The sequence below is a fragment of the Urocitellus parryii genome, chromosome 11 (assembly GCF_045843805.1).
Source record: "Urocitellus parryii isolate mUroPar1 chromosome 11, mUroPar1.hap1, whole genome shotgun sequence".
Lineage (NCBI taxonomy): Eukaryota > Metazoa > Chordata > Mammalia > Rodentia > Sciuridae > Urocitellus > Urocitellus parryii.
In genome coordinates, this window is record NC_135541.1 from 125211090 (window position 1) to 125351953 (window position 140864).

General features: G+C 51.3%; 4 protein-coding genes and 1 pseudogene across 5 annotated transcripts in view; 2 read left to right on the plus strand and 3 right to left on the minus strand.

Moving 5' to 3' along the window:
- The window catches only part of Cd160 (CD160 molecule), a 31360-nt gene extending 29808 nt beyond the window's left edge, over positions 1-1552 (minus strand). The window contains exon 1 of the mRNA XM_077791018.1: positions 1468-1552. The gene's annotated coding sequence lies outside the window, so the exon portion shown is untranslated. The remainder of the gene's footprint in view (positions 1-1467) is intronic.
- Positions 1553-33441: 31889 nt separating this feature from the next.
- Positions 33442-61347, plus strand: Pdzk1 (PDZ domain containing 1). Its single transcript, XM_026381656.2, has 9 exons — positions 33442-33473; positions 49037-49248; positions 49530-49779; positions 51648-51784; positions 52791-52986; positions 53687-53883; positions 57009-57233; positions 57968-58252; positions 60789-61347. Exons 2-9 carry the CDS (start codon positions 49039-49041, stop codon positions 60840-60842), a joined length of 1554 nt encoding a protein of 517 aa, XP_026237441.1. The 5' UTR covers positions 33442-33473; positions 49037-49038; the 3' UTR covers positions 60843-61347.
- On the plus strand, positions 59235-59765 carry LOC113177124 (nucleophosmin pseudogene; annotated as a pseudogene).
- A 774-nt stretch (positions 61348-62121) lies between the features above and the next one.
- Gpr89a (G protein-coupled receptor 89A) lies at positions 62122-102926 on the minus strand. Of its 2 annotated transcripts, XM_077791093.1 has the most exons (14): positions 102744-102926; positions 94150-94209; positions 93157-93260; positions 88909-89015; positions 88417-88518; positions 84155-84275; positions 83319-83399; positions 75710-75819; positions 73683-73771; positions 72196-72288; positions 65518-65613; positions 63622-63711; positions 62740-62805; positions 62122-62642 (listed from the first exon to the last, which is right to left on the minus strand). In XM_077791093.1, exons 1-14 carry the CDS (start codon positions 102783-102785, stop codon positions 62436-62438), a joined length of 1368 nt encoding a protein of 455 aa, XP_077647219.1. In that variant the 5' UTR covers positions 102786-102926; the 3' UTR covers positions 62122-62435. The 2 variants fall into 2 exon arrangements, with proteins under 2 accessions (XP_077647219.1, XP_077647220.1); XM_077791094.1 differs by lacking the exons at positions 94150-94209; positions 102744-102926 and adding an exon at positions 92097-92204 and having other exon boundaries at positions 93157-93246.
- Positions 102927-115871: 12945 nt separating this feature from the next.
- Gja8 (gap junction protein alpha 8) lies at positions 115872-117170 on the minus strand. The gene has a single exon (XM_026381657.1). It carries the CDS (start codon positions 117168-117170, stop codon positions 115872-115874), a length of 1299 nt encoding a protein of 432 aa, XP_026237442.1.
- Between the last annotated feature and the right edge of the window lie 23694 nt (positions 117171-140864).

Below are 140864 nucleotides of genomic sequence, written 5' to 3' on the forward strand. Positions count from 1 at the left end.
GTTCCCCCTCCACCACCAGAGCGAGTTCAGAGCAGGGCCACTCCCCGGGGCAGGGGCCCAGCCTGCACCCTCTGGAGGCTGAGGCAGGAGGATCGCCAGCCTCAGCAACGCAGCGGGGCTCCCGGTAACGGTGGCCCCTTTGAATGCAGCCCTGGCTGCTCTCCACTGGGACTGACTGGTCTGCTTTCCGACTTACTTTTTAAATGGACACATTTCTTTCCTTCCTTTCTCCCTGCTCCTCGATCCTGTGGTGGCAGAGCCCGAGCCCTGGGGACAGGAGCCCTCTGCAATAAAAGCTTCCTTCTCCTTGTTCTCAAACTGAGTCCTGGGGCTGGGGCTGGGGCTCGGCGGCAGAGCGCTGGCCTCCCACGGGGGAGGCCCTGGGTTCATCCTCAGCACCACGTAAACACCCAAACAAACATACTGTGTCCACGTACACTAAAAAACATTTAAAACCCCAAACTGTGTTCTCGTTGTTGGATTGGCAACTGGGGACAAGGACCGAGCTGTCAGCAATTCTCCTTCTCAAAATAAGAAAGAAAACGGGCTGGGATGTGGCTCAGGGGTCCAGCCCCTGGATTCAGTGCCACTGCCGATAATAATAAGCAAACACAAAGGAGACCAGGCACCTGAGACCCTGGTCAGGCAGGAACCTGTGACAGGGCGCCACAGCAGGGGTCCGTCACCACTGCCAGGGACTGGAGACGATCTCTGTGGACGGCAGATTCTCTGGTGACTCGCTGCCTGTGTTTATGATTGAGGCAAAACGTGACTTTCCATCAGAGATGGGTGGAAAAAGTCTCCTCTCCCCCAGACTCAGGGATTCCACAAGGGACCTGTCCACGGCCTGGTGGAGGGCCACACCCCCCAACCTCAGGGCGGCCAGGTGCGTCAGAGCTCTGGAGCCGAACCTGGGATGATCCCCCAGCTGCGCGCCTCTCCTGGAAGTCTCCAACGTATTCTGCAGAACCACACCTGGGCCACACCGCCCTGCGCGCCCCCCCCCTGCATGCTACCTCCTGTGGCTGAGCTTCCTTCCCCGGGCCACGTGCCACGCAGGGCAGCTCCGAGAGCCCAGCAGCGGTCCCAGGCTGGACGTGGGGCTCCAGGCCTCGTCTCTCTCCCGTGATCCATCTGTTTATCTACCCTGTGCGCCCGGAGGGAACGTGCCAGGCAGGTCCTACCGCTGACCACGGCCCCAGCCTCTTCCAGTGCCTCTTTGTCTCTATTCATGGAAAGGCCACTCAGCCCTTTGTTGCCCCTCCCGCCCACGAGCACCCCCACAGGGAGCCCCTGGGAGAAGAGTGAGCCCCCGCCCAGGCTCTCTCCTCCCCAGACTCCGCTTCCCAGCCCCCGGTTAGCCCCCGGCCCGGCCCCTGAGCTGGGGCCTGGGGCTTCTGGACAGAGGCTGTCTCCCGGGCACCCCAGCCCTCGCCACAGCAGACCAGGCCCCAGCGGCTCTCTTACCTCAGGAGGGACGCGCTGGCTCCCGGGCTGCGAGCCCACGTCCTCGTCCTCGTCGCTTTAAGGCCAGCTCCCCACTTCCGCCTGTTGGCGCCTGCTGGCTCCGACTGGGTCTGGGAAACCACAGGGTGCGTTGTTAGCAGTCAGGGGTCTTCCTGCCCTCTCTCCTCTGCCCGCCTGGGGGTTTCCTCTCTCCACCGCCTCCTTCACTCTCCCCCCTTTCTGCCACCCACCAGCCATGCTTTTGAGGGGCCGGCACCAGGGATTGCACTCAGGGCACCTGGCCACAGAGCCCCACCCCAGCCCTATTTTGTGTTTCATTTAGAGACAGGGTCTCACGGGGCTGTTCACGCCTTGCTATGGCCGAGGCTGGCTTTGAACTCCAGATCCTCCTGTCTCAGCCTCCGGAGCTGCTGGGTTACAGCTAAGTTAGACTCAGGTGCTGGACAGGCCGAGAAAAACCAAGCCTGGAAATTGCTGCCTTTACCTTAGGGCGAAAGATCTGACTCGGAGACCCGTGATCAGCAGAACTGGACAGACGGAAGGCGCGAAGGCAGGATGGGCCCCGGATGTAAAGCCAGCTGAAGTGCTTCCCGAGAGCCCCCACCACACACCAGGCAGGAGGCTGAGCCCAGAGGTGTCTACCGCTGAGGGACATCCGGGCCTTTTAAAGTTTTATTTATTTTTTACTTTGAGACAGAGTCTCACTGAAGTTGCCCAGGCTGGCCTCACACGTGGCGTCCCCCTGTCTCAGCCTCACAAGTAGGTGGGCACCATGGCACCTGGCTTGAGAGCAGGTTCTGGGGAGCAGGAGGAGAGAACTGAGCTGCTCCCTGCCAAAGGGGGAGGAGCAGGGAGCTGTCGGGAGGGGTCTGCAGTGCAGCTGTGCAGCCGCAGCCAAAGCAGTCCCTGCCTGTGGTGAGAGGACCAGGTGGTCCAGGGGGGACTTCTGCAGGGGCAGCGACTTAGATGCCGTGGTTCTCAAACCCGGGTGTGTGGAGTCCCGAGGAGGGCTTGTTAACGTAGAGCTGGCCTGGCCAGGCTGGGTCAGCGGCAGAGCGCCTGCCTGGCCTGCGGGAGGCACGGTTCCGTCCTCAGCACCACACAAAAATAAAACAAAGTAAAGGCATTGTGTCCACCTACACCAAATACATCTATATCTATGTATCTGGCAGGGCATTCCTAGCCTGGATGGTGGCACACCACTGTAATCCCAGCTACTCTGGAGGCTGAGACAGGAGGATCCCAGGTTTGAGGCCAGCCTCAGCAACTTAGCAAGACCCTGTCTTAAAGTAAAACAAATCACCAGGGCTGGAGACTTATCACAGTGGCAGAACACCCTGGGTCCAATCCCCAATACCACAAAAGGAAAGGGGAAAAGGCAGTTTCTAATGAGTCCCCGGGTACGGCTGCTGTGGTCCTTACTGCTCGCACTGACCTCTGTCCTCCCTCCTGTGCCCTCTGCTTGAGCCTCTCTAGTGCCAGCTGCTCACGGGCCTGACATGCCGAGGAACTCCTCCAGTGATGGTACAGCTCTTCCTCCGTGAGGAGGGGGACTGCAGGGTCCAGAGGAACCTGAGTCAGGAGGTGAGGCAGCGGGACCCTGCCTCAAAATAAGAACGAACAAAGGGCCAGCGGCTCAGGGGGATGCCTCGGCGGGTCCCCGGAGCCACGGAACTTTTATTTTTATCTTTTTGCTCCTGGGGATTGAATCCAGGGGGACTTAACCACTGAGCCACACCCTCAGCCCTTTGATTGATATTTCATTCTGAGACAGGGTCTCACTAAGTTGCAGAGGCTGGCCTTGAATTTGGGATCCTCCTGCTTCAGCCTCCTGAATCACAGAGATTACAGGCATGTACCACCGTGCCTGGCTAAAATCTCTCTCTCTCTCTCTCTCTCAATCTCTCTCTCTCTCTCTCTCTCTCTCTCTTTGTTGATGTACCTTTATTTACTTATATTCGATGCTGAGAATTGAACACAGGGCCTCACACATTATAGGCAAGTTCTGTGCCACTGAGCCACAACCTTAGCCCCTAAACTTACTCTCCTAAGTGACCCCCACCTGCAGGAGGAGAGGTCCCCGAGGACCATGACCGCGTCTGCAGGAGGAGAGGTCCCCCGAGGACCGTGACGGCCCCTGCAGGTAGAGAGGTCCCCGAGGACCGTGACGGCGTCTGCAGGTGGAGAGGTCCCCGAGGACTGTGACCGCCTGCAGGAGGAGAGGTCCCCGAGGACCGTGACCCCCTGCAGGAGGAGAGGTCCCCGAGGACCGAGACGGCGTCAGCAGGTGGAGAGGTCCCCGAGGACCGTGACCGCCTGCAGGAGGAGAGGTCCCCGAGGACCATGACCCCCCCTGCAGGAGGAGAGGTCCCCGAGGACCCTGACCCCCCCCTGCAGGAGGAGAGGTCCCCGAGACTGTGACCCCCTGCAGGAGGAGAGGTCCCCGAGGACTGTGACCCCCTGCAGGAGGAGAGGTCCCCGAGGACCGTGACAACGTCTGCAGGAGGAGAGGTCCCCGAGGACCCTGACCCCCCCTGCAGGAGGGAGAGGTCCCCGAGGACCCTGACCCCCCCTGCAGGAGGAGAGGTCCCCGAGGACCGTGACGGCGTCTGCAGGAGGAGAGGTCCCTGAGGACCGTGACCCCCTGCAGGAGGAGAGGTCCCTGAGGACCGTGACCCCTGTAGGAGGAGAGGTCCCTGAGGACCGTGACGGCGTCTACAGGAGGAGAGGTCCCCGAGGACCGTGACCCCCTGCAGGAGGAGAGGTCCATGAGGACCGTGACGGCGTCTGCAGGAGGAGAGGTCCCCGAGGACCGTGACCCCTGCAGGAGGAGAGGTCCCCGAGGACCGTGACGGCGTCTGAGGAGGAGAGGTCCCCGAGGACTGTGACGGTGTCTGCAGGAGGAGAGGTCCCCGAGGACCGTGACCCCCTGCAGGAGGAGAGGTCCCTGAGGACCGTGACGGCGTAGGAGGAGAGGTCCCCGAGGACCGTGACCCCTGCAGGAGGAGAGGTCCCTGAGGACCGTGACGGCGTCTGCAGGAGGAGAGGTCCCCGAGGACCGTGACCCCCTGCAGGAGGAGAGGTCCCCGAGGACCGTGACGGCGTCTGCAGGAGGAGAGGTCCCCGAGGACCTGTGACGGCGCTGCAGGGAGGAGAGGTCCCCGAGGACCGTGACCCCCTGCAGGAGGAGAGGTCCCCGAGGACAGTGACGGCGTCTGCAGGAGGAGAGGTCCCCGAGGACTGTGACGGCGTCTGCAGGAGGAGAGGTCCCCGAGGACCGTGACCCCCTGCAGGAGGGAGAGGTCCCCGAGGACCGTGACGCGTCTGCAGGAGGAGAGGTCCCCGAGGACTGTGACCCCCTGCAGGAGGAGAGGTCCCGGAGGACCGTGACAACGTCTGCAGGAGGAGAGGTCCCCTGAGGACCCTGACCCCCCCTGCAGGAGGAGAGGTCCCCGAGGACCGTGACCCCCCCTGCAGGAGGAGAGGTCCCTGAGAACCGTGACCCCCTGCAGGAGGAGAGGTCCCGAGGGCCGTGACCCCCTGCAGGAGGAGAGGTCCCCGAGGACCGAGACGGAGTCTGCAGGAGGAGAGGTCCCCGAGGACCGTGACAACGTCTGCAGGAGGAGAGGTCCCCGAGGACCCTGACCCCCCCTGCAGGAGGAGAGGTCCCCGAGGGCCGTGACCCCCTGCAGGAGGAGAGGTCCCCGAGGACCATGACGGCGTCTGCAGGAGGAGAGTTCCCCGAGGACCATGACAGCGTCTGCAGGAGGAGAGGTCCCCGAGGACCGTGATGGTGTCTGCAGGAGGAGAGGTCCCCGGGACCGTGACCCCCTGCAGGAGGAGAGGTCCCTGAGGACCGTGACGGCGTCTGCAGGAGGAGAGGTCCCCGAGGACCGTGACCCCCTGCAGGAGGAGAGGTCCCCGAGGACCATGACGGCGTCTGCAGGAGGAGAGGTCCCCGAGGACCGTGACGGCGTCTGCAGGAGGAGAGGTCCCCGAGGACCGTGACCCCCCTGCAGGAGGAGAGGTCCCCGAGGACCGTGACGGCGTCTGCAGGAGGAGAGGTCCCCGAGGACCGTGACGGCCCCTGCAGGTAGAGAGGTCCCCGAGGACCGTGACGGCGTCTGCAGGTGGAGGAGGTCCCCGAGGACTGTGACGCCTGCAGGAGGAGAGGTCCCCGAGGACCGTGACCCCCTGCAGGAGGAGAGGTCCCCGAGGACCGAGACGGCGTCAGCAGGTGGAGAGGTCCCCGAGGACCGTGACCGCCTGCAGGAGGAGAGGTCCCCGAGGACCATGACCCCCCCTGCAGGAGGAGAGGTCCCCGAGGACCCTGACCCCCCCCCTGCAGGAGGAGAGGTCCCCGAGGACCGTGACGGCGTCTGCAGGAGGAGAGGTCCCCGAGGACTGTGACCCCCTGCAGGAGGAGAGGTCCCCGAGGACCGTGACAACGTCTGCAGGAGGAGAGGTCCCCGAGGACCCTGACCCCCCCTGCAGGAGGAGAGGTCCCCGAGGACCCTGACCCCCCCTGCAGGAGGAGAGGTCCCCGAGGACCGTGACGGCGTCTGCAGGAGGAGAGGTCCCTGAGGACCCCGTGACCCCCTGCAGGAGGAGAGGTCCCTGAGGACCGTGACCCCATGTAGGAGGAGAGGTCCCTGAGGACCGTGACGGCGTCTACAGGAGGAGAGGTCCCCGAGGACCGTGACCCCCTGCAGGAGGAGAGGTCCATGAGGACCGTGACGGCGTCTGCAGGAGGAGAGGTCCCCGAGGACCGTGACCCCCTGCAGGAGGAGAGGTCCCCGAGGACCGTGACGGCGTCTGCAGGAGGAGAGGTCCCCGAGGACTGTGACGGTGTCTGCAGGAGGAGAGGTCCCCGAGGACCGTGACCCCCTGCAGGAGGAGAGGTCCCCGAGGACCGTGACGGCGTCTGCAGGAGGAGAGGTCCCCGAGGACTGTGACCCCCTGCAGGAGGAGAGGTCCCGGAGGACCGTGACAACGTCTGCAGGAGGAGAGGTCCCCGAGGACCCTGACCCCCCCTGCAGGAGGAGAGGTCCCCGAGGACCGTGACCCCCCCTGCAGGAGGAGAGGTCCCTGAGGACCGTGACCCGGCCGTGACCCCCTGCAGGAGGAGAGGTCCCCGAGGACCGTGACGGAGTCTGCAGGAGGAGAGGTCCCCGAGGACCGTGACAACGTCTGCAGGAGGAGAGGTCCCCGAGGACCCTGACCCCCCCCCTGCAGGAGGAGAGGTCCCCGAGGGCCGTGACCCCCTGCAGGAGGAGAGGTCCCCGAGGACCATGACGGCGTCTGCAGGAGGAGAGTTCCCCGAGGACCATGACAGCGTCTGCAGGAGGAGAGGTCCCCGAGGACCGTGATGGTGTCTGCAGGAGGAGAGGTCCCCGAGGACCGTGACCCCCTGCAGGAGGAGAGGTCCCCGAGGACCGTGACCCCCTGCAGGAGGAGAGGTCCCCGAGGACCATGACGGCGTCTGCAGGAGGAGAGGTCCCCGAGGACCGTGACGGCGTCTGCAGGAGGAGAGGTCCCCGAGGACCGTGACGGCGTCTGCAGGAGGAGAGGTCCCCGAGGACCGTGACGGCGTCTGCAGGAGGAGAGGTCCCCGAGGACCGTGACGGCCCCTGCAGGTAGAGAGGTCCCCGAGGACCGTGACGGCGTCTGCAGGTGGAGAGGTCCCCGAGGACTGTGACCGCCTGCAGGAGGAGAGGTCCCCGAGGACCGTGACCCCCTGCAGGAGGAGAGGTCCCCGAGGACCGAGACGGCGTCAGCAGGTGGAGAGGTCCCCGAGGACCGTGACCGCCTGCAGGAGGAGAGGTCCCCGAGGACCATGACCCCCCCTGCAGGAGGAGAGGTCCCCGAGGACCCTGACCCCCCCCCCTGCAGGAGGAGAGGTCCCCGAGGACCGTGACAACGTCTGCAGGAGGAGAGGTCCCCGAGGACCCTGACCCCCCCTGCAGGAGGAGAGGTCCCCGAGGACCCTGACCCCCCCTGCAGGAGGAGAGGTCCCCGAGGACCGTGACGGCGTCTGCAGGAGGAGAGGTCCCTGAGGACCGTGACCCCCTGCAGGAGGAGAGGTCCCTGAGGACCGTGACCCCCTGTAGGAGGAGAGGTCCCTGAGGACCGTGACGGCGTCTACAGGAGGAGAGGTCCCCGAGGACCGTGACCCCCTGCAGGAGGAGAGGTCCATGAGGACCGTGACGGCGTCTGCAGGAGGAGAGGTCCCCGAGGACCGTGACCCCCTGCAGGAGGAGAGGTCCCCGAGGACCGTGACGGCGTCTGCAGGAGGAGAGGTCCCCGAGGACTGTGACGGTGTCTGCAGGAGGAGAGGTCCCCGAGGACCGTGACCCCCTGCAGGAGGAGAGGTCCCTGAGGACCGTGACGGCGTCTGCAGGAGGAGAGGTCCCCGAGGACCGTGACCCCCTGCAGGAGGAGAGGTCCCTGAGGACCGTGACGGCGTCTGCAGGAGGAGAGGTCCCCGAGGACCGTGACCCCCTGCAGGAGGAGAGGTCCCCGAGGACCGTGACGGCGTCTGCAGGAGGAGAGGTCCCCGAGGACTGTGACGGCGTCTGCAGGAGGAGAGGTCCCCGAGGACCGTGACCCCCTGCAGGAGGAGAGGTCCCCGAGGACCGTGACGGCGTCTGCAGGAGGAGAGGTCCCCGAGGACTGTGACCCCCTGCAGGAGGAGAGGTCCCGGAGGACCGTGACAACGTCTGCAGGAGGAGAGGTCCCCGAGGACCCTGACCCCCCCTGCAGGAGGAGAGGTCCCCGAGGACCGTGACCCCCCCTGCAGGAGGAGAGGTCCCTGAGGACCGTGACCCCCTGCAGGAGGAGAGGTCCCCGAGGGCCGTGACCCCCTGCAGGAGGAGAGGTCCCCGAGGACCGTGACGGAGTCTGCAGGAGGAGAGGTCCCCGAGGACCGTGACAACGTCTGCAGGAGGAGAGGTCCCCGAGGACCCTGACCCCCCCCTGCAGGAGGAGAGGTCCCCGAGGGCCGTGACCCCCTGCAGGAGGAGAGGTCCCCGAGGACCATGACGGCGTCTGCAGGAGGAGAGTTCCCCGAGGACCATGACAGCGTCTGCAGGAGGAGAGGTCCCCGAGGACCGTGATGGTGTCTGCAGGAGGAGAGGTCCCCGAGGACCGTGACCCCCTGCAGGAGGAGAGGTCCCTGAGGACCGTGACGGCGTCTGCAGGAGGAGAGGTCCCCGAGGACCGTGACCCCCTGCAGGAGGAGAGGTCCCCGAGGACCATGACGGCGTCTGCAGGAGGAGAGGTCCCCGAGGACCGTGACGGCGTCTGCAGGAGGAGAGGTCCCCGAGGACCGTGACGGCGTCTGCAGGAGGAGAGGTCCCCGAGGGACCGTGACGGCGTCTGCAGGAGGAGAGGTCCCCGAGGACCGTGACGGCGTCTGCAGGAGGAGAGGTCCCCGAGGACCGTGACGGTGTCTGCAGGAGGAGAGTTCCCCGAGGACCGTGACCCCCTGCAGGAGGAGAGGTCCCTGAGGACCGTGACGGCGTCTGCAGGAGGAGAGGTCCCCGAGGACCGTGACCCCCTGCAGGAGGAGAGGTCCCTGAGGACCGTGACGGAGTCTGCAGGAGGAGAGGTCCCCGAGGACCGTGACCCCCTGCAGGTGGAGAGGTCACCGAGGACCGTGACGGCGTCTGCAGGAGGAGAGGTCCCGGAGGACTGTGACGGTGTCTGCAGGAGGAGAGGTCCCCGAGGTCCGTGACGGCCCCTGCAGGTGGACAGGTCCCCGAGGTCCGTGACGGCGTCTGCAGGAGGAGAGGTCCCCGAGGACCCTGACCCCCCCTGCAGGAGGAGAGGTCCCCGAGGACCGTGACGGTGTCTGCAGGAGGAGAGGTCCCGGAGGACTGTGACGGCGTATGCAGGAGGAGAGGTCCCCGAGGACAGTGACGGTGTCTGCAGGAGGAGAGGTCCCGGAGGACTGTGATATCTTCTGCAGGAGGAGAGGTCCCCGAGGGCCGTGACCCCCTGCAGGAGGAGAGGTCCCCGAGGAGCGTGACCCCCCCCCGCAGGTGGAGAGGTCCCCGAGGACCGTGACGGCGTCTGCAGGAGGAGAGGTCCCCGAGGACCGTGACCCCCTGCAGGAGGAGAGGTCCCTGAGGACCGTGACGGAGTCTGCAGGAGGAGAGGTCCCCGAGGACCGTGACCCCCTGCAGGTGGAGAGGTCCCCGAGGACCGTGACGGCGTCTGCAGGAGGAGAGGTCCCCGAGGGCCGTGACCCCCTGCAGGAGGAGAGGTCCCCGAGGACCATGACGGCGTCTGCAGGAGGAGAGTTCCCCGAGGACCATGACAGCGTCTGCAGGAGGAGAGGTCCCCGAGGACCGTGATGGTGTCTGCAGGAGGAGAGGTCCCCGAGGACCGTGACCCCCTGCAGGAGGAGAGGTCCCTGAGGACCGTGACGGCGTCTGCAGGAGGAGAGGTCCCCGAGGACCGTGACCCCCTGCAGGAGGAGAGGTCCCCGAGGATCATGACGGCGTCTGCAGGAGGAGAGGTCCCCGAGGACCGTGACGGCGTCTGCAGGAGGAGAGGTCCCCGAGGACCGTGACGGCGTCTGCAGGAGGAGAGGTCCCCGAGGACCGTGACGGCGTCTGCAGGAGGAGAGGTCCCCGAGGACCGTGACGGCGTCTGCAGGAGGAGAGGTCCCCGAGGACCGTGACGGTGTCTGCAGGAGGAGAGTTCCCCGAGGACCGTGACCCCCTGCAGGAGGAGAGGTCCCTGAGGACCGTGACGGCGTCTGCAGGAGGAGAGGTCCCCGAGGACCGTGACCCCCTGCAGGTGGAGAGGTCCCCGAGGACCGTGACGGCGTCTGCAGGAGGAGAGGTCCCCGAGGGCCGTGACCCCCTGCAGGAGGAGAGGTCACCGAGGACCGTGACGGCGTCTGCAGGAGGAGAGGTCCCCGAGGACCGTGACCCCCTGCAGGAGGAGAGGTCACCGAGGACCGTGACGGCGTCTGCAGGAGGAGAGGTCCCGGAGGACTGTGACGGTGTCTGCAGGAGGAGAGGTCCCCGAGGGGTGTGACCCCCTGCAGGAGGAGAGGTCCCCGAGGACCGTGACGGCATCTGCAGGAGGAGAGGTCCCCGAGGACCGTGACAGCATCTGTAGGAGGAGAGGTCCCCGAGGACCGTGACAGTGTCTGCAGGAGGAGAGGTCCCGGAGGACTGTGACGGTGTCTGCAGGAGGAGAGGTCCCGGAGGACTGTGACGGTGTCTGCAGGTGGAGAGGTCCCGAGGACCGTGATGGTGTCTGCAGGAGGAGAGGTCCCGGAGGACTGTGACGGTGTCTGCAGGAGGAGAGGTCTCCGAGGTCCGTGTCGGCCCCTGCAGGTGGACAGGTCCCAGAGGTCCGTGACGGCGTCTGCAGGAGGAGAGGTCCCCGAGGACCCTGACCCCCCCTGCAGGAGGAGAGGTCCCCGAGGACCGTGACGGTGTCTGCAGGAGGAGAGGTCCCGGAGGACTGTGACGGCGTATGCAGGAGGAGAGGTCCCCGAGGACAGTGACGGTGTCTGCAGGAGGAGAGGTCCCGGAGGACTGTGATATCTTCTGCAGGAGGAGAGGTCCCCGAGGGCCGTGACCCCCTGCAGGAGGAGAGGTCCCTGAGGACCGTGACGGCGTCTGCAGGAGGAGAGGTCCCCGAGGACCGTGACCCCCTGCAGGAGGAGAGGTCCCCGAGGACCGTGACGGCGTCTGCAGGAGGAGAGGTCCCCGAGGACTGTGACGGTGTCTGCAGGAGGAGAGGTCCCCGAGGACCGTGACCCCCTGCAGGAGGAGAGGTCCCCGAGGACCGTGACGGCGTCTGCAGGAGGAGAGGTCCCCGAGGACTGTGACCCCCTGCAGGAGGAGAGGTCCCGGAGGACCGTGACAACGTCTGCAGGAGGAGAGGTCCCCGAGGACCCTGACCCCCCTGCAGGAGGAGAGGTCCCCGAGGACCGTGACCCCCCTGCAGGAGGAGAGGTCCCTGAGGACCGTGACCCCCTGCAGGAGGAGAGGTCCCCGAGGGCCGTGACCCCCCTGCAGGAGGAGAGGTCCCCGAGGACCGTGACGGAGTCTGCAGGAGGAGAGGTCCCCGAGGACCGTGACAACGTCTGCAGGAGGAGAGGTCCCCGAGGACCCTGACCCCCCCCTGCAGGAGGAGAGGTCCCCGAGGGCCGTGACCCCCTGCAGGAGGAGAGGTCCCCGAGGACCATGACGGCGTCTGCAGGAGGAGAGTTCCCCGAGGACCATGACAGCGTCTGCAGGAGGAGAGGTCCCCGAGGACCGTGATGGTGTCTGCAGGAGGAGAGGTCCCCGAGGACCGTGACCCCCTGCAGGAGGAGAGGTCCCCGAGGACCGTGACCCCCTGCAGGAGGAGAGGTCCCCGAGGACCATGACGGCGTCTGCAGGAGGAGAGGTCCCCGAGGACCGTGACGGCGTCTGCAGGAGGAGAGGTCCCCGAGGACCGTGACGGCGTCTGCAGGAGGAGAGGTCCCCGAGGACCGTGACGGCGTCTGCAGGAGGAGAGGTCCCCGAGGACCGTGACGGCCCCTGCAGGTAGAGAGGTCCCCGAGGACCGTGACGGCGTCTGCAGGTGGAGAGGTCCCGAGGACTGTGACCGCCTGCAGGAGGAGAGGTCCCCGAGGACCGTGACCCCCTGCAGGAGGAGAGGTCCCCGAGGACCGAGACGGCGTCAGCAGGTGGAGAGGTCCCCGAGGACCGTGACCGCCTGCAGGAGGAGAGGTCCCCGAGGACCATGACCCCCCCTGCAGGAGGAGAGGTCCCCGAGGACCCTGACCCCCCCCCTGCAGGAGGAGAGGTCCCCGAGGACCGTGACAACGTCTGCAGGAGGAGAGGTCCCCGAGGACCCTGACCCCCCCTGCAGGAGGAGAGGTCCCCGAGGACCCTGACCCCCCCTGCAGGAGGAGAGGTCCCCGAGGACCGTGACGGCGTCTGCAGGAGGAGAGGTCCCTGAGGACCGTGACCCCCTGCAGGAGGAGAGGTCCCTGAGGACCGTGACCCCCTGTAGGAGGAGAGGTCCCTGAGGACCGTGACGGCGTCTACAGGAGGAGAGGTCCCCGAGGACCGTGACCCCCTGCAGGAGGAGAGGTCCATGAGGACGTGACGGCGTCTGCAGGAGGAGAGGTCCCCGAGGACCGTGACCCCCTGCAGGAGGAGAGGTCCCCGAGGACCGTGACGGCGTCTGCAGGAGGAGAGGTCCCCGAGGACTGTGACGGTGTCTGCAGGAGGAGAGGTCCCCGAGGACCGTGACCCCCTGCAGGAGGAGAGGTCCCTGAGGACCGTGACGGCGTCTGCAGGAGGAGAGGTCCCCGAGGACCGTGACCCCCTGCAGGAGGAGAGGTCCCTGAGGACCGTGACGGCGTCTGCAGGAGGAGAGGTCCCCGAGGACCGTGACCCCCTGCAGGAGGAGAGGTCCCCGAGGACCGTGACGGCGTCTGCAGGAGGAGAGGTCCCCGAGGACTGTGACGGCGTCTGCAGGAGGAGAGGTCCCCGAGGACCGTGACCCCCTGCAGGAGGAGAGGTCCCCGAGGACCGTGACGGCGTCTGCAGGAGGAGAGGTCCCCGAGGACTGTGACCCCCTGCAGGAGGAGAGGTCCCGGAGGACCGTGACAACGTCTGCAGGAGGAGAGGTCCCCGAGGACCCTGACCCCCCCTGCAGGAGGAGAGGTCCCCGAGGACCGTGACCCCCCCTGCAGGAGGAGAGGTCCCTGAGGACCGTGACCCCCTGCAGGAGGAGAGGTCCCCGAGGGCCGTGACCCCCTGCAGGAGGAGAGGTCCCCGAGGACCGTGACGGAGTCTGCAGGAGGAGAGGTCCCCGAGGACCGTGACAACGTCTGCAGGAGGAGAGGTCCCCGAGGACCCTGACCCCCCCCTGCAGGAGGAGAGGTCCCCGAGGGCCGTGACCCCCTGCAGGAGGAGAGGTCCCCGAGGACCATGACGGCGTCTGCAGGAGGAGAGTTCCCCGAGGACCATGACAGCGTCTGCAGGAGGAGAGGTCCCCGAGGACCGTGATGGTGTCTGCAGGAGGAGAGGTCCCCGAGGACCGTGACCCCCTGCAGGAGGAGAGGTCCCTGAGGACCGTGACGGCGTCTGCAGGAGGAGAGGTCCCCGAGGACCGTGACCCCCTGCAGGAGGAGAGGTCCCCGAGGACCATGACGGCGTCTGCAGGAGGAGAGGTCCCCGAGGACCGTGACGGCGTCTGCAGGAGGAGAGGTCCCCGAGGACCGTGACGGCGTCTGCAGGAGGAGAGGTCCCCGAGGACCGTGACGGCGTCTGCAGGAGGAGAGGTCCCCGAGGACCGTGACGGCGTCTGCAGGAGGAGAGGTCCCCGAGGACCGTGACGGTGTCTGCAGGAGGAGAGTTCCCCGAGGACCGTGACCCCCTGCAGGAGGAGAGGTCCCTGAGGACCGTGACGGCGTCTGCAGGAGGAGAGGTCCCCGAGGACCGTGACCCCCTGCAGGAGGAGAGGTCCCTGAGGACCGTGACGGAGTCTGCAGGAGGAGAGGTCCCCGAGGACCGTGACCCCCTGCAGGTGGAGAGGTCACCGAGGACCGTGACGGCGTCTGCAGGAGGAGAGGTCCCGGAGGACTGTGACGGTGTCTGCAGGAGGAGAGGTCCCCGAGGTCCGTGACGGCCCTGCAGGTGGACAGGTCCCCGAGGTCCGTGACGGCGTCTGCAGGAGGAGAGGTCCCCGAGGACCCTGACCCCCCCTGCAGGAGGAGAGGTCCCCGAGGACCGTGACGGTGTCTGCAGGAGGAGAGGTCCCGGAGGACTGTGACGGCGTATGCAGGAGGAGAGGTCCCCGAGGACAGTGACGGTGTCTGCAGGAGGAGAGGTCCCGGAGGACTGTGATATCTTCTGCAGGAGGAGAGGTCCCCGAGGGCCGTGACCCCCTGCAGGAGGAGAGGTCCCCGAGGAGCGTGACCCCCCCCCGCAGGTGGAGAGGTCCCCGAGGACCGTGACGGCGTCTGCAGGAGGAGAGGTCCCCGAGGACCGTGACCCCCTGCAGGAGGAGAGGTCCCTGAGGACCGTGACGGAGTCTGCAGGAGGAGAGGTCCCCGAGGACCGTGACCCCCTGCAGGTGGAGAGGTCCCCGAGGACCGTGACGGCGTCTGCAGGAGGAGAGGTCCCCGAGGGCCGTGACCCCCTGCAGGAGGAGAGGTCCCCGAGGACCATGACGGCGTCTGCAGGAGGAGAGTTCCCCGAGGACCATGACAGCGTCTGCAGGAGGAGAGGTCCCCGAGGACCGTGATGGTGTCTGCAGGAGGAGAGGTCCCCGAGGACCGTGACCCCCTGCAGGAGGAGAGGTCCCTGAGGACCGTGACGGCGTCTGCAGGAGGAGAGGTCCCCGAGGACCGTGACCCCCTGCAGGAGGAGAGGTCCCCGAGGATCATGACGGCGTCTGCAGGAGGAGAGGTCCCCGAGGACCGTGACGGCGTCTGCAGGAGGAGAGGTCCCCGAGGACCGTGACGGCGTCTGCAGGAGGAGAGGTCCCCGAGGACCGTGACGGCGTCTGCAGGAGGAGAGGTCCCCGAGGACCGTGACGGCGTCTGCAGGAGGAGAGGTCCCCGAGGACCGTGACGGTGTCTGCAGGAGGAGAGTTCCCCGAGGACCGTGACCCCTGCAGGAGGAGAGGTCCCTGAGGACCGTGACGGCGTCTGCAGGAGGAGAGGTCCCCGAGGACCGTGACCCCCTGCAGGTGGAGAGGTCCCCGAGGACCGTGACGGCGTCTGCAGGAGGAGAGGTCCCCGAGGGCCGTGACCCCCTGCAGGAGGAGAGGTCACCGAGGACCGTGACGGCGTCTGCAGGAGGAGAGGTCCCCGAGGACCGTGACCCCCTGCAGGAGGAGAGGTCACCGAGGACCGTGACGGCGTCTGCAGGAGGAGAGGTCCCGGAGGACTGTGACGGTGTCTGCAGGAGGAGAGGTCCCCGAGGGGTGTGACCCCCTGCAGGAGGAGAGGTCCCCGAGGACCGTGACGGCATCTGCAGGAGGAGAGGTCCCCGAGGACCGTGACAGCATCTGTAGGAGGAGAGGTCCCCGAGGACCGTGACAGTGTCTGCAGGAGGAGAGGTCCCGGAGGACTGTGACGGTGTCTGCAGGAGGAGAGGTCCCGGAGGACTGTGACGGTGTCTGCAGGTGGAGAGGTCCCCGAGGACCGTGATGGTGTCTGCAGGAGGAGAGGTCCCGGAGGACTGTGACGGTGTCTGCAGGAGGAGAGGTCTCCGAGGTCCGTGTCGGCCCCTGCAGGTGGACAGGTCCCAGAGGTCCGTGACGGCGTCTGCAGGAGGAGAGGTCCCCGAGGACCCTGACCCCCCCTGCAGGAGGAGAGGTCCCCGAGGACCGTGACGGTGTCTGCAGGAGGAGAGGTCCCGGAGGACTGTGACGGCGTATGCAGGAGGAGAGGTCCCCGAGGACAGTGACGGTGTCTGCAGGAGGAGAGGTCCCGGAGGACTGTGATATCTTCTGCAGGAGGAGAGGTCCCCGAGGGCCGTGACCCCCTGCAGGAGGAGAGGTCCCTGAGGACCGTGACGGCGTCTGCAGGAGGAGAGGTCCCCGAGGACCGTGACCCCCTGCAGGAGGAGAGGTCCCCGAGGAGCGTGACCCCCCCCCGCAGGTGGAGAGGTCCCCGAGGACCGTGACGGCGTCTCCAGGAGGAGAGGTCCCCGAGGACCGTGACCCCCTGCAGGTGGAGAGGTCCCCGAGGACCGTGACGGCGTCTGCAGGAGGAGAGGTCCCCGAGGGCCGTGACCCCCTGCAGGAGGAGAGGTCCCCGAGGACCATGACGGCGTCTGCAGGAGGAGAGTTCCCCGAGGACCATGACAGCGTCTGCAGGAGGAGAGGTCCCCGAGGACCGTGATGGTGTCTGCAGGAGGAGAGGTCCCCGAGGACCGTGACCCCCTGCAGGAGGAGAGGTCCCTGAGGACCGTGACGGCGTCTGCAGGAGGAGAGGTCCCCGAGGACCGTGACCCCCTGCAGGAGGAGAGGTCCCCGAGGACCATGACGGCGTCTGCAGGAGGAGAGGTCCCCGAGGACCGTGACGGCGTCTGCAGGAGGAGAGGTCCCCGAGGACCGTGACGGCGTCTGCAGGAGGAGAGGTCCCCGAGGACCGTGACGGTGTCTGCAGGAGGAGAGTTCCCCGAGGACCGTGACCCCCTGCAGGAGGAGAGGTCCCTGAGGACCGTGACGGCGTCTGCAGGAGGAGAGGTCCCCGAGGACCGTGACCCCCTGCAGGTGGAGAGGTCCCCGAGGACCGTGACGGCGTCTGCAGGAGGAGAGATCCCCGAGGGCCGTGACCCCCTGCAGGAGGAGAGGTCACTGAGGACCGTGACGGCGTCTGCAGGAGGAGAGGTCCCCGAGGACCGTGACCCCCTGCAGGAGGAGAGGTCACCGAGGACCGTGACGGCGTCTGCAGGAGGAGAGGTCCCGGAGGACTGTGACGGTGTCTGCAGGAGGAGAGGTCCCCGAGGTCCGTGACGGCCCCTGCAGGTGGACAGGTCCCCGAGGTCCGTGACGGCGTCTGCAGGAGGAGAGGTCCCCGAGGACCCTGACCCCCCTGCAGGAGGAGAGGTCCCCGAGGACCGTGACGGTGTCTGCAGGAGGAGAGGTCCCGGAGGACTGTGACGGCGTATGCAGGAGGAGAGGTCCCCGAGGACAGTGACGGTGTCTGCAGGAGGAGAGGTCCCGGAGGACTGTGATATCTTCTGCAGGAGGAGAGGTCCCCGAGGGCCGTGACCCCCTGCAGGAGGAGAGGTCCCTGAGGACCGTGACGGCGTCTGCAGGAGGAGAGGTCCCCGAGGACCGTGACCCCCTGCAGGAGGAGAGGTCCCCGAGGAGCGTGACCCCCCCCCGCAGGTGGAGAGGTCCCCGAGGACCGTGACGGCGTCTCCAGGAGGAGAGGTCCCTGAGGACCATGACCCCCCCTGCAGGAGGAGAGGTCCCCGAGGACCATGATGGCGTCTGCAGGTGGAGAGGTCCCCGAGGACCATGACCCCCTGCAGGAGGAGAGGTCCCCGAGGACCGTGACGGCGTCTGCAGGAGGAGAGGTCCCCGAGGACAGTGACAGCGTCTGCAGGAGGAGAGGTCCCCGAGGACTGTGACCCCCTGCAGGAGGAGAGGTCCCCGAGGACCGTGACCCCCTGCAGGAGGAGAGGTCCCCGAGGACCGTGACGGCGTCTGCAGGAGGAGAGGTCCCCGAGGACCGTGATGGCGTCTGCAGGAGGAGAGGTCCTGGCTTCTCTCCTGAGGAGGGTGAGCTGCTCCCCTGGCACGGCCACTCATGTTCTGGAAGGAGGCCAAGCCCCAGGGCCAGAGGGCACTCATAGTGAAGCTGTGTAGGCTCTTGGCCCCCACCCCCACGCTGCCACTGCTGTCCTCTAGCTGAAGTCCTTGTCGTACAGTAGGAAGGAGCCAGGGGTTTTACGTGGAGACCCAGTGGTGCTGCCCGCTGGAGCTGGAGGCCGGGCCCGGCGGCAGCCTGGGTCTCAATGCGAGTTCCCACTCTGTACTGACCGGCTCCTCGGGACTTTTGACCTCAAGTTCTCTTGGAACAGAAGGCAGCGGAAATCCATCTGCCAGCACTGCCGTGTCCCTGAGAGTCCTCTCCTCCTCCCTGGCCCTAGAGGACACCAGGCTTGGTTGCAGCCAGGCCACTGGCTCCAGGGAGGCCAGGCCCGTGGGCGGCCGCCTGCTCCCCACCTGACTTCTGCAGGACGGGCTGAGTCCCTCCAGGACAGCTGATGGGAGGTGACTCAGCCACAGCCCTGTCCACATGTGCTCCCCCGGCCACAGGGCCCCCTGCTGTGGAGTGAAGGGGAGACCACGCCTCTCCCCAACTCCAGGCCACACCGTCTCCTGGACACCAACGTCACTGTGCAGCCCTGTAGCCCACACCCCTGCCCTGAGAGCCACCCCACAGCTTCCCCCGGGACCCCAGTGCCAGGACCCCTCTCAGGCTCCTGCCAAGCCCTGTCTTTGACCGAAGGGACCGGGGGACTGGCCTCTCTGCTGTGTGACAGCCGTACTTCCTCAGCTCCCACAGGCGCCAGCTCCCGGCCTTGCCGTCCAGTCCACTCCCAGGGCGACTGGGGGCGGGGAAGGGAGCCGGTGGGAACAGACGGTGTGGGTCCCACGGAGGGGACAGGAAGCCTAGCCGGCGTGGGCAGGGCACGGAGGCTGCAGCTACCTGGGGTGAGCAGGCTCAGCCCGACACCGACTCCCAGGAGGACCTGCTCTTCTCCTGCTCTTGTGAGGGGCGCTTTCCCCTGCATCCTGCAGCTCCAGGTGTGGGGCAGTCGGCAGGCACAGGGCAGACAGGGGCACTGGCCCCTCTGCCTCTGATGGGGGCCGTATTTTGAGGCAAGGTAGCTTTTTTTGGGGGGGGGGAGGTTGGTGCTGCGGACTGAACCCAGGGCCTTGGGCACGTGAAGCAAGGACTCCACCCACGGAGCCATACCCCCAGCCGAGGGGAGATGACTTAGATCATGGCACAGACTCCATCAGACCCGGCACTGGGGTCCCGGGGGGAGCTGTGGGGTGTCTCTAGGGCAGGGGTGTGGGGTGTGGGGTGTCTCTCAGGGCAGGGGTGTGGGGTGTGGGGTGCCTCTCAGGGCAGGGGTGTGGGGTGTGGGGTGCCTCTCAGGGCAGGGGTGTGGGGTGTGGGGTGTCTCTCAGGGCAGGGGTGTGGGCCGTGGGGTGCCTCTCAGGGCAGGGGTGTGGGGTGTGGGGTGTCTCTCAGGGCAGGGGTGTGGGGTGTGGGGTGTGGGGTGTGGGGTGTCTCTCAGGGCAGGGGTGTGGGCCGTGGGGTGCCTCTCAGGGCAGGGGTGTGGGGTGTGGGGTGTCTCTCAGGGCAGGGGTGTGGGGTGTGGGGTGTGGGGTGTGGGGTACCTCTCAGGGCAGGGGTGTGGGCTGTGGGGTGCCTCTCAGGGCAGGGGTGTGGGCCGTGGGGTGCCTCTCAGGGCAGGGGTGTGGGGTGTGGGGTGTCTCTCAGGGCAGGGGTGTAGGGTGTGGGGTGTGGGGTGTGGGGTTCCTCTCAGGGCAGGGGTGTGGGCTGTGGGGTACCTCTCAGGGCAGGGGTGTGGGCTGTGGGGTACCTCTCAGGGCAGGGGTGTGGGCTGTGGGGTGCCTCTCAGGGCAGGGGTGTGGGCCGTGGGGTACCTCTCAGGGCAGGGGTGTGGGCTGTGGGGTACCACTCAGGGCAGGGGTGTGGGGTGTGGGGTACCTCTCAGGGCAGGGGTGTGGGCTGTGCGGTACCTCTCAGGGCAGGGGTGTGGGCTGTGGGGTGCCTCTCAGGGCAGGGGTGTGGGGTGTGGGCTACCTCTCAGGGCAGGGGTGTGGGCTGTGGGGTACCTCTCAGGGCAGGGGTGTGGGCTGTGGGGTGCCTCTCAGGGCAGGGGTGTGGGCCGTGGGGTGCCTCTCAGGGCAGGGGTGTGGGGTGTGGGGTACCTCTCAGGCCAGGGGTGTGGGCCGTGGGGTACCTCTCAGGGCAGGGGTGTGGGGTGTGGGGTACCTCTCAGGGCAGGGGTGTGGGCTATGGGGTACCTCTCAGGGCAGGGGTGTGGGGCCGTGGGGTACCTCTCAGGGCAGGGGTGTGGGCCGTGGGGTGCCTCTCAGGGCAGGCGTGTGGGCTGTGGGGTACCTCTCAGGGCAGGGGTGTGGGCCATGGGGTACCTCTCAGGGCAGGGGTGTGGGCCGTGGGGAGCCTCTCAGGGCAGGCGTGTGGGGTGTGGGATACCTCTCAGGGCAGGGGTGTGGGGCCGTGGGGTACCTCTCAGGGCAGAGGTGTGGGGTGTGGGGTGCCTCTCAGGGCAGGGGTGTGGGGCCGTGGGGTACCTCTCAGGGCAGGGGTGTGGGGCCGTGGGGTACCTCTCAGGGCAGGGGTGTGGGGCCGTGGGGTACCTCTCAGGGCAGGGGTGTGGGGTGTGGGGTACCTCTCAGGGCAGGGGTGTGGGCTGTGGGGTACCTCTCAGGGCAGGGGTGTGGGCTGTGGGGTACCTCTCAGGGCAGGGGTGTGGGGTGTGGGGTTCCTCTCAGGGCAGGGGTGTGGGCCGTGGGGTACCTCTCAGGGCAGGGTGTGGGGTGTGGGGTACCTCTCAGGGCAGGGGTGTGGGGTGTGGGGTTCCTCTCAGGGCAGGGGTGTGGGGTGTGGGGTACCTCTCAGGGCAGGGGTGTGGGGTGTGGGGTACCTCTCAGGGCAGGGGTGTGGGCCGTGGGGTACCTCTCAGGGCAGGGGTGTGGGTGTGGGGTGCCTCTCAGGGCAGGGGTGTGGGCCGTGGGGTGCCTCTCAGGGCAGGGGTGTGGGGTGTGGGGTACCTCTCAGGGCAGGGGTGTGGGGTGTGGGGTACCTCTCAGGGCAGGGGTGTGGGGTGTGGGGTACCTCTCAGGGCAGGGGTGTGGGCCGTGGGGTACCTCTCAGGGCAGGGGTGTGGGGTGTGGGGTACCTCTCAGGGCAGGGGTGTGGGGTGTGGGGTGCCTCTCAGGGCAGGGGTGTGGGGTGTGGGGTGCCTCTCAGGGCAGGGGTGTGGGGTGTGGGGTACCTCTCAGGGCAGGGGTGTGGGGTGTGGGGTGCCTCTCAGGGCAGGCGTGTGGGCTGTGGGGTACGTCTCAGGGCAGGGGTGTGGGCCATGGGGTACCTCTCAGGGCAGGGGTGTGGGCCGTGGGGTGCCTCTCAGGGCAGGCGTGTGGGGTGTGGGATACCTCTCAGGGCAGGGGTGTGGGGCCGTGGGGTACCTCTCAGGGCAGGGGTGTGGGGTGTGGGGTGCCTCTCAGGGCAGGGGTGTGGGGCCGTGGGGTACCTCTCAGGGCAGGGGTGTGGGCCGTGGGGTACCTCTCAGGGCAGGGGTGTGGGGTGTGGGGTACCTCTCAGGGCAGGGGTGTGGGCTGTGGGGTACCTCTCAGGGCAGGGGTGTGGGCTGTGGGGTACCTCTCAGGGCAGGGGTGTGGGGTGTGGGGTTCCTCTCAGGGCAGGGGTGTGGGCCGTGGGGTACCTCTCAGGGCAGGGGTGTGGGGTGTGGGGTACCTCTCAGGGCAGGGGTGTGGGGTGTGGGGTTCCTCTCAGGGCAGGGGTGTGGGGTGTGGGGTACCTCTCAGGGCAGGGGTGTGGGGTGTGGGGTACCTCTCAGGGCAGGGGTGTGGGGTGTGGGGTTCCTCTCAGGGCAGGGGTGTGGGGTGTGGGGTGTCTCTCAGGGCAGGGGTGTGGGGCCGTGGGGTACCTCTCAGGGCAGGGGTGTGGGGTGTGGGGTACCTCTCAGGGCAGGGGTGTGGGGTGTGGGGTACCTCTCAGGGCAGGGGTGTGGGCCGTGGGGTGCCTCTCAGGGCAGGGGTGTGGGGCCGTGGGGTGCCTCTCAGGGCAGGGGTGTGGGCTGTGGGGTACCTCTCAGGGCAGGGGTGTGGGCTGTGGGGTGCCTCTCAGGGCAGGGGTGTGGGGTGTGGGGTACATCTCAGGGCAGGGGTGTGAGCCGTGGGGTACCTCTCAGGGCAGGGGTGTGGGCTGTGGGGTGCCTCTCAGGGCAGGGGTGTCGGCCGTGGGGTACCTCTCAGGGCAGGCGTGTGGGCCGTGGGGTACCTCTCAGGGCAGGGGTGTGGGCTGTGGGGTGCCTCTCAGGGCAGGGGTGTGGGGTGTGGGGTGCCTCTCAGGGCAGGGGTGTGGGCTGTGGGGTACCTCTCAGGGCAGGGGTGTGGGCTGTGGGGTACCTCTCAGGGCAGGGGTGTGGGCTGTGGGGTGCCTCTCAGGGCAGGGGTGTGGGCTGTGGGGTGCCTCTCAGGGCAGGGGTGTGGGGTGTGGGGTACCTCTCAGGGCAGGGGTGTGGGGTGTGGGGTACCTCTCAGGGCAGGGGTGTGGGCTGTGGGGTGCCTCTCAGGGCAGGGGTGTGGGGTGTGGGGTGCCTCTCAGGGCAGGGGTGTGGGCTGTGGGGTACCTCTCAGGGCAGGGGTGTGGGCTGTGGGGTACCTCTCAGGGCAGGGGTGTGGGCTGTGGGGTGCCTCTCAGGGCAGGGGTGTCGGCCGTGGGGTACCTCTCAGGGCAGGGGTGTGGGGTGTGGGGTGTCTCTCAGGGCAGGGGTGTGGGGTGTGGGGTACCTCTCAGGGCAGGGGTGTGGGGTGTGGGGTGCCTCTCAGGGCAGGGGTGTGGGCTGTGGGGTACCTCTCAGGGCAGGGGTGTGGGCTGTGGGGTACCTCTCAGGGCAGGGGTGTGGGCTGTGGGGTGCCTCTCAGGGCAGGGGTGTGGGCTGTGGGGTGCCTCTCTGGGCAGGGGTATGGGGTGTGGGGTACCTCTCAGGGCAGGGTGTGGGGTGTGGGGTACCTCTCAGGGCAGGGGTGTGGGGTGTGGGGTACCTCTCAGGGCAGGGGTGTGGGGTATGGGGTACCTCTCAGGGCAGGGGTGTGGGGTGTGGGGTGCCTCTCAGGGCAGGGGTGTGGGGTGTGGGGTGCCTCTCAGGGCAGGGGTGTGGGCCGTGGGGTGCCTCTCAGGGCAGGGGTGTGGGCCGTGGGGTACCTCTCAGGGCAGGGGTGTGGGCCGTGGGGTGCCTCTCAGGGCAGGGGTGTGGGGTGTGGGGTACCTCTCAGGGCAGGGGTGTGGGGTGTGGGCTACCTCTCAGGGCAGGGGTGTGGGGTGTGGGGTGCCTCTCAGGGCAGGGGTGTGGGGTGTGGGGTGTCTCTCAGGGCAGGGGTGTGGGGTGTGGGGTACCTCTCAGGGCAGGGGTGTGGGCTGTGGGGTACCTCTCAGGGCAGGGGTGTGGGGTGTGGGGTACCTCTCAGGGCAGGGTGTGGGGTGTGGGGTACCTCTCAGGGCAGGGGTGTGGGGTGTGGGCTACCTCTCAGGGCAGGGGTGTGGGGTGTGGGCTACCTCTCAGGGCAGGGGTGTGGGGTGTGGGGTGTCTCTCAGGGCAGGGGTGTGGGGTGTGGGGTGCCTCTCAGGGCAGGGGTGTGGGGTGCCTCTCAGGGCAGGGGTGTGGGCTGTGGGGTACCTCTCAGGGCAGGGGTGTGGGGTATGGGGTACCTCTCAGGGCAGGGGTGTGGGCTGTGGGGTGCCTCTCAGGGCAGGGGTGTGGGGCCGTGGGGTGCCTCTCAGGGCAGGGGTGTGGGCTGTGGGGTGTCTCTCAGGGCAGGGGTGTGGGGTGTGGGGTGCCTCTCAGGGCAGGGGTGTGGGGTGTGGGGTACCTCTCAGGGCAGGGGTGTGGGGTGTGGGGTACCTCTCAGGGCAGGCGTGTGGGCCGTGGGGTACCTGTCAGGGCAGGGGTGTGGGCTGTGGGGTGCCTCTCAGGGCAGGGGTGTGGGGTGTGGGGTGCCTCTCAGGGCAGGGGTGTGGGCTGTGGGGTACCTCTCAGGGCAGGGGTGTGGGCTGTGGGGTGTCTCTCAGGGCAGGGGTGTGGGGTGTGGGGTGCCTCTCAGGGCAGGGGTGTGGGCTGTGGGGTGCCTCTCAGGGCAGGGGTGTGGGGTGTGGGGTGCCTCTCAGGTCAGGGGTGTGGGCTGTGGGGTGCCTCTCAGGGCAGGGGTGTGGGGTGTGGGGTACCTCTCAGGGCAGGGGTGTCGGCCGTGGGGTACCTCTCAGGGCAGGGGTGTGGGGTGTGGGGTGTCTCTCAGGGCAGGGGTGTGGGGTGTGGGGTACCTCTCAGGGCAGGGGTGTGGGGTGTGGGGTGCCTCTCAGGGCAGGGGTGTGGGCTGTGGGGTACCTCTCAGGGCAGGGGTGTGGGCTGTGGGGTGCCTCTCAGGGCAGGGGTGTGGGCTGTGGGGTGCCTCTCAGGGCAGGGGTGTGGGGTGTGGGGTACCTCTCAGGGCAGGGGTGTGGGGTGTGGGGTACCTCTCAGGGCAGGGGTGTGGGCTGTGGGGTGCCTCTCAGGGCAGGGGTGTGGGGTGTGGGGTGCCTCTCAGGGCAGGGGTGTCGGCCGTGGGGTACCTCTCAGGGCAGGGGTGTGGGGTGTGGGGTGTCTCTCAGGGCAGGGGTGTGGGGTGTGGGGTACCTCTCAGGGCAGGGGTGTGGGCTGTGGGGTACCTCTCAGGGCAGGGGTGTGGGCTGTGGGGTGCCTCTCAGGGCAGGGGTGTGGGCTGTGGGGTGCCTCTCAGGGCAGGGGTGTGGGGTGTGGGGTACCTCTCAGGGCAGGGGTGTGGGGTGTGGGGTACCTCTCAGGGCAGGGGTGTGGGCTGTGGGGTGCCTCTCAGGGCAGGGGTGTGGGGTGTGGGGTACCTCTCAGGGCAGGGGTGTGGGCCGTGGGGTACCTCTCAGGGCAGGGGTGTGGGCTGTGGGGTTCCTCTCAGGGCAGGGGTGTGGGCTGTGGGGTGCCTCTCAGGGCAGGGGTGTGGGGTGTGGGGTACCTCTCAGGGCAGGGGTGTGGGGTGTGGGGTACCTCTCAGGGCAGGGGTGTGGGCTGTGGGGTGCCTCTCAGGGCAGGGGTGTGGGGTGTGGGGTGCCTCTCAGGGCAGGGGTGTGGGCTGTGGGGTGCCTCTCAGGGCAGGGGTGTGGGCTGTGGGGTACCTCTCAGGGCAGGGGTGTGGGCTGTGGGGTGCCTCTCAGGGCAGGGGTGTCGGCTGTGGGGTACCTCTCAGGGCAGGGGTGTGGGGTGTGGGGTGTCTCTCAGGGCAGGGGTGTGGGGTGTGGGGTACCTCTCAGGGCAGGGGTGTGGGGTGTGGGGTGCCTCTCAGGGCAGGGGTGTGGGCTGTGGGGTACCTCTCAGGGCAGGGGTGTGGGGTGTGGGGTACCTCTCAGGGCAGGGGTGTGGGCTGTGGGGTACCTCTCAGGGCAGGGGTGTGGGGTGTGGGGTACCTCTCAGGGCAGGGGTGTGGGCTGTGGGGTGCCTCTCAGGGCAGGGGTGTGGGGTGTGGGCTACCTCTCAGGGCAGGGGTGTGGGGTGTGGGGTGCCTCTCAGGGCAGGGGTGTGGGCCGTGGGGTACCTCTCAGGGCAGGGGTGTGGGGTGTGGGGTACCTCTCAGGGCAGGGGTGTGGGGTGTGGGGTGTCTCTCAGGGCAGGGGTGTGGGCTGTGGGGTGCCTCTCAGGGCAGGGGTGTGGGGTGTGGGGTGCCTCTCAGGGCAGGGGTGTGGGGTGTGGGGTACCTCTCAGGGCAGGGGTGTGGGCTGTGGGGTACCTCTCAGGGCAGGGGTGTGGGGTGTGGGCTACCTCTCAGGGCAGGGGTGTGGGGTGTGGGGTGCCTCTCAGGGCAGGGGTGTGGGGTGTGGGGTACCTCTCAGGGCAGGGGTGTGGGGTGTGGGGTGCCTCTCAGGGCAGGGGTGTGGGCTGTGGGGTGCCTCTCAGGGCAGGGGTGTGGGGTGTGGGGTACCTCTCAGGGCAGGGGTGTGGGGTGTGGGGTACCTCTCAGGGCAGGGGTGTGGGGCCGTGGGGTGCCTCTCAGGGCAGGGGTGTGGGCTGTGGGGTACCTCTCAGGGCAGGGGTGTGGGGTGTGGGCTACCTCTCAGGGCAGGGGTGTGGGGTATGGGGTACCTCTCAGGGCAGGGGTGTGGGCTGTGGGGTGTCTCTCAGGGCAGGGGTGTGGGGTATGGGGTACCTCTCAGGGCAGGGGTGTGGGGTGTGGGGTACCTCTCAGGGCAGGGGTGTGGGGTGTGGGGTACCTCTCAGGGCAGGGGTGTGGGGTGTGGGCTACCTCTCAGGGCAGGGGTGTGGGGTGTGGGGTGTCTCTCAGGGCAGGGGTGTGGGGTGTGGGGTACCTCTCAGGGCAGGGGTGTGGGGTGTGGGGTACCTCTCAGGGCAGGGGTGTGGGGCCGTGGGGTACCTCTCAGGGCAGGGGTGTGGGGTGTGGGGTACCTCTCAGGGCAGGGGTGTGGGGTGTGGGCTACCTCTCAGGGCAGGGGTGTGGGGTGTGGGGTGCCTCTCAGGGCAGGGGTGTGGGGTGTGGGGTACCTCTCAGGGCAGGGGTGTGGGCCATGGGGTACCTCTCAGGGCAGGGGTGTGGGGTATGGGGTACCTCTCAGGGCAGGGGTGTGGGGTATGGGGTACCTCTCAGGGCAGGGGTGTGGGGCCGTGGGGTGCCTCTCAGGGCAGGGGTGTGGGGTGTGGGCTACCTCTCAGGGCTACGGTGTGGGGTGTGGGGTGCCTCTCAGGGCAGGGGTGTGGGCTGTGGGGTGTCTCTCAGGGCAGGGGTGTGGGGTGTGGGGTGCCTCTCAGGGCAGGGGTGTGGGGTGTGGGGTGCCTCTCAGGGCAGGGGTAGGGGCGACAGGGCCACACAGTGACTTTGGTGTCCAGGAGAGGTGTGGCCTGGAGTGAGGAGCTCCTGTTCCTGTTCTTTCTGGCTGGCCTCTGGTCCCCCTGCAGGCTCAGGCTGGGCTGGCTGCATTCCTAAGATCCCTGTGGCTTCCTCCCTCCCCAGCGGGGCCCTGCAGAAACTGGCTTTTTAAGACAGAATCCACACTTTCCAACGGTCACTGGTGATCTCTCTATCTCTCAGAAAGGCCAGTGCGGATCCTTTAGTCCACCCTCTGAGGGCGTCCTGGCCTTGGGACACAAGAAGCCTGGCTCTGCCTGGGTTCACTTTGGGTGGAAACATTGTACCTCTTGACCCCTCGGCTGGGAAAAGGAGGAGAGGGATAAATGTCAGTGATTCCTAACTCTACAGGGTCCTCAGGCCTCCCCTGATATCCGGTCGCTATAAAACCTAGCAGATTCTGGGAGCTGGGTACCTGGCGAACACCTTTGTCCCCAGTGACTGACCCAGGAGGGAAGGCAGGAGGACGGCAAGTTCCTGACCAGACTCACAATGTCACCAGGCCCAAAGCAACTGCCTCAAAATCAACAGGGCTGAGGAGGTAGCTCAGTGGTGTGGCACCCTGGGTTCAATCCCCAGGGCCAACAAAATCCCCAACCAAACCCTAGAACATTCTGATCATCCTCCACGGGGAGAGCGTCAATGTGCTGGGGCAGACTGGCCTGTCCCTCCGCCTGCCCGCCCGCCCGCCCATCTCCCCACAGGGCTGTAAAACACTTATCTCAGTCCTGCATCTGGACCCTGGCCTAATACATTCCTCCCCAGGCTGCTTCTTCGGGGGTGGAGGAGCCAGGAGCGGGAGGAGAAAAGGAGACTGTCATAAAACCGACTCTGGACGGAGCAGAAACCACTGGAGCTTAAAACGCCAGATCAGGGAGGTTAATGAGCGACTAAAAAGGAAGGTGAGGCCAGGACACCGAGTCTGAAGGTGGACCACAGATCTCCACTAAAGGTGGCTTCCAAAAACGGGTCATGGGCCTGAGTAGACATCTCTACAGATGACACGTAAGTAGCCATAGTGTGTGGAAAGAGTGCTCCATGACATTGACCACCAGGAAAATGCAAGTCAAAACCACAGCGAAATTCTGACTCACACCCTTTAGGATGGTTAGTATGAAACATATAAATAAAAATAACATGTGAAGTGCCCCTCAGGATGTGAGAAAGTAGGAGTTTTGTGGGTGGCTGGTGGGAAAGTGCAGTGGTGTGACCACAGTGGTGAAACCGTGAGACCCAGCAATTCTACTTCTGGGCATATACCCCGAATAATGGAAAGCAGGGACTTGAACAGATAGGTCGACACCTGTGTTCACACAACGAAGTGGAGGTGAGCCACTCATTGATGGATGGAGGAGTAAATGTGGTCTCTGCATACAATGGAACATTACTCACCTGCCAGGGTAAGTCCGATTCATGTTGCCACATGGATGAACCTTGAGGGCATTGGCTAAGGAAAATAAACCAGTAAAAAAGGGACAGATACTGTATCCTCCCACTTATAGGAGGTCTCTACCATAGTCACATTCATCGACATAGAAAAAGTAGAAAGGTGGTTGTCAAGAACTGGGAGAGGGGAGGGAAGGATCGGAAGTTAGTGTTTAATGGATAGAGATTCAGTTTGGGAAGAGCAGAGTGTTCTGAAGATGGATGTGGTGCAGCACAACCACGTGAAAGTTCTTACGGCTCTGCACCGTGCCTCAGAGCAGTTAAAAAGGGCTGGGCTGGGGCTCAGTGGCAGAGCGCGTACCCAGCACGTGTGAGGCTCTGGGTTCGATCCTCGGCACCACATATAAATAAATACATAAAGGTCCATCAACAACTAATAAAAATATTAAAAAGAGCAGTTAAAATACATAAATTAGTGGGGAAAGGCAGTTCAATGGCAAATTTTATATATATTTATTTATATATACATACATGTGTATTTTTAGGGGGGACCAGGGATTGAACTCAGGGGTGCTTAACCACTGAGCCACACCTCCGGCCCTTTTTTTATATTTTATCTAGAGACAGGGTCTCACTGAGTTGTTCAGTACCTTGTTAAGTTGCTGAGGCTGGCTTTGAACTTGGGATCCTCCTGCCTCAGCCTCCTGAGCTGCTGGGATGGCAGGCGTGCACCACTGCACCTGGCTGTGTTTCTTTTAACCACAATTTTTAAAAATTGAGGTGGAGAGATCAAGGATTCTGACCAGAGTGCTCAGGTGTGCCCTGAGTAGGTTACTGAGGTGCCAAGTATTGACCCCTTTGACCTTCAAACAGATCAGGCAGGGCCATGTAGAGCTGACACTCCCGTTAGGTGACTTGCAGCCTTGAAGAGTGTCTTGGGGTTACATTTGTGCACACATATTGTAATGTTTGAAATTTCTCACTGATTTACTTCATTGTCATAATTAATGTATATTCAGAAAAGTGTACAAAATAAAACTCCATCATTAAATAACCGTGAAACAGCCACTTAGTTCAAAACTAGAGTCTTGCCTGTTGCCAGAAACAGGAAGTGTGTCACCACCCAGGCCGGCTCTTGCGGTGAGGCCGAGATCTGGACACAGCTCTTACCATCTCCACCTGAGACGTGGTGGGAAATGGCTGGGGAGCAGGGGAAGTCTTTCTGGGTTTTCTGTTTTCCCAACCAGTGGCCCAGGACACCACAGTGTGAGCAGACCAGGAGGCCACCCGTCAGGCTCCCAGAGGTCTGATGTCAACCCACGTGCCCACGGTTTACTTCCAGCCTGTTTATTTTCATAAGGCTTCTTGGTACAGGCTGTGCCCTGAAAGGAAGACGGCTTATTCTTCCAAAATGGTAATACTGTTATTATGGACCGAGCCTTTCCCAGACCTGGACTCTCTACACGTCATCTCACTTAAATCTCTTGAGCAATTCTCTGAAGAAGTGTTAGCTATGTTTTACAGATGAAAAAATGGGATTTTTGATAGGAAAAGTAACTACCAAGTGATAGAACCATTTCTAACTCCAGATAATCTGCAAACCCTTCCTCTGTAGTTGATAGAAATACGGGGTCAAATAGAACAAGCTTTTTTTTTTTTTATAGATAGTTGGACTTTGAAGAAAGGACAGACAGCAGGCTATAAGTTTCAGAAATGAAAGGTGAGAACCAGTGACCACAGGGTCACTTTGGAACAGGAGGTAGACCTAGGAGCCTAGACCCTGCCTAGACGGAGCCTCACAGTTGCTGGTATGATTTGCATGATGCAGAAACGCCAAGCAAGGACCTAACGTAAGTTGGTCCCGGGCTGTCAGCGCCCCTCTTCACCCTTCGCGGGGTATGGAGAATACTGACAAAGCCAAGGAGGATCCATCCAGGCTGCCCAGGTTCTCACAGTAAAAAACGACAGAGTCATTAACGGCAGTGCAGGGAGCTGTTCTGATGCTGAAGCCCACGCTCAGGACCCACATCTGCATGCCCACCCCAGAGGCACCCAGATCACCCTGCACCCCTCCGAGGAGGCGTTATCCAAATTCACAGGCTGTTTGGGTTCTCAGAATCTCGGAGTTGGAAGGCACCCAAGAAATTGCTTATTCCACTCTTTCTGACACCTGACTCAGATCATCATCCACCTGCTTGAGTCCATCCGGGAAGGAGGCCAGATAACGCCACCTCGGGCTGCGTGCAGTGGCACACACCTGTCATCCCAGTGGCTGGGAGGCTGAGGAAGGAGGATCACAGGTTTGAAGCCAGCTTCAGCCATTTAGCGAGACTGTGAGCAACCTAGTGCACTGTCTCTAAATAAAAAATAAAAAGGGGCTGGGACAGAGCTCAGTTGGTAGAGTGCTGGCCTTGCACACACACTAGGCCCTGGGTTCAGTCCCCAGCACCACACACACACACACACACACAATAAGAAGGGCTGGGGATGTGGCTCGGTGGGTAAGCAGCCTGGGTTGAATCCCTGGTATCAAACATCAAATAATCAATAAAATAAATAATGCCACCTGAGGTGACAGGCTGGGTTCACGGCTGGCTTTATGAAATTCCTGGGCACGGTGACTGAGTCAGACTGTCGTGTCGCAGGTTAGATTAAAGGACACAAGGCCTGCCTGGAACATGAGTGATGTGTGTCATTTTCCCTCTGATCAACTCTAGATCTAGGTAATCAATGAAAAGACTTCCTCTGGTTTGTATCAATCAGATCAGATCCACTTATCAGGGTGAGATTTTTTAAAATCCAAATTAAAGTGAAGGCAGATTCTACAGAGAAAAGGTTTTGTCATTTAAAAAAAATTGCTCCTTTTGCTGTGTGTGATGGTGCATGCTTGTAATCCTAGTGACAGGAGGCTGAAGAGGAAGATTGCGAGTTCAAGGCTAGCCTCAGCAACTTAGCGAGACCCTCAGCAACTAATAAGACTGTCTCAAAATAAAAAGGGGCTGGATATTGCTCAGTGGTAAAGAGCCCCTGGTTAAGTCCCCAGCACTCACCCCCCCAAAAAAATCACTTTTTTTTGCATAGTTTAAAAAGTTATATCTATTAATTGAAATAATGTTTGACCTCAAATAATTTCTTTTTTTTTAGAGTTTGTTCTTTTAGCTATACACGACATGGTTGTATTTTGACATGACACATACAGGGGAATAACTACTCTAATTAGGACCCGCTCTTGCAGTTGTGCATGATGCTCATACACAGACACAGAGAAGTCATGTCCGTTTATCCCGCTGCCTCTTACTGAACCTTGAGCCCACGCTGTCTCTACGTCTCGAGGCCTCTGGCTTCCTGGGTGAGGCTGAGCTCTCTCCCACCTGGGCTCCTAGGGAAAGGGTGGTCCGAGAAGCCTCTTGACTGGGGTTGAGTATAGTGAGCTTCACTGCACGTCCTCCAACTTTTTATTTTGATTTTAGAAGTGACTTAGGCCCCTTTCTTTAACATTGAGGCATGATTCACATGCAGTATAGCTCATCTGTTTTAGGTGCATAGTTTGACAATTTTGGTAAGTGCAGACAATGGTGAAGCCACCCCTGTACCGAATAATTCTCTCATCTTAAAAATTTCCTCTTTAGGGGCCGGGTTGTGGCTCAGCAGTCGAGCACTCGCCTAGCACATACGCAGCCCTGGGTTCAGTCCTCAGCACCACACGAAAGTGAATAAACAAAATAAAGGTATTGTGTCCAACTACTAAAAAAATATTTAAAAAGAAATCTAAAATTTTTCCCTTTTTAGGTATTGATTTTAAGAGGGACATTTACAAATCGGCTGGGGTACAGAACAGGAAGTCTTGAAATCACTGTGCAGGCAGACCGTCACACAGAATGAGGGACATTTGTTGAATCCCAGAGAAAAGAGGGCTGTGGGCACCTATCAACTTTCAAATATTTGGGGAGCTCTCTGGAGAACCGTCAGTGTGCGCCAGAGGGGAGTAAGGGACAGCGGGATTCAATGTAAAATGGAAATTTCTAACAATGATATAATAAAGACTGTAGGTGAGGAAGGGAAGTGAGTCAGAGTTAAAAATGAGTTGGGAGGGCTGTGGTTGTGGCTCAGTGGTAGCGTGCTCGCCTACCATGCGTGAGGCACTGGGTTCCATCCTCAGCACCACATAAATGTAAAATAAAGATATTGTGTCCGCCTAAAACTAAAAAACAGATATTAAAAAATAATAAAAATGCGCTGGGGATGCGGGTGGTGGTAGAAGGCTTGCCGGCCTGTGCCAGGTCCTGGTTCCGTCCCAGGACAATGCCCACAAAGTCAACAACGAGCTCTACACTGCACACCCAGGAAGTGGCAGAGTCAGGATTTCAGCATTTGACCTCAGGGGCTCGGATCCTCAATCCGTGTTTCCCCATCTCCCTGATGCGTTGGTAGACACACAGGAGGCCAAGAGGACATCACCTCAAGGTCACAGATGGCCGGGTGCGAGAAACGGCTCAGATGTCGGGCAGTTTCACACCATGCTCCACGGACTCAGGTCATGCTTCTGTAGGGGGCAAAGCCAGGGCCCAGGGAGGACAAGTGCCCGGCCAGCGTGGGTGGAGGAAGCGTGGGGCCATGCAGTTCCCAGTCTGGGGCTCGCCTTGCCTCACTGCCCGGAGCCATCCAGAGCCGAGTCGCAGTGTGGGTGAGGATCCAGGTGAGTGAGAAGCCAGTGCTGGGATTGCCGATCGGGCTGGGCCTGGGGCTGAGCACAGGGCGGGCCCTCGGCTGCAGAGTGCCTCCACCTCCCGCTGGACTTAACCCAGAGGCTCTAAGCTGCAAGAGGAAGACGTTGTCAGGAGGTTGGGAAATCAGCGCAGCCTTCAGGTGAGAAAGAGAGTGGTGTGGACAGGCCTGTTAGAGGGCAGCCTGGGGAGCCGGCCTGGGCCCGGCCACTGGCCCTGCGATGGGCTGGGGGAGCAGCGAGTAAGCACTCCCCGGATGGAAGGGTGGGCAGGCTGAGGGGTCACTGACACCCTGCCTTCCTCTGGGGCTGGTTCAGGTGACCACTCCCCGGGGGCGGTATCGTAGGAGGCGTTCTGACCTGGGTGGGGGCCGGGGACTTCTGACAGGACTGGGGGTAACAAGGCCAGGCATCCGAGAAGGGGAGCGGAGGCCCCTCCTTGTGATGCCCTCCCCTCCTCTAGGCTGCACCTCGGCGGTGAGTGGAGCGCTGGGTTCCTCTAGGCCAGCCAGCTGGCAGGGGGTGCAGAGGTCGCTTGAACTCACATCCCAGGCCTGTTAAATACATCAGCTTTTAAACTGATCTTTGTTCAAAGTCCAGTGTGTTGAAGACCAGGGCTCACAGCAGAGCGCACTCCGAGGCACAGAGCAGCTCCTCTTCCTTCCAGGGACAGGTAGGAACTGGCTGGGTCCCCCGACTGGGTGCTGGCCACCGGCCCGCAGTACCTTCTTTCTTTCCTTTCCCCCTGTAAGTAGCTGGCTGCCCAGAGCCGAGGCGAGGCAGGGAGAAAGGGCACTTCTGTGGGGGCTGGGAGCAGGGCGTGGGTTAGGGACTGTCCATGCTGCCCCCTGAGGGGCAGCTTGAGGGGGAGGCTCTGCTGATTGGGAAGCTGATCTCCAGTCTCCAGGGTGTTGGGGGTCTGCGCTCAGGAAGCTTCTCTGAGGACCCCCTCCTGTGCAGGGACTTGGCACATTAAAGAGGACTTTCCTCCAAAGCCACCCTTAGAAGGAGGCCCCTCTGGCTGGGCAGTAGAGACACGCCCTTCCCTCTGTCCCTTTAACTAAGTGAAAAACAGCCCGTGGACTTACAGACTGAATTCTAGAACAGATTCTAGGCTCTGCCCTCTGGACTTTGTGAATCTGCGACTCGAGGGAACCTGAAAGCCCTGGGTTACCTTGACCTTCTCCCAGGTGATTCTGATGTGCAGACGCGTTTGGGCGTTTGGGAACTGCTAGTAGCTTGCTTCCTAAGTAGAAGAGCTGAATGGCTTAGATGTGGCTTTGATTGAGGTTTGTCAGCTCTGAGGACTCCTGGTCTGGTCTGGATCCAGCTCTGAACACTCTTGGGCTAACTCAGCAGAGAAACACGTTCTCCTTAATTTACTAAAATTCCTGCAATGTGTGCAGGAGTCCTGGGACCCTGACTGCCTGGGGCCACGGTTGTGCAGTCACCTGGGTGACAGGTTCTTCCCACACAGGTGACTCTGGGACTTTGCATTTGTCAGGGCTAAGTAAATTGCTCTTATCTTTGACTCATCTGTATGTTCTCTGCATCATAAAATAGGAAGGTGATGATCATGTCTTGCATTCATAGACCACAAGTGCTTCTCGTCTGGGGAAAGAATACAGTCCTGGAACACAAGCAAAGAGGGTTTGACGCAGTTGTTTGTAACAGGCCCTTAGCCAGCGGAGCCCCCTTAATCCGTGCAGTGAAGGAAGGCCCGTCGTCTTTCCTCCAGGGCTGTACCGAAACACAGCTGTACATAGGAAGATGTTTGAGGGGATTAAACACATAAGTGTAAGATGCTTATATTTCAAATATATCATCTCAAAGGCTCTACAGAATGTCAGGAAGAAACAGCCGTGCAGGCAGCTGAACAGCTTATCCCAGTCTTTACTCTCCTGGAGCCTCTATGGCTCACCTACAGCTAGAGCTGAGACTAGATGATTACTAATGTCTTTTTTTTTTTTTTTTTTTTTGGTACTAGGGCAATCCCAGGTTCAAGACCCAGGGGCACTCAGCCACTGAGCCACATCCCCAGCCCTTTCTATATTTTATTTAGAGACAGTCTCACTAAGTCCCTGAGGCTGGCCTTGAACTTGCGATCCTCCTTTTGAACCTCACATATAAGGTGGACCTGGTTCTCTGAGTGTGGGTGTGGCTCAGATGCTGCTTCCCAGGAAGGCTTTCTAGACAGCCCCCCTCCCACCCCACCACCGTAGTATTCAGAATACTGAAGTCATCTTGATGATTTTTGCTTTTTACCTTTGCCAGATGTCAAGCTTCAGGAGAGCAGGGGTTTTGTCCTCTGGTCACTTGGTACTCTCGTCCCCTAGAGCAGTAGCTGGCCTCCACCTGGTGCCCAGGTGTCTGGGTGAGGTGCGGTCAGTGAGGCGGGGAGGGGTCTGATAAGCTGCTTCTCGGGAGAAAGAGGTGAAGCGCTCTGACCCTCTCAGGCCGTCTCTCAGGGCCAGGTGGCCATGTGGAAGTGGACTTCTCTGGTCACACCTGGGTTAACGCTTCTTCTTGGTTACCTGGAATTTTGAAGAAGAGTAGCAAAGGCTAGATCTGTTTTCCTCAAGCCCTTCAACTCCTCCCCTCGGCCCTCCATGAAGGGTTGCCAGATGTCCCTGGTCTCTGTCGGGGTGTAAGGGCAAGTGGTAAGAGCGTGGGCGTTGGAGACTGAAGCCGCATTCCAGGTGCCATCCCTCTCCCTGTCCAGGCCTCTGTTTCCTCATCGCTGAAACGAGCAGGCAGGATCTGGTCCCTACTGCTAGGGTTAGATGGGAGAATCACACCGAGCCCCCCAGGCTGAGGGCCACTGTTAGCATTGGTAACAGGCAGTTTAGATGCACATGACCCCAGAGAATGACGCAGCCCTGGTTGTGGCCAGGAGTCTCGAAGGCCTGCTGCCACCTCCTGAGGTTTGCTCTCGGTCTGAAACAGCCACCAGCTTCTGAGGTGGGTGGCACTCTTCGCCTGGCGCCACCAGGGGAACAAAACTCCACGGCAGAAGTGCCCGTGGCCTGTTCTCCTGCTGTATCGAGGACGTTCTTGGTGGTGGGGATACGCCTGGCGTCTGCTCGGCAGGGAACGGGTCTTGATGGGGACACACACGGGGAATCCTGAGGTTCCTCTGTGACGACGGGATGGATTCCAAGTTGCTTCGCAGTGACCTGACCTACTTCTTCCTGTCAGTAGGCCAATGCTCCGTCTCCAGAACCACTCCTGGTGCCATCTAATCTGCCAGGGATGAGACTCTTCTCCCAGTCAAACCACTTCTGTCCCCTTAACACCTTTGGCCCCTCGCAGCTGGAAAGTGGGTGGAGGTGGAAGAAACCCTGCCCCCGCAGCCACGTGAGGCCAACCTGACTTTTCCGGGTCCTTTTTCCTTCTAAGACGGCCCATTCAGATGAAATCAGAGCTCTTCAGACGTGTGTAGGCTGGCTGCTGGAGCCCGTTCAATCTTTATTTCCTAACTCTTCCCACTGGTCTCTGGGCTCGAAGGCCGGCCAGTTTATAGCGTGTGTTGACCTCGACACCTGCCGGGCTGTGGGTTCTCAAGGTAGCTTGCGGAATGCATAGAAGATGCTTGACATTCAAAAGATGAGTGATACCTCAGGGCTGTGGCAGTCATGCCAGGGTTTGGTTACGACCTAAATTTGAACTGTGCTTTGAAAATAGTCCTGAATTCATTCCCTTGGAAAAAATGTTTACTTAGCACCTACTCTGCAGTCAGAAGTGGGGACGGTGTTCCAGGCAGAGCAAGTAGCCTGAGCCGAGCAAGGGTGGGCCGGTGGGGCTGGTCAAGCCTACCACAGTTTGGTGCCTACCGAGGAGCAGAGAAAGGTGAGCGGGGCTGGGCTACGCTCAGTCTCAAGGCCTGAGCAAGGAGTCTGGGCTTTTTTTTTTCCAGTCCAAGGACTGAACCAGGGGCACTAACCACTGCGCCCCATCTCCAGACCTTTTTATTATTAGAGACAGAGTCTAAGTTATCTTGGGCCTCACTCAATTGCGGAGGCTGGCTTTGAACTTGAGATCCTCCTGCCTCGGCCTCCTGAGTTGCTGAAATTACAGGCGTGCACCACCGCGTCCGGCTGGACTTTCATTTCTTGAGTGGTGTTTTAGAGACTGCCGTGGTGAGAGCAAGGTCAGGAAGTTTGTCTTCAGTCAGTGACTGTGGGGACTTGAGTCGGGAGAGCTCCTCTGAAAATAGCGAGGGGTAAAAGTGCAAGTTCAGAGTGCGTTAGAGCAAGACGCTGACCTGGGGGAGACCTTGTCCAGCCGAGCCTCAGAACAGCGGGACTGTCTCAGGGACCAGTCCTGCCAGCAGCTTAAGGGTGTCCTCTCTGTGGCCACCTCTGCTTCCCGCAATATCGACTCCATCTCTTCTCCCGACTCTCAAACCTGAGGTCAGCAGTGAGGGGTGAAAGGCCTTCAACTCCCAGAGTCCTCCATACAGGACAAGGTACTGCTCAGAGGGGCTGGGGTCGGAGGGCTACTTGATATCAGCAGACCGAGCGGACTTTGGGTTCAGCAAGTTCTATTATTTATCATAAAAGAGAAACAAGAATCGTCCACGGACTCCATGATCAGTCTTCTCTAGATGATTTTGAATGGAATGCGCTTGATCTTCCACATTTGAAATCTCTCCCTGGTTAAACCCAAACGGTAACCATCACAGTGGGGAGGTACAGTCAGCAAACAGCATATTTTAGGATCTTGCTCATCTTATAATTTCCATTATCAATTATTTCAAGTAAATAACAATGTGTCTGAATTTCCACAGCTGTTGCTTTTTTTTGAAAAATATTTATTCTTAAGCTTTAGGTGGATACAATATCTTTATTTTACATTTATGTGGTGCTGAGGACCGAACCCGGTGCCTTGTGCATGCTAGGCGAGCGTCCACCACTGTGGCTTTTTAAAAGAGGAATCCAGATGGACTTCTGTATGATCTGCATCAAAACTAGAGGGTTGGCTCTAGGAAAAAGTGGTCTTGAAGAAGGTGAAATCAGATTGCCTCTTCTTCCGGCACTGACAGTCGAACTCGGGGGTGCTTGACCACTGAGCCACCTCGCAGCCGCCAGCCCTTTTAATTTTGAGACAGGGTTTCACTAAGTCACTTAGGGTCTCTATAAGTTGCCGAGGCTGGCCTTGAACTTACGACCCCCTGTCTCAGTCTCCGAGTCACTGAGATCACAGTTGTGTGCCACCACGCTGGGATGGATCGCCTTTTGTTTTTTTTTTTACTATTATTATTATTTTTTAGTTGTCAATGGACTTCATTTTATTTATTTATGAGTGGTGCTGAGAATTGAACCCAGGGCCTCACACCTGCTGGGCAAGTGCTCTACCCCTGAGCCCCAGCCCAGCGCAGCCCGGGGATGCCCTTTGGTGCTGGGGACGTGGCTGAGGGTAGAGCCCTGGCCCGGCAGGAGGTGGCCGAGCGAGGCCCATCTCCAGCACCATCACAGAAATCGCCTTTTGTCTCTCCCTTGCCTCAGACATTCGGTCAGTGTCGGCTGAGATGTCGTCAGAAACCAGAGCCCGCCCCGAGGCTCTGAGGGAGGAGGGCCTGGCCGAGGCCGGGAGCGTGTGCCAGGGCGATGCCCACGGGCGTTCTCGCCTGCTGCGTGGTGGGACTCGCGTCACCGCGTCTCCAGCTCTGTTTCCAGCACGTTGAGGACTCTCTTGCTGGGCCGATGCGCACACATGTGGAGGGACAGCATTCCTCACGAGTGCACCCTGTGCAGACGCCGCGGCGGGCTTCCTGAAGGGCAGGTGTCTCACAGAGGGCTCAGAGCTCAGTGGGAGGCGCAGAGTGTCGGGGTGCCAGGGGCCAGGAGACCCTGCTCTCCCTCATGCTCCCCCGAAGCAGGCGGAGTTCACTCGGGGGTTCACCCCTGTCACGTCATCAGAGGCCCTCCCCGGGCACAGGGACCAGGGTCAGACAGCGTCACCCGACCGCTGGCTCTCCACAGCCCAGGAAGCCTTTCCCTGGCTCCCGGGGGCAGACCAGGGCCTGGCGGGAGAGACGGCTGGTCGACTGCACAGTGGATGCTGACGACTGAGGTGACGAGATGCTGGCGTCCGGGACCCCCGTGGATCACTGTGTATGGAATGATCCGCTGCATGGCCCCGTGCGCTCTCCGGCCTGATTGTGGCCGTGGCACCTGGCCCTTCCTGATGGCCCCTCCTGGTTTTTCCGCCTCCCAGCAGAGTGCCTGTTGTCGTGTCCCTCTGATCCTTTTGGGAATTCAGCTGGCACCCGGGGCCGGTCTGGGCCCGAGGTCTGGATCTCAGGTCAAGCGTGACTCTGGCCCTGGTCACTGCTCTGGGAGCTGGCCTGCTTCAGGTCGGGGTCTCTCTGCCACTGGGTTTTGACTTCTGTTGAAGCTCCTGGGCACTCCTATCTTACAGCGCTTTGGTCCACCGCGTTGGTTCTGCTCCTGAGTCTCGGGCTTTCAGACTCCCGCGCCACTCCAAGTCCGGCTAGGTCTGGGCTCCCCGACTTTTAACAGTAACAACGGCTTTGCAGAGGGGGTCTGAAGTGAGCAGGTGGAGAAGCTCTGCCCTGAGAATCCAGGTGCTGCCATATTCTCAACGCCACCATCCCTCCAGCTTCAACACAGAACCGGGAACCCTGCTCAAAATTCCACAGGAAAGGGGAGCCCCGGTGTCCAAGGGCTCCCAGCAGGGGACGGGAGAGAAGATGACTTGCATGGCGTGGGCTCCTGTGCTCCAGATACTGAACGTAAATGCTTTTCCTATTCTATCTTGAGTAACGTTCAACGTCTCCATATGTGGTCTCTATGCTAGGTGGACTTCAGTCTTCAGCTCCCAATTAAAGAACTTGCCTGCTGGGCGCAGTGGCACACGCCTGTGATCCCAGCCACTCAGGAGGCTGAGGCAGGAGGATCTCGAGTTCAAAGCCAGCCTCATCAACAGCGAGGCCCTAAGCCACTCAGTGAGACCCTGTCTCTAAATACAGTACAAAATGAGGCTGGGGATGTGGCTCGGTGGTCAAGTGCCCCTGAGTTCAATCCTCGATACAAAGAAAAAAAGAAAAAGAAAAAATAAAGAAAGAATTTGTCCGTGATCTCACTGCCAGCAAGGAGGGAAACTGGGATTAAGAACTAGACTTGGCTTTGAAACCCTGGTCCATAATGTGATTTTTGGTCCTTGGTTCTATTTTTGTGGTGTGGTCCGTTTATCAATTTACACATTAGAGTTCGGGCTGTAGCTCAGTGGTACCGTGCTAGGCCCTGGGTTCGATCCCCAGTACTGGAAAAAGAGTTCTATATGTTGAATCATCTTTGCACCCTGGGATGAAAGCGATTTGATCGCGCTGCATGATTTTTTAATGATCTTTCATTTTTATTCAGTTTTTCTGACTCCTTGTAGTGAAAGAGTGCTGCGGCATCAGAAATCCTTTTTCCACTGGTTACAGATTGCCAGTCCAGAGGTTCAGTTCCGTTTGAGTTTACATGGAGTTACTTAGAAGTTTGAAATAGTCATTGGTTTTTAAAAATGGGGACATTTTACATAAATAACAACTTCCAGATTCAGTGGATGCCGTGGCGCACGCCTGTAATCCCAGCAGCTCAGGAGGCTGAGGCAGGAGGATGGCAAGTTCAAAGTCAGCCTCAGCAACTTATTTGAGGCCCTAAGCAACTCTGTGAGACCATGTTTCTAAGTAAACTATAAAAAGGGCTGGGGTGTGGCTCAGTGGTTAAGCCCCTGAGTTCAATCCCCGGGTTAAAAAAAAAAAAAATCCAGATTCCCCTGAGAAGTTGGAAGGTCCGGCACCCGAGCCTCTTGTCTCCTCGAGGCAGCAGCCTGTTGGCGCTGAGTCCAGTCGATCTGAGTCCGCTCCTGGTCACGTTCACCGGTCTATCTGACCAAGGGTATTTGGTGTGACACTTCTATTCCATGTTCTCCAAGTTGCCTGTTTGCCACTTTTCCAAGTGCTTTTCAGGAGAGACTGAAACTGAAATAAGCACCTTCTTTTCTTCTGCCCCCGACCCCTCTCTGTCCTCTTTACCAAGGCCGATGCTTCCTCGGCTCTGCACCTCAGCCCTTCCTGCACCCAGGCTGACGGTCGGGTTTCTCTTAGTGCTGGAGAGGCGACCCAGCCCTGCTCTGCCACCGAGCCCCGGCCACAGCTGTTTTTATTTTGAGTCAGGGTCTCACTAACTTGTTTAGAGCCTCCCTTCATGGCTGAGGCTGGCTTTGAACTCGTGATCCTCCTGCCTTGGCCTCCTGAGCTGCTGGGATGACAGGATGTGCCCCGAGCCTGGCACAGGCTGACCTTTCTAATGTTAAAAATGAGCCAGGTGTGGTGGCACGCGATTGTGATTCCAGCTGAGTGAGGCAGGAGGGTTTTAAATCTGAAGCCAGCGTCAGAAACGTAGTCAGACCCTGTCTCAGAATAAAAAGGTCTGGGGATTGAGCTCAGTGGTAGAACACCCAGGTTCAATCACAAATACCAATAAATAAATAGCATCCATCACTCCACTTTCCCTTCAGACGGCTATCCCAGCTCTGATTCACCTGTTCCATGACGCATCAGAAATAGCCACCTTGGCAGTTTAGAATCTATTTGCTTCTTTTTTGGTGGGGGTTACTGAGGATTGAACTGGGGTGCACTCGACCACTGAGCCACATCCCAGCCCCGTTTTATATTTTATTTAGAGACAGGGTCTCACTGAGTTGCTCAGTGTCTCACTGTTGCTGAGGCTGGCTTTGAACTTGGGATCCTCCTGCCTCAGCCTCCCGAGCCACTGGGATCACACCACTGGGTCCGACTGATACCACATTTTAATAGTATCACTTTTCTGGCACTCACCAGTCCATGAACTGGGTTTCCTTCGACCCTCCCCTTTCCAGCACCCAGGCTGAGTGGGCGCCACTCAGAACATCCTAGGGCTGCTGCGACTGTCCTCTGGAGGTTCTGGAGGCTGGAGCTCAAGGTCAAGGGGTCAGCAGGTTGGGCTCCTCTGAGGACTCCTTCCTCCACCTGCAGTGTCCTTGGTCTTTTCCCTGAGATCTCTTCCCCTGTTGGTCAGGGTCTCACCCTTAGGGATCTTAAACCCACTGAGGTCCCTGCAGCTGAGAGTCACACTGGAGGGTTAGGGGCACAGTTCACTCCATACTGGTAAGTGGAGTCCAGGCTGGACGGCAGGAAAGCCTCAAAGTGGGTTAGTAGAAAAAACGGAGCTCCGACGATAGGTTCAGGGAGTCGTAAAAGAGGTGGCTGCAGTCGAGACCTTTGCCACGCTGTGTCTGATGGGAACCAGAGCACAGCTGGGTTCACGCTGAGCTGTGGCTGTGGCCTCAAAGGACTTGGCTGTCACGTGACCCTGAGAGGCAGCGCCCTTCCTGGCAGGGAGACCACAACCAAGACGCTACCTGTGGGGTCCACAGGGCCGTGGGAGTGCAGCAGCTGTGGGCTCTGCACCGACGGGTGCGGCAGGCTGCCCCTGGACCCTAGACCCGGCCAGTGGAGTAGCGTGGGCATCTGTGTGGCTGCTGTTCTTACCTCGCCCCTTCATGGCCAGACCTCGGGGGGCAGGATGAGGAGTTCAGACCTCGGACACCCAGCCCTGTGCCTCTGTGACCTGCATTCTGTCCTCTCACCAGGTGTGAGGATCATGGCAACAGCCTCTCTCCTACCTGGCCCTCCTCCAGGGGCCTTTGGTCCACTCATGCCACCCACCATTCCTGGAACCCAACTCCTGCTCTGGCGCTACTTAAAAGCTCTGAGTGACCCGCTGACACCACACTGAGCCAGCCCCCTTGGATGGGGATCAGGCCCTTCTGGTCCTCCCCAGTTCCCTTCTGCTGGCCAGCCTCCTGCCCGCGTGGGTGCCAGCTCTACCTAGATCATGTCCCTGCCCCGCCCGGGCCTCGCCTCCTCCGCCTGCTAGTGGGGGGAGGAAGACGTTGGCAGGGGGCGAGGACCGAAGTGGAGCTGGCGCTCAGCACTGTGACTCGGGCCCCAGGACGAGATTTTAGGGCTGGCTGAGAGGTGGGACCTCCCCCAGATCCACAGGTAAAACGTCCTTCTCTGTTGATGCTGTTTCCCTGGCTCAGAGCTGGGACTTGGAAGAAAGGCACAAGGCGCCGGCCTTGGGTTGCCGTGTGTGCCCATTGGCTGGGACACTCCCTGGGGACAGGGCTGGCTCTTGAGGACTCTACGGGAGGCAGGACCCAGGGTCTCTCCTGGCCGGGCTGTTTCCTCGGTGACCCGCTCTGTGGGCGAGCGTGTGGGAGTTCATGCTCGTCATGTGGTGGTGTTGGTTTTAAACTTTTATTTATTTGTTTTAGTACTGGGTAGTGCACCAGGGACACGTCACCACTGCGTTACGTCCTCAGCTCTTTATTCTGTGTTTGGAGACGGGGCCTTGCTAAGTTGCTGCGGCGGGCTCTGAACTTGCGATGGGATTGCAGGCGTGACCCAGCATGCCGGCTCCCTGGTGATTTTTAAAGGCCAGGTCCACGTGGAGCAGCCTTTCTGACGTGCAGGCTGAAGGGCGGGCAGGCTCCCCACAAGCCCTGCTCACTGCGCCTTGCTTTTCCTGCAGCTGCACTGAGGATCGGCCCCTGGCCCCCAGCTGAGGGGAACATGAGACCCTGGAGCCCTTCTGTTTGGGCCTCAGTCATGCAGCCAGGCCCTGAGGCTAGCGCTCGGCGTGACCCGCTCTGGGCGGGCAGCGGGGGTGGGGTGGGGTTGACTGATGGTGAGGGATGGATGGCTGAGAAGGCCCCCCTTGCCCTGGGCTTGGAAGACGCTCTCTGGACCCCACAGCTGTTTATTTCCCGTGGGGACAGCCCAGTGGCTTTGATTCTTTCCATGCTGACGATCCTCGGAGGTCCCACCTGCAAGCTCGGGGGTGTCACCTCACTTTCCTGGCTTCTAAATGTGCCTATTTTTCCTGCTTGACCGTGGCGCGTTATTTTCCTGGTGACATGATTTGTTTTGGAACAGAGTAGGATGTCTAGGAGGACTGCCATGATTAATAATTAAGATTGCTAGAAAAAACGTCTCTGGCTCTCGCCGGACTTCCCGTCTGCCCTCAGAGCTCTGTCCTGGTCCCCACAGATCTTCCTGCCAGGTATCGACTTTCCCCTGGAGCTCAGAGGGGTCAGCGCTGTCATTACAGGGTTCTGTTTTGGCTACTGAACTGGAGGTGGAGCCCGCGGAAGGTTTGCTGGACTCTGACGTGACCTCACGACATCCGTCTGTCAGGGCCTGGCCAGGACCTCTGCAGGAAGCCGTGATGGAGGGGGAGAGAGGGAATGGGCTCTGACATACAAGGCCCTTCCTGGCTGGCCTGTGAGCCAGAGCCCAGGCCCCTGACCGGGGGCAGCACACAGAGCGGCCCAGGCGCTGGTGCTGGGTCTGACTCTGGCGCTCAGCCCTGGGGCTCCCGGCCAGTCTGTCCTGGGAGCAGGGGCTGCTGGCTTTGACGGTGGCTTCAGCTGCAGACAGAGAGCACGCGCCCTCAGCGCCCGAGGCCGCGCCACTGTGGGAGCAGGGGCGAGCCATCTGTCTGTCTGCTGAAACTCTTTGACCAACCCAGCAAGCAAAAGGCAACTTGAGATTTTGCCAAGAAAGAGCGATTTGTGTCTCCTTGTGAATGTTGGGCTTTGGGGTCTCCAGGGGGACATGGAAAAACCTTGTCCCCAAACACAGGACCAGTCCTGCTAGTGCGGAAGTCCCACTTTCCACCCTCAGCCATAAGGAAAGAGCCAGGGCCTGTGGCTGAACTGCCAAGGGCAGGGCTTTCGGGGTGAGCGCTGTGGCAGAGCGAGGGGACCCAGTGGCCTTTACTCTGGTCCTAGGGACGGCTGTGAATCTGTGGTGTTTGGGGGCAGCCCTCCGTTCCCTGGAGGTCTGCAGGGCCTGGGTGTGAAAGCTGGCGGGCTCTGGGCGTGAGCCTGGGCTAGATGGGCACGACGCCTGTAGGCTGGCCGGCAGCACAGGTGGAAGAGCAGAGTCGGGACTGGACCGGAGAGCGGGGCCAGCACTGAGGACACAGGCGGGGATGCCTGGGCCTTTCCCCAGGTCCGGCGTGACCCCTGTAGAGCGCCTTCCCCCTCCTCCCTGGATGCCGGGGGAGCTTCTTGTTTTCCGACCTCTTCCTCATGGGCTGCTGTGGACGTGTGAGCAGGCCGCGTCATGGGCAGTGGGAGGCCTGCCGCCCAGGTGGCACTGCTGCTCTGTGGGCACAAGGTCAGAGACGGCCATCTTGGACTCCCTGGCACGGTTCAGGGAACCCGGAGCCCTCTGTGGCCGCGTCCCTGCTCTGTCCTCTCTGTCCCCTGTGTGGCCATCTAGTCCCACCTAGGAAGGGACAGTCGGGATACTCTGGGCTCCTCTCTGAGTTGCAGGCAGGGAGCCGTGGGGGACACGGGGCTTGGCCTGCAGGCGGACTCCAGAGTCCGCTGGGCCCTCTGCTCGGCCCTGGAGCCCTCCATCAGCCTCCTGCTGTTCGGCCCCCAGGAAGGCCTTGGGGGGTGGCCAGAATCTCGGCCCTGGTCCCCGCGTCAATCCAGTGACCAGGACACGGTTCTGAGAAAAAGGAAAAAGAAGCAGAGGAGAAACACAGGGCCCTGTCCCCAGGCTGGGACTCTGCCGACCAGGAGCAGGGCTTGAGACGCCACGTGTCCTCCACTGGAGGTGTGACCCCATAACCTGGGTGAGCCACTCCTGAGATCGCCTGGCACCTTCCCAAAGTCTGGGTCACTTTGTTCCTGTGGTGGCTGTGTGCCCAGGGACACATGGCTGTGCCCAGGATGGGGAAGGAGGGGACCTGCTCTCCTGAACTAGGGAGGGCGGGGAGGAAGGGGCAGGGAGAGAGGAGGAGAAAGAAACGGCCATTTACAAATGAGTGGGAGGGCAGCCTGGACGGGATCCCAGCAAAAAGTGACCAGGGTTAGAGGCCACGGTGAGAGGGCCACAGAGAGAGGGCCACGGAGAGAGGGCCACGGGTAGGGGAGCAGTGTTAGAGGGCAGTGTTAGAGGGCAGTGTTAGAGGGCAGTGTTAGAGGGCAGTGTTAGAGGGGCAGTGTTAGAGGGGCAGTGTTAGAGGGCAGTGTTAGAGGGGCAGTGTTAGAGGGCAGTGTTAGAGGGGCAGTGTTAGAGGGGCAGTGTTAGAGGGCAGTGTTAGAGGGCAGTGTTAGAGGGCAGTGTTAGAGGGCAGTGTTAGAGGGCAGTGTTAGAGGGCAGTGTTAGAGGGCAGTGTTAGAGGGCAGTGTTAGAGGGGCAGTGTTAGAGGGGCAGTGTTAGAGGGCAGTGTTAGAGGGGCAGTGTTAGAGGGCAGTGTTAGAGGGCAGTGTTAGAGGGCAGTGTTAGAGGGCAGTGTTAGAGGGGCAGTGTTAGAGGGGCAGTGTTAGAGGGCAGTGTTAGAGGGCAGTGTTAGAGGGCAGTGTTAGAGGGCAGTGTTAGAGGGCAGTGTTAGAGGGCAGTGTTAGAGGGGCACTGTTAGAGGGGCAGTGTTAGAGGGCAGTGTTAGAGGGGCAGTGTTAGAGGGCAGTGTTAGAGGGCAGTGTTAGAGGGGCAGTGTTAGAGGGGCAGTGTTAGAGGGCAGTGTTAGAGGGCAGTGTTAGAGGGCAGTGTTAGAGGGGCAGTGTTAGAGGGCAGTGTTAGAGGGCAGTGTTAGAGGGCAGTGTTAGAGGGGCAGTGTTAGAGGGCAGTGTTAGAGGGCAGTGTTAGAGGGGCAGTGTTAGAGGGCAGTGTTAGAGGGCAGTGTTAGAGGGCAGTGTTAGAGGGCAGTGTTAGAGGGCAGTGTTAGAGGGGCAGTGTTAGAGGGCAGTGTTAGAGGGCAGTGTTAGAGGGCAGTGTTAGAGGGCAGTGTTAGAGGGGCAGTGTTAGAGGGCAGTGTTAGAGGAGCAGTGTTAGAGGTCAGTGTTAGAGGGCAGTGTTAGAGGGCAGTGTTAGAGGGCAGTGTTAGAGGGCAGTGTTAGAGGGCAGTGTTAGAGGGCAGTGTTAGAGGGCAGTGTTAGAGGGGCACTGTTGGAGGGGCACTGTTAGAGGGGCACCTTTATAGGGGCACTGTTGGAGGAGCACTGTTAGAGGAGCACTGTTAGAGGGCACCTCTATAGGAGCACTGTTGGAGGAGTACTGTTAGAGGGGCACCTCTATAGGAGCACTGTTGGAGGAGCACTGTTAGAGGGGCACTGTTGGAGGAGCACTGTTGGAGGAGCACTGTTAGAGGGCACCTCTATAGGAGCACTGTTGGAGGAGCACTGTTAGAGGGGCACCTCTATAGGAGCACTGTTGGAGGAGCACTGTTAGAGGGGCACCTCTATAGGAGCACTGTTGGAGGAGTACTGTTAGAGGGGCACCTCTATAGGAGCACTGTTGGAGGAGTACTGTTAGAGGGGCACCTCTATAGGAGCACTGTTGGAGGAGCACTGTTAGAGGGGCACTGTTGGAGGAGCACTGTTGGAGGAGCACTGTTAGAGGGCACCTCTATAGGAGCACTGTTGGAGGAGCACTGTTAGAGGGGCACCTCTATAGGAGCACTGTTGGAGGAGTACTGTTAGAGGGGCACCTCTATAGGAGCACTGTTGGAGGAGCACTGGCAGGATGCATGGGTGGGTCAGAGCCTCGGTAGTTCTTCCCACTTGTCCTGACCACTCCTCCGCCCCACCTACGCTTCCTTTGAGGAAACAGTAAAAAGGTTTGGTTGCTTTTCTATCCAGGGAGAGACATGAGGCTGTGGCTCTGCCCATCGCAGGGACAGAGGGTGGAAAAGGCCATTGAAGTCTAGATATCAGGGCTTCTCATCTGGGCTGGCCATCCACTTGCTGTTTGGGGAGACTAATTTCTCAGACCTTCTGGGCCACCCCTAGGTTCAAACTGCTTCATTCCCGTGGGGGTGTGTGCTCAGGACTGATGCCTATTTCCAGGAAGGGAACAAGGCACCCTGAATTCATGCCCCCACCCCAGGTTGGCTGGGAGAGGGAGAAAAACATGTTTCAAAATCAGCCCCAGTGGGGTTGCTGGGGCTCAGGCAGAGCTTTCCTAGCTCGTGGGAGGCCCTGGGTCGATCCTCAGCACCACATAAACACAAAATCAAAGCTGGTGTCCATCGACATCTACAAAAAGTTAAACATTCAGGCCAGAGCAGGAAGGGCTGTGCTCATAGCCGACACTGTGTCACTGTCTCCCACGGCGAATGTCTTTTTTTTTTTTTTGGCCCTGGGGATTGAACTCAGGGGCCCACGACCACTGAGCCCCATCCCCTGCCCTGTTTTGTGTTTTATTAGAGACAGGGTCTCCCTGAGTTGCTTAGTGCCTCACTGTTGCTGAGGCTGGATTTGAACTCGCGATCCTCCTGCCTCAGCCTCCCGAGTGGCTGGGATGATAGACGTGGGACACGGTGCGCAGCTCTATCAATTTTTATCTTTCATTTTTATGAAAAAATGGGGAATGACCTCCAAGCTGCTCCCAGCTGAGATGGCCTGGCCCCTTCTCAGGGCTCCAGTCCTGGTCCTGCAATGGCAAGAGGGGACAGGACAGATGGGAGGAGGAGCCACCTCAGGAGGGAGAACCTGATCTGGCCTCGGGGCCTCTCTCGCATTCCTGCCGAGGGACTGTCACCCTGGGGCCTGTCCCACTGTCTCTGTGGCGGCACCACATGGCCAAGCGGCTCTGGGGCCACCACATGGCCAGGGGGCTCTGGGCCGACTGTGCCATTGTCTGAGGTCCTCTCAAGGACTCCCACTGACCTTCCCTTGGTGGAAGAGCCATTCTCCCGGAAGCTGCTCTTCATTCCTCCGCCGTTCCCAGACCCTCTGCTGCCCCCCCCCCCGTGGCTCTAAGTCTCCCTCTGGGTGAGTGTCCACCGTGTAGGAATGCGCTCAGGTCCTCCCCGTCTTGTCCAGGGGTCTGTCCTTATCGCCTGGCCCCGGACGGGCTCCCACACATCTTGAGAATTCTGCGTCAGGTACTGGATCTGATTTCTTTAGGCGAGGGGACGAGAAGGGGTCTGGCTGGGCTGATGAAAGGGAAACCTCTGTGTCCGGTCCCCAGTGACCCGGTCTGAGACTCCAGAGGAAAGTGCTGCTTGGCGAAATAGCCAGTCCTGGTGGTGACGCCCTGGACACCCAGTGTGGCCGCGCGGGGACGTGGAGAACAGAGGTGGAGAAGAGAAGCCTGGGATTGGAGAAGAAGGTTCTGATCCAGTTCAACTCTTTGCCCGTTTGTTTTCTTCACCACAGAAATGGCCTCCGCCTTCAGCCCCCGGGAATGCCGACTGTCCAAAGAAGAAGGGCAAAGCTACGGCTTCTTCCTGCGGATCGAGAAGGACACAGACGGCCACCTGGTCCGCGTGGTTGAGAAGGGTAGCCCAGCAGAGAAGGCAGGTCTCCTGGATGGGGACAGAGTTCTTAGGATCAATGGCACCTTTGTGGACAAGAAGGAGCATGTGCAGGTGGGTGAGGCGGGTTCTCAGGGTCTCTCCAGCCCCCACAGCTCTGCGGGGTGTGATTCGGGCCAGCAGGACTTGGTTTTTCCCCCGGCAGCCGCTGGCAAGGAGGTATCAGTGATGTTGGCCCCCGAGTCCCCTAGTAACCCACACTGTGCCCAGTGGGCATTCCTCCCTGGGAAGCCGGCCCGAGAGGGGCTGTCTGGTGCCAGAGCCCAGCTGGTCTGCACGGGGCCGGGGGCGGGGAGCCATGGCAGGGCTAGGACGTGCCAGCCCTCTCTTCCCAGGTGGTGGATCTGGTCAGGAAGAGCGGGAATGCAGTGACTTTACTGGTTCTGGACGGAGAGTCCTACGAGAAAGCCATCAAAAAACGGGTGGACTTGCGAGAGCTGGGCCAGAGCCTGGAGGAGCGGGGCTTGGACGCCACAACCCTGGCCCCCGTGGTGAGCGGGACGGCGGGGCCATGCGCCCGGCCGAGGCTCTGCTACCTGGTGAAGGAGGGCAGCAGCTACGGCTTCTCCCTGAAGACTGTCCAAGGTGAGCTCACGGCAGGACACGGAGAGCCCCTTCCAGCAGGTTCTCTGTTGGCCGATGACTCTTGCTGTTTGACTGTCTCTTCAGTGGTCCCCGAGGTCCCCCTGGCTCTGTTGTGCAGTGAGGGTCATCAGGCGGACACCAGGGAGGGCTGGTGGGGGCCCTGCACTCTGGTTCCCCGCCACCGCTGGTCAGCTTGACGGCCCTTTGAGGCCAGAGGGAGGGGGGCTGATGCTACTTTGTTACCCCCAGCGTCTGGGGGTGAGGGTGGAGGGAGGCAGGACAGGAGGGCCTTCCCCCACCCGGGGGAAGGGCGGTCATTATTCAGCAAATTCTGGAGCAGGTGACATGGTGACTGTGGCTGAGGGCCTGGGGTAGGCAGTTCCTGTCCGCAGCTCCGCCCCACTGTTCTGAGGTGTGTCCCTGACGCTGGCCACATACCTGAGAAGCCCTGGCCCTCAGGGAGCATGCAGATCCTATCTCCATCATTTCAGAGGTGTGGACTGACCAGTACCCGGAGGGGAAGATGTTTTTGTAGGAAACGCAGAGGTATATAAAGGTACCAGGAGAAATGTCAAGTGCCTCGGGAAATGCGGTTCCAGTTTTCCTGATATGTAATTCATACAGTCACCTAGAGCGACCCTTTGCCTACATTGAAGTATCAGTAGCTCTTAACATTTTTAATTTTTTATTGTTTAAATTTATAAGTGACAGAAGGTGTTTTGACACTATACGTGCATGAAGCATGACTCCTGTTCTTGTGGTGGTACACGACGTGGTGTTACTTGGGTCGTGTGTTCCCATGTGAACACGGGAAAGTTGTGTCTGACTGGTTCCACTGTCTCTCCTCTTCCCATGTCCCCTCCCTTCCCTTCATTCCCCTCTGTCTAGTCCCGTGAACTTCTATCCCCCCATATTGTGAGTTAGCGTCCACCTAACAGAGAGCATATTTGACCTTTGATTTTGGGGGCTGGCTTATTTCACTTAGCACGACAGTCTCCAGTTCCATCCATTTACCGGCAGATGCCATCACCTCATTCTTCTTGACGGCGGAGTGAATTCTGCTGTGTGTATACACACCACACTCTTCATCCATCCATCTGTTGAAGGACACCCAGGCTGGTTCCCTAGCTTAGCTGTTGTGAATTGAGCTGCTGAGAACCTTCATGTGCCTCTGTCCCTGTAGTGTGCTGCTTTTAAGTCCAAGGAGTAGGATAATTAGGTCAAATGGTGGTTCCATTCCAAGTTTTCTGAGGAATCTCCATCCTGCTTTCCAGAGTGGTTGCACCAATTTGCAGTCCCACCAGCAGTGTAGGAGTGTGCCTTTCCCCCCATCCTCGCCACCATTGGTAGTGACCTGTATTCTTGGTAATCGTGAGTGGAGTGAGAGGGTCTCATGCCGTGTTAATTGTGAAATCTCAGTACCGTGGAAGGACTGACGCTTGTTAACTGGTACCCCACTCGCCCCATGCAAATGCACTGTGCTTTCCCTCCCTCCCACTGACCCGTGACTCCACTGGTAGCTGATGGTGGTGACAGTGCTACTCACAAAGGAGGAGACGGAGCAGATGCCTCCTCATTCCACAAATGCCAAGAGAGGGACGCAATGATGAAGCATTTTCTGGTTCTAGGGGCCATTGCCACCTGAGACTTAGTCGGGCTCAGAATTCTATTAAAATGAACAGATACCTGCTAAGTATGACCATGTCCACCTTAGTGCTGGGAGCGGTGACGGATTCTAGGTCAGCCCCTGGGGGTCACGTGAGCGAGCTCTGAAGTTGGAAGCTCTGCTGTCGCGCCCCTGGGAGGAGAGCCTTTTCCACTGGACCCCAGCTTCTCTGTGCGACGGTTCCCGCCCCGCTCTCTTCCAGGTAAGAAGGGAGTGTACGTGACTGATCTCACACCCCAGGGTGTGGCCATGAGGGCCGGCGTCCTGGCTGACGACCACCTGATTGAAGTAAATGGAGAGAACGTGGAGGCGGCCGGCCACGAGGAGGTGGTAGAGAAGGTAGACCCAGGGCGTCTGTCCCTCCCTCTCACTGGAAGGGGTGGCAGGCGGGTGGCGGGTAGGTTTCTGAGAGATGGACCCTGGGGTGGAGAGACTCGCCCGTGGCCCAGCAGGGCTACTGCAGGGCCTTGGAACTGGAGCCTCAGCTGGGCTTTCACCTAGAGTCTGAAGAACCCGGTTTGCACAGTGCTGCTCCTCACACACTCCCACTTCCTGTGCTGGTCACCTGTGGTCACCTGAAGTGATTAAATAGAAAATTCCAGAAACACAGTGCCTATGTTTTAAATAACTTTTGTTACTTATTAATCACTGCGCTTAATTTATAAACCAAACTTTATCATAAGTGTGTGAGTGCAGGAAAAAACAGAATCTATCAGGTTCAGGACCATCTGCTATTTCCAGAAGGTGGCCATGTGACTAAGGGACAGGTGGTGTGGACAGTGTGCACAGGGTGGATATGGTGGACAAGGGATGATTCCTGTCCTGGGCAGGTGCGGGGCGATGGCAGGGGACTCCATCTTAGAGGGTCATGCCATCCAGAACCTAGGAGATACTCCTGGGAGTCTCCGTTCAGGGTTTCTGGCCTGCAGTTGACTGCGGGTAACAAACCACAGGAGAGTGAAGCTACGGAGAGGGGACGCTGTAAAGTGTCCAGGACCCACGGGGACAGGGGTCTCCTCCGAGGTCACCTGGACTCCTGAGCTGGACCGGCCTTCTCTCCTCTTGGTGAATGGCCTTCCAAGTGGACCCTGCTTTCTTTCTTTTCCAAACTCCTGTGCGGGCCTTCCCCCACCTGCCTTTGTGGGTCCGGTGGACGCGTGTTGGTGAAGTCCCCCTTGATGAAGGAGCAACAACCCTAGAGGTGGAGAGAGGACAAAGCGGGCGCAGCATCCCGGCCAGCGGAGGCTGGAGTGGCCACTCCGTGGGCTGTGGAGACTGCCCCAGAGGAGCCTCTTCCTCCCAGCCTTGTTCTTGGGGACGGACAGGCTTCCCGTGTGTGCTGCAGGTGAGGAAGTCGGGGAACCGCGTCGTGTTCCTGCTGGTGGACAGAGAGACTGGCAAGCGGCACAGTGAGCAGAAGACACCATTCAAGAGGGAGGCGGCCAGTTTGGAACTCCTGCCTCGTCAGCCCCGACTGGTGGAGATGAAGAGGGGCAGCCACGGCTACGGGTTCTATCTGAAGGCAAGCCCGGAGCGGAAAGGCGAGTCACCAGGAGCAGGGCCCCGCAGTGTGACCTACTGATGGTCCCAGTCCAGCCTAGAGGCCACCAGGTCTAGGTGGAAACGGCCAAGAACAGGAGGCCTAGCTAGGTCAGCTTCTGGGTCACCCGGGAGGCCGATGCTGGGATCCCAAAGTGGGCAGAAGTGAGTTTTGATTTGAATGTACCAGATTTGAAGGATCTAGGAGAGAGCTGCCGAGTACGGGAACTTGTGAAAACTAGCGTGAGGGACAGGAAGAGTGAGATCCGGCGGGGGCTGCTCCTTCCCGAGGTGCACACGCCGTGCTCCAGACCCAGCGCGGTGGCCAGGGGCCTGACTCTCAGGGCTCAACTTGGTGTCAGATTCATGGGTCCCAGGACCCTCTCTGACTTCCTCTTCAGCTGCTCCCCTGCCGAGATCGGTGCCAGTCTTGTATTAACACGACCTTTAACCCTGAGCCCTTTCCTTGTCAAGGGTCTGTTCCCTCGTGTCCTAAGCAGGAGAACCACCCAGACAGGGCGCTCACAGGCCTCCCGGAGGCGGAGGGAGGGAGGGAGGGACACTCGTCCTACTCCGCACACCTTTTAGTTCATCCGAGTCTTTTTTTAAATTTATTTTTTAGTTCATCAGGGCTTTGAACTCCCAGTTTTTGTTTTAGGGGCTTTTCTGATAATTCTATCTTTTTTTTTGGGGGGGGGATAGGTCAGATCATCAAGGACATAGACTCCGGAAGTCCAGCAGAGGCAGCTGGCTTGAAGAACAACGACCTGGTGGTTGCTGTCAACGGGGAGTCTGTGGAAAACCTGGATCATGACAGTGTGGTGGGAATGATCAAAAAGGGCGGAGACCAGACCTCACTGCTGGTGGTCGACGCGGAGACAGAGAGCATTTACAGACTGGTGAGTCAGGGCTGGGCCACCACCCCTGCTCCCAAACTGGAAGGAGGTGATGAGCATCGCTGAGCTGAATTGAGGCTCAAATTGGTACTGATATGAAAATGCTTGGGGATTACTGAGGGGTTCTAAGTCCTTGGACCTAAGATCTTGAAAGAATTTGTGAATACACTACAGAACGACTCTTGCCAACCAAGATAATCTATGGAGAACATAAGCCTGGAGAGAGAGAGAGAGAGAGAGAGAGAGAGAGAGAGAGAGAGAGAGAGAGAGAGAGAGACAGACAGACACAGACCCAGACCCCCCCCCAACTTCCCCAAACAGAAAATAATTGAATTTTAAGTTCCATCAATCTTATGTAAAAGCCCAGAAAAGATTATCAAACAGTTTGGAACAGATTTAGCAGGACCAAGTTGTACCAAATTAATCTTACTTCTCCTTTAACAACTATCATTCTAACAGTTACTGTTTGCATGTTTTAAAACACATTTATTTTATCAAAAGAATTAGGGTTGAGGCTAATTTAATAGAAATCTGGGGGCTTAAGTACCTTCTGCTTTGCTAGGGGTTGGTCATAAAGATGAATAAGAAAAAAGGTTCTTGTTCTTACGTGATAGACAACAGAAACGCCTAAGGGCACATAAAGGGTACAGGAGGAGGGATAGAATGGAGGTGATATTTTTACATAGGAGGACACTGGAGCTGAGAGGAAGTGACTTGCTACAGTCACCCAGCGAGGACTGAAGCCAGTAATCCACTCCAAGTTCTTGGTCTCTTGATTCATTTTATCACCCTCCTCCTTGACACATAGATGAAGTATTTCAGGATGTTTTTGTAAACAAGATCAAATAATAGACTGAATGACAGATGTCAGTGGGTTTTTAGTTAGTTGAACAACCGTCCCCAAAGAATACTCGATCCTGGAACAATGTTGCTGTGGATAGAAGTTTCCAGTGTCAGGCCGCTTGTTCCTACCCTACTTTATTAAATTTGGAATGAAACAAAGAGAACCCATAGAGGAGGTAAAGCAGTGATGGATGACTAGCTGGCTGGAAGGCATGATTAATATCGTATGAATACGAGATGGTGAGATCTGCTTTAGTGACGCTCCATGCAAGTGCTTGTCTGGCTGGCACGAGGTCCTGTCGATGCCTGGTGCTGCGGAAACACCCCCACCACAAAGTGACGGACGTGGCTCTGGAGGTAGCTACCTCCTTGTGCTGGCATCAGACCACCCTTGAACTACAGTACCCTGGACAAGTTACCTTCCTCATGCCTCAGTCTCCTTGGTTAGAAGGTGGGGTAGTGACTGCGAAGGGCTGTCAGAAGGTCGAGTGAGTTAATATTTAGGCTAAGTCCATATTATGTGCAGTTCTGAGGAGAACCCTACCCTGTGCCAGTTGGTAATTAGGGGAGAGACTCTGGAAGCCACCGCCTGGTGACTAAGGCTGAAGTTAGCCGACCACTCACTGCTCTAGGGATCCTGCCATCTGGTCCTTTCCAACTCTTCTTAATCTTTCAGAACGATCATAGAATGCTTAAATGTTACTTTATTCTTCTTTGGTTAATATAAAAGAAAACTCTGCTCTAAAAAGGTGGCGGCCCAGCTCTCCAAAGTAAGCTGAGAGGTTGAGGCAGGTGGTGGGTCTTCTGAGAGGTATCGGTGAATATGTGAAAACCTGTTCAGTTCCTGGCACATACTAGATAACTAAAGACTCAAAGAATGAATGAAACTAAGTGTTAAAGGTCCCTGTCATTTGCCCAGAGATGGACTGCTCCTGGGATAGTTGATCTGCTTGTGCAGGTTGCGCTCCTGGAGATATTTTGGTATATGATGAGTCACTCTGATAAAGAGTCTCTGGTGTGGAACATTTGCAAATGTGTCACTGATAGGTCTAGGGTTGTTGAATTGGGGACGAGGTTCTGTGCTGGTAGCACTCTCAGGAAGGAGGTGCGGTTTTGTGGTTAGTAAGACAGATGAGAAACCAGAGGACCAAACATCTGATTTTAGCCAGGAGGCTCCAGTGCGACTGGGGTGGAGCGCACACTGTGCTCGCCTTGCCTTCCGTTGGCTCACTTCCTGTTCGTTGCCTAACAAACGTCCTGGGCCTTTGCAGGCAGCAAGGTAACTTCTGATCCAGATTAGACCACACCCACATCAGCCTTCCTAAAACACCAGCTGATAAAGCTCTTGGTTCTATTAAACAATGTCCGTTTCCCGTCCTGTGCTTCTGTGTCCAAGACCAACATTGCTTTCTTCACCTGTGCGGTCTGGTAGTTGAGATGGATCACAAGTATTTAAAGATGGCAGGGAGTACCGGGCGCGGTGGCACATGTCTGTAATCCCAGGGGCTCAGGAGGCTGGGGCAGGAGGGTTGCCAGTTCAAAGCCATCCTCAGTAAATTAGTGAGGTCCTGAGCAACTCAGTGAGACCCAGCTCTAAATACACTTAAAAAAAAAAAAAAAAAAGGCTAGCTGTGGCTCAGCGGTTAAGAGTGCCTTGGTTGAACCCTGGGTGGGAGTGTGGCATAACTGGAGTGCCTGCGAGCAGTCAGAACCATGACAGTACAACCAACACAGCAGAACCCGGCACCCAGCAAGGGGTGGAGAGGGACTGCTGTCCATCACGTGACACCTTCCCCAGTCAGTACCGTGCGCACAGGGTCTTCTGGCGTCTGGGTCGTCAGTGTGCTGTGTTTTACTGTGACGTGTCTGAGGAGCTCTAATGACCATCTTACTGAAGGGGACTGGCTCAGTATCATGGTGTCAAGAGAAACCAGAAATTCTTTTTTTTTTTTTTGGTGGTGCTGGACAGCAAATCCAGGGCGCTGTGCATGCTAGGCAAGTGTCCACCACTAAATTGCCCCAGGTACTAGCGACGGTCATCCTTTTGGCTTCTTGTACAGAATTCTATCCTGCTTTTAGTTCATATTTATACACGTCTGCATATGTTCATATAATTCCACAACTGTGCTCAATCTTCTTTTATACTTTTCCTGGCTTGGGTACTAGAAGAATTTTATAGCCTGTAATTAGTTGGATCCAGAAGAGGAGTGGTACATGTATGGTACCTTATAAATAAAACAAGCACATTTACTGATGAGTAACTATTTTTTCTCTATTTTCAAAAGGCTCAGTTTTCTCCATTTTTCTACTATCAAAGTCAAGAAATACCTAATGGTTCTATCAAAGAGGCTCCAGCTTCTATCCCTGCTCCTCTGGACGTCTCAAGTCCAGATACTACTGAGGAAGTAGCAGATCACAGGCCTAAACTCTGCAGACTGATGAAAGATGAAAATGGCTATGGTTTTCACTTAAATGCAATTCAGGGTCAGCCAGGCTCGTTCATCAAACAGGTAATCTGATTCCAGCGTCCAGTGAACAGTGTTACAATTGGAAGAGTCTTAGCTTCTTCCACCCATTGATGGCTTAATAAAAAGGTGATACTTCTAGATGCCGTGGCTCACGCCTGTAATCCCAGTGTCTGGGGAGGCTGAGGCAGGAGGGTGGCAAGTTCAAAGGCAGCCTCAGCAACTTAGCAGGCCCTAAGCAACTCAGTGAGGCCCTGTATCAAAATAAATAAAAAATGGCTAGGGATGTGGCTCAGTGGTTAAGCACCCCTGGGTTCAATCTCTGGGCCCCTCCCCACCCCCAAAAACAAAGGAAAAAAAATGGTACACTGCAGACGTTTATCTCACTGGGGCTCAGTACTTTCACAGTCCCGCACCCTCCGAGTAAGTCATACTAGAAGCTCACGTCTGTGCCGACCTGTGTCCTACCTGCCTGTCTCCATCAGCGAGCTCATCTGCCTGTCGCACTGTCAGCCCTGTGCACCTGGCAGAGTGCCTTCCCCCACAGGACTGATCATCACCATCTGGTGGTCCCCAGCTGGGAGGGGGGGTCCCTAGGGGGACCTACGGCGTCCACAGCCTTGAGAACAGAAAGCGCGACTTTCACCCAGCTGGTCACACTGCTCACCCAAGTGTGGGAGTCGCAGCTAAAGAACTGGAGAGGTGACACGGCTGAGAACAAATTCTCAAAGTGCCCCTCTTCCCGCTTACAATGGATAACTCGGAACTTGTGCTCACAGGTGCAGGAGGGCGGCCCTGCTGCTCAGGCTGGGCTGGAGGACGGGGACATCGTCATCGAGGTAAATGGGCTGAATGTGCTGGAGGAGCCCTATGAGAAGGTGGTGGACAGGATCCAGGGCAGTGGGAAGAATGTCACGCTCCTGGTCTGTGGAAAGAAGGCCTATGCTTATTTCCAGGCCAAGAAAGTCCCTATTGTGTCCTCCATGGCTGACCCACTGGCTGCCGATTCCACAGAAGAACCAGGGGCAGCGTCAGAGCACGACCCGCCCGTGGCCAAAGAACGAGTGAGTGACGCTCCGCTTCCCTTTTGTCCCTTAGAGCCCCTAACAGGTCACCTGGTGTCTGTTCCTACTGTTTCCTCGTGTTGGAAGATCTGGTGAAGAGCAAAGTGACCGTGGAAGGGAGGTGTGCACGGCAAGCTCCCATTTCCATAGCGCGCCGCGGCGTCAGGACCACAGGGGGCACAGGACAGGCAGACTTTCCGCTAGATTCTGTTCTGTCACTTGTGGTCCTGGGTAGATGGGTTCACCTGCTTGGTCCCCAGTTTCCTACCTATTAGAAAGGGATGATTTCTAGAACTGTCTCAGAATTATACTAAGGTCTTGAAATGCTTTAACCAGTATCTGCTCACAGTAAACACAAAAATGATGTTGGGGACAGTTTGAGAAAATAATTGGCAGGTGTTATTGCTTTATTACTAGGAAAGATTAAGCATCATTCTGTTTACACCTGGATTAGGTAAATTCATTAAAAATATTTTTTAACTTGTAGAGGGACATAACTTTAATATTTTTTAATGTGGTGCTGAGGACCAAACCCAGTGCCTCCCACGTGCCAGGCAGGAGCTCTGCCGCTGAGCCCACCTCTGCCCTTCATTCTCCTCTCCTAAGTATCTGAGGTCCAAGAGCACATCGATGGTCCAAGTTTGTCGAGACACTCGTGGCGAGGCGAGGACTCCAGAGCTGAATGCACAAGGCCCAACTCCGCCTGCGCCTCTCTTCCCCGGGGCGGCCTACTTCCCTCCACCCTCTCTCTCACTGGAGTGCGTGCTGCCACCCCATGAGGAGTCCGCAGATGTGGACTGGAGCCCCGGAGCCCCAGAACTGTCTTCTTGGTTGAGCTCAAGGCTGAAGAAGACCATCACTTGAAGGTGGACAGCGATGATGGCAGTTACGTTACAGTCACTTTAGGGGCTGGTGCAAAGGGCACATTGCACAGTGTGGCAGGGCAGTGGATCGTGACGCCCTGTGGTGAAAGTGACGCTGGCCAACGGCCCCCCTGGGGGCCCTGAAATCCCCACCTGAGGTCTTCAGGTTGCAGTGTGGCTCTAGGCCTGGGCACATTAGTGGGCAGCACTTGGTAGCTGCGGAGCAGGATGCAGCGTCAGAAGACGAAGGGGCAGGGTGAGACTCTTCAGTGTCCTGGAAAGCCATCTGCCCCGAGGTGGCAGCAAGCTTCCCCAGGAGAGAGGAAAACTTGCTGCATTTGTCGAAGACGACAGATGACGATTTTGATGAGGAAAAAGCGCCAGTGAAGACATCTGTACGTGACACTCCAGCCCCAACCCAACCACCAACACCAAGATCAAAAGGTCGAGTCCTTCAAAAAACAGGAAGAACTCCTAAAACTCCAAGGGCCTGGTTCTGCAGAAGATGCTAAGGCAGAAACCAGGGAGAACTCCTAAAACTCCAAGGGCCTGGTTCTGCAGAAGACGCTAAGGCAGAAATGCAAGCAAGCACAGGACAAGGGGGCTGTCTCCCCACAGTGGAGTTGGTAGGTGAGAGATGCTCTGCGTGACCCACCAGAGGCCACTCAGGATCTCTGCAGTGCGGAAGCCTCTGAGACAACAGTGTCCATCTTCAGGCCTGGGCTGGGGCTCAGTGGTAGAGAGCTGGCCTAGCATGTGTAAGGCACTGGGTTCGATTCTCACCACCACAGGTAAATAAAGGTCCATTGACAACCAAAAAAAAAAAAAAAAAAAAAAAAAAATCTGTCTTGTTTCATTTCTGTAACAGTTGGTATCTGGCTGTCCTTTTTACTATGCAAAGTGAGAGCTTTCCCTACTGTGTTTGGTAAATGTCCAGGTTTCATTGCCAAATGTGTTGTCCAAAATCCTTTTTTTTTTGGTACGGGGCTTGAACTCAGGGCATTTGACCACTGAGCCACACCCCCCGTCCTATTTTGAATTTTATTTAGAGACAGGGTCTCACTGAGTTGCTTAGGCCTCGCCATTGCTGAGGCTGGCTCTGAACTCGTGATCCTCCTGCCTCAGCCTCTAGGATTACAGGTGTGGGCCACTGTGCCTGGCAGTGCCTGTTTAGTTTTTAAAGATGGAACTCCACCTTTGCTTGGTTTTTAAGTGTTATGGGATGTTATGATAATGTTTTATTAGTAGTAGTGGTGGTCAGACATGGAAATGGTGGGAACACAAATATATATATGAAATAAACTCAGTACTTTAATAAAGTAAAAAAAAAAGATGAATTCAATATTTTTTTCTATTCTACTGATTGGTGAAATAAATAACAAATACTCATTTTAATGAACATAAAATAAACACTGACCTTATATTCTAGAAAGCTTAATAAGTATTCTAATTATCTTAACAATTCCTCTATAGGTGGTTAATTACAGTTCCATGCTAGTGTTATAGAAGAGAAAAATATATGACGTTAAGAAATTCGTTCATGTGTCAAATAGCAAGTTGGAAACAAAGCCAAGTGCAGGACTCAGATCACCTGTCTCCTAGAAGTGACTCTAGAATAAGCCACCCCTCTCCTGACATTCACAATCTGTAAACCCTCTCTTGTCTTTGCACAGGCCCACAGCACAGCCTCGCATTCTTCTTCCAGTTCTGAAGATACAGAGATGTGATGCCGGGAATGACCCCTTTGGCCGACACTGCTAAGGGTCCAGAATTGACTTTCTCCACTTACTGCCTGCATTCCACCTGTGTGACCGTCTGCAGTTGTCATTTGCCTTAGGGGCTGCTGCTCTTGCAGGTGGCTTATTTATGGTTCTTAGGAAGATGTAAGGCAGGAGTCACATCATTTTTAAGTGATCTCCTCCAGGCTTCAACTCAACTCCATTTCTCTAATGATTCTCTTACTCCTATAGGCTCCTTGAACACCAAAAAAGCTCATAATCTATATATGTGAGAGTTGCTAAATAAAAATATCTAAGCAGATCTGATTAAAATCATGCTTTTACAGAAATGCTGTGGTTGCTGGAATAAATACTATTAAAATGCCTTTTGACTATGCTTGAAACCTCCCTATTAGCTGGTGTAACCTTAGTAGTGCTTTTGTTTTGGACAAAAAACTTTTTATGCTCTGATCTTCTAAAACCATGATAATATAGAATAAGACCTTAATAATAAAAGTGATAACATTCATAATTGTCTTAAGATGCATTTGAGTATCCTAAACATTTTTTAGAGCTACCTTTAAAGAACTGGAGTCCTAGGATATGAAAGTGACTACTGCAGTTCCTTGTTTTACCTCACACCATGAGGGGCAAATAAAAGGAAGACATGGGATACATCATCCTGAGTTCAATGTAGGGTACTGACTCTTCTTTTTTGGGAGTACCGGCGATTGATTCGGGGACACTCAACCACTGAGCCACATCCCCACTTATTTTTTTGTATTTTAGAGACCAGGTCTCACTGAGTTGCTTAGCACTTTGCTCAAAGTTGCTGAGGCTGGCTTTGAACTCATGATCCTCCTGCCTCAGCCTCTCAAGCCGCAGGGATTACAGAGGCGAGCACCACTGGGCCCGGCTCACTCTTACTATTAATTTTAAAAGAAATCAAGATAACAACATAGGGCTGGGGTTATAGCTCAGTGGTAGCGCACTCATCTGGCACGTGTGAGGCACTGAATTCGATCCTCAGCACCACATAAAAATAAATAAAGCTATTGTGTCCATCTACAACTAAAAAAGTATTAAAAAAATGGCAACATAACCTGAAGTCTCTCTTGGTAGAATCTCGTTCAGTTGTCTACTAATCTTTTCCCCAGAAAACAGATGAACTCTTGGTTATTTCAATACAGCAGGGGCTGGGGGAGGAGGGAGGGATGCTAACTCACATGAGATCGCACAAACACAACACCAGCTGCGACTGATAAAGGGAATCTCAGGCCAAAGTGTTAAAATCTTGGATTTTAATGACCATCTCAAGAGAAAGCCATCACCTTCTCCATGTGAACCTTGACGGAAAACACGGCTGTGCCTGGCCGGCTGCCGTCGACAGCTCTGCCACAGTTCCCTCTGCCCCGCCCGCTCTCCCTGTGTGTTAGCTCGGCCACTTAGGAGCACAGCATCATCTGAGGAGGAAGGCATATGCTGGAGGTAGAAAGAGCCTCCCACGGCATTTTGTTTGTTTAAAAACATTAGGTGCTGGTCCCCTCCGTTGTTTTTCCCCTTAGGAAACTGTCACCACTGCTTCTCAGAGTCTTAACAAGCTCAAGGTGTCATATGCTTCTCTGGTGCCTGTTTGTGAGCCAAATAGAGGAAGAGTATGCTGGACAGGGCACTGACCAGGAAGATGACGTCAAACCACCGGTGGTAGAAGTTGAACTGCAGCTCCCCGAGGACTTCAGTGATGATGGTGCGGTACTGCAGAGGCATGCTCATTCGGATCAGCAGCACAGAGGACACAAAGTACATCCCCTGAAACACCAGACCAATTAGTCCAGGCTTCACTTGGACCGCACTGAGGGACAGGTCAGGAGAAGCTGTGAACATCCAGCTTATCCATGACACTTACCATTATCTGTGCCAACAGCAGGACAATGACATTGGAGGATTTACTGCTGGAGATGGCGTAGAAGAACTGTGAAGAGAGGGAGGAAGAGGAACAGGTTGCAGTTGTGCTAACTGCTGTTATGAACTGTCAGGGAGGTGTTGACCTCTGAGCAGTGTCTCTTCAGGCCACACTCCTACACAGAACGTTCAGAAGACGAGGGCTGTGAAGAAGAGACTTAGAAACTCAAGTTTCCCCTTTGAGGTAGTTGGTGGTTTTAAGTGATAAAATATTTGAGAGGATTCCTATGCTATCAAACTTTAGAACTCTGTGATGTGTCCGACCTTAATATCCCTACAAAACATTAAAACAGACATCTGCATTTATTAATAGGCTCCATAGCTCTTTCCCAAATCAGGCTAGAAGCCTGGAGATCCTGTCCTGACCCAGCCTCTTCTCTTCACTCACTGACACTGCGCTCCTAGCAGGACGGTGAGATCCCCACACATGCTATCAGAGGAGCCCCCTCTTTTATCTCCATGAAGCCCTCCTATGTGGACCAGGAAACAGCACAACATTCTGCTTCCCTACTTCCATATCTTCTTTATAAATGATTCTCATAATTATTCTGACCTCAAATATCTCATTCATTTATTCCAAGTATCTGCCAAACACCTACCATGTGCTAAGTTCCATTATTAATAACAGTGACATATAAGTAAACAAACAGACCCTTATTCTACTACCTTGGGACTTACCTGCACTTGGTATATGATGTCATATACTGTCATCAATTTATACAGCAATTCATACTATTCAGATTTCAGAAGGCAGAAATCATTAGGTATCATTATTTCATGGTGCCACAGTTAAATAAATACCCTTTGATACTGTGATACAATATACCTTGGTAAGAGTGATCAGCAATCCTCTGATGGATGTGACAATGATTATTCCAACCAGAATGAAGGAGATGTGTTGGGACCAGAACTTCACCTGCCACCATAACAGGAGGAAAAAAAATATGGGTTAAATCTCTGTTCAGAGAGAGGTTAAGAACTAAGATATTTTGATCACTTATGACTCTGAGAGAGAACGTCATTAGGCCCTGACCCCCACCCGCTCCTTCTTTTAAAAGGGAGGGAAGAAGGCAAGTAAGTGTTAAGTAAAACACAGGGAGACTGCAGTGGGTATCTAAACTGTGGCTGAATCACATCTTAAGGACAGAAGAAAGCAAGAACAAAAAGTGATAAAGATAACTGGCCGGGTGGTGGCTCAGAGGCAGAGCACTCGCCTAGGATGTGGGAGGCACTGGGTTCCATCCTCGGCACCACATAAAAATAAGTAAAGGTATTGTGTCCACCTATAACTAAAAAATAAATATCAAAATAAATAAATAAACGAAAGGAAATGAACAGGAGCTTGATGTTTTTAACATCTATGAATGATAGCCCTCTAATCAAACAAAACTTCAAAGAATCTGTTTAAATTAAAAGAACTTATAGGCATTTTCAGCTATGCTTTAGGAAATAACTGAACTTCGTTTGAATCCCATGATGACATCTTTTCATCCTTCTGCATTGCTTGACTCAGTTCTAAAAAGTGCGTGAGAGAGAGCTGCTGTTACTAACATTTAAAAAGCCTGTTGTTTACCATCATGAAATACGGAGGACACAGATGAATTACAGATGGAATACGTACACAGCGAGTAAGTAATGTCGGGAAAAACATTTCTATAAACCTAGCCCAGAACAGAATTTAAACAAGGAAAACAAATATGCAGTAACAGCCAAGCACACTTAGAAGATCATGCAAAAAGGAGACCCACTGGCATATCGTCAGAACAGTGCACATTGGAGCTATTTCTCAAGGACTGGTGCTCAGTCTGCTCCAGCTCATCCCTGTCCTGTCCAGCTACCCTCGGGCCTGGGGCACACTGCTGAAACAGAAGCCTGGCACATCGTGACGCCAGAGTGCAGCTCAACGACTCGGTCTCACTACCAAAAGTATTAACCAGTCTGAATTACTGGCCAATCACACAAGTGTAAAATATACTCTTCTATGAATAAAGACACTGAACTTAAACTGGGACAAAAGCGTGTTTATGACTCTGGTTTTACGAAACAAGTAGAATGAATTAAAAACAAACAAACAAACACAAGTATGGGGCGGGGCGGGGCGGGGCGGGGCGGGGGCTGGGGCTCAGGGGCAGGACGCTTTGCCTAGCATGTGTGGGGCACTGGGTTTGAGCCTCAGCACCACATAAAAAAAAAAAAACAAAAAACAAAGGCATCTGTCCATCTACAGCTACAAAAACATAAACAACAACAACAAAAACATGCACAGGTGACACCATCTTTAGTCCGACAGCCACGTTAATTAATTTCTTACAGCAGAAATCACTTCATTACTAACATGAAACACTAATTGGGAGTTAATTTTCTACCAGTGAAATAAAAAGTGAGTTTGAAGAGTTCATCAAGCATCACAGAGACAAGGATCTTGATGAGGAGAAACTGGCCAAGTGGTAGCTGGCTACAGAGAAGCAGAGGAGGGCTGTGGAATAGTGAGCACCCACAACAACAGCAGGTGCCGGCCACGACTTAGGGTTTTACATTCAGAAAGAGGACCATGGCCTTTACAAATGTGCCATGTGACTGGGCCAACCTGTATAAAGGACAGGGAGAAGAAGAGAAGTAGAAGCAAGTGGCTGAAGTATGAGCATTAGGATCTTAATAATGTGAAGTTAAAGCAGATAAAACAAAGAAATCCGACAGACCAAGATCTTGACATGACTCTTACATCAAACTGAATCCCCAGGTAATTCACAGTGATCTCAATGCCTCTTGTGACAGGATCCGTTTTCCCAACTCGATCAAAAACAATGTTGATGGTTGCCTGCAGAGACACAAACTTTTACATTAGAGCTTTTTTTTTTTTGTATCAGGAATTGAACCCAGGGGCTGTCAACCACTGAGCCGCGTCTCCAGCCCTTTTAATTTTACATTTTGAGACAGGGTCTCACTAAGTTGCTTAGGGCCGTGCTAAGTTGGTGAGGCTGCCTTAGTCTCCGGAGAGGCTGTGATCACGTGTGTGCCATGGCACCCAGCTATTAACGCATCGTAATGATCATTATTTAAAAAAGCGATTTAAGATGATGAGCTGGGTAAAGCACCCCTGGATTAAATCCCCAGTACTGAAAAACAAAAAAGATGATGAATTAATCACTATGACACATCTTATAGGTTAATGTTTCTAAAAAACACAATTCTAGTCTTACTTTATGTATAGGAAATCTATTTTGACTACTCATAGGCAAATAAAAGTCTCTACCTACTCCATGTTTCTTTTATATAGAGTTATTGCATATATACACTTTAATTTATTGGAAGCAAAAAAGGTAACATTCTGATAGACAAAATCACAGTGAAAGAACCAAGAAATTCTCATTCCCTGTGGTTATTTTTTGAATGCTTGAAGAGCAAAGACTAAAATAAAAAGGAGTTATAACAAGCTAACAAACGAGATTAAATGGAATCAAGAAAATCACTCAATTAATCACAAAAGTGGCAGTTTAAAAAAAGGGGGGATGGAGAACAGATGGAACAAATAAAAACACATAGCAACATGGTAGTTTTAAACCTAACCACTCCAATAATCACATTAAATGTAAACAGCCTAATTCATGGGTCAGCAAACCCAGCCACTGTGTGGGACAGCCACAGACAATACATAAATGAATGGGCTTGGCTCCGTTCCAATAAAGCCTAATTTACAAAAGCAAGCAGTAGTTGGGTTGACTGTGGGCTACAGATTGCTAATCCCAGGTTTAAACATGCCAAGAGACTGTTCAGCAGAGACTATCAGGCTGGATAAAAAAGCAACCCAACTAATGCATATGTTGCCTATGAGAAAGCCTCTTTAATAGCAAGATACAAATAGGTTAAAAATAAAAGGATGGGAAAACAAAATGAATCAAAAAGAAAGGTAGAATACCTATCTAACTATCAGATAAAGCAGATTTCATAGCAGAAAGTATTGCCAGGTCTTAGAAGGGTCATTTCATATTGATGAAAGGATCACTTTTTCAACAAAGGGTACATAATAATCCTAAATGTTTAAATACCCAATAAAACTTCAAAATACATGAAGCAAAAACGGACAGAAATAAAAAAAGAAAAACAGCAAAATCCAAAATACTGGAATTGTTCTCTTAATAATTGATAAAATAGACAGAATATCAGTGAGAATACAAAAAACTTGAAAAATACTATCAATCACCCCGACCTGACATTTGTAGGCCATTCTAGCCAACAAGAGCAGAACACATTCTACTCAAGCGCACACAGAATGTTTACCATGCTGAGCTCAGCTGACTATATTCTGAGTCATAAAACAAGCCTTGATAAATTTTAAACTATTTAAATTATACAAAATGTTCTTAGACCATATAAAATTGAAATAGAAATCAATTAGAGAATGTCATTTGAAAGACACTGAATAACCTGAGAGAAGAAACCAAAAGGGAAATTAGAAAGCATTATGAACTGAATGAAAATAAGAATACATCATTAGAGAGATGCTGTTAAACTGGTACATAATAAAAAATGTATAGCAATGAGACATCTTTATCAGAAAAGGTCTCCAATCAATGAACTTAGCTTCGACTTTAAGAAATTAGAGAAAGATGACCCCAAATCAGAAGAAAATAACAAAGAGCAGAACAGAAATCAATGAAACAGAAAGCAGAAAAATAATACAGAAAAATCAAGAAACCCCAAAGCTGATTCTCTGAAAAATTCAATGCATCGATAACCCTCTATTAGCCTGATAAGGGGAGGGCAAAGGAGGAAGGACACAAGTCACCAACATCAAGGAGAGGCCACTTCACCCCCACTAGGATGGCTACAATGAAACAGAGAGGAACAAGTGTTGGTGACCATGTGAAGAATTGGAACACTTATATACTGCTGTCAGGAAAGTAAACTGGTGCCACTATTTTGTAAAACTGCGTGCAGGTCTTCAAAAGGTTAAACAGATAGTTAGTACATGACACAGCAATTCTATTCACAGATATGTACGTGAGAGAAATGGGAGAATATGAACAGCACACAACTTACCCATGAGTGTTCACAAGAGCATTACTGATGGTGGTCCAAAGCAGAAACAACTCACATGTTATCAACTAATGAGTGGATGGATGAAATGTGGTGTTATCCATACAAGGAGTGATTCCATATTTGACCAGAAAAAACCAACCAACCAACCAACCACTATTAAGCCACAAAAGGAGTGAAAATGCTATAAATGCTGAGTATGCTAATCTTTCGCTCCACTATACTAATACTTAACCAATGAGTATAAGGTTTCTTTCAGATTTGATGAAGACATTAAAAAATGGATGGTGATGATGTGTACTGAATTGTACATTAAATGGGTAAATTGTGTATGGATTATAGCTCAATAAAACTGTTATGCAGTAAAAGAATAAAAGGGTGACATCTCAACAGGCCTGGTGGCGCATGTCTGTAACCCCCGCAGTTTAGGAGGCTGAGGAAGGAAGAGTGCAAGTTTAAAGCCAGTCTCACCAATTTAGCGAGGTCCTAAGCAAAGAAGTGAGACCCTGTCTCAAAGAATAAAAAATAAAAAGGGCGGGGGATGGCTCAGTGGTTAAGTGCCTCTGGGTTCAATCCCTAGGGGGTTACATTGCTATAGATTGTATATCTACCAAAAGGATAATTAGGGAACATTAAGAGCAATACTATGCCAATAAAATACAATTTCAGTAATAATGGACAAATTACTTGAAAGACACAAACTGCAAGATCTCACTTAGGAATAAACAGATAACTGAATAAACCTTATATCTTTAAAGAAAATCTTCCTGCAAAGAAAACTCTAGGTCCAGATGTCAAGTCTAAGAAACCTTAAAGGAAGAAATAACAACATTCCATAAAACTTTCATTCTAATTAGAAGAGGAGGCAATACTTCTCAACTAGTTCTCTAAGGTCAGTAATATTTTGACTAAAAATCAAATAAAAACATTATAAGAAAACTACAGTCTGATATCCCACATAAAGAGAGATGCAAAAATTCCTAAGAAAATTTTAGCAAGTTGAATCCCAGAAAATACAAAAAGGAGATTCATCATGACCAGTCAGACTCATTCTAGAAGTGCAAGGTTAATTTAATACAAAACAAGAATCATATGATATCTCAACAGATGCAGAAAGGGGCATCTGACAAAATCCAACACTGTTTCATGATTAATAGCACTAAACAAATCATGAACAGAAGGAACTCCTCGAGCTGATAAAAGCCAACAGCATGCATGGTGTTTCACGGTGGAAGACTGGATACTCTTCCCGACGAGGAGGGACCAGGCAGGACGACTCCTCCTCAACCTCTGCTCCACTCAGGGCTGGCGGTTCTGGTCAATGCAGTCAGGCTGAGGAGATGCAGGGGGAGGAGCAAGGGGAAGGAGACAGGAGAGGCGGAGGTGGAGGTAAAGACAATGGGAGGAAATGAAGAGAGTAAGTGAGAGAGAAAGGAAACAGGAGCCATCACATTACAGAGGAAGAAGAGCTGACCGTCTACGCAGAAAAGTCTACGAAATCTATGAAAAAACTTCCAGAAAAAACACGGAATGTTACCAAGGTTGCAGAATATAAGATCAATATGTAAGATGGAGTCATATCTATATACTAGTAACAATCAAACTGAAATGATACAACAACCACACCTACTATAGCTTCAGAAATGTCAGATACTCAGAGAAACCTGACAGAAGATGTGCCAGACCCACTGAACACTGCTGAGAGCAACCACACGGGTCTGAGTACATGAAGGGCTCTGGGTGCATGGACTGTAAGACTCAATACTGTCAAGATCTCACTTCAACTATCTATAGATTCGACGATCCCAATACAGATTTAGAAGGTATTTTTTTGGTAAGAACTAATAAGCTGATTCTAAAATTCATTTGCAAATGCAAAGGACATAGAATAGCCAAAACAAATTTGAAAAAAGAACAAAGTTGGATAACTTCCACCCTCTGACTTCAGGCTTATTATAAAGCAGTGATCCAGACAAAGGACAACTATACCAACAGAAGATAACAGGAGCATACAAACAGCTCAATTAGTGTTTTGACAAAACTGCATAGGTGACTGAATGTAGAAACAATCTTTTCAACAAATAGTGCTAGAATAACTGGAAATCTACATGCAAATAATTTACGTAGATTCATACCATACGACTTCAAAAATTAACTCAAGATGAGTTATGGACCAGAATGCAAAAATTTAAAATTTCTAAAAAAGCATGAAAAATATCTTTGTGACTCTGGATTAGGCAAATATTTCTTAGATACAATGCCAAGAAGCACTATCTATAGTAGGAAAAGAAAGAAAGAAAGGTAGGTAGGTAGGGTAGGTACTGCTAAGAGAATAAAAAGTCAAGTCTCTGATTAGGATAAAAATATTTGTAAATTTTTGGAAGTGCATATTTCATAAAAGATTTCCAGAATATATAAAAAAACTAAAAACCTAATAAAAATAAACAATCTAACTAAAAAATTGGCAAAAGCATCTAAAAGATACTTCACCAAAGAATATACAGCTTGTAAATAAACACATGAAAAGAAGCTCTACATCATTAGGGGTTAGGAAAAATGTAAATCAAAACAGGCATCAAGACCCCAAATCTGTTGGAATGTCTGAAACTGCCAACCAGATGGAGTGTTGGTGAGGGTGTACAACAACGGAAACTCCCACATACTGCAAGTAGGAGCAAAACTGGTACCATCTTTGGAGAAGAATTTGGCACACATTTGCCATATGAATCAGACGTTCTACTCCTATTTATCTGAGAGAAAAGTGAGCACATGTCTAGACACAAGTTCACAGCCAACTTTATTTGTAATATCCCTGACTGGGAACAAATATCCACTACTAGGTGAATTGATAAATAAACTGTGGAATACTACTCAGCAATAAAAAGAAAGAAATTACATTACCACGTGAAACTTCAATAATCATGCTGAGTAAAATAAGCAAGATAGAATAAAGACACATAGGATCACATTTATATAAAAATCTAAAAAATATAAATCAATATATGACGACACAAAGCAGATCAGTTCTTGACTGGGAACGGGGAGTGTGAAGAGAGGCATTACGAAGGGGCAGGAGGAAAGCTGAACATGATGGAGTGTGGTGATGGCCGCTGCTGCACAGGTACAAATGTCAGGAACTCAGCAAACTGTGTACTTTAAACAGGTTCAGGTTATTGTAGGTCAATTATATAACTCTAGGAAAAACTGTTAATAAATGACATGCTCTCCTATAGGCTGCATCTCAAGAAACATTCTTTTAGAGGCTTTGTTAACTGAACATCCTACTTTATGCATCGTTTCTCATTGAAGGGATCAAGATTCTAAATATCATCTGAGTGTTACTGACTTCAATTTATTGTAACATTAGATCCATGAAGTTCAAAATCCCTCATTCATCCATACTGGTCAAAATTAACTAACAAGCTGACAAAGCTCCTCTTTGTGCAAACACAGCTCCAGTAGGAAGGTCACCAAACTAGAAAGTCAAATCAGCCTTTTCTACGGTCACATTGAAATGCATGAATACCCACAGATGAGTCAGAAGTAAAGACAAACAAACGTACATAAAATGCACAGACAATAAAACAGGGAGAATCACACAAGAATAAGAGTGGTAAGCCCAAAAGATGAATACATCTACAGAAGTAAATATTTTAGAATTTATTTTGAACTTAAGTTTTTAGGTATAGATTACTGAAAAGGAAAAGTGGTCTCCATTTTTTTTTTTTTTTTTAAGGGCCTTGTGTGTGTTAGGCAAGTGCTCTGCCACTGAGCTAACTCCCCAACCCCAAGTGGCTTCTTTTTTGTGTTTTGGTACCGGGGATTGAACCCAGGGGCACTCGACCACTGAGCCACACCCCCAGCCCTATTTTGTATTTTATTTAGAGACAGGGTCTCACTGAGTTGCTTAGCACCTCACTATTGCTGAGGTTGGCTTTGAACTCTTGATCCTCCTGCCTCAGCCTCCCAAGCCACTGGGATTCCAAGTGTGTGCCACCACACCTGTTCCAAGTGGCTTCTATTCTGAGGTGAAACTAGGAGTTGAGGTTATACACAGTCATGTGTTCATGGGTAATATGAAAAGCAGAGTGTGAAATAAGAAACTTTTAAATCAACTCATGTGTCTCATACTGTAAGCCCAACTAATGATTTCTGACAGAAGAAAAATGCAGCCTCCATTTCTACGTCCTCTAAATAGGAGAGGGGGGAAAAGGGGAGGCTTGGAGATACGAAAGGTCACTCTCTCTGTCAACTCAATTGAATTTGGAATTGAACTCAAATGTATCAATCAAATCTGTCTTCTTTTTCTGCCATTTTCAGGGAAAAATCACCCAACTCTTACAGTTAAAAACAATATACTTACCATGAAAATTTTCCAAACACAGTAAATAGAGAAAAAGTAACCCAGAAAATTGAAATATTTTCCCTTGAAAGTTTTGGAGTATTCTATTCTCTCCTGAGGAAAACCAAACACAAAACATGGTTAGTCTCAGCAAATGTAAACGTATTTTCAACAAGAGAACCCCTCCATGAACCACTGTTCAAGCTGAGTCCCAAACTCCCATGGTAATCATATTAAAATGACAGTCGCAGTAGTGGCCAACGTTTATTGAATGTTTACTCTAAGCCAGAGACTGGGACAAATATCTCATATGCATTGTCTACATTAATCTTCTGAAGAGTATTTCTATTATCTTCATTTTACAGATGAGAAAATCGAGTCTGAGAGGTTAAATAACTTGCCCTGGTCAATTTGGTGAGTAGGGTCAGGTCTGTCTCTAAAGCCTATGTTAGTTAACCTCTACCCTTCATGACTACCCCTGTGCACTCACCCTCAAAAAGGATTAAAACAGTTTGAAACCTTAAAAGATTCTGCACGTTTGGATCATACTGCGTTTTGGGTATACACAGGGAAGTCACCCCTTGCAGTTAGGCCTTTTGATCTGGGTCTGTGCCCCAGCAGATAGGCATCTACTGTTTCCTTTTTTTTGGTACCAGGGATTGAACTCAGGGGCACTCGCCCACTGGGCCCCACCCCAGCCTTATTTTGCACTTTTATTAGAGACAGGGTCTCACTGAGTTGCTTAGTGCCTTGCTTTTACTGAGCCTGGTTCTGAACTTGTGATCGTCCTGCCTCAGCCTCCTGACCTGCTGGGATTACAAGCGTGCACCACTGTGCCTGGCTTCTACTATTCTTATAACTAACTTATCAGGGAATAAAAAGAAATAGAGGAGTGGGCTGGTGCTGGGGCTCAGTGGCACAGAGCTTGTCTCTCATGTGTGAAGCACTGGGCTTGATCCTCAGCACCACGTAAAAACAAACACAACAAAATAAAAGTATTGTGTTAACCTACAACTAAAAAATAAATTAAAAAAAAGAAAAGAAAAAAGAAACAGAGGAGCTGCCATCTTGATCCTGGCTCAGTAGGAAGTGGTACATGCCATCTCCCTAGATGTTGAAAAGCCTCCTCTGACTGTCCCTCCATGTTCTATTATTGAAAGTGTTCCATTAAGGACTTGTGCAGTGACAGGAAAGACCTCGTTAAGTCACCACTCATCCTAATGCTCCAATCTTATAATGAAGCTGGGGTTCCTTGCATTGCTTCGTCATAGAGAATACTATAAAGTTATTTAGTCTGTTTTTTTTTTTAATGTTTAGGTGTAGGTGGACAGAATACCTTTATTTTATATATTTACTTCTATGTGGTGCTGAGGATCAAACCCAGGGCCTCACACGTGCTAGGCGAGTGCTCCTCCTTGAGCTACAAGCGCAGCCTGCTCTTTAGTCTTTCCAGGTCAGTTTTACCATCATATTGGTAAAAACCACCCTGCAGTCTCCTTGCTCTGTACCTTGGTAGCATATAGATCAGCTGTTTCCAGAAAAAGCTGCCTGCTTAGTTCTTCCAAAGCATCCACTTCCTGTTGAACAAGAGTAAGATCTGGCACAAACGGGCATCAAGGTTTAAATCACAGAGAAATTTCAAAAAATAGCAATGAAGAAAGCATTTGCTTCTGATTTTTTCTAAAGCCAGGAATCATCTGTATTTTGAGTTTCCTGTACTTCACAGCATTTTTCCAGCCTCTGGCAGAGGTGTGTAAAGCTTCTCCACCTTGAAAATCACCAAGGACTGCTGCTCAGTCTCTCCCAGCTCAAGTGTCTTAGCAGATGGTTTGTTTTTCTTTTTTAGTCTATTAAATTACGTCAAATATAATCTTTGAAGGCTCAAAGGCCTGCATAATAATAATATCTATAATAAGCATGATCTCAATAAATATAATACATCCCAATGATGTTTGGGAAAGGAACAAAAACTGAGGCTGGGGTTTAGTTCTTTCAGATGTTATCTTTTATTTCCCAACAATCCTGTGTTATCCATTCTGCAGATAAGGAAAGTGAAACTCGGAGGTCCCTGGCTCGCTCAAGCCACCGCACTAACAGCCGTGGATGCAAAGTGAGGCCTGCCTCACTCTGTGGCCCCTCACCCCATGGCCCCTCACAATGGCCTTACTCTGTGGCCCCACTCCATGGCCTCACCCCATGGCCCCTCACTCTGTGGCCCCACTCCGTGGCCCCTCACCCCATGGCCCCTCACTCCGTGGCCTCTTCTTCCCACCAAGCTGAGCTATTTTCCAAGAACTCAGTGGACAGTGTCACTACTTTCCTCACTGAGGTCACAAGCTCCGAGAGGTTAGATCACCCTGGGACTTATCACTGAAATAGCTTCAACCTACACTTTTGGCTTTTAGAGTTTTGAGTAATGAAAATAGTAGACAGTACCTTTAACATACAAACCTCCACTTAACCAGATCTTCCCTCCCTGGCGACTTTCCCCACTATTACTGACATCCACAATGGCCCTTCAGGTCCATCCTCAGTGGTGGCCGCTATGGGCAAGGCCCAGGCCACTAAACAACAGGTTACTAGTGATGTGTTCCACCATGACTAGGAGGAAGATTATATCCTACTCATTAGCGTATCACGTAGCACTCTTCTTGAAAAAAGAAGACATGAATGTTTCCTGATTAAAATAATTCTTTTTCTTTCTCAGCCATAAGCATCTTGCATTTCTTTTTATTCTTCCTTGATATTATCTGCACCTGACACCAGGTTATATCATGATTTATAGCAACATACTTCATTCTTCTCCAGTTGAAGGCAAAGGGAATTTGTTCTTCCCTAGGCCAAGGAAGGAAACAGGAAGTTGTGATTTCAGACTCAGGCCCCCACGGCTACATGGCCTGGGGGTCACGGAGGGATTTGGTTACTGAATTTGGGAATTAGTTCAACACCGTAACCAGCTGGGCTAGACCAATCTATTAACTTAATCACCTTGATTTTCTTTTAAACCAGAAGTTTACTAAAGAAGAGAGCCGTCATGTCTGAGGTGGGTTTCAGAGTTGGGGAGTGAAATGTCGTGGAAAGAACTATGAAGAGGAGACCGCGGTTCTGTTCCTAATTTTGCCACAAACACTGTGACTTAACCTCTCTGGGTCTATTTTCTCATTTGTAACATGGAAAGACTGACTTTTTAGGACTCTTTCAGCTCAAAGATAATGATTTTGGGCTGGGGATGTGGCTCAAGCAGTAGCGCACTCGCCTGGCATGCGTGCGGCCCGGGTTCGATCCTCAGCACCACATACAAAGATGTTGTGTCCGCCGAAAAGTGAAAAATAAATATTTAAAAAAAAAAAAAAAGATAATGATTTTATGATCTTATGTGGGTGTTGGAAAGATGACTCTACACATACTGTATTTCCTAAGCCAGTTTGGACTCCAGTGCATTCAGGTACCTTGCAAAGAACTATCCCAATACTGTTTTTTTCTTCTGCCCTTGGTCCAGAGTGTAGAAAGAATCAAGTAGAGGGATAAAGGATACTTTCGCTTCCTGGAGGTGAAGTAGCAACACTCTTTATCATTCCCCAGAACCCGAATGGTTTGTTATGCACCTCCCCCTTCTGGAACATACTTCTTCGTGCTATTGCCATTCTGAAATAGAGAAAATATAAAGCCTTAGTAAGGAAGCAAAGACTCCCAAGCCCAGTCTCATTCACTCTCCAGTCTCACCACTCCCTCTCTCATTTGCTGAGCTGTTCAGGAAAGGATACTGATTCTGGAGTCCCACTTTTCCACTTCTTAATACACTCCCAGAAGCAACGTGGCCTCAGCAAGCCACATTGGAACAGAACTCAGGGCAATATATTATCTGAAGGCTGTATTTGCTACTTAGAAGCTGTGAGACCTACAATTTTCAGTTCTTCATCTCTGGATGATTGTAAAGATCACTGAAATAATATATAAGAATTCATACTGTCAACTACAAAGTGCTGTTCATATATTAATAATTACTGCTGTTAATATTTAAGGAAAAAATCGCTAACACATCTAGATAAAGAAGCAGGTACAGAGGAGAAACTCAATGAAGAGCAGGCACAATGGAACAACAATAACAAAAATCCAATAAAAAATACATAATCTTGGTCTCTTAACGCTAACTCCAATTTTCCCCCTTCCTTTAGTATAATCTGTCTCACTACAGAATAAATCAACAGAACACCTACTATTCTTTCCTTCTTCCCTCTTGTCCCCATGGTGGGGGCCTAACTGGTACGTAGTAGCTGCTGACACATCCAGCTCATCATGAAGAACAAGGTCGTTTTTAGATTAAAAATAAAACTAGACAGGGATGATTATTTGAAAGCTAAAAGGGGCTGAGCCCTACAGTCCTAAACTGAAAAGGATGAGCTAGTAAAAACAGAGTGGCAGAGCCACAGAAAAGTTTAATCCAAGGTGGATATGTTTTTGGGTGATAAGAGAGAAAAATGGTCAGGATGATGAAGCAGAACTGGTGTTTATGGCTAGGGTCAAATACCAATTCGTCTTTTTACCTGGTAGAGTCTTTAAGTCATTAGCTTAAGTGATTGATATTAACAAGCAAGAACGTTCGGTGTGTCATCATGTGACTTAACTGTTCCCTTCTCAAAACAACCCTGGCCTCTGATACTAAGAATGAAGCCCAGTGCCATTTAGCTCTTTCTACCTACCCTCTGCATACATCCATTATAAGCTCAGCATCTGGGGAAAGATGTCGTTAACAACCACGAGGAGGCTCAGACCTAGGGAACTTCTGATTTGGCAAGATCTGTAATTTTTACTGAAAAAGTAAAAAACGGGGAAAGCTGGAACAGGTATATGAAGCAAAGGTTCACTTCAGCTTCATAAGCAGGACTAAAGGAGAGGAATCTGAAGAGAGGAGCACAGAGGCTGGTTTCCGCTGTCTGCACACTGCTGACTGGACGTGACGTGGAACTGGCTGAACACTTGCAGGGACTGACCCTGCCCTATGGTCTTACAACAGGCAGAGAAGTGTCATCACTGCAAGTGAAAACTGGTCGCACACACACAAGAACAGTCTTGTTTTAAAACATTCACTTTTACGTTTAACTTTACCATCTAATTATAATCCAACTTTGCACCTATCAAATAAGCTGCAGATGAAAAATATTCACATATTCAGGAAGAATAGTTAAAATCAGACTTTCTGAGATGTGGTAAAAAGGAATTAACAGAACAATACAAGGTACTACAGAAGTAGATGCTTCCTTCTTTACCATCACCACTGTGTTCATGATTGCCTTTTTTAAAACACAAGGGTAGTTCCCAACAAATTAACTGTTATTAGCTGAATACCATTTTAAAATCCATTATATAAAAAATATATATTAAAAAATCATGTGCACTTGGTTGAGGTTTTGTGGCATCATGAAACGGGTGAGGCTGAAAAAATGTCTACTATGGCTTAAATATGTCATCCTACTCTACTCTGATTTCAATGTTCATGGCTTAGACATTAGGTGTCCCCCAGAAGCTCACGTGAGACCACGCAAGACAGTTAGAGACGAAGCCTGGGCTCCGAGAGTCTTCACTTCACCATGCCCAGCAGGGATCAGCTGGGTGCTGAGTGCAACAGGCGGGGGTGGCTGAGGAGTGGGCAGTGGGCGTGCACAGTTCATCCTGGGTGAGGGGAGAAGGCTCTTCCTGCTTCCCTGTGCTGAGCTGCCTTCTTCCATCACGCTCTCCTGGCTTACCGTGGGCCAGAGCAGCAGAGCTGACCAGGTATGGACTGAGATGGATGAGACTGTGAGCCTCAAACCTTCCCTTCTCTAAAACTGCCCTTTTCAGGTCTTTTGGTCACAGTGGTGAAAAGAGGACTTAGAACACATGGTTTCTGGTAGGATGTCAGCCATTACTTTGCTTTTTTGGTACTGAAGATTGACCTCGGGGGCATTCAACCACTGAGCCACACCCCCAGCCCTATTTTGTATTTTATTTAGAGAGAGGGTTCTGCCTAGTGTCTTGCTTTTGCTGAGGCTGGCTTTAAACTTGAGATCCTCCTGACTTAGCCTCCCAAGCTGCTGGGATTACAGACAGGCAGCTACTTTGTTTTTCTTTTTAAAATGAACTTTAAATTTGGAGATAATTGTAGATTCATAATGGTTTTAAGAAGGTATTCACAATAATGGAAATATTGTGCAAAGAGGATTCTGATGTTGACATAGTCATGATAAAGAATATTTTTATCACTACAAGGATCTGCCATGTAGCCTTAGAAAGTTCACATGCCTCCTACTGTCAACTCCTCCTTAATCCTTAGCAACCACTAATTTCTTCTCCATCTCTATAATTTTGTCATTTCAAACATGTGTATTCAAGCCAGACGCAGTGGCACCACCTGTAATCCCAGTGGCTCAGGAAGCTGAGGCAGGAGGATCACGAGTTCAAAGCCAGCCTCAGCAACAGCGAGGTGCTGAGCAACTCAGTGAGACCCTGCCTCTAAATAAAATACAAAATAGGGCTGGGGATGGGGCTCAGTGGCCAAGTGCCCCCGAGTTCAATCCCTGGTACCAAAACAAGTGTACACAATTATAATTATACATTATGTATCCTTTGGAAATTATCCACACTATGTATGCACCACAGCGTTTAACCATTTAGTCATTAAAGAACACCTGAGTTAGTTCTAGTGTTGACTACTGTGACTAAAGCTGCTATAACATTCGTATACCAGTTTTTGTGAATAAAAATTTTTCTTTCCCTGAATAAGTGCCCAGAAGTGCAATCACTGAGGTCTGGCATTTGTATGCTTAGTTCTCACAAGACAGCCGAGCTGTTCCTGTGCTGTTCCACATTTCCACCAGCAACGTGTGCGTGATCCAGTTCTTCTGCATTCTTAATACACTTGGTGTTTCACTAGTTTTTATTTTAGCCATTCTGAAAAGTACGTAGTGTCCTTCACTGTGGTTCTAATTTCATACCCTTGATGGTGAAAGTGTCCAGCATCTTCCCATGTCCTCACATGCCATCTACATGTCCTTTATAGTAATATGTCAGGTCGTGATTTGTGCCCACTTCCTAAATGGACTGCATTTTTATTTTTTAATTTTTTTTAAGAGTGAAAAATGCACGATTTATTGGTCACATAGACTGGTGCCTATGGGCATGTGGGGCACATATGGATTCTGCTCTTGCACACACTCAGAATTTGGTGTCCTACATGAATTCTGTGAGGTCAAAAAGCCACAAGAAAAATCATTAACAATCCATTCTCCTAGTAACCAAGGACACAGGCTGAAGAGCTTGGGAAGAGGATGTACTACTAGTCGGAGAGCCTGGGACCAAGAGCCCACCCTCTTCGGCAACTGGGCTGGGGAGCTTGGCCTTTGGAGCAACAGTAGAGACTTGTCCCTTCATATGACATAAGTGCTGGGGCGCTCTGCCTAACGCAGGGCCTGGCAGTGGCTGCCCACCTCGGACAGCGCACAGGGACTCAGCAGGGGCCATGACATCTCCAGCTTTCTAACTGGAGAGCTGGAGCTGATTGTCCAGCTGCTCTACCAGGGGACTGTGCTGATCCCGGGCACTTAGCAGCTCACATCACTGAAGCTGGATTGTACAGCTTGTTAAAAATGTTAATGTGGGGCAGGGGTTGTGGCTCAGCGGTAGATCGCCCGCCTACTGGGCTCGATCCTCAGCACCACATAAATATAAATAAATAAAGATATCATGTCCAATTTCAACTAGAAAATAATAAATGAAAAAAAAAGTTAATGTTAAACTTTTAAAAATTCTCTATACTGGTCTTTTCAGATATGTGGTTTACAAATATTTTTTCTTTCGGCATCCACACAAGCTCTTTCTCAAAGCAAAAAAGTTTTTTAACTTTGATGGAATCTCATTTATCCATTTTTCCTTTCATGGATTGCACTCTTAACATTAAGTCTAAGAATCTTTCCCCAGTCTCACATCCCAAAGATTTTTCCCTAAAAGTTTTACATTTTACTTTAAGATGTTTTAAGTTAATTTTTACATAAAGTATGCAATGTAGGTTTGCTTCTTTTCTGTCTAAGCGTGTCTTGCTGCTGTAGTGGTAAGGCTGACCCCTCTGCTGCATGCTGCTTGTCTGTCAGGCACTGGCTGGGACACCTGTGTCAGCCTGTTTCAGGTTCTCCATTCTCGTTCACTTCCTGTCTGCCAGTACCACAAACTCCCAATGACTACAGTTATATAATAAGTTTTGAAATTAGGTAGCATGATTCCTCTTATTTTGTTCTTTTTTCCAAAACTGTTTTAGTTATCTATTCATTTTATTTTCTGTACACAAATTTTATAATGTTTTTATATATTTCCACAAAAAATCTTGCTGGGATTCTGAAACGAATTACACTAAAATTGTATATTAATTTAGAAGAATGAACATTTACTATGTTAAGTCTTTTAATCCATAAGCATGATATGTCCCTCCATTTATTTAGATCTTTGATTTCTTTCAGAGTTTTATAATTTTCAGCATATAAATCCTATACAAAAGAGAGGGAGGGCTGGGGATGTGGCTCAAGCGGTAGCGCGCTCGCCTGGCATGCGTGCGGCCCGGGTTCGATCCTCAGCACCACATACCAACAAAGATGTTGTGTCTGCCGAGAACTAAAAAGTAAATATTAAAAATTCTCTCTCTCTCTCTCTCTCCTCTCTCACTCTCTCTTTAAAAAAAAAAAAAAAAAAAAGAGAGGGAACGGGGGAGGGAAGAGGGGAGGAAAAAGGGGGGAATGGGGATTGAAGTCAAATTTCTTACATGTCCAAAGAAACCCAACTGCTATGTTAATTATAATGCTGTGCTGAAAAAAAAAAGTCCTGTATGTTTTGTTAGACTTATTCCTAAGTAATTCATTTTTTGAGCAATTATAAATAGTAAAGTATTTTAATTTGGGTATCCAGATGTTCACTGCTAATATGTAGAAATACAGTTGATTTTTGTGTTTATTTTGTACGAGGTAACACCGCTAAACAGTCATTACCTTTTTCATTGTTTCCCCATGACACATTCTCTTGCTGCTCTCAAGATTTTCTCTTTGCTGGGCGTGGTGGTGCATGCCTGTAATCCCAGCAGCATGGGAGGCTAAGGCAGGAGGATCTCGAGTTCAAAGCCAGCCTCAGCAACTTAGTGAGGCACTAAGCCACCCTGTCTCTAAATAAAATATAAAGAGGGCTGGGGAATGTGGCTCAGTGGCCAAGTGCCCCTGAGTTCAATCCCTGGCCAAAAAAAAAAAAAAAAAGACTTTCTCTTTGGCTCTGAGCAGTCTGTCTGTCCGTCCGTCCTCAGGTCCTTGTGTGTTTACAGATTGCTTCTTGGATCTGTGAATGTTTTCCACCACATTTGGGAAGGGACTGGTCATTATTTCATGAAGCACTCTCCCCACCCCTTCCACAGGTATGCTGGACTACCTTCAGTCTCTGACTGCCACAGTCTGGCTGTAAGTCCGGGGGTGGGTGGGTGACGAGGAACTTGTGTACATTGATACAGCAGGAGTGGGAACTGTTTATTGTAGGACCGAGGGGTATATATACATTCCACACAGCTTATCTTAATTAACATGAACTAGATACAGCAGTCAACCAATAAGGAATCTCCACACTTAATGGCTCGCTGGCGTTACTTCACAAACCACTCCCTCTGCAAAATGCCAGGCGCCATCCTGACTTGTTTACAGACTCTAACATCTGACCTCTCTATTCTTCAGAGTGAATGATCTCTACTGACCTATCTTTAAGCTCACTGAGGTTGTTCTGCCACATCAACTCTGTTATTAAGCCTAGGTAGTGAAATTTTTATTTCAGTTGTTACCATTTTTAGTTTCCATTTGTTCTTTTTCAAAGTTTGCATTTCTCCATTGGGATTCTCTGTCTTTTCACTAACATCATGTTTATCTTTATGTCTCTGAATGTATTTACAGCAGCTGCCTTCAAGTCTTTGTTTGCTATATATTTATTATCTGGGCCCATTTGGAGTTAGTTTTTATTGATTGTTTTTAATCCTGAATATGGGTGATATGTATGCTCTGTTTCTTTGTAATGACTAGTAAGTTTTGGCCGAAGACTCGATATTGTAGATACATTGCAGTGACTTTGGAAATCTTTTTTTTTCCCCTGAGGACTGTTGGTTTTTTGTACTAGCAGACAACTAACTTATCAAGAATCAAACTGAGAAATCTATCACAGCTGCAGCAACTAATATTTCTGTTTAGTTTTTAAACTTCCAGCTCCTTTTTCTAGTTTTACTCGAAAGGTGTCTCCAGAATTTAGTACAGTGTCTGGCACAGACTAAGTTTTCTAAAATTATTAAATGAATATATGAATGAATAAATGAAGGCAAAGTATTTAATTTTCACTATATGATTACTCTACAGAGACTAATAAGTTGAGTAGCAACTTAACTAGGTTTAGCTCACTGATCTAAGGTCTCTACAAGTCTTAACATATCAACTCTGCTCTTGACAAACAAGAAAACCAAAGCACAAAGACATAAACTAGCTCAAGGGTCCAGTCTGATTTCAGAGTCTGTTCTTTTGTCCTGTACAACAGATTCCTATGAAATGCCACTTGGAAAACGTATATTCTAAAAGCATTTTTTTTTTATCATAAAAACAACAATGACAATGAAAAGACTTGAGGGATTTTAAGTTGTTATAGAAAAGGAAGTTGAAAAGATCTAAGTCAAACATGAAAAGGTTTAAAATGTAGGATAAAAGACTTTTAAAACATCCATTCTTCAAATAGAAAAGTTACTTTAACAATCTAGATAGAGAAATATCTAAATTCAGGGAATTTGGTTGAATTTGAGAATTTTCTTTCATAGATGAGTGGACATGAATATCTGATAATACCCTACTTTATAGAGTACATTTAAAAAAATTGTTTCTTTTAGTTGTAGATGGACACAATACTTTTGTTTTACTTATTTACCTTCCTATGTGGTGCTGAGGATCGAAGCCAGTGCCTCACACATGCTGGGCAACTGCTCTACCACTGAGCCACAACCCCAGCCCCTCTCAGACTTTTGATCCTTTTTTTTTTTGTCCTGGGGAGTGGTCCCGGAGTGCTCTGCCCCTGAGCTACAGCCCCAGACCACAGAGTACATTTTAATGTGATCTTACCTTTTCTTTTTGCTTATGATCATATCCATGGTTTGGAGCAGTCGCCGTTCTAGTGCTAGAATATCTGTGTCAGTCACATTCCTACAATAAACACCAACTGTCAGCATTGTTTTGGGGTCCTACCCTGTGCATAATACAAGCCAAACGGAGAAACCAAAAAACCCCCTAATTGTTACCAGTAATCCAAGGACTTGCTTTTTTCTGCAAAATAGTAAAATGACTATAATCTAAAATGCTTTCCCTGTCATTTCTTGTCATTCTTCTGGGGCTCAGGGTAGTAGAAGGCATCTAGCTTCTTAAGTCCTTCTTAGCTGTGATCCAGTGATCTAGGATATGCGTCTAAACTCACTTTTAACCTGGGATTGTACTCTACTGTTCCACTTCTTGGAGGAACTGGTTTCTGAAATTGGGATTAAATCACACTGCTGACCACCAGAAATGTTCTTTTAAACAATGTGAGTGGGGGATGAAATTTGCCATTTAAAAAATAAGTGAATGTGCCAGGCATGGTGGCCCAGACCTATAATCCCAGCAACTTGAGAGGCTGAGGCAGGAGGATTGCAAGTTCACAGTGAGCCTCAGCAACTTAGCAAGACCCTGTCTCCAAATTTTAAAAAGGGCTGGGGATGTGGTTCTTGGTCTAGTGCCCCTAGGTTCAATCCCTGGTACTGAAATAAATAAATAAAAGGACAAATAACACAATCAATGAAATTGATAAGACTTATTTGAAAAGATTTCAGGTTAACAACTACAGGGACACAAGAAGAGAAGATTAAAAAGGCAGAGTAATAGATCTAATATGATTTAAGTATTAAAGAAGAGGAACTGCACGTTACCTGAGGAAGTAGGACATGTACGTGTACGGGCAGTTGACAGCACCAAAGCCCGAGAGCAGAGCCATGAGAGTCACTCCAATCACACCCACCCGGCTGATGAGCTGCTCTATGGACAGGATCCCTGAAAACATCACAGGTCACTGACACCAGGCAACACAGACGCAGTGGAATCATCCACGTGATGACACACGCCAACGTCTCAGCGTAGCTCTCTAATAAACACAGAAGCCAGCTGACTTCCTTATTATCCTGTATGCTCCAGTCATCTCTTTTATTGGGTGATAATAGTACAATAATAATAATTGTAAATAACAGTACTGACTGTTTATACTAGATAGTGTGAACGCTAACAGAGCAAAGACAAAAGTAATTCTAGCAAAAGCTCTGGTTTAATTAAAAAAAAAAGGAAAGAAAATCTTGTGGAAAAGTATAAATGGTAGGTAAGTGGCACTCTGTGTAGTCACTTTTGATGTATGTACTTCCCTTAAGGTCATACTTTTTAGCCATGTCTTATTCCTTTCTGTGCCCAATGCACATAGTGCATCTAACAAATGGGCTGAACGTAAAGATGGGTGAGTAATTCAAAGGCAAATGTGAGTTTTAGATGACCAGCTGTATTCTGATTATCAACTCTTTCCTATTACATGAAAATGTTGAAACTCAACTCAGCAGTTAAAATCAGTGCTGCCAGACTGGGTCCTAATTAGAATAAGGTATATTCCATGCTTATATAATCATATCAAAATGGATTCTAACGTCATGTGTGACTAAAAAGAACCAATTAACAAAAACAAGTGCGGCCAGATGATGTATTTGGGATAACCGAGGGAAAGCAAAGCTAAAGAACACTCAGGAAGTCTGGCACCCCAGGAAAACACTGGTTTTCATTTGCTTTTACTTCCTGTTTCTGGGACGGCTAGTCCCCACTCCATCTCCTACTTCTTCTTTTCCATTTTAAGGCTTTGTAAGATAATTCTTACACCTTCTTTTTGGACCTTCCTTTGGTCTGTCCTTTGAATCTTAGCGTAATTATCAGTCCAAAGTCTCAATAAAGGTTGATTCTAATCCCCTGCACTGAATTTGACATTTTTATCTGCGTTGTTCTCTATCACAGTACTCTGTTTGTGCCTTGGTGACAATGACCACAACTGGCAATTATTTACTTATTTACATATCTAGTCCCAGTCAAAAGACTGTTTCAGCAGAGCAGAATGCAAATGTGTTTTGTTCACGGTTCTCTCCAGCAAGTAACATCAGTAGGTGCTCACTAATACTTGTGGGGTATTAATGAAGGAATAAATTCTCTTGATTCTACTTTCCACATATCTCTTGATTTTGTATCGTTTTACAGGAAAGATGTCTAATTGATCTTTGTTTTCCTTGTTATCTAGCACACAGGAGTATATAACAAATGTTTGTTGACTGTGTACATAATATCACTCAAAAACATAAAAAACCCAAGGGACTAATACAAATTTTTCATATTAAAAACTGAAAAACAATGCCCCTTCTACTTTTATTCCCATCAACATGGTGTCTTTTTATTAACTGTCTTTGTGGTTTAAAGTACTTTGTAGTTGTATCTATTCAATGCCCAGTTACCACTTAATTCCCAGGAAGTCACATGCCACTGTTTCGACCTGTTCACACAGATCCCCTCTGGCCTTACACACTTTCTTAGCCTTACTCTTTCCCAACCTTCTGAGGCTCATGCATTGCACAAGGAGTACTTTTATAGACCTTTTTTACAAATTAGTAAGGCCTGGGTCTTATAGCTTTTTGTGATCTCCACAGCAAGAAATCATACTGAGGGGCCGAGGTCGTGGCTCAGCGGTAGAGGGCTCGCCTAGCACATGTGAGGCGCTGGGTTCGATCCTCGGCACCACATAAAAATAAATAAATAAAATAAAGGTGTTGTGTCCAACTACAACTAAAAAATATTTTTTAAAAAAAGAAGACAGCAGTGTAAGGTTGGCTACTTCTAAGTGATTGCCTAAACATTTCTTCCTATTTACTTCTCTTAGAGGGTTAAATAAATTAAAAAATCTGAACATTCAGAATGCGAAACTGAAATGACCAATTATTTCACCATGAAAAAAAGGCCCAAACTGAAACCATCTCCCTAGCTTTCCCTGAGTGTCCTTTCAGGATATTCTCATCAAAGTTAGAAAAAGAAACAGACGAAGGGGCCAGGGGGTTAGCAGTGATGGTGGAATGAGGTGGACATCATTATCCAAAGTACAGTATGAAGACAGGAATTGGTGTGAACATACTGTGTGTACGGCAGAGATACGAACAACTGGGCCCAGTGTGTGCAGTATGAATTGTAATGCATTCCGCAGCCATACGCAGATTAAAAAAAAAAAAAAAGAAGAAACAAAGACACGACAGACACAATGGTCTTCTTCCCCCTGCCATGGCCTGGCTGCCCTGGCCTCGAGAGTGCAGGAGAGAGCTGGGGAATCCCGTCAGGCAGGTCTTAGACTACATGGAGCTGCCTAAAATTCTTCAACTGACTTCTAGCATCACAAACTGGTCTCTCTGTGGGCTCATATGGAATAGGTTTGTATGAGAGCAATACTACGACCAATACTATCAAATCTGACTATCAAGTCATGCCCACACTGACCTGGGCATGCTGACCACATTAGCAAATCCTAAATTCCTACCCAGAGTGTTAAATTCTTCAATTCATTTACCACGAAGAAAGCTCAATTTCCCCCCAATTCACAGATTCAGAAAACGTGCACCAACACTTGTTACGTGCCTTCAGAGTAGGCACTAGGATATACAGCAAATAAAGACAAATATGAGCAGTTTCTGACCTCAAGGAAGCCCAGAGACTAATGAGGAAGTCAGAAAGGAAATAAATAATTTAAGCTTTACAGGGGATAAAAATAGTGAAATATACAGGTGAGATAAACAAGTCCCCTGAGATGGGGGCGATTAATAACCCCCAGTGATGTCCTCCAGGAAAGTCCTCTCAGAGGACCTGATCAGAGTTAGACCTTAAGAAGACACCTGGAAAGGGAGGTAGGGTGAAAACCGTCACCTCTGGTACAACAGCTGACCCAGCAGCTCCAGAAACTTCACATCCGGAAGGCCTGGAGAACTCCAGAGAGCGCAGGCAGGTCTGCACCATGCCAAGGATCTCACTGTTGTTGGTAGGCTGGAGCCATCTCACTTTTTTGCTTCTTTATTATTATTTAATATTTTTAAAAACCTCTTTTTATTTCCAAAGTTATTTATGCTGCTGTATATGCTTTAAAAACTGCACAATACCTCTGACCCATTTGCAGAAGATCTTCAAAACCTTTTGCCTAAAATCTCTGCTTCCAGACAATGAGTACAGGTGGAAGACGTGTGGAAATGGGGCAGGTTTAGACCTATCCGGTGTTCATTGCAATTCTTTTCTGGCATTTCTTTTTGTGTTAAGAGTCTGGAAAGCCCAAAGTTCTTAGAATTCCTGGAAACTAAGGTTTTGAATGTCCATAGTTTTCACCAAATTGACAGGTACACATGAAGCCTTGAATGCAGAAATAACCAACGCAGGGGTGTTACATATCTGGGAGCCGGTGCAGCTGGGACAGATTCTACTGTTCAGAATGTGTTCCTCAAAGGTCCACATGTTAAAGGCTTGGTCCCCACCCATGATACTGGTGGATGGAACCTTTAGGAGATAGGGCCTACTTGCAAGTTTCTGGTTATAGGGGGTACACCCTTGAAGGGGATATTGGGACCCTGGCTGTTCTACTTTCTCTTTCTTTGCTTCTTGGCTGCCATGAGATAAACAGCTTCCTCTGTCACAATCTTACCATGATGTACTGCTCTCCACAAGCCTCAAAGCAATAGGCTATGTACTGAAACCTCCAATACTATGAACCAAAATAAACCTTTCCTCTTTTTAAGTCGATTACCTCAGGTATTTTGTTATAGTAATGAAAAAGTGACTAACATCTATGTAACTGTATTTCTATAATTCTGCATTCAATATAGGAGATTTAAGTTAAAGACTTATGTTTTTATGTTTTTTCACTAACCAAGGTTAAAAACTGCTGCTCCAGAATGACAGACATATGATCCCAAACTAGCATTTGATACTCCTTAGGATGAAGAAGAAAATTTGGTTAAAAATCAGATTTTTTTTAGAGAAATGATTTACTGTATTTCCTGACAACCAGAAGTTTCAAAACACTTTTTTTTTTTTAAACTATAAGATTAAATAACCCTCTTCCTAAACCTACTTCTCCCCATATACTCACCATGTTTTGGGCTGAGAATGGGAAATGGATCTCCCAGTTTCCAGAAGAAATACATAAAGGTCAACCATAAGAGACAGGAAAAAAGCAGTCTCTGTTTCTGCACTAAGACAGAAGAGAGAAGACTGTGAGGGAAAGCATGTTAAAGAGCTTGCTCTACCTAAAACTATGAGTATGTGTATTAATCTGGTCAATGAACGGTGGAACTATACAATTTTTAATGAAAGCATCCTTACCCAACATAAGAGAAACTTGGATGAAATTAAACAGTGGACTGAGTTAAAAGAGACATTGTAGTAGAAGTGGGAATAAAATTGTGGCAGAACAAATAACCCAATCATTCATTTCATATTCATTATGGAACCATTTTAGGACATTGTGAAGTGCCCTCAAATAGCAGCAGTTATGAAAGTAACGTAGAATTAAAGCTGTCTATATCTCCAATCCCCAAGAACACCCAATCTCTGTGCTGACATTAGGAAGGGAAATACTTACGCAGTCGGATGTTGCTCACAATAGAATAGCCAATGTAAAAAGGCACCATGAAAACCAGGATCAGCAGAATTATACACAGGTTCATTTTCCAGTGAAAATAACGGGAGCTGAAATAAATGTCAAAGATTGTCACTGGGGGAGGGGGTGTGGGGAGGGTAGCAGCTTTCACGTTCTTTAGTCTTCCAAGCATGCCTGGCTCTTTAAAGTCAACACTGAACATGTTCCATCTAATTCACCAACTATGCTATTATTATCTACTCGCTGGTAGAGATTAAAAAATATAAATTTCTAGAAGGTATATATGATCATCTTAACCTAAAAATTTCACTAAATGTTAGTACTTTAGTTATATTCATAAGCAATGTATAATAACATTTATCAACATATTCCATTCCTAGTAGTATGAGTTATTTCATCCACTACTAGGAATCTTATTGCAATATAAGAATTAAAGGGAAACAAGGTTAATAGTAATGCATGCCATATAGACTCAAGCATGTCTTTCATACTCAATGTGAACATCTGATTTGCTTTATACTCTTTATAAAATATAAGCCAGGCACAGTGGCACATGCCTTAAGTCCAGTGCCTCAGGAGGCTGAGACAGGAAGATCATGAGTTCAAATCCAGCCTCAACAAAAGCAAGCCCCTAAGCACTCAGTGAGACCCTGTCTCTAAATAAAATACAATAGGGCTGGGGGTGTGACTCAGTGCCTGAGTGCCCCTGAGATAAATCCCTGTTACTGCTCCCCCCATATATATAATTTATTTAAAAAGTTTAGTTCTTTTGCTTTGTATAATGGATTTATCGAGATATAATTCACCTATTTAAAGTGTAAAATTCAATGATCTTTAACATATTCACAAGTCAGTGCAACTACCACATTGATTCTAGAACATTTTCATTACTCCCTAAAGAAACCCTGTACCTGTTACCACTTTCTAATTCCCCTCCTTCAATCTTCCCAATTCTAGGAAACCAAAGTATTTCTGTTTCTATGGACTGGCCTACTCTGGACATGTCATGTGAATGGCATCTCATAATTCGTGATCTTTTATGACTAGCTTCTTTCACTTAGCATAATGTTTGCAAGGTTCATCCATGTTGTAGCATGTATTAAAAGTTCATTTCTTTTTAATAAATTTTGAATATTCACCCTGTTGTTTATCCATTCATTAGTTTTTGGATAACTGGACTGCTTCACAATTCAGTTACCATAGGTAGCGATGCTATGAGCATTTTCGTAGTTTTAGTGAGACTGTGTATTTCTATTTCTCTTTAGGCAGAACTGGAAGAGACCTGCTGGGCCAAAAGGGGTATCTACACTCAACCCTGGGAGGCACGACCATGTTCCCCAGCAGTGTGTGAGGGTTCTGATTCCTGCTCAGCCCCACCAACACCGGTCCCATCACCGCGGCTTTGCTGCGTCCCCTGGTGGTCATGACGCAGAGCTCCTTTTCCTCTGCTTCTCCGCCTCTACATTATCACCTTTGGAGAGCTGCCCTTCAGGTTCTTTGTCCATTTTTTAGATTTTATTTTTTAAACTATTAAACTGTAAGGGTTATGTATACATCCTAGGTAACGATCCCTCGCCAGAAGATTTGCAAAAATTTCCTTCTATTGTTGGGACTTCTGTTCACTTCTTGATAGCGTCCTTTGCATTTACTGATTTTAAACTTAGGTAGGCCTGGTTTCAAAAACTGGCTGAGCAGCTAAGTGGCTTAAAAGGATATATAAAATACAGGTGAGAAGTAACCTGTAAGGAAATAGGAAAGAGAGCAACAACAATGGCAAAAGATAGGTAAAATATCGGACCAGGCCTAATGGCTTTTGTGAAATAGGTTTAGAAACTTGCTGTGAGTGGCCACAACTTTAGTTTTCAGTTTTCTAATGGTCAATATGAAATAGAAAATTTGATTAGTTAGATAAAATCATGTGTCTGTAAAAAAATAAACCAATGTCTCCAAGGAAGCATAATTATTACCGACTTATTATTACTGGATTATTACCAAGACAAAAATGAAACTTCTCTAATGATTTCATAAGGAAGAAAATGTGAGATCCATCTGCAATACCTTGAACAATATTCTTTCAAGAGAAACATCAGTGTGTTGCAGAGGACTGTTTCTTACTATTTCCCCCTTAGTACCAATGACAGAACCTTACAACAAAGAGCCATTCAGTAAAGGCTACCCTACGGGAGCAAAATCCAGTTCTCTAAATAATAGACAGCCCTTTACTCATCTGGATCAGCCCAGTTTAGAGCATCTAGAGAGGCAAACAAGCTGCACATGCCCCAGGCAATCCCATAAAATGTTTCAGCTAAGTTCTGAAATATTCTGTGAGACAATGGGTTTGAAACTACAGGTGTTGTTCCAAGTGTAACACATGTTTTAACTAGTATTTTGGGCTGAGTTTAAAATGATGGTTTCTTGAGAAATGAAGGATCCTAACAAGATTTTTATATTTGAATAGGAGGCCATACACCCAACTTCAACACTCTTAGGGCCCAGATTCTCTTTTACACACACACACACACACACACACACACACACACACACACGTATTAGTTGTAGATGGACACAACACCTTTATTTCACTTATTCACTTTTATATGGTGCTGAAGAATGAAGCCAGTATCTCACACATGCTAGGCAAGCGCTCCACCACTGAGCCACAACCCCAGCCCCACAGATTCTCTTTTAACACTATGCTGAATCCAGTCACTATTCAGATATAATACATTTCTGTTCCACAGTTGAGCCAAATGTTAGCATGACTACGGACATGTCTCAGCCTAAACAAATCAAATCTCTCCCTCAAATACCTAAAGAACCAGATTTTAGCAATGCTATTCTCTATATTCTTTCAGATAAATTATTTCAGAAATTTGAAAAAATACACCAAATATATAGTTTCCTATTATACAGGATTATTGATTATGAATTAAAAGCTGAGAGAAATCATCTACCAAAAACAATAACTATGGTTTTAGATTATGTGAGTCATAAGTCTATATTTATTTTTTTGTGTTGCTGGGGGTTGAACCCAGGGCCTTGCGCATGCGAGAGAGCCACTCTACCAGCTGAGCTACATCCCAGCCCCCATAATCCTTTTATCAATATTTAGATGAGTGGTTAGCAAACTATGTCCTGGCAGCTACCTATTCTTAAAAGTGAAACCTTACTGGAGTACAGCCACGCCCACTTGTTCTTGTATTGCTTATGGTTCCTTCTGATTTACAACAGCAGAGTTCAGTAATTGTGATAGAAACCCTTTGGCCCACAATGCGAACCTGTTTAAATAACAGAGAAACACTTAGGTTGTGAGAATAAAATATAATAACCAGCAGGTAAAATAATATTTGCCTATTCTCCACAGTCACTGGATCTATATCCAGCTTACTCCCCAAAAGTTTGGATCATTAAAGAACAAGTTTAAAAGTACAAGAGTAAAAGTAAATTTCTGTTTAATCGTACTACAGCTTATTAAATGATCTATTAGGAGCAACTTTATTTTTTTTAACCTTTCAATATTTTATGTTTAAGCATCTCTATTTTATGTCTTCAATTTTTTTTTCAACTCTGATTCTTAAAAAATAATTTGAGAGTAAAGTCTCTCTATAAGTCTCAAGTATCAGCAGCCTATAATGAATTTATACAGCTTAGCTTGGCATGGATTCCTGACTATGAGTGAAATGCCACTTTATTCCTAAAAGATCTTTTCATATGGTAATAAAAAAGTACAACAAAAGTCAACATAGCAAATTTGATAAATGCCATATACAGATGATGGTCTAAAAAATTCTTAAGCTTGCAATTTGACATAAAAGAAATATTTTGGAAAAACTGTCTAATAGGTTTGTTATTTGGCAGGGAGTAAAGAGTTACTTTTAAAAAATGTTTTTAAAAACATTCTAAGTAGGGGTTGTAGCTCAGTGGCAGAGCACTTGCCTAGCATGTGTTCAATCCTTAGCACCACATACAAATTAATAAATAAATAAAATAAAGATGTTTTGTCTAAAAAAAAAAAACAAAACACTAAGTTCAATCAAACTTGATCATGCCTGTAAAATAAAAAAAGATAACTGAGACAATAAATTCATTTTCAGAAAGGTCCTTAAATAACTCTGAAAAATCCACATGGTAGATTTTTTTTTTTTAAATTAAGATTCAGATTACTTTTACATGGTAAAGAGTGGAGCACAGTGTTTCTCAAGAGGCAAGTTATTTAGTATTCTTACTCACCTGCTATTCAGCACTCCTAAGATTTCAAAGATGATCAGCTCAAACATGGTGCAAGAAAATGCAAAAGTCACAGAGAAGATCACCTGCACAACATATTGACGCACCTGTTAAAAGCCAAAAAGAGATAGAAGTTGATTACTTCCTGGCTTGAGATTTTGAACTGATAATCTCCTGGAGGCAAGTCAGAAATCTTATTTTTAGAAATTCTCAAGTCATTGGAGACAGATGACCAACATCCACTTGTGGTTGGGGAATTTAAAGCATGAGAAGATGAAGTGCCAGGGTCAGAAGTAGCATTTAGAAATCCTAATGCACACTGACCGCCCCCCCCCCCCAAAAAAAAGAGCTATAAATCTTGATAAGATGTTCAACACAACAACAGTTTTTCAACGCTCTGCAGATCTCAGATCAGTTCTGGAACCTCCATTGGGAGGCCTGACAGTACTGGGCAGAAGAGAACCTTCAGAACTTTGGGCTCTGACAACTACCAACCCCCCTGGAGAGGTTTAATGGAGAACATTCTACAATGACAGAAAGGCAGTTCAGTACCACTAATTTATTACAAAATAAGGAAGATTAATTAGAAGATATCCATTCTAGGGTGGTGATTTTGTGACTCCAGGCTTAAAATGAGAACCAGACCAACTTCTGAATTCTGGTAGTAGTTTCAAATGTAAGATCGGTGATTCAGGGCTAGACAGGCAGAGGAAAGGGAACCTTTATGGGACACTGTGAGAATAACTGCCACTGGCATATCTCCTGATGCAACTACAGCATGGCATCCTCGCTCCCGTGACCTGGCTTTATATTTTATTTTTTAAATCTAAGCCTGATCATATTCTGCAGTTTCACTGTCGGAATAATTTTCATTTGGCAAAAAGCTTCCTATTTTGGAGGTGAACATGATCTTTAACAGAGGCATTTTTCTTACTTTATTTTTAAACAATGTAAACTCACACGCAGTGTAAGCATAACATAATGTTTTCTTCTTACCTCGTAGTCCTTAAACAATTGACGCATGAAGAAAAGCCACCCAAATCCAAAAAACAGTATCTATAGGAGAAAAAAGACAGAATGTCAATATTTATCTTCTTTTGAGAAATGCTTCAAAGAGAATACATCTAAATTATTTCACAGATTAAAGATGAGATCCACTCACAACACTGGAAAGAGATGTTTAGATGCTCTTAGATTTCTGAGATTATCCATGCTATAGAATGTGTTATAAATTAGACAAAAATGGAAGTACTTATATATTTTCCCATAGTCTTGTGATAGCCAGGGATGTTAGCAAACAGACAGGACTCAGTGGAACTTGTTTCTAATAGATGATCCTTGTTTGCAAGTATTAAAAACCTCAGTGGAAAGGAGTTGAGACAAAAATAGAGTAGAAGCTGGGTGTGGTGGCACATGCCTGTAATCCCAGCAGCTCAGTAGGCTGAGGCAGGAGGATCGATAATTCAAAGCCAGCCTTGGCAATGATGAGGTGCTAAGCAACTCAGTGAGACCCTGTCTCTAAATAAAAGACAAAATAGGGCTGGGGATGTGGCTCAGTGGTCGAGTGCCCCTGAGTTCAATCCCTGGTACCATAAAAAAAAAAAAAAATAGTAGAAAGACAAATACTTTTTATGTGTGTTTCCTTCAGAGAGCTTTCTTAGCTTCCCCCTCATCCTGCTCAAACTACAAAGAGTGTTTCCACCTTGGTATAAAGCTGGGGTTGTAGAATCCCACTTTCGTCAGTTTTGATCCAAACCGGCAGAGACAATCATCACACATCAGCTGACAAAGCTGGCTTGCTTTTCACTACTAAATAGAGCCATCACACATTCTGACACAATTCCTCTCTTCTTCTTATGTTTGTCAAAAACTTTATGAATGACCCCTGGTTCTGTAGATTCTGCCTGATGAAACCTCTGCTGTTCTCTGATAGGAACTTCCCTCCAGCCCTCACCCACTTGTAATCCTACAGGTCTCAACAAACATATTATTCCTCATGGAAGGACTTCTTTTTCCCATGAAAAAAGAGAAATTGCTCTTTTTATAAAATCCTATTGCACCCTGTACTTGCCTCATCAAAGCACCAGCCACAGAGTTTTATAATGTCTAATTATAATGACTTTATTATAAGCTCTGTGAGGACAAGGACCATGTCTGTCTTGTTGATGTTTGTATTCGCAGCACCCCGTATAATGCCCGCACCCAAGTGTGTGCTGGGTGGCTAAATAGTCCAGTCAAAGATGGCTGCTTTTCAGCAAAAACCCAATCTTGAAAATTTTGCAGATTTCTACATGTGCTATACTAAGTGTTGGGAACCCAAAGATGAGTAACATAGTGTCACCCTCCAGAAGCTCACTCTATCATGGGAAAGACATCAAATAAATAATTACAATGTAATATGGATGTGCAAGGACAGAGATGTGTACATGATCCTGAAGAAACAATGAGGGAGACCAAACCAATCTGTATGTAAGACTTTCAAAGAAGATAATACCTGAGCTGAGGGAGGTTATAATTTAGGGTTAAAACTTGATATTGTGTGCAAATTTGGGGATTAGGAACATTTTTCTACAGTTTCCCAGGTATATTTACCACATACTCAAAGGTTTCCTAGGCCCTAAAATACTGAAAATCATTCTCTTAAAGGATGACTAAGAATCAGGCAGGAAAAAACAGAGGTGGTAAGGGCAGGGGGACGGGGCTTCCAGACAGCAAGACCATTCCTAAAGGCATGGAGCACCAGCCCTGGGATATGCTGGCAACCCCTGCCCAGTGCTGCTGGGAGACATCATTCACAGGAGGGAGGGCTCGGGTAGCTCACCGTGCAGTGCTGTCCAGCGCGCTCAGGGCCCTGGGTTCAATTCCTTCAAAATAAATAAAATAAACAGCAACCAAGGGGGGAAAAGAAAAGAAACAAGGAAAGTGGTTAAAAATGAGGCTGGATCTTGAAAACTGTGAGGAAGTTGCAACTAAAGAATTAAATGGTATAAATACACTTTTCTCAAACCCTTTGAGCGGCAAAGGGAAGAAAAAAAAATGAGGCTGGAGAGGAGAAACAGAGGCCCAATCTCTGAGAGTCCTAAAGGCCACCCCAATGAGCTTGAGTCTATAAATGGTGAGGGCCATTTTTTTTTTTGGGGGGGGGATATTTGAATGCTTCAACAGCTTTATTCACAATTATAAAAGCTAGAAACAATCTAAATGCCTTTAAATCGATGAAAGCATTAAAAAATATGATAACAGAATAGTACTTAGCAATAAAAATAACCAAACATGTAGAATCTGAAAGTATTAGTCTAATTAACATAAAAAACAGGACTCAAGTGAGGGTCATTTAAGCAGAAGTCGACAAGGCTCTTTTGTGGTTTACCCCAGAACACGACAGTAGCAGCAAAAGAACCAACTCTAGGAAAAGAAACCTAGGAGGTTGTTATCTCTTCTCTTCAGACAGATGATAAAGGCCTGAATTAAGACTTTGGTGAAAGAGGAGGAAGCAACAGATTTGAGAGCTATTAGAAGGTAAGCAGCAGGAAAGAGTCAAGAAGGACTAGTTTAGAACATAGGATGAAGAATAAGCCACCTCTGTTGTAAGAAGAGTGGAAGAGGAGGTTTGGCAATGGGACGGGAGGATGGAGAAGATGAGTATATTTTAGACATGCCAAGGGCCAGACGGCCTCTCTGGCCAAGATGCCCAGCATTTGAGTAAGAGATTACAAAGGCAGGACTGAGATTTACCTCTATGTTGAAACCACCCAGTGGGATTCTCCAGGATGGAACGCACAGCGCGAGGAGAGTGAGGTGCGGGGAGAGACAAGGAGGGGACAGAGGAGGACTGTCAGAGACAACAGAACCAGGGAAGGGTGTCCTGAAGCCACGGCCCAGGCTGAGCGCAGAGCTACGCGCCACAGAGAGGGAGAATGAAGCCAGGAAGGGAAACGTTCAAGGGCGGGCATGGCTCAGTGCAGAGCACTTGATTAGCAGCACAAGGCCCCCCGTTCAATCCTCAGCACAAAAACCAACCAACCAACCAACCAACAACCAGGCCTTTGTAATTTGCTCAATGATGACCTGAAGAAAAACAGATTGAACAGGGAGGTAGAGGGAGACCCAGCACATGGTGGGCTGAGGGTAAATGGGGGTAAAGGCAGGTGGAGACAATGAATGGCTTTAAGGAGAGCCAAGGAAGAGAAGGAGACATTGGACAGCATCCTGGAGAAGGGGGTAAGGGAAGGCTTCCTGCACAGGGAAGAAAGCAGAGGAGGGGCAGACCAACACGGGAGGAGCCGATATGATGAACTGTTATCACTAGCAGCTCCCCTTCACGGATCATTCACTTTATTCCAGGTTATGCACTACAGCATTATAATCTCAAATTTTAAAAAATCACAAAAACTCAGTGAGGTAGGTTTGACTGTCCTATTTTTGGAAAGAAAGCTGAAATTTAGAGAAGTTAAAATGAATATAAGAATTAGGGTTCAAACTGGAGTCTGAGTGACCCACTCCAAAACCCATGCTTTTAACCACTTCACAACAGGCGACTCCAGATCAAAGGCACAGGCTGAATGCGGCCTGTATAGGGGCAGGAGACACCTTGTGTTCTGACGGGGTGGGGTGGGGTGGGGGGTGAAAATGACTGTATTGGATAATCTCTTAAATTAAAATGCAGGAAGTAAAAGGAGATCAGTCTTTTGGTCACTGTTGACTACGCAGGAGGCAAGAACATCTGCTACCAGGTGAGCGTGGAGAACAGGGGCTTTGAGGAAAGTGATAAAGACCCAGAGAACTCATAAGGGGTGGAACAAACAACTAGTCATGAAAGCGAATGAGTCAATAAGGTGAGGGTTAAGCTTGTGGCATCGGCAACCTGGACACTGTACATGATTTTCTACAGCAGCCTTCAGGCCCCTGTATCAATAGTGTACAAGCTAAACAGTGATCCAAATGTGGACTTTCGTAGGAAGGTAAAGGAAAAGGAGAGCACAAGAAGGTAACTTGGGATCCATTGATCCAGACTAAGTAGCAAAGGAGAGAAGCAAAGAGATTAGAAGAAAAAAATTCTAGACTATCTAGGAGGCCCGCTGGCCAGTGTGACATTAAATTCAGAGTTTAGAGGTCATGATTATATGATACATGAAGGCATGATTGAAGGTGGAGAAGTTTAGTAATTAGGGCTAGGAGTGGTGTGCAGGTGGATAAAAAAAAATCAACGAGATCATTCTAAAATGGAACTTTAGATAAGGAAAACAAGCAAAAATTATAAATTTGTATGATGAGATGGGGAACAGAACTAAATATACACTTTTCATGTTTTATTGTGTGCTCCTTTCCCACTGACAGAGAAAGTTTACAAAGACTTTTAAACTACACACACAGTAATTGGAGTTGAGCACAGTGGAGTGTGCCTCACCTTTAGTCCCAGCTACTCACAGGGCTGAGTCAGGAGGAGTGCTTGAGCCTCTGAGTTTGAGGCCAATCTTGGCAACAGAGTGAGACCCTGTTTCTTTCAGAAAGAAAGGGGGGAGAAAAAAAAAAGAGGACCTGGATAATTTATTACATCCAAGGTGCATCATGTGAATTCTGGCAAGATTATAGGGGACCCAAGAAGTATGCAGAAGGAAAAGACAATCTCAAAAAGCTTGCAAATAAAATGGAAAGTGCACAGATTAAAAAAAAATACTTTGAGACTTGTACAGAGGAGAGCCTTAACCTTGGGACTTAGAGTGTGCTCTGCAACTGATAAGGTTTATGACTGTAAGAGGGTTCAAAACAGGTAAGTTTATAAAAATGACCTCTAGCTTAAAAATTATCTATAAACAGAAAAGATGGCCATTAGTAAGATACTTATTAAGGAACCAGCTGGAAAAGACACCTTTCTTGAATCATTTGTAGATTCAATATTTTTTTCATTTAATATGTATCATATTGATTATTTATGCCAGATCCTGGGACAGAATGGTGAACAAGAAAGCCTGGCTGCTGCTCTTGGGGTCCATAGTCTATGGAGGAGGTGAACAAGCGGTCACCATGTGGCAGCACTGATGGAAGGGAAGCAGGTCAAGGACATCATGGTAACCCATACGGGGACACCTACCGAATCCAGCCTTGGATGTCCAAACAGATCTGAAGACTGAACAGAAGTAAGCCAGGAGTAAGAGGGGAGGGATATGGGGCAGATCCAGAAAGGCAGAAGAGACTGTGTGGAAACCTGGGGCACGACAGACCGTTCAGGTTATGGAAAGCCGGGCAGCTGGGGCACACATGTAATCCCGGCAGGTCGGGAGGCCGAGGCAGGAGGATGGCAAGTTCAAAGCCAGTCTCAGCAACTTAAAATGGAACATAAAAAAGGGATGGGGACATGGGATATGGCTTGGTAGAAAAGTGCCCTGGGTTCAACTGTTGGCAAGATAAAGTAGTTTAGGAAGTAGAGCATGAAGTGAAGAGCCACGCTGAAGAGCTAAATGCCATGGCCCCAACAAAAGGGACACTATAAGCCATATTGAGGAGTTTAAATTTCATCTTGTGGCATGGCGAACAATTTCAACAGTAAGACTCTGCTTGAGGCTTACAAGCTGATGTGACCTCTGATTTCAGATTTCATTTCAAATAAACCTTTCAATTCATACAAACAGGAAAAAAATGGGGGGAGGGTTTCTTCCAAGGTAACCGAATCTCTCTAGAAAGGTGCTTTTTATTATATTGATACTTACCAGGCCCTGTTATTCCAGCAAATGACCTGGGTACTATGGAATACCAGAGAGAACAAGAGAGATAATACCTTGGACTTTGTGAGTCCACAGATAAAATCACAAATGAACAACAGTGAAAAAGAGAAGAAAATAAAGTGGAAATGAGGAAGAAGGTGTCCAGAATGAAGCCTACGTTGGTTGGGAGTAGGGGTCAGGCAAAAAGTGCCCCTGAGGGGGCTGCCGCTGCCACCCAGCGGTCCACTGCCAGAGTGTCTGGAGGTGGGGTTGCATGTGGCCACCTCCCTCCTGGGACACAGTCCAGGGCCTGCAGGACCAGTGTTGGGGTGCCTGAGGGTTTGGCTGACCTAAGGTCTACCTGCGGCTTCTTCCTAGAGTTACTCCTTTGTGTGAGTGCATCCCTGTGGCTTCTCTGCAAGCTGGAAGGCACTGAGACCTTGGGAACTGTGACAAGCCCAGATCTGTCAGAGAGCGACAGGGTCTGCATGGCCAGCCTGGGTCAGGCAATCCTGTGAAAAGTCAGGCTGGGAGCACTCCGCCTGGGGAAGCACAGGTTGGAGAGAGTGGAGAGAGCTGGGCGCTCCCAGCTCCGCCATCCCAGAAGGGTGCCACTGAGCTACTGTTCCTGCCCCTAAACAATACTCTACTGAATGATGAATGGACAGCAGAAGAAATCATGGATGAGATAAAAAAAATACTCAGAGGTAAGTGAGAATACCAATATAATATGTCGAAATCTCTGGGGCACTATGAAGGCAGTACTAAGAGGAAAGGTCATTGCATTGAGCTCATTTGTTAAAAGAATAAAAAGTCTGGCTGGGGCTGTAACTCAGTGGTAGAGAAAGTACTCAGCACATGTGAGGATCTGGGTTTGATCCTCAGCACCACATAAAAAATAAATAAATAAAATATTGTGTCCATCTACAACCAAAAATATGTTTAAAAAAAGAATAAAAAGTTAATGACTAAATGACCTAACATGATATCTCAAAACCCCAGAAAAACAGGAATAAATCAACACCAAAAGCAGAAGAGAGGAAATAATTAAATTCAGAGGTGAAATCAATGAAACTGAAAGAAACAATTCAAAAAACTGACAAAACAAAAAGCTGGTTCTTTGAAAAAATAAATAAAATTGATAAACCCACAGCCATGCTAATGAAGAGAAAACCCAATAAAATATGTGATGAAAAAGGCAATGTCATGATAGACACTACTGAAACACAGGAGATAATTAGAAACTATTTTGAAAATTTAATAGAAAAGTTTGAAGATATTGACAAATTTCTAGAGACATACGACCTACCCAAACTGAACCAGGTGGACATACATGATTTCAACCGATCCATTTCACGCAAGGAACAGAAGACAGCATCAAAAGCCTACCAACCAAGAAAAGCCCAGAACCACATGGATTCTCAGCCAGTTCTATAAGACCTTCAAAGAAGAATCAACACCAATATTCCTCCAAGGAGGGAACCCTTCCAAACTCATTCTATATGGCTAATGTCACCCTGATACCAAATCCAAACAAATACACATCAAAGAAAGAAAACTTCAGACCAACATCCCTGATGAACAGATGCAATAATTCTTAATAAAATTCTGGCAAATCGCATACAAAAACATATTAAAAAGATAGTGCACCTCGATCCAGTGGGGTTCATCCCAGGGATGCAAGTTTAATGCAACATATGGAAATCAATAAACGTTGTTTGAAACAGGGTCTGTCGCTAAGTGGCGAATTTGGAATCCTCCTGCCTCAGCCTCCTGAGTCACTGGGATTCTAGGCCTGTGCCACTGTGCCTGACTCATTTCATATTCTTTTTTTTCCCCTTGTTGATATTGGGGATAGAACCCAGGGGCATTCGACCACTGAGCCACATCCCCAGCCCTATTTTGTATTTTTTTTAGAGACAGGGTCTCACTGAGTTGTTTAGCACCTCGCTTTTGCTGAGGCTGGCTTTGAACCTGCGATCCTCCAGTCTCAGCCTCCCAAACCGCTGGGATCACAGGCGTGAGCTCGTATGTTCTTAGCACTGCTCATTTTTTTTTTTTTTTTTGAAGAGACAAGGATGACATTCTACAGACAGGAGCACGATGATGAGGAGATAAAAAAAATATCAAACACATTTTTAATGTCACTTTAAGCACTCAAACGGAAATGTTTCTGCCATTTGAAAAAAAATTTCAGAAAAAACACTTCAAAACTATTTGAAAAAATAGGAGATAAAAGTGAACGGCCAGGGGGCTGGGGATGTGGCTCCAGCGGTAGCGCGCTCGCCTGGCATGCGTGCGGCCCGGGTTCGATCCTCAGCACCACATACCAACAAAGATGTTGTGTCCGCCGAGAACTAAAAAATAAATATTAAAAAAAAAAAAAGTGAACGGCCAGAAGTCAGATCTACAGATGGTGTGAGTGCAAGCCCCTGGAGAAGGGCCTGCAGTCACGGGCCAGACGGGCTCTCTAGAGATAAAGGGGCAAGTGCTGAAGGAAGCCTGCACTGTGTGGTCGGCGTAGGAAGGCACACCGAGCACCGCACGCGCCGCCTAAAGCCAGCGGCTCCGAGCTGCGGGCTGCAGCCCCCGCCGACGCACCTCCGGGGCCTGCGGCGGAACCCGGCCGCGTGCTCTGAGCCCCGCGCAGCCCTCCGCACGCGGGCCCGGCCGGACGCCAACGGCACCCGGCCCCGCGCTCCAGCGGCTGCCCTTGGGGGTGGCCGGAGAGCGGGGCGCCCGGGCCGGCGAGCCCGCCCCGGCCCGTGAGAGGGCCCTCCACTGCCCGCACCGACGGCGAAGAGGAAGGGCCCGCGGCCAGCTGGCCGCGCTCACCCCCGGGGGCACTCCGCCCAGGAGGCCGAGGCGCCGGGCGGGGTGCAGACCCACCTGCGAGGTGATCATGATGCTGGAGTCTATCAGGAAACTCATGGCAGACGTCAGGAGCGTTCATGTTTCCACCTCCCACTCCCCAGGGCACGACCGCTCGGGCCGCCGGCCCACTAACGCCGCTGGCCTTCGCCCCGAGGCCGCCGCGGGGACTGCGGCGCTCCGGCCCGACGCCATCCAGCTGCGCCGCAGCCGACCAATCAGCTTCCGTATCTCGTGCCTTCCGCCTCAGGTCGAGTGGGCGGAGCGGGCGCGACGCCCAGGGGCGGGGCTGAGCCGGGAGGGCCGGCGGAGGGCGGGGCTGGACGGGGGCGGGACTTCCAGGGTGGGGCTGAAGTGGGGTGGCCGGCCGAGGGGGCGGGGCTTAACTGGGTGGCTGGGCCCCAGGGGGCGAGTTCTAGGGTGGGCTGAACAACGGAAGGCGGGGCCTGTTTTAAATGCTCATTCTCTTCAACATCGTGTCCTGACTAGTGCGACGAGATGCCCGGCCTTGCAAAATCGACCCATCAATGCGTGCCTCCTTGCCGTGACTCAGGCCCGAGTACAGCCTGGGGTTCTAAATGCTATGAGGGAAGAATGGACAGGCACGCGAGAGGTTTAGGGCCTGCAGCGAACCCGGGAAGCACCTGCTGGGTCCTCGGAACAGCGCCCTCTGTATCAGGGAGGGGTGACCTCGGGTTCTCAGCACCACTGCGGGAGTCCGCGCTCTGGTGTCACCCTGGCAAGAGATCCAGGTGGGTGAGCTAGGAGGGGAGCGCTGGCCCTGGTGCTATGGCCAGCACCTCCAAGAGCGTGCTCCCAGGGGAGCTGCGGTGAGCTGCCAAGTGAGAAGGGAGGGGATTGAAGACAGCTGTCTCCAGGAGAAGAGTAGAATCCACGTGGCCTCAAGAGAGCGTTGTAAGGCTAAGAACTGGAAGTTAATGAAGACTTAGATGAAAAACAAGAAACAATTCCTTGGGAATCGAGTATGGAACACCCTTAACGTCCACCCTATGACAGTGTTTCAAATATGGACTGACTTACCACTTTATTAATTCAGTACTCATTTCGTGAAGGCTTACTGCACTGCCCTGCAGTCTATATCCGCCCCAGAGCCCTAGCTAGTGCGTGTCGTCCCTGTTGTCTTACTGTCTCAGAAACTGTCCAGCCCAGGCTGCCATCAAGACCTGCAAGGGCCTCAAGGGATCCCTGGTATCCAGAATCTGGTTATTCAGATCTGCTATAATCGGAATACCCGAGAATAACATTCATTACACATAAGGGAAGGTGTTTCTTTTTCTTTGAATTGAGTTTTACCCTATCAAGCAGCCAAAATTTCTATCAGATGTCCAGTCCCTGGTCCAGAACACAAGGGAGCTATGGAGGCAACCTTACTATGGAGTGTCTTAAACCGGAGAACTTTGTGTTTCTGGCTACACCTAGTAGGAAACCCTACACAGCTGCACCTTATTAACATTCAAGGTTGCGTGATAGTGCAGAATACTGGGAGAGCCTATTAAATATAATTTTGCAGAATTACTTTGACCCATATAATCTGTGAACAAAGGGGAAGACTATATAGAAATGAAATTTCAGATTGAATATGTAAGTTGAAGTTCATAAATAAAATTTATGATGTGCATGTTCTTACCATAAGAATTGTTCTAAATATTGAGTCACCTGTCCTCTACACCTGGGTAGGGCAGAAAACTCTGTCTCCTACAACTTCCTGTTTTAGGACTAACCTTTCCCTAGAATGACTAATGACAGGGGCATTCATTCATTTTAGAGAAATCCCCAACTGAATCACTGGGCTGTGATCACGATTTTGGTAAGACAATCACAAAGGAGTGTAAAGCTAGCATGTTTCAAAGTCTGAGATATCCCTTCTTATTTGTTACCCTGATACATGCACACACATACACTTCTGCATTTTCCCCAAAATGCACGACAATAAATTTAGTGGACTGAATATTTGGGTCCCCCCAAATTCATTTGTTGAAACACTAATCCTCAATGTGATGGCTTGGAGGTGGGGCCCTTGTGACATAATTAGATGTAGATGAAGTCATGAAAGTAAAGCCCCCAAGATGGGATGAGTGCCCTTGTAATGAGATAAAGGGACCAGAGTTCACCCTTTCTTTGCCATGTGAGAATAGTGAGAGGCTGTCATCTATGAGCTAGGAGGAAGACCCTCACCAAGAATTAGCAGGCTGGCGCCATGATTTGGACATACAACTTCCAGAGCTATGAGAAATAACCACCTAGTGTAAGGTTTTTTGTCATGTTAATTTAACTAGGATGATGGGTATAATATTTTGTTATATATCTTCACTTGGAAGTATATCGTGATCACTTTCTCATGATAAAGACTATAACACTTTCATTAACTCAATAATATTGCATCGTATGATTTAACCAACCTACTTTCTGGGGCTTCTTTTTTGTGCGTTGTTTGCTATAGTAAAATAATATGGCATAGAATGTGATCCAAAAGTCACACTTCTCCAAACAGTTTTCTCCATCACGTTGGGGATTAGGGTTTCAACATAGTCCTTTCACTGTGTCTATGTCCCAGAAAATTCCGAGCCACACATCAAGCTCCTCCAAGCGTGGCTCCCAGGGCAGCCGAGCTGGGCCTGCAGACAGCTGCGGTCTGGTAGGCAGCTAATGGCTTGTGGGGAAGCCGTCGGTCTTCCCTGTTAATGCAGAAAATTCAAGAGTCTTCCTGGAGCCCCTCACACTAGGGGAGGAGGCAGGGGGTGCAGAAGGGGACACCACAAGGCTTTCTTCTCCCCTGACAACTCTCTTCAGAGAGTGCCCCTCTCAATTAAAACTTATCCTTCTTTTAAATACCCTAGGCATGTACTATGGATATGAGGTGTCCCCGCAAAACTCCGGTGTGAATGCAGGAATATTCAGAGGTGAAATAGATTAAATGAATGGATTGTGAGAGCTGTGACCTAATCAGTCCATCTTCATTTGGATGTTAACTGGGTGGTGACTGTAGGCAGGGGGGCCTGGCTGGAGGAGTTGGGCCCCTTCCCTGTACCCCCACCCCCTTCATAATTTAGAAGACATACATTTTATTTTAATATCACACACACACACACACATGGTTTTTCTTTTTTAAGAACATTTTTATTTTTAGTTGCACATGACAGTAGAATGTATTTTGGCAGAAGATACCTGCATAAAGCATGACTTATGCAGTTAGGTCCCCACTCGCGGGGTCGTACCTGATGCCGAGTTACCCTGGCTGGGAAAGTTGTGGCCTATATCCTGCTGTCTCTCCTGTTCCCTCCCTGTCCCGTCCCTTCACCCCCCTTCCAAGCAGAGAGTCAGGAACACCAGGGCACCTCTGCTTTCCCATATCTCTCCTTCTTCCTTACTCCTTCCGCCTCTGCGTTCCTGAGTCTACACTGGTACAATCTGGGACTTTAAACTTTAAAAATTATGTGTTAAGAATCACTTATGAAATTTGTATTCTGTCTTGTAACTATACTTATAACAGTTATATTTAATTCATTTTGTGTTTAAATGTCTTCAGTATGCATCATTATTAGCCTCTTCCATACTTTGACTTTTTTTTGTACCCAGTATGAACTCAGGGGCACTTAACCACTGGATCACATCCCAAACCCCTTTTTATATTTTGAGACAGGGTCTCACTGAGTTGCTTAGAGCCTTGCTGAGTTGCTGAGGCTGGCTTTGAACTTGAAATCCTCCTGCCTCAGCCTCCTGAGCTGCTGGGATTACAGGCCTGCCACCGCCTCAGCTTGCCCTCTTAATTCTTTAACAAGAATTTTCTCTTTTGCCTTGAGTGGGTCATGAAAAAATTTTTTTCTTTGAAGTTATTTTTTAATAATTGAGAGTAGCTTTACTCATAAATGAAATTTGGCTTGCTGTGCAGCTCTTGGTTTAGATTTTCATCTTCAGTATCCTGTAGATGTTACATTATTTTCTTTTTTTGATTTCTTTTATTTGTAGATGGACACAACACCTTTATTTTATTTATTTAGTTTTTTATGTGGTGCTGAGGATCCAACCCAGGGCCTCACAGGTGCCAGGCAAGCGCTTTACCACTGACCACAGCCCCTGCCCTGTTCTATGATTTTCTGACATTTATTATGTTATGGAGAAGCATGATGCCAACATGATATGTTCTTCTTTTTCTTTTCTTTCCTTCTTTCCCTCCCTGCCTCCTTCCCTTTCTTTCTTTTTGGTGCCAGGGATTGAACCCAAGGGTGCTTAACCACTGAACCATACCCCCAGCCCTTTTTATATTTCTATTTTGAGACAGGGTCTTGCTAACTTGCTCAGGGCTTTGCTGAGTTGCTGAGGCTGGCTCTGGACCCAACCCCCTGCCTCAGCCCCCGGAGCCACTGGGGTTGTGCCAAAGCGCCCGGCGATCTTCTCACTCTCTTGACATGTGATCTTAGTTCCTTCTAGTTCATGCTCTCCGTGGTCATTGGGGCAGTGGAGTCCTGTGGAGGAGATGGCACACGACTTCCAAGGTTAAGTCGTAGAAGACACTGAAGCAGCTGGGCACAGAGGGGCCCAATGTGATCCCAATGACATGGGAGGTTGAGGCAGGAAGGTCACAAGTTTCAGGCCAGTCTCAGGAACTCAGTGAGACTCTCAGCAACTTAGTGAGACCCTGTCTCAAAATTTAAAAAAAGATTGGGAATATAACAGTGGTAGAGTGCCCCTGGGTTAAATCACTGTACCAAAAAAAAAAAAAAATGTTGAAGCTTTTGCTTTGGTCTCTTGGATCACTTGCTCAGCATGACCAGCCACAGGTCATGAAGACACTCAGGTGCCTACGGAGAGGTCCCAGGGAGGGGAATGAACTTGCCAGAGCAACTTGCTGTCCCTTCAACTTGGGTCCCACCACTGCAGTCGAGTCTTTGGTAACCGCAGGCCCCATCAATATGTGATTGCAACCGTATGAGAGATCTCCAAGATGCTCTAGAATTCCTGATCTACAGAAACTCAAAGATAACACATGCTAGTGTTTTTCTAAGCCACTAAGTTTTAGAGCAACTTGTTGGACAGTATGAAAATCATCATAGGTAATCATACATATATATATATATATTCAGTAAAATACACGTATGTACACATACATATATCTTATTGCTAAATATTTGCATGGCATGGTGAGGAACTCTATCCTTAGATCTTTGATATTTGTTTCATCACTACTTATTGAAGCCAAAGCCACATATTTTAGGGTTTTGGATAGACATCCCTAACGTCACTGTATCAATTTCTGTAAATAGATAAGATAGTTTCAGATACAATAACAGGTCTGACATCTCAGTGGAATGATACAGTAAGAGTTTATTTTTTATTTCATGTAAAGTTTAAAAGTTCAACTCATGGGAAAATTGGTGGGGACAGGAGAGTCCTCTGATCTACAGTATTCAAAGTGTGACTGATCTCTTCATCAAATGACTTCCAAAATTGTCCTGGTGACCGCCTCTGTAACATCTGGCTGCCATCTTCAATATGTGGTATCTGACATTGCTCGCAGTGACAAAATCTAGCTATGATGAGAATATTCCTTTCTTCCCTTGTTTTTAAAGTTGGCTTTCTTTCAAGCCTGGAACTCCTGGGGCCTTAGAGAGATTCTTGTGCAGTGGCAGTCTGCTCTGTTGCTGGGGAGAGCGTGGCTCTGCATGGAGCTATCTCAGTGCCTCACTCATTCACTCACCAAATGTCACTCTGTCCCAGCCACTGTGCGCAGGACTGCACACGCAGGGACATGTGGGATGAACCTGCCTCTCAGTTACCTGCAGTCAGAGAAGAGCCATTGAGTAAAACAATTGGATGAGCTCGAGAACTGAAGAATTCACAGAGAGGCAGCAACTAGCTTGTCTTGAATGTTTTTGAAATTTCATGAAGAAGGAAACATTGGAACTGAGTCTTGAAGGGTAAAAAGGAACTGCCCATGGATGGATGAGGGAGGAAGGCAGGACACAGCACAGCGTCCTGAAACAATGTGGAATTCCTCTGTGGCGGCGTGCCAGAGCTGTCCATGCTGGGGACCCACGATGGTTCCCTACCCCGGAGGCACATCATGGTAAGGGACACGGGAGATGAGGCACTACAAAGGTGGCATCTTAATCTGGGGCTGTTGCTGGCAAGCAATGGAGATGAGTTTTGACTGTTTTATTTTTTTAAATATTTTTTTTTCTAGTAGTCAGTGGACCTTTATTTTATCTATTTATATGTGGTGCTGAGATCAAACCCCGGGCCTCACACATGGCAGGCAAGTGCTCGACCCCTGAGCCCCAGCCCCAGCCCCAGCCCCAGCCCCAGCCCCAGCCCTATCTTATTTTTTTAAAGCCAACTGAAGGAAGGTTGAAAACCTTCTGAAAAAAGAGGAACCCGACATCCCGTGGACATTTAGGTAGGCAGGAACTGACTGTGAGTTTCTTCAGGGGTTTCTGCCAAGACGAATGAATTCCAACCAGTTTTCAGTCTTACTCCCCTAAGATTCACATTTCAGGGAGTGTGTCTTGATTGGTCTATTGGGATTAAAAACGAACAAACAAACAAACTTGGCCCTCTACCAGAGACAATTGGATGAATATAAGCATCCACTACGATTATATTCAATTGAGGGACAGAGTTCCCATAATTAAAATGGAGCTGCTATTGGAGAAGAAGGGAGGATGATTCTGGGCAGGTGAGAGCAGATATCATCTCGGGATGGCAAGTTATAAAGGGCTTTGTAAGTCATGTTAAGGATTTAGAATTTATTGGGTCGGCAGTCAAGAACTATTGAAGAACTTTGAGCCAAAAAGTGACATGATAAATCCCAGGCAGAAGATTTTGGCTAATCTTGTTTGGTTGTCCAGTTTATTTTCACCTTTATTTTTTCAGTTGTAGATGGACACGATACCTTTGTTTTATTTGTTTATTTTTATGTGGTGCTGGGGCTCGAACCCAGTGGCTCACACGTGCTAAGCAAGCGCTCTGCCGCTGAGCCACAACCCCGGGCCCAAGTTTATTTTTATCTTTAATGAATAAATTTAACTCTTCCTAAAGTTCTCATTGACATAAAGGAGAATAAACTTGACTCTTTTGCTTCTTTATATAGGCTAAACAATATGCTTTTTGTTTTTTCCTGGGATCTGTGTAGAGAAAGAGGGGGAACAAACTGACCACATCTTTGTTGACCAGGAGAGTCTTCATGTTCTTCTGGAAACAGACCCCTCTTATCCCACCTAGTGGTGTGTTGGGGTCGGCTTGTACTAGCTGGTCAGTCATTTGCTAAATTTTCCGGAATGTCTGTGAGTCATTTATTCATATAGTCATTATTAACAATCAAATTATATAAATGTAAACTTAAAATGATGGAACAAAGGAAATAAATACTTAAAGCTTACAATTCCCTAATTATTTTTCAAGATATAGCTACCTTTTCCTCACTATAACAAATACTTGACAACGGCTTCTTATCATGAAAACGATTTATTTAGCTCACAGTTTTGGAGGTTCAAGGGTCTGATGCTTACCCTGTCTCAGTTCTGGAGGGGTCCCATGGTGGACGGCTATGGGGGAGCATGTGCTGGAGTCGGCAGGTGTATCTCAAGCCAGGCAGCAGGGAGAGACGGGCAGGGCCAGACGTGCTCCTTGTATAATCGCCTCTCGTGAGAGCTACTGAGAAGTCACACTACACTACAAGGGAGTCAACGAGAACCACCTGAGGACTAAGGACCTCCTACTAGGCCTCACCTTTTCAAGTTTTTATGGTCTCTCAAAACCCCCGTGCTAGAGACCAGCTTCCAATCACATGGACTCCTGGGGGACACTCAAACTGTACAGTGTAGAGGTCTGTTGCATAGCCACCGAGTAGAAATCCTCAATCATGTGCTACTTCAAATCTGTTCCCAACTCTGCATTCAGTGACATTACATTGGAAGCTCAAAACTGGTAATGGTGGGAGAATTCACACCAAGAAATTGGCAAACTCTGCAAACCAGGACTTCTTTACCCTGAATGTTCACCAACGTGCCCCTCCCCACCCTTCCCCAGAGTGGCTGGAAACCAAGGCAGTCTCTTCACTTTGGAGCTTGGCTGATAGGTCAAGAGAACAAACAAAGAAGGTTAAAATCAAGTTAGTTTTATTTGGTTTGTAACCATCTAACATGTAACTATTAGCTCTGGTACAGGAAAAGGGGAGGGGTGGAGAATACAGGACCACTATCCCGGAAGGCCTCTCTTTGGCCAGAGAATTCCCATGAAGTCTGTTAGAGTTTGTTTCTTAGCTGAGTCTGGACTCTCCTGTTTGAGAAGCCGCGGAGCCCTCCACTTCTCCCTCTGAACTCTGACTGCTCTAGGACGAGTCCTGAAGGCTGGGGGCCGGAGACACAGCAGCGCGCTAGGAGCCTCTGCTACTTGAAGCTATGCCAGAGCTGAAGGCCGCCCTCCTTCTGCCTTTGGGACCTGCGGTGTCTAAGCAGCAGGGAAGGAGCTGCCATTATAAAAACTTTTTTCTTTCTTCTTATCCAACTGCTTAACTGACAATTTCCTTTCCTTTTCCTCCTCCCCCTCCCCCAACACGTTTAGTTATGAACAATAGTTGTAAGAAGGGACAATCTCCCCATCTATTTCACTATCACTTTGAGGCACACTCACTATGTTTCACAGATCGTATTTACACTCAGAGGAGTCTTCCACCCAACCCGGCAAAACTTTTTTTTTTTTTTTTAAATCTAGACTTTTCTAACTTGGGTGGCGCAATCATTTGTACACGGTATGTGTGGGAAGGTCATTCAGGGTCAGGGGAAGAGGAGGAGCAGGTTGGGGGGGAGTGGGATGGGAGACGCTCTGGGGTCTGGGGCATTCTTACCCTGTGCACACTGAATGATCCTCCTGGGGAACTGGAGAGGAGGGTGACTTGCACTGGTCTTGCTCTGGCCACCCACAGGGCGTGGACTGAAGGGTTCCTGCATAATCTCTTTGGGGATCTGTGAACTCCCTTCTGCTATGAATCACAGACTGTCTCAGGGAACGATCCATCTCTGCACTTGGGTTCCGACAAGCTGAGGACCTCTGGCATCACTTTCCACAAACAATTCTTACGCGATTGGAAGTATTCTTTGTTCCTAGTGAGGAACTCAGGACTATTATGGCCTCCGAGTCTTCTTCCCTCATTTTATCTACTGTCTCATTTTATCCGTATCTTAGTCAATCTGTGCAGTATTTAGAAGTGGTCATTGTCATGGCTTCAGTATAGAGTTTACAATATGGACTTACAAATTCGGAAACTGCCTTCTTCCCTTTTCTCATATTTCCAAATTAGTGAGTTTTTGAAAAAGACCTATGACATCTCGTGAAGGAGAGTAGAATTTATTATTACCAATTAATCTAGAGAAAATTGTCACATAGAGCAGAGAGGGGGGATCAGGGACCCCCCCCCCCAGTCAAGAAAGGGGCCGTCACCATTCCTGATTTGAATGTCAGGGTTCTCTGTGGGTCCCCATATCCCAGTGACCTTGAGTGACATTTATCCAATGTTGTGTTGGAGGCTTCACCTGTGTGGAGAGGCCAGAGTCGTGGCCCAAACCCGACAGGCCCTTTCACAACGTCCCAAAGGCTAGGCTGGGGATTACTGAGCTGAGCTTGAGACCTTCTAACTGAACCTTGAGTAATTCTGTCTCTTCTGGTCACAGATCTCCCTGAAGGAGGCATTATTACTGCTGTCAAACCATCAGCCTCTTCCTCTGGGAGGAGCCACACTCCTGCTGTCCCGCTGTCCGCTGTCCACGGTAGGTCCAGGAGCTCCCGGGGTTTACCCCAAAAGGGAACTGACTAGGAGAAGGAACTAAAGTTGGCCCTAGAGGAGCTTATGGGATTATAATCCCGAGTCAGACGCTGAAGAATGAGCTACACAGAGGACAGACATGCAGCTGCCTCGGAATGGAGACGGGCAGCAGGTGGGCAGCACCTGATTCCAGAACATGAGAATATCTGCCAACCTGTCTTCACTCGTTTCTTAGGGTCAAAGAGTTTCTGGTTCCTACTAAACATAAGGAGTCAGGCTTTTGTTTTGTCTTCTGTGAGGAAACTGATCTCCAGAGTGTCTACTGCACACCGAAACTCTCACCAAGTAGCTGCCAGGCACTTAGGAGGGCAGTGGGAACCACCCCCGCCCTCTCCCCCGTCTTCCTGCTGCTGGAGGAGTCTCTCACCGCGTGGCACCACTTGGCAGGCTCCAGGCGTGGCCGCCAGCTGCACAGTCCTCACGATACCCCTGGAGGTAGGTAGGTGGTAAATGCCATCTCTAGTTTGTAGACAGAAAACTGAGGTATAGAGAGGTTAAGGGACAATAGCAACACAGCTACTAAACGGCAGAAATAGAAAGAAAGTCCCAGTCCCTTGAAAACTGTGACTCTTTCTTCCAAAACAGGCTCCCCTTTTTGGTTGGGAAGACTAAGAGGGAAAACAGCAACTTGTGTGGGGCAGAGCAGGGACAGGCATGGAAGCAGATGCTACTTTATCGGAGGAGACACTCAGCCACACACACTTACATTCTAGCCAGAGAAGGAAACCAGCGGCTTTTCCTTATAGCTCTACAACTAGTTCCAAAGAGCACCAGCAGTTTCACTTAGAAAAAGGCATAGCTGTTCTTTTGTCTTCTTCTTTTTGGTCGTCAGTCATATTAAGATAGACATATTTTTCTGGTACTGGCTGGGGGCAGTGGCACACGCCTATAACCCCAGTGGCTCAGGAGGCTGAGGCAGGAGGACTGCAAGTTCAAAGCCAGCCTCAGCAACTTAGGGAGGCCCTAAGCAAATCAGTGAGATACTGTCTCTAAATAAAATTAAAAAAAAAAAATGTGGCTCTGTGGTTAAGCACCCCTGGGTTCAATCCCCAATACCAACCAACCAACCCACAAAAAAACACCCCCAAAACAAAAACAAAAACAACTTCCACTAACATGGAAACAAAGGAAGAAAAACTACAGGAGCAAAAGGGCAGTCTTTGCAGTCAAGGATGCACCCTCTGGTTCTCAGACCTGAGATACTTCCTGGATACTTCCCTCCCCATATGAGGCAAGGCCTGTGCTGGAATAATGTCACTTGCAAGGGGTCAGGTTCAAGCAGTGGCCAGAAAGTCACATGTCTGTAAGATAACGGCTGTTCAGTTGTGCATTGCCCGATACATTCCTCCACTGGAAGTTTGTCACTTGAGTTTCCTAGGTGAAATATATTTTAGGCTTTCTCTCTCTCTCTCTCTTTTTTTTTTACACACAAGACAGTTTATTTGTCAGAGCTGAAAAAATAAAGGCACATCCCTCCATCGTGGAGAGAGGCCTAGGTTTTCTCTTTCAAATGCAAATTTCCAAGGACTAATTATCTAGCAATTCATCTTAGAATGAATTTGATTTTTAGTCCATTTGGCTTTAGAAAGAGACACAAGAAATGGGAATATTGCTTGTCATGGGAGGAGTCCTGTGGGAGAAGGCTTGCTTTGGAAAGGCATAGCCCTGCTCTTCTAGGTATGCCCCTTCCTCTTCAAGGAAGGTGGTCATCAGAGGTCAAGACACGGTCTTCCATGTGGGCAGGGGAGAAAGGCAGGCTTTTTAAAGTACTTCCTCAGGCCCTCTGGTGGCCTCCTGCCAGCTCCCTGCTGTGGACCTGGTTTCTGCACCTACGACGCCTTGGTTGGCACTGAAGTCCGTGAGCCTTGGTTTGGTTTACACAGACCACCTGAGTTACCACTTCTCTCTCTGCTCTGGAAATCGACAGACCCCAGGTAAAACTGCCTCCAGTGTGAGACAGGAATTCCCTAGAGGACTTCCCCTGACTGGGTTCTGGTTTGAGGTGGGCTGGTTGTGGGGAAACAGGGCAGGAGAACTACAAGATTCCTCTCCTCTGTGGCGCCCACCTGGTAAGAGGTCCCCCAGTTGCTATTCTGATGGCTCCTTGGGTACTTGTCTTGTGCTAGGCAAGACCTGAGAGCTGATCTTGCGAGGACAGGCCTGTGAGTAGGTGTCCTCCAGCTCAGAACTGGCCCTCCTCTTGGCCCCTTATGAAGGAAGGTGTAGATTTTAGGCTAAGAACTGGTGTTAGGAGAGGAAAATTAAAACCAAAACAAAACAAAGTGTTGCTTCAGGCAACAAAACTGTGAACAGACCTCAAAGCCTAAAGCCTTTTCATTTCTCGGGGAGCAATTTCAGCCTCTTGCTCCTTCTCTGACGGCGGCGTTCAGGGCCAAATTCCTTCTTTCAGAACCTAGGGGCTCCAGTGATGCAAAGGAATGGTACGAACGCAGGGCATCTCCTGGACTGGGGACTCACACTAACACTCCCACGTGCTGAAATGACATTTGGAAGCTACAAAAAGGAGTTGAGACCATAAATAATGAGACCAATCCCACAGGAGAGCCGGGCTGACTAATGTTTGCTGGCGTTGCAAATTGGTGCCCTTGCAGGTTAAATCTGGTTTGCACACATTTCATTTGACCCATATATTGTATCTACAATTTAGTTGCCAATGTTAAAAATTTTTGGAAACTTCAATTACAAGTTTGAATTTCTGGCTTCTCTTGGGAAATCAGATGACCAGGTGACACTGCAAGGTGACGATTACCTGGAACTGGAGCAGGCAGCTGGCCCTGCTCTTCAACTTTCACAGCCCCACTTCTCTGCAGGCAGGAGAGCAGGCCCTACTTCCCAGTTCAGATCCGCGCAGGGGTCCTGTAGGCGGTCAGTGGAGACCTCGACGTCGGAGCACGCGGCTGGTGTTCGGGAGGGGCTGTGCTGATAGAGTCTGGCTGAGTTAGCTTGAGACAGGACTGAGAAGAGGCTATGCATAACCACAGTTCTGACTGGAAGGGTTTCCATGGAGAAATGAGGATCAAAGTGAAGTCCCCCGCGGCCGCTGGAGTATAGGACAGGACAGTCACGGGACTGGGAACTTGGCGGTCAGTGGGTCCATCCTGGTAGTTCTCGTGTAGGGGAGAGGCTGTTTTCTAGTTGTACAGCATGCGCTGTTCCAAAATGGCTGCATCTGTCCAACCCGGGACAGCGGTGACCAGAGGGGACAGAAGACTCAAAGGACGTCGGCACCTCGTTGTTTCATCTTGCCCTGTATTAGCTGGGGAGGGGTGTCTGTCTTCGGCCTCACTTCATATGGTCAGATCATCTGACCGGGCCCGGCTGCTGGCTTTGCTCAGCCTGCTCAGGGGCCTGGCCTCCTCAGCGGTCAGCTCCGGACAGAGTGAAGGCGCCTTCTCTGCCGTCAGCCCCTGCTTGGTCATCTTCTCGGCCTGCAGCTCTTCTTTGTCACCCTCCTTTCCCACCGCCGGGGTCTCGACTTTGTCCCCGTCTGGCACGGCCACCGCGTCCTGCCCTTCCAGGGTGGCCCTCTCGCCCTCTCGCGGCTTCTCCCCGACTTCAGGCTCTGCTCCCTCCTCCGCGGGCGGCTCCTCCCCGGCGCCCTCCTGGGCTCCCACCTGCGCGTAGGAGGGCAGCGTCTCGGGGTAGCCCCGGGCCAGGTCCGCCAGCGGCCCCGCGCCCATCTTCTCCTCGAACTGACCACCGAAAGGCTGGGCCGCCAGGGGGCTGGTCTCCACCAGGCCGACCTCAGTCAGGGGGAAGTAGTGGGACACGATCTTCTCCTCCTCCAGGAGCTGGTAGCCCTTGGCTTTCTGGATGGAGGAGACGGCGATGGAGTGCAGGGACTTCTCGGGCATCTCCGCCGGCGGCTGCTCCGCCGGCCTCCGGAAGGCCGAGCGGATGCCCTTGAGGCCCAGGTGGCTCATCTCCAGGATGTTGAGGAAGAGGGACACGGAGGCCACGGACAGCATGAACAGGATGAAGATGGTCTTCTCGGTGGGCCTGGACACGAAGCAGTCCACCACGTTGGGGCAGGGCCAGCGGCTGCAGCGGTAGAGCGGCAGGATGCGGAAGCCGTAGAGGAAGTAGTGGCCCACCACGAAGCCCACCTCGAAGAGCGTCTTGAAGACGATGTGGCAGAGGTAGGTGCGCAGCAGCGTGCCCTCCAGCCGGAACTTCTTGGCGCCCTGGCTGCTGCCGCTGCCCTTGCGCACGCTGCCCTGGTCGGCGCGCTCGGCCTCGGCGGGCGGCTCCTGGGCCTCGCGCTCGCGGCGCTTCTCCTGCATGCGCACGTGGTGCACGGCGTGGCCCACGTACATGAGCGACGGCGTGGACACGAAGATGATCTGCAGCACCCAGAGGCGGATGTGCGAGATGGGGAAGGCCTCGTCGTAGCACACGTTCTCGCAGCCCGGCTGCTGCGTGTTGCACACGAAGTCCGACTGCTCGTCGCCCCACACGAACTCGGCGGCCGTGCCCAGGATGAGGATGCGGAAGATGAAGAGCACCGTGAGCCACACGCGCCCGATGACGGTCGAGTGCTCGTTCACCTCCTCCAGGATGTTGCCCAGGAAGCTCCAGTCGCCCATGCTGGCCACCTGCGGGGAAGGCAAAGGCTGAGCCCCCTGGCCACTCGGCCCGTCCCTCCCGCTCCCTCCCGCTCCTTCCGAGCTGCTGCAGCCGCCGGGGCGCCGGGGACCGCAGGCTTCCTTTGCGCACACGGGCACGCGGGGACCACAGGGCGACAGAACCTGCTCCCATGGCTTCCCAGGCCTCCTGCGCCCCAGGACAAAAGGAGCATCAGCTCCGTCTGTAAAATGGGCTTTCAGCTCCACAGAGAACGGGTTGGATGACCCTATGTTTTCATCCATTTCACAGATATTCTGAAAGGATCCAAGAGGCAATATCTATGTGATTCCCTGAATTCCACCCCAAAAATCAGGATTTCCTGTGGGCCATAAATAGAGACCCACGGTCAGATGGATTTAAACAAGATCATGTATCAACGGAAGGTTCATGAGACGTAACACTGAAAACCATACCCCCTGGGTATCTGGGTCCCCGACAAAATGTGTATGAAGTTATCTACAGCCACCTTTCTTCTCACGGTGTGGGAATTTCTAATGATCTTATGTTTGAAGGGAAATGGGTAGAACTGACATTTGTCAAACACCTTCTGTGGGACAGGCCTTTGGCATTATATTATTTAATTTGCCCTGCTAGGCTGATCTCCATGATGACAGGGGCCGTGTTTATTACTTACTCCTGGGTAGTCAGTGCCTGGCTCACGTCTAACTAATTCGATTCCAACACATGGGAAAACACAGGCTCTGGGAGGCTAAACAGATTGTTTAAGATGAGACAGCTAAACACTAGTCGTTTGTGCCTGATCCCCAAAGCTGGGTCCTTTTCACTACACCACCGAGAAATACTGCTTGCCATCAGAGCCACACAGTTCTCTGGCTTCTGTGCTCTTAATTTATGTTTTCTCTCCTAGAGGTTGAAATCTGAAAAGCCGCCTTAATAGTTTTACGAATTGAGGGCAGTATATTTTTATTATTACTCTTTTAAATCCAAAGAACAGAAAGCGTGCTTCGGGAAGGAGTCCTGTTACAGGTTGAGACAGGCCCACTGGAGCACTTTTAATATCCCACAGAGGGAAGAGGTTTCGGGGTCTGTAACATACGCTTATTTTTTAAATTGGTACACTGTAGGTGTACATAATAGTGGGATTTGTTGTTACATATTTGTACATGCACACAACATAAAAGTATAATTTGGCCAATACCATTTCCCAGCATATGGTTGTTTTAATAGAGCTAAAATTTTGGTCTATAGAAAAGAATCCCTTTTAAACATGATCTTCCCGCCATGCCCCACCACATAGGATAAGGAGCACATGGGACTGAAGGGGTATGCCGGCTGCTTTTACTGATAGTGATATTTGTTGAACACTTGAAAGAGTGGTAAAAAAAAAATGGTATCTTAAATTAGGAATGATTTTCAACTTTGGTGATGGATAAGCAAAGTGGCATCTTAAAGCCTCCCTCCACCCTGTCATTCGGAGCTTGGACAGACAGAACCTGGTGATAGCACACTAGCTGCAGGAATAGGCAATGCCCACCTGTATGCACATCTTATGGTATGCACATCTGTCTACTTTCTTTGGAGATCAGGGGGCATTACTCCTTTCAGAATCCCAGAAATTTCCCATCAGGTAAGGTATTCTGTAGTAGTTCTGTCCTGAAAAGATCAGGGCAGCTGTGGCATGAATTGGCACTGGGAAGAATTCCTTGTAGGCGTGTGGAATGGAGAGTAGGAGGTCTTCAGAACCTGCAGCTTAGAATCCCAGCCACGGGTACCTGCTTTTAATTCGCTCATGCTATAGTTAAATCTAGTGTTTGCTCTGTAAACTGTCAGCTCTTCCCTAAAAATCCAGAAAACAGGCGGGAAGCCTCACAATTGGGTAAGCAGTCCCAGAGTGAAGCCCACTGGTGACAGCTGGGAAAACGTCCATTTCTTATCCAACAGTTCAATCTAAAATTTATGTTAAAACACTAATCATTATAATTTCTCCTGTAAGGTCAAATCTGGTTTTAATGTATTCTAAATCTAATGCTTTACTATTGGTATCTCACTTAAACTTCAGTTTGGTCAGCCTTACCTGTATTGGACCATATTGGTTGTTTTGTGTTTCTATGAGTATTTAACCATACTCTTAGAAATGTGTGTGGTGAGTACATGCTCTCAAAACGATGTCCATCGGTCTTGTTTCCCCACTTAGGATCCAAAAGTCTTGGATGGCTAGAATCATTTTGGCTCCCTCCACCATGAACCCTCACAACACAGAACAAAGCACTTTACAGTGTGGGAGTTCCATAGACACCAGCATATAGAACTGATGGTAATCATTAAAAATTATTTTTTAGTTGTAAATATATATTTTTTATTTTTATGTGGTGCTGAAGATCGAACCCAGTGCCTCACCTGTGTGAGACAAGTGCTCTACCACTGAGCTACAGCCCCAGCCCCAGCCTGATGATAATCATTTTGAGATCTGAAATTCTAGCTGGGCATGGTGGTGCGTGCCTGTAATCCCAGCAATTTGGAGGCTGAAACAGGAGGATTGCAAGTTCAAGTCCAGCCTGGGAAATTTAGCAAGATAATAAATAAAAATGTCTGGGGATGTAGTTCAGTGGTAGAGTGCCCCTGGGTTCTATCCCTGTTACAAACAAACAGATCCAAAATTCTCTATGTGAGTGCATCCAGTATCAGTACTAGCAATGTCCAGGGAACTCCAGTCCTCTTCCTTTATCAGCATAATCATAGTAAGAACTCGAAAAGCAGTGGTGAGTACCAAGAAGGATAGTAAATCTATCTCAGACCAGCTATTTTGAAACAAAAAAGGCTTATTTTGTATGAGATAAAAAATATAAACTGGGTGCTTCTTGTCTTATGAATTTTATATATTCATGACACAAGAACCACTACACTAGTAATTTCCACTACCAACCCCCCCCCTTTTTTTACTACTCCTAACCACTACACTAGTAATTTCCACAGTAAAACCAAACAAAGCTGTGTGCTTTATCCTGCTATGCTAGCATTGTTCCAGTGGCTTCCCCCCGCCCCCCCCCCAGTACTAGGGATTGAATGAACCCAGGGCACTCAACATCTGAACCACATTCCCATCCCTAGCCCTTTTCATTTTTATTTTTAAATTTTGAGACAGGGTCTCACTAAATTGCTCAGGGTCTTGCTGAGGCTGGCTTTGAATTTGGCAATCCCCCTGCCTCAGCATCCCAAGCCGCTGGGATAACAGGCATGTGCCACCATGCCTGGCTGTGTCTAGTTATCTGTATTAATTGAAGAAGAGAAACTAGCTTACGACAGAATCTTTCCACTTGAAAGGAGAGTTAAACATGCCAACTGTACTGTTAAGGAGAGACTTCAGAGGAGCCAAGGGAAGTGCCTTCCAACAATGAAAGCTTAAAGTCAGATCAGAGGAGCCAGATATTCCCCTGGAGCAGGGAGAAGTCTAAATCAAGGAAGAATTTTCCATTCTCTCTCTGTTTTATTTTGCTTGTGACAATTTAGTGAACAAATCAATAAAAATGGAAAATAAACCAGTGGGGTTCAAGTCTCCAACCCCAGGGCCTCCATGTATCTGTAGGAACATCCTACCAGAGAATTAGGGCTTGAAGTAATGATTAAAATAGTGCTTTACGTTGGAGTATCCCTGTCCTTGAAGTGATACACTTTCATATATCTTATTTCATTTCCTATAACAAACTATGAACCAGGCCGGTGACTCTCAGATTTGGATCTCACAGACTTCTATAGCAACATCAACACCACCAAAATAGGGTGACCTCTGTATACACTGTATACAGAGATTTGAAACAATGTGCTCTCTGTGTGTAATATGAACTGTCATGCATTCTGCTGTCATATATAACAAATTAGAATACAAAATAAAATTTAATAAAAAAATGACTGATGATTACGGTCTGTTTTCACTGTCATTTTACAAAAGGGGGTTTTAATACTTAAAGATGTTAAGTTAAATGTTTCAAGTTAAATTAAGTCAGTATGTCCTGGAACACTTAGAAAGGACATAATTTCAGAACAAAAGACAGGCCTTTAAATTGAACATATTCTACTACATTGTTTGTTTTATCATTGTCATATTTTCAACACAGGCTTCTGGAAACTTCGTCTTGGCCTAGAAGTGAAATCCACAGAGGGATGTTTGGGAACCAGGAACGAGGCATTAACAACCTCCGGAGCCAGAGAGGGACAGACAGACGGGGAGTTTTAATAAGTCTCCCAATCTGGCTTCCTAGAGGGGTAGAGCCAGAGTGTGAGCCCTGGTCTTCCCACTCCAAGCCAGGGCGATTTCCAGCAGGGCGCAGCCTTATCCTAGCTTTGAAGAGGCTTGTTACCACGATGAACACCCACGTTACCAAGTTGCTGAAGAGTTAGCGGTCCCCTACACTCCAGGTGGTCATGGGGTATAAATGTGCCTCCATTCTTGTTTTTCGAGGGCCACTAACCGGCCGCTCCTAGACAGACGACAGAACCTGCTCCCAGGAAGATGTTGATGCTCACCAGATCCGTCCTGAGCTTCAAACCCTGAGCTGGAGGCCTCCCCTGCGCCCATGGCCCTCGGCCACTGTGACTTATTCCCCTCACGGAGTTGGGGTGGAAAAAGGGGAGACGTTCAGGAACTGGACACTTGGTCTAGGTTTCTCTGGGTTCCCAGGGACACGTTGGTCATTCTGAAAACGACAGGACCTAAGAAGCCAGGCTGCCGTGGTGTCCACCGCCTATTCCTCCCGCCCGACTACTCCCGCGCTCTCCGTCCTTCCTCTACCGACCCGGGACCCACTTCGGGGTTTTCAGAGGTGGACTCGGAACCTAGCTGTCCAGGCCCGAGAGGGAGCCCCCGTGGCAGCCTTCCCATTCCCCAGCCTCCTGTCTGTGGCTGAGCAAGAAGTGTGTGGGGGAAGGCCATACCCCGACGCCCCCCGAGGAAAACTTGCCAATGTGAGTAGGTCCCACGGAGAAACAGGGGCTGTCCTTCCCTCTTGGCGCGCAGCAGCAAAATGGCAACTTTGGAGTCTTTCCTTGGCCGCCTAAAAGCCCACCTCCCACTTGTGCACCCCGCCCCGGCCCTGCTGCACGACTGAGCAGATATGACTGGATGCGCCCTGATGGGTGGGTTTTACTGTCCAGCACGACGCTAAGCTCCCAGCCAGACGGCTTTCATGGAGGGAGGGATGTTTGGAGAACAATAGGAGGGAGAGAATGGGAGAGCTGGGTCGGCCGCGGGAGGAGGGGGGCTGATCTGTGAAAGCCAGGGGGCCCCCGGTTCCTCTCAGCACAGACTGGCCTCTGAACAGGAGGGCGCCAGCCAGGGTCTCACCATCATCTCAGAGAGTCTTAGTACCGTCAGGACAGTAAGAGGTCCTGTGTGGAGCCCTCTGCCCCAGGTCAGACTGAGAGCGAGCGGTGGGCACTTTTGAAGGACGATATTTTATCCTCCATTGGTGGTCTGTTCTCGTGTCTCCAAACTGTTAGCATCTGGTCCTCCTCTTTAAAAGGAAGCCCCCACGCTCTAAAGAATCTCGGTGCCATCGTTAAGTCAGTGATATTTCCCACTATATCACACTTGTAATTTCAAACATTTTTGAGAAGCTGCGACTGAATCCAGGGCATTCCACAGAGTCAGCCAACATTTTTCTGCACAATGGGGGTGTGATGTGTTTGCTCACCCAGAGGCTCTGGGGTGAAATACCAGTTAGGTACACTGTGGCCTAATGGTTGGAAAGTCAGCCTGGGGGCAGGCGCCCATGCTTTCTGAGACCCATTCCCTTCTCACTGTCTGAACCCGACCGTGGCCCTGACATAAAAAGTGGTAGTTTTGACCCCATTTTCCAAATGATAAATGGGGGGATTTTACCCCAATACAAATTTTACTTGTGGAAAGAAATGAAGCAAAGATGATTAAAACTTGGATGGTTTTAGGAAGTCTGCAAAGTATGATTACTAACTTGAAGACGACTGTGAGAGTAAACGGATGCTCCCCACCCCCCCAAAAAGAGTGTGAGTATTTGTGTCACCACTTCCCTCCACTTCTGCCACCCGCTGTCCTGTCTGAGGCCCTGGACATATCGAATTTTAATGGCGGCAGTTTGAAGATGGATGGTGCCCACGTGGAGTGAGCCTCGAGTTCCACTCTATTGTAATGGGCACGAGGACACAGCCCTATTTACTTCTGGTTCCTTTACAACTCTCAAGTTTGAAGGTCCACTCGGAGACAATGCCCTCTAGGGAACCCTTCGGTTACGATACGGTCGCGGCTGTGCCACCAGTTTCCGTGAGACAGGAGACCAGAGGAGTGGAAGAAGCCCAGTCATTCTCCTTTGGAGACCTTTCAGTTCAGTTGTCTCCTGAAGTTTGTTTCCTCCAGAGGCCCCCAGGCTGACAAAGCTTGTCTTCACTGCTCCAGGACTCCCCAGCCAACCTGACTCAGGTGACGGGCGGCATCTTCTCCCAGCCGCTTTGTGAGAGGTGGCAGGAGGGGATGTGTTGGAGTCTGGACAGAATGCCACCATAGCTCTGAGCTTGCCCTTGACCCTCAGGTTTGGACAAGTAAGTGCTGGGTTTGAATCCAGGGGCACGTTACCACTGAGCTACAGTCTCAGCCCTTTAGTGCTTTTTATTTGGGGACAAGGTCTTGCTCATTTGCTTAGGGCCTCACGAAGCGGCTGAGGCTGGTTTCAAACTTGTGGTCGTCCTGCCTCAGCCTCCTGAGTTGCTGGGATCACAGATGTGCGCCACCACACCCAGCAAATCTAGCTTTAGTGTTTTCTTGGCTTATTTACTCTGTGGACAGATTATACTCCACTAATAGGAAACAACTGATGGAATCATTTTTGTCATCAGTCCTGTGTACAGCTAGAAAGTCCTTGAAAATACTACCTCAATTAAAAAAAGAAGAAGAAAATACTACCTCTAAATCAAGTACTTCTAGGAGAATTTGAAGGAGATGGGGAGCAAGGTTCATCTCCTCTATCACTGAGAGATGGGTGTCGATACCTACCAGGAATCAGAGTTAACTCAGCAGGTCTTTTGCATGGGTATCTTCTAATGGTGGTTGTATTATTTGGTGCAAAGAAATCTCTAGAACACAAGACATAATAAAATCCAAATGCAAACTTTAACTTTATATTCTGTAATACCCTAAAATATGATATTCGATATTGACATTTTGGATAATGCGGTGGTGGGTGGCATTCTTGTAGCAGGGTGCATTTTGGGAACAATGAGGAACTTACGTGTGAAAAGATGATAGAATCTGAGGTTGAAAACCTGCCTCTGGGGGTTGCTCTATTTGCTTCTTCTTCATGGGAGACTCCTTCAGCCTCTCTCAGCCTCAGTTTTCTCCTCTGTAAAAATACAGAAAATAATAACTGCCTGTCCTATTTTATGAAAACAGGTGGTGGCTACTGGTGTGACATTGTCCATCTCTCTTCACTTCTTGTTGGTTAGATTTGCTTTGATTTCTTTCTCTGTAAATATGGGTTGTTCTCGGACCCAGAGTCCTGGGTCAGTTTGTTCCTAAGTCCATCTTGATCAAAGTCACACATTTCCCCTTTTCTAGGGGAAAAATGTGAGAACTGGGACAGACTGGAGGAGATTATTGATCTTAATCCTCCCATTTTGTATCTGAGGAAACTGAGGCCCAGTGGAAATGACACTGAGTTCAGGGTACAACTCGGACATCCACACACTTCCTCTGGCTCTGGTGGCCCTACACATGGGCCATAGACTCACATAGACAGCAAAGTTCTGTGGGCAGCACACAGTGGGCCCTAACTATGAGGAGAAGAGCAGAAAGATTCATGGGGCCCACGTGAGCCATCGTCAGCCAATGTTGTGATTGGAATTAGGAGAGGCACCTTCTCTTTCAGTCACTGGCATGTTCAAGGCATGGACCTATGAGAGACAGAAGACCCAGGGCTGTGAGTGAGCGTTTCGGCCCCAGCTCTGACTTAGTGAGCAGGGTCGGGAGATTCATGCCATAAGCAGTTTTGAGCTCCACTCTTTGAGGTGTTTGGAACACACCAGAGAATGCCACACAAAAGCCCTGCCGTGGCAGAGTTATTGTGTTCTAGAGGGGAGGCAGACATCTGCAATAAGCCAATAAGTGAGTGAATCATATCGTGTGGCAGATGGTGCTAGGAATCACCCAAAACGATAAAGTGGGGCAGGGTGAGGGCCCCGGGGAGGGCGGGAGGAGGGGTTCAGAGAAACCTCGCCGACAGGTGCACAGACTGAAGAGAAGGAGAGGGAAGGACCCATGAGACCAGGGGCAGGACCACCCCAGGTGGCCTCGTTAAGGAACAAGAGCTTGGAAGCGGGTGAACGGTGGGAAAGGACAAAACTGGGGAAATGGATTTTCTGACATTGTTTTTAGTTGTCGATGAACACAACACCCTTATCCTATTTATTTATTTTTACGTGGTGCTGAGGATGGAACCCAGGGCCTCACACCTGCCAGGTGAGCGCTCTTCCATTGAGCCACCTCCCCAGCCTGGGGAAATGAATCTTTATCTCTCGATTATTTATGCATGTATGGTTTCTCACCTGTGTAAATTCAAAGCTCCAACAAGACCAAGAGACCAGATGCCGCCCAGCAGCCAGCACACAACTTTGCCTTTCTTATCTATCGCAGACTTTGTGCGCTTGGCACTGTTCTGGGAACACAGCGGCGGATGAGGCATGGACCCGGATATGACGCCTGGCACACGGAGCATGCAGAGAGGGCCCATGGGCACTGACTCTGACGAAGGGTGAGAATCCAGTCCACCCCTCGCACATTCAGCACAATCCAGGATTCCCCTGAGTCTGGCCTTCAGGTTGGGAGTCTCACAGGAAACTGAACGGCCAAATGGTTAATGCCAGGATCCTGGCGTGGATGGTCTCAGGCACCACTAGCCAATTGTCTGACCTTTTAAACCTCTGTTTTTTCTTGTGAAAAATGGGCGACAGGGTCGACCTCAAAGAGTTGTGATTTTATAAAGCAAAGCGTGTAAAACTGAGCTCGGTACTTGGAGTGGTAAGCCCTTGATAAACAGGAGCTGGGATCACTTCCATTGAGGAGGTTCGGGTACCTCTGGACGGAGATCAGGGGCTCTTTGCTCCAACAGCAGAGGGACTGATAGGTGCTTCTTGTTTTGCCACCTGGAGAGGACTAGGAGGTGAGCCAGCTGCCCTGCGTCTCTGCTCCCTGGCCAATCTGGTTGTGAGTCAGAGATCCCTCTTCATCAGGACCACTGGGCTTTGGTTCCAGGGCTCCGGTGCCCTGAGGGGCAAAGAGGGCTGGAGCGGGAGACTGGGGTGCTCTCACTTGAGAGAGGATTTCAGCGCAGACAGTCGTCAGGGCAAGGCAGGGCTGCCTATTGAACAGAGCAGACCATGCATGAGAGCAGACTGTGCCAATTCTATAGAGCACGACCCCTGGCCCAGCCTTCCGCTAACAAAGTTATCTTTCCCAATCTGCTTAGGCAGAAGGGGGACACCCTTCCTGTCCTTGTGCTGAGCACACAGAGCAGGCAGGACCGGGCCAGCGCTGCGTCTGGTCTCAACATGACCTGCCAACACCTTTCCTCCCTCAACTCAAAGTCTTGGGCTCTTCAGCTGCCGCATGGTCTTGGACAGAGTTGGGTACAGTCTGCAGAAACTGGCTCTGGCTAGGGGCCAGACTAGGAGGGTCCCGGCATTCTCGGTGCCTCGACAGGTGCAGAGAGAATATCCGAGAAAGCACCCCAGATAAGGGGTCCGGAAAACAGCAGCTGCAGCCTAAAATTCTCGGAGGCTGGAGCAGTTGCTGATGCTCTAGGTCAGTGGGTGTCAAAGTGAGGTTCCAGAGCAGCAACCCGGGGCTTTTTAGGAACACAACCTCCCAAGCTCTACGCCAGACCCACGGAGTCGGAACTCAGGTGGAGACCAGCAAGCTGGCCTGGCAAACCACCAGGCGATTCTACCTTGGCTCCAGGGAGCTCGGCTGCCCGTCCTGGTGCTCAGAACCTGGTGCTCCCACCCTCCCCACGTTTCTGGGAACCACCAAGACGGGCCTGGGAGTATTCCCTGGGTCCACCCCAGGGGGAAAGTCTTTGTGAAGAGCTCTCTCGGCTGTGTGAGTGCATTCTACAGACGTGACAATCAGAAGGGCAGAAGAAAGTGTTGTCACATACGAGGTGTGTGTCGAGACTGAGGGGCGGGTACTTTTATCTCCATTTGATTGAGATTCAATGAGGTTTCAGTGATTAGCTCCCGGTCACAGAAAGAAGGAGGGAGGGCCAGGACGGGGACCAGATGTGCTTGGCTCCGTCGGCCCACGTTGGCTCCGTCTTTAATCACGAGATTCAGTTTTACAGTGCTGACCGCTCAGGGCATCTGGGGTCTCTGGTCTTTGTGTCAATCCGTTAACATTGGTTGTTCTAGAAACCAGCTTCACTGTGGACGTCTTCAGAGCACCGTGGATTCATTCACTCTGCACATATCCAGATTTTAAAAAGACAGATGTAAGGCTCAAATACTTGTACACGGAAAAATGATCATCAGTACAATAGCACGCAGGCCAAAAGTGAAGGTCTCTCGCTGCCCTCTTCCTTCTGTGCCACCCCTACTCTGACCAGGCCTGTTTGGTGTGTGTCCCCCTGGCCCTGTTCTAGGTCCAGGTGTGATGAAGACAGATGAGATCCCTGCATCCCAGATCACCCTGTGACTGCTGTCCTCACTGAAACATGGTGACTTTGCAGTAGTGTCACTCTGTCATCCTCTGAGATAGTGATCCACAGTGAGGCCACTGGTGAGGTCGCCCAGTCTCTCCTCTGCTGAAGGCCGCTCAGGTTCCTTCTCCTCCCCCTCACCCCTCCCTCCTCCCATCCCTCCTCCCCTCCCCTCCCCCTCCTCCCCTCCCTCCCCCTCCTCCCCCTACCCCTCTTCCTCATCCTCCCCATCCCTCCTCCCCTCCCCCTCCCCTCCCCCTCCTCCCCTCCCTCCCCCTCCTCCCCCTACCCCTCTTCCTCATCCTCCCCATCCCTCCTCCCCTCCCCCTCTTCTCCCCCTCCTCCCCCTCCCCCTCCTCCCCGTCCTCCCCTCCCCCCTCCTCTCCCCCTCCTACTCTCCCCTCCCCTCCCCCCCCTTGTCCTCCGCCCCCTCCTCCCCTCCCCTCCCCCTCCTTCCCTGCTCCCTCCTCCCCTCCCCTCCCCCTCCTTCCCTGCTCCCTCCTCCCCTCCCCCTCCTCCCCCTCTTCCTCATCCTCCTGGTCCTCCTCCTCCCCTCCTCCCACTCCCCTCATCCCTCCTCCCCCTGCCCCTTCTTCTTCCCCCTCTTCCCACTCCCCTCCCCCTCCTCCCCCTCCTCCTCCTCCTCTCCTGCCCCTCCCCCTCCCCCTTCTCCTCCCCCTCCCCTCTCCTCCTTATCCTCCTCCCCCTCCTCCCCCTCCTCCTCCCCCTCCCCTTTCCCTCTTCCCCCTCTTCCCCCTTCTCCTCCCCCTCCCCTCTCCTCCTTATCCTCCTCCCCCTCCTCCCCCCCTTCTCCTTCTCTTCTTCTTTTACAAACTTTTAAACTAAAAACATCCTTATGAATATTTTGAGTGCATGGAGGGTGTAGGATGTATTCCTAAGGGCAGAATTAGTTGTTCAGAAGAGGTAAAATTGGGTAGTGATGGAGACCACCAATGGTTCTCTCAATGATTTATAAGCTCATTCTCTCTCTCTCTCTCTCTCTCTCTCTCTCTCTCTCTCTCACAGGCTGTGGCTATCATCCCTCTGTTACGTATATTGTAAAACTTCCAACTCATCACTTGTCTGGTAACTTTGCTTTTAGTGTGTTCACTGTTTGGAGAATTTATATTTTTATCTAATCAAATATGTCATTTAAAAATTTATGGTACCTTTGTGCCTGCTTAGAAAAAGCCTCTGCATTCATTAAAATTCAGGAAGCCAGTTGGAAACACAATTTGCCAGAGAAGCTTCTTTTCCAGCATTTAAGCCTGGATATCCTTACCAAGGGAGTTGTCCCAGCAATGGGAATACTACCTCTTCATTCAAGTTTTTAGTACTTTTTTCTCAACTGGGATTTTAAAAATATGTTATATATATATGTAAAATCATCGTGGTGCATTTGGCAACAGATTCTGTCATCATCACCGTTTGCAAGGATCCCCTCTGATCTGCAAACTGGAAAGTCGGGTCATTTTGTCTTTTTTGGGGGGTGAGTTCTGGAGATTTAACCCAGGAGCAGCTTTACCATTGAGCCACATCCCAAGCCATTTTTGTCATTTATTTATTTATTTTGCATTGGGTTTGAACTCCAGGGCACTCAACCACCGAGCCACATCCCCAGCCCTATTTAGTATTTTAAATTTAGAGACAGGGTCTCACTGGGCTGCTTGGCACTCCGCTTTTGCAGAGCCTGGCTCTGAACTCACCATCCTCCTGCCTCAGCCTCCTGAGCCACTGGGGTTACTGGGGTGTGCCACTGTGCCTGGCTTTGTTTCTTATTTTGAAACAGGGTCTTGCTAAATTGCTTAAGGCCTCACTAAGTTGCTGAGGCTGGCCTTGAACTTGAGATCCTCCTGCCTCAGCCTCCGGAGCAGCTGGGATTTCAGGTGTGTGCCCTTGTCCCCAGAATGTCATTTTACTTCTTGGGGATGTTTTTCTTTTGTTTTTTTATGGTCTGGATGCCTGATTGCACTGATTTTCAGATATCATGGGTGGGTGAGAAAAAGCAAGAATGTTATTGTTTTCTTCTTTGTTGGGCTATCTTCTATCTTTTTTATGAAAAGGGAGCTTTTCCAAGTTTTCCCTTACCTCTTTTTTTTTTTTTTCTCCAATTGCGCGTCTCTCTTAGGCTGTCGTTGCTCTCTGGGGACTGTGATTTCTCACTCAGATGCAACACTGTGATGCCTGTGACTCACTGGGTTGACCCTCTGTACGGGTCGTTGGTCTCTTACATATTTGTATGTGGATGGCAGAACCATGGCTAGAGAGTCACATGCTGGTCCCTAGAGCCTGTGACTGTGTCGGGCTGCGTGGCAAAGAAGAAGGAAGGTTTCAGATGGAATCAAGGTCGCTAGTCAGCTGACCTTGACTTGGGGAGATCATCCTCATCATCGAAGTGAGCCCAGTATAATCATGATGAAGGAGGAGACAGAAAAGAGAGAGCCAGGGGACGGCAGCACAGGACGTGGTTGGTCACTGGTGACCTTGAAGGTGACGGAGATGGAAGCCAAGGAGCCTAGGCAGCTCCCAGCACTAGTCTCCAGAGAGGGACAGAGGCCTGCCCACACTCTGCTGCCAGCCCAGTGAGACTCCTTCCGACTTGTGACTGAAGAACTGCAAGGTCACCCACGTATTGCTTTAAGCTACTAAATGTATGCTCGTGACCATTAGCACAGCAAAAAGGACCACTGGAGACTCACAAGTTGTGATCCTCAAACTACAATTCCCAGATTTTGTCCTCGCTCTGAGAGACACTTTGTTCTACAGAAAGTAGCCACCCAAGATCCCTAAAGCCCAGGACATCATGCCAAGAGTTAATAAACGGGATGGCACCAAATTAAAAAGCTTCTGCACCTCGAAGGAAACCGTTAGGAATGTGAGCGAGAAGCCACAGAGTGGGAGAGAATCTTTGCTGCCCACCCTTCAGACAGAGGGTCAATATCTAGAATGCATAAAGAACTAAGAAAACCGTCACATCCAAAAACCAAATAGTACACTTACTACACGGGTGAATAAATCGAACAGACACTTCACAAAAGAAGAAATACAAATGGCCAACAAATATATACACAAAAAAGTGCAGCTTCATTAACAACTAGGGAGATGCAAATCAAAACCGAAACTGAGATTTCATCTCACACCAGTCAAAATGTCAGTCATCAGGAATACAAACAATAATAGAGGCCGGAGTGCATGTGGAGGAAAAAGAACCCTTTCACACGGTTGGCGGGATTGGCAATTAGTACCACCACTGTGGAAATCAGTATGGAGGTTCTTCAAAAGGGTGGACGTGGGACTACCGTAGGACCCGGCCACACCATGCCGCGGTCTTCATCCTAAAGAGTTAAATTTGCCGTATTATGAGTCGTACCTATGAACACCCACACCCATGCTCAGAGCCGGGAGGGGGCGGGCAGGGGCTGGGGAGTGATGTGGGCCACAGTGTACCGTCATGCCGTGGGCGAGTATGGACGGGTGACAACAGATCCCATCCTACGCACAACTGTCATGCACCAATGAAAAGTGTGGAAAGAGAAAAGGAGGAGAGCATCCACCCAGCCCCCGCCTCCTCAGGAGCATGATGTGTTGGGCTCATGATTGGCTTTAGGCTCACGGGCTCCTGGATCTTGCCTCTTCTACTGTGAATCGTCTCCCTGCAATCGTCCCCAAGTCTAGTCCACAGCTGTGCTTGGTTCCACTCAAGACAAAGGAGACAGCTGCAGTGGGTCATTAGTCTGAATTCCCAAACGCTGACTTTCCCTGATCCTTTACCACTGGATTTTATGTGACTCAAACAAGAGTTTTGGATCTGAGCAGATTAACTGAGAAGACCCTGGATAGGGAATCAGGAGAACTGCCCATGACTAAACCTAGTGGGTCTCTCAATCCCCAAGGACTCTGTTTCTCCACCTTTGAAGTGGGTTAAAGCCTGTCACCAACAGGGTCCCCAGCCCACAGGAGACTCAAAACCAACACTGTGTCCTGTCCACCCCTCACGCTCCTGACCTGCGACATGGATGTAAAAGTGAGATGTTCCTTTGCTGAGTGGTTTTGGGGACTAAGTAAAGTCATACAGGTTTTTAGACATCAGTGTGACAGGTCACAGGAAGCCACCTTGGTTCCCGGGCAGTCATGCTGCACTCGTACCACTAGGGGGTGCCCCCAACACAGGCCAGCCAAGGGGACCTCTGGACCCAGCAGGGTCACAATGACCACCACAGCGTACAGAACAAGTTCTCGCTTCTGATGTGACCACTCATTTTGTCAGAGGTTTTCTCAGGCAGTCGACTTCCCTGAGGGAGGGTGGGAAGTGGGCCCTAAAAATCAGAAGGGTCTTTTCGAAACACACATTTGACCATGGCCTTCTCCTACTTAGATCTCTGTGGCTACCACCTACAAATGGACACATAAAAGGAGTCACTTAGGTTAGGAGCCAGAGGCCCTCATCGGCCCCTGAGGCACTGTGGTGACCCCGGAGGTGACCCCGGAGGGCCTGGGGACAAGGCTTAAGAACCTCCCAGGTGGCCTAGGCACAGGCGCAGGGCCCTGTGTGTCTGGTGCCGGCCACTGTCCAGCCTGTGTCTGCCCCCTCGGCCTTGGCACGACGTCAGCATCTCAGACCGACGCGTTCTTTCCTGTTTCCTGCCCCTGTCCGCTGGCCGAGGCCTTGCTCTGCGGTGAGTCCCTCTCCCCAGCTCCTCTGTGAGGTCCGTGTGGACTCTGCTTCCCTGGGGACGTTTCTGGGGTGTTTCTGGCGGTTCCCCTGTGAAGGCCTTTCCCACCAGTCGGTGATCTGGGTGCGGGGCTGCTTCCTGAAGGCCTAGCCACGGAAAGACGCAGCCGTGTTTGCCGAGTGGAGAGAGGGGTCCCAGGTGCCGTGACGGCAGAAGATGCAGGTGTCGCCGTGGGAGAGGAAAGCAGGAGTTCTGGGGAGCAGAGGGTGGGAATCTTGGAGTCGGGAGCTGAACTTCCCAGGAGACTGGGGTGGGCCTTCTCGGTCCCAGAGGGGTTGGGGTTGAGACTCCTTCAGCCCACAGCAGCTGCAGAGGAGCCCTGCAGCGGCTTGGTTCTAGGAGTCATCTAGACTGTGACCTCAGAGGAGCTGAGGCTCAGGGTCCAGAGCAGCTCCGGCAGCCCAAGGGAAGGATGCTCTCCAGTGGGGGACAGAGGCCGAAGGGGCTCTTGGTGGGAAAGGGAAGCTACGTGGAATTTAAAAAAATTGCTTCTCACTTGATTTTCCTTCTAAGCAGGTCCCCAGGCATCCGAACCATGCCTCTCAGGCCGCCTGGCCTGACTGTCTTAGAGCCACTGAAATCCGTAGCTATGGAAACGGCTGGGCCTGGCTCCCTGGCCTCTTGCTCCCGCTGCGTGGTGGCCAGGGTGGCCTAGACTCCGGGTTCTGCTCCTGCATGCAGAGGCTCCTCAGCTCGTGGTGGCCAGGGTGGGCCTAGACTCCGGGTCCTGCTCGTGCATGCAGAGGCTCCTCAGCTCGTGGTGGCCAGGGTGGGCCTAGACTCTGGGTTCTGCTCCTGCATGGAGAGTCTCCTCAGCTCGTGGTGGCCAGGGTGGCCTAGACTCCGGGTTCTGCTCGTGCATGCAGAGGCTCCTCAGCTCGTGGTGGCCAGGGTGGGCCTAGACTCCGGGTCCTGCTCGTGCATGCAGAGGCTCCTCAGCTCGTGGTGGCCAGGGTGGGCCTAGACTCTGGGTTCTGCTCCTGCATGCAGAGTCTCCTCAGCTTGTGGTGGCCAGGGTGGCCTAGACTCCGGGTTCTGCTCGTGCATGCAGAGGCTCCTCAGCTCGTGGTGGCCAGGGTGGGCCTAGACTCGGGGTCCTGCTCCTGCATGCAGAGGCTCCTCAGCTCGTGGTGGCCAGGGTGGGCCTAGACTCCGGGTTCTGCTCGTGCATGCAGAGGCTCCTCAGCTCGTGGTGGCCAGGGTGGCCTAGACTCCGGGTTCTGCTCCTGCATGGAGAGGCTCCTCAGCTCGTGGTGGCCAGGGTGGGCCTAGACTCTGGGTTCTGCTCGTGCATGCAGAGGCTCCTCAGCTCGTGGTGGCCAGGGTGGGCCTAGACTCCAGGTTCTGCTCCTGCATGCAGAGGCTCCTCAGCTCGTGGTGGCCAGGGTGGGCCTAGACTCTGGGTCCTGCTCCTGCATGCAGAGGCTCCTCAGCTCGTGGTGGCCAGGGTGGGCCTAGACTCCGGGTTCTGCTCCTGCATGCAGAGGCTCCTCAGCTCGTGGTGGCCAGGGTGGCCTAGACTCCGGGTTCTGCTCCTGCATGCAGAGGCTCCTCAGCTCGTGGTGGCCAGGGTGGGCCTAGACTCTGGGTTCTGCTCGTGCATGCAGAGGCTCCTCAGCTCGTGGTGGCCAGGGTGGGCCTAGACTCCGGGTTCTGCTCGTGCATGCAGAGGCTCCTCAGCTCGTGGTGGCCAGGGTGGGCCTAGACTCGGGGTCCTGCTCCTGCATGCAGAGGCTCCTCAGCTCGTGGTGGCCAGGGTGGGCCTAGACTCTGGGTTCTGCTCCTGCATGGAGAGGCTCCTCAGCTCGTGGTGGCCAGGGTGGGCCTAGACTCTGGGTTCTGCTCCTGCATGCAGAGACTCCTCAGCTTGTGGTGGCCAGGGTGGGCCTAGACTCCGGGTTCTTCTCCTGCATGGAGAGGCTCCTCAGCTCGTGGTGGCCAGGGTGGCCTAGACTCCGGGTTCTGCTCCTGCATGGAGAGGCTCCTCAGCTCGTGGTGGCCAGGGTGGGCCTAGACTCTGGGTTCTGCTCGTGCATGCAGAGGCTCCTCAGCTCGTGGTGGCCAGGGTGGGCCTAGACTCCGGGTTCTGCTCGTGCATGCAGAGGCTGGTCCCCTTGGCCTCACTGCCTTCCTTCCTCTCAGCAGGGCGGGGCAGGGTGCTCCTGGGAGGGCGACTCGGGCGGTGGCCAGGCCTCAGACGTTCCCAGGGAGACAGTGCATGGTGATGCTGCCCAGGTCCGGGGACGCAGGCCCCAGCTCAGTGGGCATAGCCCTGACGGAAGCCAGAGCCCCCCTCTCCCATGGCGGCTGGAGCTCAAGGCCCAGACTCCACACAACGGGGTCCACTGCCCACCTCCTCCCCCACCCTGGGCCCGCTGGGATTCCCTGATCCTCTCCTTACTGGATTCATCATTCATCAGGGGGCATATGTGGCAGGGTTTGGCCGGAGAGGTTCATTTGTTTATTTATTTGAACTTGACATGAATGAAAATCCCTCTGCTTCCACTCGGCAGAATGGACCACAACGGGAAGGAAGGCAGAACCCCTGTCCTCTGCGGCCTCACCTGTCTGCTGACGTGCTCCACCGTAAGGTCTCTGGTTCTGTTTTGTCAGGGGCATCCTGCCATCAAGAGACCCGTCGGCAGGTCCAGCTTATCTGGGTAAAATCTGCCTGGGAGGATGGAGGGAACAGGGCGGTGCCGTTTTGAGACTTCATTCTGTGGCAGATGCTTCCCACCTGGCCGTGGGCCCTGCCAGAGCTGCAGAGATGGGCCTTGTACCACCAGGGGGCGACGCTGTCCCTCTTTTGATCCAAGCGTGGCGCTGACATCTTCAGAGCCTGGGAGCAGAGTCAAGGTCTGCCACAGTCCAGGGAACTGTTTTTTTTTTGTTTTCCTTCAATACTGGAATTGAACCCAGAGACCTTCTGTCACCGAACTACATCCCCAAACCCAGACCTTTCTATTTTTTATTTTGAGACAAGTTCTGGCTAAATTGCTGAGGCTGGCTTTGAACTTGCAATCCTCCTGCCCCAGTCTTCCGAGTTACTGGGATTATAAGCCTGTGCCACGGCACCCACGGGGAAAGCACTTTTTAAAAGTTTTTTTATTTGGTTGCTATTATCTGTGTATGTTTTGGGCTCCCCCACTGAGCTATAGGCTCCCCTAAAGTAGGAAGCATGATCTCATCCTCCCTGTCGCCCCCGCACTCAGTTCAGTGCATGGAGATATTTTCCCCTTTAATTGGGGATTGGGCCAGGACCACTCTTCCTACACTTTTTATTTTTATTTTTTTTTATTTTTAAATTTTGAGACACGATCTCCCTAAGTGGCCGAGGCTGGCCTCGAACTTAGGATCCTCCTGTCTTAGCCTCCCCAGTCACTAGCTGGCTCCAATGAACTCGTCATCCCACCAGAAGAGACGGTGTGACTTCAGCGGGAGGAGTGAGGAGAGCAGGAGACGCGAGAGGGTAAGACTGGGTTGAATCTGGGGTGCTGTCTAACGGGTGGTTTCCTGCGCTGGTTCTCTCCCCCTGTTTAATGATCCTTGTACTGGGGCAGCGAGAGGTTTCCTCTTCTTCCTTCTCAACAGTCCCTCTGATCACTGAAATGCTCACCCTGCCTCTCACAGTCCTCCAGCTCCCGAGTCAGCACTACTAACCCTTCCCTTCCCCGTTTCCTTGGCCGTCGCCAACCGTGGCTTGTGCAAGGGGCAGTATTAGATGGCGACAGGGCAGGAGCGAGTTGCACAGTGTGATTCGTGTCATGGCCGAGCTAAGGGCAAACTTCAGATGGCATACGCTGATCCTGGGATCCGAGGATCAGGATCCGGGAATATTCTGGATCGCTCTGGCCAGGGTAACGAACAATTTCTTCCAAGAGTTATGGCTGAGGTTGTTTGAATCAACCCGTCAACCTGCAAATCACAGACAGGTCAGCTACAGGAAGCCTCTGCTGCCGGAGCCAGGGGCGGGGGGCTCCTGTGGGGGAGCTCCCTGGCCCTGGGCCGGCCCTCCTGGTCACGTCAGCGGGGCTCCAGCGCCCATGCAGGAGTTCGTTCCCCTCTGGCCCTCTGCAAACCCAGCAGAGTGAGGCTCCAAGGACTCTCTCTTTAGATTCACAGATCCTTTTTTCAGACCCTTCTCATGGGCAAGGGAGTCTCCGTAGGAGAGTCCAGTTAGAGCCTGTGGTCATTTTCCCCAACATGGCTCAGTATTTTCTTTGTTCCCAGGCTCTCTAATCAGGCTCTGAACCTATCATTTACTGGTGTGGAGATATTTGGCAAATTAACTGTTTCAAGGCTCAGTTTTATCATCTGGAGGTGCAGATGCCTGCTACAGGGATTTAATGAGATAATCTAGGTAAAGTGCTTGGCCCAATGACTGCACATCAATGGTTTCTGTTGTCTTAAAATGCACCAGAGTATAGTGCTAAGTCAGCTGATCCCAACGTGGTGTCGGCCGCTCACTGGCTCCGTGATCTCAGGGAGACTACCTGGACTCTGGGTACCCCCTCAGTTTGGGGGCTGAGGATTCTGCTCAGTGGTAGAACATGTGCTCAGCATGTGTCAGGTTCTGGGTTCGAACCACAACACCATGTTTTTTTTTTTTTTAAATATTTTTATTTATTTATTTATTTATTTAAATTTTTAATATTTATTTTTTAGTTCTCGGCAGACACAACATCTTTGTTGGTATGTGGTGCTGAGGATCGAACCCGGGCCGCACGCATGCCAGGCGAGCGCGCTACCGCTTGAGCCACATCCCCAGCCCCCCACAACACCATGTTAAAAAAATAAAGAAAAATAGTTTAATAGTAGCACCTATGTCATAGGGCACTTGTCAGGACAGAGAAACTGACGTAGGAAGAACACTGAACACAGTTCCTGCCATGTAGCAAGGGCCCGTGACTGCCTAGGAGCTGCAGCCTGCATTATCTGAAAGAGATATGCATTTGGCTCTGGAATTGCTATGATGTGACTTAGTGGGAGAGTTATTTTCTCATCTGACTCAGTTTGCAGTAAGATGAATCTATATGTATTGCTTTGTACAACTCATTAACACTGAGTCTAGAGAGTTAGGCATGGTGGCACACACTTGTAATCCCAACAACTCAGGAGGCTGAGGCTGGAGGATTGTAAGTTTGAGGCCAGCCTCAGCAACTTAATGAGACTCTATCTCAAAATAAAATATTAAAAAGGGCTGGAGATGCAGCTCAGTGGTAAAGTGCCCTGGGTTCAATCCCAGTACCAAAAATAAAATAAATAGATAAAACAAACAAACAAATAAATGAAAATAAAACAAAATAAAATACTGGGTCTAGGAGCTCAGAATCTGGTCAAGAGAGCCCTGTTAAAGATGGAAGTGTGCTTCAGAGTCCAGAGACTGAATCATTTTAAAGCACTCACAATCACTGTTTCAGCAGTGGTCCGGGGTAGCTTATCTTTTGCTACATATCAGTTTAGAGAGAAAGATTTTCTTGTCAGTTTGCAGGTAGAGAAGTAGGTAAAGAGAGAGATTATGTGCCCTGTCCAAAGGTTGCAAAGGCAGATCTATATTCTACCCTACACCAATTGTATTTAGGATAAACATGAATCAAGCGCTTTGGCCCTGTCTGACTGGGTTGGAATCCTTGGGCACAGCTGCAGAGATTCTGGGTAAGGCCAGGAATAGAGCACATTTCAGAGCTTCTACTGCATGTCTGTGACTGTTTATTTTAGAGTTTCCAACGAGAAAATTGTAAGAAAAAAATAGAGGAACAAAGGTCTGAAGGAACAAAAAGTCGTGGGTTGGAATCAGGAAAGAGCAACTTAGAAGACCTGAATTCTTCCTTAGTTTTCAAAATATCTATTATAAAGTCTAGGTTCTGGGCCACTTTGATTGGCCTAAATCATATCACTGTCTTCTAGGAGAATTTTGAGGAATAGGAAGGTCAGAATGAGGGTATTGTGCTATCAATCTTTCTAAAAAAGTGACAAAGAATTGATTTGGAGAGTGATCCACTATGGTTGAGAACTGTTTCGATAAATGTGATGACATGGAATTGGGAAGAAAATTCTCCTTTAGCTTCTTCATGGGATGACGATTCATCATCAGCAGCAAGAGTTAGGGGTGTCTGTGATCCTTCTCTGGTTATGTGGGAAGCAGCCCCCTGGGTCACCCGGCAGGACACTTAGTTCTGACTCTGGAAATGTCATGGTATTTGATTGAGCCGTAGATTAATTTTCCAACTCAGCTTGTTATCTCTATTAAAAATAGTTTATGAGAGGGTGATGGGCCTATGGGTGCTGTGTCTTCTTTGCATTCGACAAATATTTATTGAGTCCCTGCTCTCTGTGCCAGGCCCTGGGCTGAGAGCTGGACACTCAGTGTTGGCGGGTCGGACTCGGCCCTCCTCCTAGAGGTAGCTACTGAAGAAAACGATGTGTCTGAGGCCCTGGCAGGCACCATGCCATCAACATTGCTGAATAAAGAAGATCCACGGAGTGATAAGTCTGTGCAGAGTGGAGGACTGGCCTTGCCCAGGGGGTTAGGGGTGTGAAACCCCTTTGAAAACTCTGAAGTGCTGGCTAAGGATGGAGAAATCCCCTACCCCTCCTTCGCCTGGTCCGGTTGGTCTCCGCGGGCATGAGATTGCTCCTGTGCAGAGCCTGGGACATTGTTTCTGTTTGAACTTCCTCTCTCCATTTTCTTTAAAAAAATTGTCATTTAAGAATTTTATCAATATTATTTTTGACTGACAAATCATAATTGTCAACGTTTGTGGGGCAGGAGATGATGTTTGATATGGTACACAATGTGCCATGGTCAGATCCAGCAAATTAACATATCATCATGTCACTTACCTATTATTTTTCTCTGGTGAGACATTTGAAATTTACTCTTGTTTTTTTGAGATATATAGCATCTCACTGGCGATAGTCGGGCACTAGATCTCAAGACCTTTTCCTCCTATCCACCTGAGACTTTGGACCTTTTCCTCATGGCCAAGATATGGGAGCCACCTAGATGTCCGTTAGTGGATGAATAGGTAAAGGAAAAGTGGAACAAACCAGCTACAGGCCCATCCTGTAGTCTTCCCTACTCAGGAGGCCAAGGTGGGAGGATCCCTGAGCCCAGGAATTTGAGACCAGCCACATAGTGAGACTTTGTCTAAAAAAAGAAAGAAAAAATGTGGGCTATATGCACAGTGGAGCACGCAGCCTTGTCACAACGTGGGTCCGTCTGGAGGACATGGTGTTAAGTGAAGAGACCAAGCACCACAAGACAGATCCTGAGTGAACTTATTCATGATAAGTAGAACGGTGGTTTCCAGGCTGGGAGGTGGGGAGTGGGGAGGGAGGGTGGCCAACTCCCTTCTCCAGAGGAAGAGTGGGAAAGGCCCCCGATTTGGGTAGGAATAGGCTGAGAAATGGTTCTGTCAATTACTGGCGCAGAGAGGAGTTCCGCTCTATCAGTTCATCATTTGCTTTTGTTCAGGAATCTGACAAAAATCACAAACACAACTTCTTGGTCAAAATCATAAGCTACCTTCATGCCATGAGAGACCATGCCACGTGTTCCTCCTCATTAATCAGTTCTAGCCTACGAGTCAGACCTATGTCGTCTGAACATCAACATTATTATGAAAATTGAGGGGCTGCTTTTCCACAGGTAGCACTTATTGAATAGGCATTGTGTGGCTGGGACCTGTACAGATGTCTGTATTTTCTTTTTTTTTTTTTTTTTTGGTGAGGGGAGGTATTGGGAATTGAACTCAGGTTCACCTACTGAGCCACGGGCCCAGCCTGGGGATATTTTCATTTAATGATCGCAGAAGCCCTGTGTGAAGTAGCTCTTTCATCCCTGTTTTGCAGATAGAAGTGGAGACGACGATGATGATGGTGATGGTGGTGGTCTCACATGTGGTACTGGGGGTCGAACCCAGGTCAAGCTGTACCCCCAGGCCTGGAGTTAGACATATTAGTCCCCTCGTCAAGGGCATGGCACTCAGAAGTGGCAGAATCAGTGTCTACACCCAGACCCACTTAAACCCTGAAGTCTTCACTTTTCCATTAGGTGGTGCCTGCCCTGGGATGGGTCTGGAGCAGCCGCTGGAATCCGGACTCGGGAAACCTTACTTTCTCTTAATAAAGCAAAGAGGAGGGAGGAGTCACCACTGAGCCATCGACTAGGGATTGGTGGAAGCCGGTCTGGCACTGTTTCAAGTTCAGCGTCTTTGACTGGGTGGGCCCTGAGATGAAGGGGAGG

Excerpts from the sequence above, each read along its gene's own strand:
- Gpr89a (XM_077791093.1), bottom strand. The coding sequence starts at position 102,785 with ATGAGTTTCCTGATAGACTCCAGCATCATGATCACCTCGCAG. Across the intron at positions 65,614-72,195 it reads GTGTTTGGAAAATTTTCATG|GCAACCATCAACATTGTTTT; the intron begins GTAAGTATATTG and ends GTGTCTCTGCAG. Across the intron at positions 63,712-65,517 it reads ACCTGGGGATTCAGTTTGAT|GTGAAGTTCTGGTCCCAACA; the intron begins GTAAGAGTCATG and ends TTATGGTGGCAG.
- Pdzk1 (XM_026381656.2), top strand. The coding sequence starts at position 49,039 with ATGGCCTCCGCCTTCAGCCCCCGGGAATGCCGACTGTCCAAAGAAGAA. Across the intron at positions 49,249-49,529 it reads ACAAGAAGGAGCATGTGCAG|GTGGTGGATCTGGTCAGGAA; the intron begins GTGGGTGAGGCG and ends CTCTCTTCCCAG. Across the intron at positions 58,253-60,788 it reads CGCCCGTGGCCAAAGAACGA|GCCCACAGCACAGCCTCGCA; the intron begins GTGAGTGACGCT and ends GTCTTTGCACAG.
- Gja8 (XM_026381657.1), bottom strand. The coding sequence starts at position 117,170 with ATGGGCGACTGGAGCTTCCTGGGCAACATCCTGGAGGAGGTGAACGAG.